Consider the following 138,512-nt stretch of genomic DNA (forward strand, 5'->3'; position numbering starts at 1 on the left):
GATGGCTATAAGGGTTTAAAAAAAAAAATCAAGCTGTGCACAAACTACAATAAATTTTAGTTGATCCACTAACTCAAGACAATTTTGGCTGACCTTTTTCTCCCCATTACAGTAGAAATCCTAGCATAACCTTAATAGTGGTGGCTCTGCCATGCCACCATAATATTGCTGTGTCACATTAGGGCTCAGATAGAATTTCTGGTGCAAGTCGGGGTTGTTTGGTCAAGGGATTCCGCAGATACAAGCCTCCCCTCCCCAGTGAATAGCTGACTTTATTAAAGTGCTCTCAGCTCTACATGCACAGAAGACTTTTATGTTGCAAAAAGGACTGGCGTAGTAGAGCTTGTGCTGCAAAAGGTGGGGTTGTTTGATCCAGGGGTTCCCAATGTATAAACCCTGACATGAGCGGTTAACTTTCAGATTGCTCTAAAACCCAAAGGCACAACAAGAGTGTCTTAAACTGGTATTCCACAAAAGGGGCAGCAGTAGACTGTGAGAGAGAGGGGGAGAACCAGTCAGGTCACATCTTTCAGGGATATTGTCTCAAAACTACTGATAGCTCAAGAGTCCACTCTGACCTGCCACCTCTTCCCTGCTGGATCCTAAGTATAGTTAAGGATCTGGCAAACCCATCAAATTGTAATGTCTTTAGGACAGGGGATTCTTTAGGACTTGGACAGCAATTAGCACAAGTGGCCCACTCCTAAAGGGGCAGTGATTAAAACAAGTGATTAATAATAAAGCCAATTATGGCTACAGATCTGAAATTTTACTCATGTAGTCGTATAAGGGGGCGGGAGGAGAAGACAAGAACTGCGGGTCAAACCAACAAGGGTTAGAGCTAGTGCATTAGCCCAGCTTTCTGTTTTCTAATATCAGTGATGTGTGCTGGTTATCTAACCACCCATACTGTAATGGGCAAGAGAGACCCCTGCTGGACTATTACATTACAACTCCTGCTTATAGAATAAGGCCTGGTCTACACTTACCTTAAAATTCAGCAGCAGTCGACCGGAGTGACACAAGCTACGCAGAGTAGCTTGTGTAACTCCCATCGGACTTCTTAACTTCTGTTGTGCACGGCGTCTTCACTGCGCTGCGCCACTTGAGGGGGTGGTTTTAACAAGTCGACTTCCGAATCGATTGAGTGGGTTTTCACTGACCGATCAATCGATCTGGATAGATTGATCTGACGGCGGCGAATTTGCCGCCATCAGTGAAGATGTACCCTTAGGCATTTAAAAAAACCGCACCATAAAAAAGTAAAAAACTTTTTATTTGAAGAATTCTATAAAACATTCAGTAATGCAACTCAAATTCCAAGAGGTTGATCATGTTTTTCATCTGAAATATTTATCTTCTGTACTCACTGGTCTTCATGCATCCTCTTGCACTATTCCTCATAGAATGGATACATAGTCCCATATTCTGGTCTGGCAACATCCAATATGGAGCTGCTGAAAGCTTCCACCTTACAGTGCTATGACAAAGCCAGCTGCTGCACTAGAGACACAGAACAGCTCCCCTTCCTGATTGTTCGAGACAAGCTTGCTACCCAAGGTGCTAAATGCTCTGTGCTAGGCTCAAGATTGCAATAGTAGGCTCCAGTCTGCAGTCCATGTTGAGTTTATTATGCAGGGTAGCAACTATTCCCTTGCTTGGCATGCAGCCTCTTTAACAATGTTTGTGCGGTCCAACTCTCTGCTATGCCTGGTCACAGGGATTGCCTACACTAGCCGCCAGTACTTTGGTGGCTACAGCTTCAGTTGTCCGTGGAGCCTGTTTTGGGAGGCGAATGGGGACGCAGACATTTGAAGCACGGTGCTCCTTGAGATATTCACCCCCTTTTTCTTCGTAATCTTTTCTGGTTATCCAGACTTCTTCATGGTTCATATATTCCAGTGCCCAATCCCTAGCTCCATACCAAGCATCCAGAATGGGATTGGAAGCGAGACGAATCTACAGAGCAGAAAGCACAAAGAAGAGGTCTATCAACATAGGTGAACATTGAAAACAAGAGACTCAGGGAGACAGTGGCCCTATAACTTAGTTCACACAATCGAGTCCACCCACTGCAATATTCCATATACTAAAATGTAAGTGTTTGAGCCAATCCCATTCAATGCTCTGGAAGTCATGGTGGTCAAAGTATTGTTCTTTGGCTCTTAAAGACAAATTCCCAGTGGGTTTGGTGGATCTCTGTGTACATCAAAAATCCCACCTCAGGATTCAGAACAAGTGGAAGCCCCAGGTTAGAACAGTAGGTGGTGGTGTTGCACAGATTAAGTGCATGGCAGAACTGTTTGACAGCCTAGGATTAGAATAGCAGAGAGAGTTAGAATTGCAGATCAAGAGTAAGTAGCGCTCTGTTGGAGAAGCTTGCACTGTATCACCTGCCACTGACATTGCCCTTTTCTAATAGATTCCCAGCACCACCACTGATTCAAGAGATAGCAATGTTAAAGTGATCACATTTATGGCAGGGGCTTCTATAGTGTGGACCACATCTTACTGGGAAGATCATCATCACATAACATCCATGTGGCAATTACAGTAATTGCTTTATAAGGAAAAGTAAGGAGTACTTATAGTGTGCTTAGTTTTTTTATTGGGTAGTTTTTTTGAGAATCAACAGCAGGAAACCAGAAAAGGCAGCACAATGCAACCAGTCAGCTTTCCAGAGCACAATTTAAAACCTGCCAATTTATTCTACATGACTTGTTGGGTACAGTGATCCTGCATTTAATATGATCCAATAGCTGGGAACCTACTTGATTGTGTTCCAAGCACTTCACTCCTTGAAAGCCAACATCCAGCTGTATGGAGCTACAGTGCAATTGGGAATAACAATGCAAGCATGTTGAATATAGTGCACTGAATGGGAGTGCTACCTCATTGATGGCATAGTAAGCCAAATGGGAAGGCAGGCAAGAGAGATTGTTGGCTAGAAAAAAGAGAAAGGAGGAGACTATGTCAAGAGATCATAGAGTGAAGAAGAGAGAACACCAAAAACGGGCACTATGCTGCTCTTAGGAAGCTGGCAGCCCCAAACTCACATTCAGCTACATTCAGCAGAGCATAGCAGCAATAAGGGATTACATGGTTAGAAGGAAGCCACCGTTGGGTACCATATATGCAGAAAAATAGTGAGTGGCATTCAATAGCAACCCTTATTACAACTGCCAAAAACATGGCTGCATCCATGTTTCTGCATTGGCCTCGTCAGTCATATGAAGGACAATGCTATGCACAGTCAAATTGCAAAGCAACAGAAATAAAAGTAATGGACTATGTTACATCAGTCATTTTATACTGTCTATAGACCAGTCTGATATTTAAAAAGTAATGGCAGGTTCTGGGAAAAGCTGGGCACATTGTTTTGAGATGGGTAGGTAAGATCTTGCAAGTGTCATTACAAAAACATACAGGAGACTTAGATTTCCCCCTCAAACTTCTATGCATGTTTTTTAAATGGAATACACTGGATGTGAGCTTGTGCATTTCCACAAATATGGCACCTGAAAAGAAGACTGGAACGGCCTCATTTCAAGTAGCTCCTTCTGGATTCTGGCTTTCAGTCCAGGATACATTGTATTTCCACCAGTGAGGAAGACATTCTGGACAAGCATAGCCTGTTGCTCCTTGGTATACCTGCAGGAAGAAAACCAATGCTTGAACTCTGGGAGCATCTCACTCCGATGAATGAATAGCTATGGAGAATATTGCCGTCTCAGCATCAAGTGAGATTTGATTGGATAGAAGCAGACAGTCCTTGCTTCATGAATATCACACCTGATGCTCATATTTGTTTTCTTGTGGACAGCCAGAAGTTCGCTGAGGTGGCAGAGAAAGTAATTAAAAACAGTTCTTTTGCTGGCTCCCAATCAGAATCCTACATGACCAGAATTCTGTTTATAGTGATTTCAATCCACAGTCCTTTTTGTAGGGCTAGAGCTTCACTCATATTAGATTATTTTTCTGGTCCTACAGTTTTGGGATGACTCAATACTGATACTGAGTAGGGCTTAGCATCTAGTTAGTGTGTCTGTATTCTGATTTGCAAGCCCCTGAGCTATCCTAGTCCTGATTCACTCCAGGTTGTAGTGTCATGATTCAGATTCCTACAAGGGGTTTTGCTGGTAACTGTGTCTACTTACGCTAGCACAGGACTGTTACTTATGTCACTTGTGATGCAGTCCAAATTTGTACCAGAACATGAAGACCATTTCATTAATCCACAGTGCTCCAAGGCCAGCAAAAGAAAAGAGGATTTGAATAACTGTGGTTCAAGAAAGCGGCTGTTTTGATCCAAAGTGTGAGAGCTGAAATTCAAAACTAAGATGAGGATTTTTACAGGAGTTCAGGGGAGTCAGATGCCCATATTAAATTGAATTTTAGTGGGGTTGGATCCTTAATCTGTTTTCAGTTTAGCCTAAGGGAGTTAATAGTATTAATTTAATACCATTTCCTCAAAGCAAAGCCCACTGGAAGCCAAGCAATTTTGCTAACTCACCTGTCCAGGACATACTGCATCGTTTCTGCTATCCCAGCCTGCTCTTCTCCTATCAGAGAGGGTTGGAAGAGAATTTCTGGAACCCTGATTCTCTCCGTACCAAGAAAAAGCTGGTGGTACTCTGCCAGGTTAAACACGGGCTTTAAATATAAAAAAAGACATTTATTATTACCTAACTTTAAAATCACTTTTGTTTTCCACTACGTTTTCCCCACCCCCAAAGTATGCCTCTCTAACTACTATGTTGCGGGACCTGATTACAATACACCAGTCCCCTAACAGTTCACACACAGTTTGACTTGGCAGCATAGACAGGACTAACTCACATTTTACCTGTGTTCTTACAATGCAATAGGGCTTGGCCCTTGCAGGTCTGTAGAACATATTCAATATATGGTTCAGATCTATCTACACTGCAAAGCCAAAGTGTGTTTTAATCATGTTGGGAGACTACAGTGTCAGAGTCAGAATTTAAACGCAGAAGGGACAACCAGATCATCTAGTCTGATCTCCTGGATATCAGAGACCACCAACACCCCCCAGAACAGGCACACACAACCCAACAACTGAAATTAGACCAAAATATCACAGCCATCTGCAGACAAAATTGTTATGTGCCACAGGCAGAGAATCGGATGGACTGAGGTGCACCAGAGCTTGAGGTCCCTGCAATGGCATGGAAATTAAGTGAGGTATACACCGATTATCTGGGCAAGTGACCTGCATAGAGGCTGAAGGTGGCGAACTGTTCTCCCCCCATGTCATATATGGCCATTGGTTAGACCTGGAGCATGTGAACAAAAACTAGCCAGCCAAGCACCTAAGAGACAGAATGCTCGGTACCACCTCAGAGCACCCGTCATGCCCATCCAGTACCCAATCTCCAGCTGTGGCCATCTCTGATGTTTCAGAGGAAGGAGACAAAAAGAACTCAGAATACATTGGGGGGGGGGGGGATCCCTTCCTGACCCATGCATGTGATTGGCTGAAGCCCTGGAGCATGAGATTTTAGGAACAGCAGACAAACCATAAGGGACCCTTCAGGCACCAGTGCTATAATCCATAATCACTATATGCTTTGGTTCCCTTTTTGTTTCCTATTTTCCCAGCAGATTGCTGTTTAAATGGCTTACAAAGACATTAGCTACATAGGGTAAACAGAGGTTTGACAACCAAGCTTTCACTATAGTTCCAATGTAGTTTCAGGCAAGCCAAGTTGTAACATGGTTTGGCCAGCCAGTATGGACAGGGCCAAATCATGTTATAAAGCCAGGCTTCAGCCCAAATAGGCTGCATCTATACTAGAACTTTTTCTTACTGTTACTATTTGAGCCCCAAGGAACTACTGGTTGCCCATACTTTTAAACCACCATGTCGTGTAGGCGTGCCCTAAGCAAGGTTAGAAGTCACATTACTTTGTTATAAGGTCCATCAGGCCTTGTCTATACTAGTGCTCTCACTGTTGGCAGCAACAGTCAAATAAAAAAAAAAAACAAACAAGGCTAATGTAGACAAGCCATAATAGAGAGACATAGGCTAGAACGCAGCTCCAGCCTGTTATGACTACGTTTATCCCCATCCATGCTACCAAGCCAGATTCTACTGTAAAAGTCAGCTAAGCAAGATTGGCCATACCTACAAAGGGCAAATAAAGTCAGTGGTAACAGAGCCATGTCTGCTGCGATCATAGGTAAACATGATTGCTGCCAGCAGAGTTCTAGTGCTGTTTGCCTCACCAACATCGACCTTTTTCTGAGAAAGCTGCTAGCAGAACTCTGCTACAGACTAATAGCCGAGCAGGCTAACAGTCTGTTAGCACCGTTTTATATTAAAGATCTCAGAAAAAAAATCCCTGTCTACATTTGTTGAGGGAAACAATGCCAGAACCCTGCTAGCAAAAGCTACACTGACATACTGCTGTAGCGAACACGTTTGTGTTTCTAGTGTGGACAGGGTTCAAGTAGTAGTAAGAAGCCCAGTCAGCTGAAATGCTAGCAGCCAAGTCTTGCCTGCCTCAAGGACATTTTCATGGAGAATGAAATTAAAGCAACTTCAATGTCTCAAGCTGACAGCAAGGGGACAACCATCAATTCTATTTTTCAAACATTTCATATTTCTCTCTAATGAGCCATTGTTTATAAGAGCCTCTTACAAGCTATAAAACGTTTTTCCTTGCTAGTTTTTATCTTTTTAATGGAGTAAAAAAAGCCACATCAGCTTCTTTTCATTTTGTTTCTTGGCTGTACACCAGTCTCAAATCAGTCAGCTGAAACATGCAAAGTTCCAGTATTCCTCTATTATTTAATTATGGTTGCAGAGGCAAACAGTACATTTCAAAGCATCATTATACTTTTTGAATAAGTATGGGCAGCTACATTAGCGAGGACAAAAATCTCAAGGCCCTTCAATACTGATGTGCCAGAATGTAACTAATCAGCTGTGGTTGGGAAGAAATTTCCTCCATAGTATAACTTCAAGAGGATGATGAACCTTTATCTAATGCATCCAGCATCGGCTGCTATTGATATAGGATAGCAGGCTAGCTGGACAATTGGTCTCAACTGGTAGGGCAATCTCTATGAAGCAAGAAACGTTTATAGGCGTCAAAACATCACCGTGGTAACTGGCTTCTCAACTTCAGGCTGTTCCTCAGCAAATAAAGGCTCAAACTCATGAATGCTTTCCACATCCTCCAGGGACTGTTCACTGCCCAAAGGGTCCAGGTCCAGGGTCTGGGAAAGGAAACCAAGAGGATCAGTTATTTCAGTGACCTCCGCTCTCATGTGCCAGGTCTATAACCGGCTGCAATTCTGATGAAACAACGGCCTGTTAGTGTGATCCTGCCCTACTGCCTGAAACCTCCTCTCTGCTGTATGCTTACACAAGAATGAAAAAAATCTCAGAAGAGAAACCCAAACCAGGGAACAACTTAAAAAAGGAACTGAAAAAGAATACAGATACATGTGAACTAAATTCCATAAAGCCCTCTAACTCCTGATCAAGATGCCAGCTCACACATTAAAGCCTCCTATTCAATAGGCTGACCACCCATTTCTCTGAATCAGCCCCGTTAGAAGAAAGTGTCTGTACTATCTAAAGCCTGCATTAAATCTTATTAAAATAGCTTTTTAAGATGGTTAAAATCTGGTGCATTTCCAGTACTTCCAACTGCTCCATAATCACCACTATTCCCCACCTGGTTTGTGTGGGTATGGAAAACAAACATTTGCTGGCTACACAGCTGCCACACGAGGCTTGGAGTTGCCTCGTTTCAGACAGCAACCATCTGTGTGTATGCGTGCATTGTGCCACGAAGGCCACAAGGACAGTCTGTCAGACACAGGGATGGTCAAGCTTTCAAAGCTCTTTGCTGAGCAATGATACCTTTAGCCATGATCCTAGAGTACTGCCGAGAACTGGGCAAGGAGTTTAGGGTAATTTTAGGGTAATTTATTTATTTCTACAACAAACAGTCTTTTGGTTTGGGGTTTCATTGCCGAGCACTTGGCTTTGCCCGTTGTACACCAGACGGGTTATTTTTAACACTGGTTGTTTGCTCAAAGGGGGAAAAAAAGTGAAGTTTTAAATGGTCTGCTAAGAAATCCTCTTATTCCCTTTTCAACTGGGAAGAGAGGAATCTTCAACAGAAGAGTCTCTCACTCAGAAGTCTCAAAGGACATTCCACGTTTTTGGGAAGAGTCAATTTTAGATGGTGGCTGTTAATTGGAGGTCGGTTAAATGTTTAGACTTTTTTTAAAGACAAAACAAGACAGGAAGAATAAAGAAAACTGAAAAAGATAGGGGACTGTGGGCCAGCTGCTGGACGGCCACAGGAACAGCACATGGCGCACAATGTACTTAACCACTGCTGAATCCTGGCTTTTATTTAAGAGTCTCTCCCTTCCGATCTTTCTGAGTGGATTTTAGGGGCAACTGTTCCCCTCCCCAACAAGCACTCTCAGGCAGAGCATCACTGGAGTCTGTTTTTCACCCTTCCTGTTCAACAAGCATCACACCTGGCAGGATTAATGAAGGAACATAGACTGTGACGTGTTCAGTAAGGCAATGACACCAAGCTCTAAGTCTCCATCACATCTGACCTGTGTGGTGTAGTAAAGAAGTAACCAACTCTCTTGAATTTGGAGCTCAGATGAGGGCTAGCTGGCTGAGATTCAGTCTGGACAAGACTGAGAATGTTAGTGGGTTAGGGAAAAAGTCAGCCAAAGCAATCAGTGAAGCTCCTCTCAGCACCCCCAGCTGAGGAAGTGCAGCCACACAGTGTGCCATCTTTATATTAGCAGATCCTGGGTTGGTTTTGGGTGTGCAGGTAACTGTGACAGTCAAGATCACTTTTTCAGCCATGCATGGTGAGAAGAATGAGACTTTTCTCTCTGATGAAGGGACTGTGCCACAATTATCCACCACTTCATCATCTCAATATTTGATTGCTGCAACATGCTCTAATTTGGACTTTAGCTTTAATTTGGGAGTGGTTTCAAGATAGTGGTTTCAGGCCAATCAATTGGCGTTTCACACCAGCAACACACTACACCTGTGCTCTGGGATCTGCACTGGCCACCAATAAGCCTCTGGGGGAATTCAAGTTGCTAGTTTCAACCTTTATAATCCTAAATGGTTTGGTCACTTGGGTCTACTACTATGCACATACCATGCTGCCGCAGTAGAGTTCAGCAAAGGTACTTGAGATACTTATTGGGTACTTCAGTACTCAGTAAGGAGGGGTTGGAACAAGCCCCTCAACTTGTGGAACTCTGTCTATCCAAAATAGCCTTGTTAACCTTGGAGGCATGCTGTAAGACTTACCAATTTAGGTATGGTTGAAGGGCCTGGATTCTTACTATGTCAGCTGCAATCGAGTTTTATTTTATGATGTCTGTTGACGTGTATTTATTTGTGAGTGGGATGGGAGGTCCATGTTGATATTATTATGGACATTAATTATGTGAAGGTGCCCAGAACATGGGATGGACGCTTTTACTCACATTTAATTAAACTAATAAGTAAAATCAGATGTAATTCCTAAATTTGTTATGGTAGATTGGGCAGGGTGTTGTGCCTGGAGTACAAAGGAGGAGGTGAGTAGGTGGTGCTAAGTGCTGCAAATGGGGATATGTTGTACAATGACACTAAGTTACGGGTGCCGTGTAGGACATATGTTGAAAAGAAAGGAAGAAAACATTGATCTCCTCTGACAGCTCTTGCCCCAATCCCAATTAAGGTACTTTCTCCTCCCCCTCTCCCCCCATCAGCTCTGGGAGGAACCAGGGAAGGGTGGTCATTCCATATAATTGTATAATTTAACTAAGTGTCAAGGCACACAGAGATTGGGATGGCTGATCTGATCTTTACACTGTAGTATAAATCTAGATAGATACCCGAGGGATGCATGAAGCTACTGAGTGCTGAATGCATCAAGGGTTGTGGATTTTAGACGAAGCCACAAAGCCAGCTCCAGACCATCCTGTAACCACGTGGGAAGAGGAGTGAGGAGCAGCAGTGGGGCAGGGCAGCAGTAATCAGATTAATAAGGAGTTGCAGTTTGCTAAAGGGAAGAGTCGTTCAGTCATAAGGATATTCTAGAGAATGGAGATACTTTCAGAATATGTAATTTTGAGTCCATTACATATAGTAACAGAGTAACCTGGTTTCAATGTCATACCTCTGGTTTGCTATCCACAACATCCACTTCAATGCTGACTTCTGCGTGTAGGATCTTCTGCTTGGTTTGTTCAATGGCCAGACTCAACTTGTGGATGTATGATTGGAGTTCCTCTGCAGAGTCCATGTTCAGCTCAACCAAAGCTTTGTGAAACTGATCCATCTGACCATCTTCTAGCAGTTCCTGCAGAAAGATCCCACCATTAAGTAGCTAGTGGTTGCCAATGGTGCAGTACAGTTAGAAATGCAGTGAAAGGCATTGGACATTTCCCCTTGGATGCTGCAGATAACACACAATTCCATCTGTTGTGATGCAGACTTGCTGCCTTAAGAGGGAAACTGCTAAGTCTTCAATGTGCTGTATGTGAAACAGGATCTGGAGACATTCACAGGTCATTAGGGATCTGAGAACAATACCCACCACCCCCAAACACACAGTAAACTTGTCTTCCATGACTACCTGAACATAGAGCAATCTGTCCAGCCTCTCTTGGTCAAGCTGCAGTTTCTCCTCCCGCCGGCGTGCGTTAAGCTCTTGGAGCCTACGTAGTTGCTGCTGTCGCCTCTCCTGCTTCTCCTCTGATGTCAGGGTGCTACCCAGGAGTTTGCTGGAGAAGGGCAGCTGCATCTTGTGCACGTTGTTCTCATAGTACTCAGGAGACCGCCACTTCTGCAGCTCTGTGGGAGTGTTTTGAAAGCACAATGATCTCTTTGTCAGGCTGACACTTTCTCTTGTACACACCCCATTCTGTAAATTCAGACCTTAAAGAACAAAGTAAGAAGCAGCAATCTAGTTGGGACCCTTCCCTACTGTCTAGCCAACCCTCATTCCCTGTTAGCTGCCCCTTCAAAGTAGCATCCACTGAATGTGAGAGCATTAGACTGCATACTCAGTTCAAATGTCTTCCAGTCTGTCTTATTGCACCCTGATCTCCAGAATGCAAGAAGCACAAAATAGAGAAGTGGTGAACAGGTCCTTAGCTCATTCTTAAAGCCCTTCTGCACAGGTTGCAAGTCTCCCTGCATTTCCACAGTCCCTTGCAGCCTCTTTACTGCACAGGATTTTTCTTGAAGAAATATTTTTTAACATACAAAAATATATAAATAAAATTCTTCTAGAAAGTATCCATCCTTCAAATTTATCCTTCTTTGGAAGTTGCCTAGAGTGACTTCTGACTTAGCCACTACATTTTAGGGCCACTTTGATCTACAAAATCTTTGGATCGGTCAGATTCATTCTCTGAAGTGCTAGAAGTCCTCATGTGATAGATGTATATTATGGATACATGAGAAACAGAGACTGAACCAGATCAGAATTGAAACCAAAAAGTCTATTTTCACCCAATGCAAAAGAAAGTAAAGAAATGATAAAAAGTAAAATTTGATTTTAAAATTTTATACATTTGAAATAATCCCAGTTATTATTAACAGAGGGATTTTAAACTAACAATAAAGATGTTTTTAAAAGAGCATATGATTTTAATCTTGATTTTATCTTAAATATTAAGTTTTTGTATTTTGTGGACTCTCCTTTAGAGACTGCTATGAAACTGTTGTCCCACACGTTCTACAAGTTGGACTAATGGATAGGAAGCTATATATAAAGCAGTTAAGACTTCATGTAGACAGAATTATTGTTTTACTGAGATTCAGAGAATGAGGTAGAGGACAGCATTAAGCTTGAATTAAAATTGTGCACTTATGATTTATACCCAGCCTTACCGTCTATATAATCCTCTGCAATATAGCTGTGTTCATGCAGTATTTCCTCCATGCGGCTGAGAGTGATGGCAGCAAAATGCCCAGGGTATTTCAGCTGCAGAAGGCGCTGAAGATACACAGCTGCCTGGCAACCGCCAAGATTGATACGTTTGCAGTTTTTAGCATCCAACCTAACAACTCAAAAAAGACAGAAATGAAACTATGAGGCCCAGAACAAAATATATCTGTTTTAAATCACAAGGTAAGTAATATTGATCATAAGTAAGTAGGCAAATACATAGCAGATCCAACACTTTTGCTACCCCCAACTATAGGCAGTACTCAAAAAGCTTTGTAAGTTTCATTTTTGTTTGCAAAGCCTGACTGGAAGGCTGTTTTGGGGGTTTTATATCAAAGATGATAGCCAAAAATTCTCTATGCCCCCTAGAACCTGGAAATCCCACAGGGTCACACCTCCTATAAAGCAATGGCACTTAAAACAGATACAGCCACATAGTTTCAGCTCCATTAAAAAATGGATGGGGAAAGGGGAGAATAACAGAAAGGGGCAAAATTGAGTAAGAAATGCTTGAATATAAGAGTTGCGGGAGATTAGCAACAGAGAATAGAACACAAAATTAACACAATACGGAAATACCGGGTGTCACTCTGGATTAATCTTCTCACAATGTGCAATCAGCTCGCAGAATCCACAGCCAGAGATTCAGAGTCACCTTGACTAGACTATTTTATGAAAAACACTATGTCTAGCTATGCTGGCTTACATAAGCACAAATTTTCCCTGTACAGCATTGCACAACAGGCCACGTGCATCACGTGAAGAGAGTTTGTCTTTCCCTGAAGCAACAGATATAGGCCACAGGACCACTTATTACAGGAAGGATACTGGAATGCATGGATCAATGGTATGATCAGTATGGCAAAACCCAGGTGAGGGCTTCACAAGTCTGACACAGCCTTTCTGATTGTCCGTCTAAACAATCACATTAAACACACTATCGTATCTAGTATTTTACTAGAGGAAAGATTATTTCGCCCCTTTGTTTTTGAAACATTGATTTACACACTGTAACAATAAAGAAATGCATTGTGTGTATTCCACAAAGACTACACTTCACCCCAGCGTTCAAGTGATATTGCAATTGGAAGGTTGAGCACACCCATCCTTTCTTGTATTTAATATAAATTTGAGTCTGCAAAGAGATCAGATCCCAGCATCTATCTGGGCAAAGACACACATTGCATACTGAGGGAACCTGTTGTATCTGCTGTCTTCACTTCTGTATTCAAAATAAGAGAAGCTGTGCATCACTTTGTAGAAGCCTGTGGCCACTCCTGTGCAGACTGTCACTCACCTGCCCTCTAAGACTGGCAAAATGTGCGTACACTGATAACCAGAAGACACTATTAGACTGTTGCAAGGCCAGCCCTGCCTTTTGTTGTGATAGAAGCTGTACATGCTGTCCACGCCATATGAAACCTTTGGGACCTGGTAACATTCAAACAGGAGCTCCGACATCATTTGTCTCGAATACAGAGGATTGCACACAGCTTCTGTTAAAACGATTGGATGATCAACACAACCCTGCAGCAGAGCCAAGGGACAGAGAAGAGAATTATGATCATGTGATCAAACACATACAGGACGGACACATTTTTTCCCCATTTCTAGTTATTCTGCATATAGAACTTAAAGAAATGAAATGTACTTTCACTATCTGTATCAATCTTTTATTAGCCAACCTCATCCCTCAAATGCTCCTGGGTACCAGCAACAGCTCCAAGCAAGACAGAACAATGAATGGCATGCATTCTGTATAGACTACTATATAAATCAGGGTTAAGTGACACAGTAGTAAAAGTACCTAAACCCTGTCTACACTATAGCTTCCATCATTACTTCAGCTAGTAGAGAATCATGGGGTGGGTCCTAATTTTAGGAAGAAAAGGGATATTTTTTAAGCAAAGTGACTTACTGTCCAACTCCTATTTCCAAAAGTGACTTAGGAACCTACATCTCACTGAAAGTGAGTGGGACATAGGCTCCTTCCATAGGCTTTACCCAAGGCCTAAAAGGGCTGACATTTTTGTACGCAATATGACAAAGGACTTCCCATTATGATGCCTACAAATGGAAATCCTAATGCAATCTGGTATATAAAACAGACAGCTAGGTCAATGAGGGATGGTCACTTAGCTAGACGCTTCTCAAATCTCTTTGCTAGAGGCTGGCTATAAGCAACTTTTCTCAACCAAGAGCAGAGCCCCACTGAAGTCAATGTCCCACTCCTGGCGCAGTTCTCACTGCAGGACGGAGCCCACCGCTTCGTTTTACAACGAAGAACCCAAGACACCGGACACAGTCAGAACACAGCCACTAAAGGGAAAGCTAGAAGAGCCTTGGGACTTCCTACCATATAACCCGCACCCGGTTCCGTACCGTAACACGGCTCGCGGGGTGACACGGCTACGCGACAACTCCCCGTTTCCCTCCGTTATTGCTCACCCCCAAACTCTGTCTCACCCCAAGCGCTTCACCCTCCCTGACCCAGGTCCCCCCAGTCAATACCCAGCACCGATTTACACCCCCGCCGCCCCCCAAAAAACAGCGCTACCAGGAAACTCTTCTCTCCTTCCTGGATCCTCCTTCCCCCCCCCCCCCCATCCTGGCCCCTCACGCCTCTGCCCAGACTCCATCCCCCCAGGGTTTCCGAGTCCTCTGCCCCGCGGCCCCCACCCCGGGCGGCAGGTACCTGCGAGGAGACGCCCAGGCGCTGGAAGACGTGGTCAAACAGCAGCTCCTGCAGCTCCAGCTGCACCGGCACGTTGCGGTCGAAGGGCGAGCGGAGGAGCCAGCGCAGCGGCTCGGGGCTGCCCAGGTCGTTGCCCACCTGGGTCTCGGCGCCAGCCCCGCCTCGGGCCCCCCGGCTACGGGCCGCCAGCGAGCGGAATCGGAGCAGCGGCTCCGCGGGCATCTCGGGGTCCGGGCAGGCCCAGCCGGCCCGCGCCTGGAACGAGCCGTTGTCGATCACCAGCGGCACCGGGTGCGGCGAGCGCACGGCCGGGCTAGGCCCCAGCACCGGGTCCGGCAGCCAGCGAGTATCGCGGAACTGGAACACCCGCTCCCCTGCCGCCGCCGCCATCGCGGGCCTGCGGCCAGCCAGGAACAGGAGCCCGGCACCAGCGTTCCGCTTCCGGGCCGGGGTGGAGCTCAGCGGGCAGCGCTGCAGAGCTTGTGTGAGTATGAAGGGAGCCTTGGCGTGGGCAGCTGCCGACACTCTTTGTGGAGGGTTAGCTGCTTTGTACATGGGCCTCCGCTGCCTTAGTCCAGCTTGTAGAGCATAAAATAGAGCGAACACCTTAAAGAAAGGGTTAGCGAGATAAAAGCCAGGTGCTATTTTTAAACGTCTTTAAAATCTCCCTCTGGCTAGTACCTAGGGTTATTTCGCATGGAGAAAGTTTTTGTTAAAAGTCACATTTTACTTTTGATCGTTGCTGTTTGCACTGGGTGTCGGTAGACGGGTCAGTTTCACTTCTGTGTCTGCTCTGGTTCTTTCTTGCTTGTGTCGTGTGTTAGGGTTTCTAGCATTTCACAGACTGAATCTGACAAACCGGAAGATTTTGTATATCAAAGGGGCCCTAAAATGTAGTGGCTAAGCTAGAAGTCACTCTAGGCAGCTTTCCATAAAGGATAATTAATTCTAATGATGGATACTTTCTTGAAGAATATATATAAAGAAAGAGTTCAGTGGGGTTTAATGGGACCGCCTACAAGAAGCAACAATTCAGTATTGGAAGGACACACCTGGTCAAACTGCACTTATATACACCCTTTCATCTGACATTTTCCCCAGTGCTATACAAACAATTAATTAAGCAACACAACCCCCCTGTGAGATGAGTGGTTAGTAGTGGTTTTATCTCACTGATGGAGAAACACACAGAGATAAGTTAAATTATTTTTCCACCATTGCACCATAGGTCAATGAAAAAGATAGGTCTTGTTTCCTGATATTCCTTCTCTAATCTCCACCAAACTCTCTTGTGAATTCCCTTTCTTAAGAGGGGAAAAAAGAAAAAGAAAAAGAATAGGTAAAGAGTTAAGGGACAGTGACCTCACTGACTAATATACCTGTCAAGAAAAGAAAGATTACAAAGGGATTCAAACATACTGAGATGGTTAAACAAATAGAATATATATATATATATATATATATATATATATATGGAAAATTACTTATTGCTCATCTCAGCTGACATAAGAACTTTTAAACAAATACAAGTTATCTTCTTTAGCCCTCTCTGTAGGTTTGATTCTGATTGCAGTGATTTCTGTCCTTGGAAAGTGTGCTAGTCCCCTTGTTTTTGACCATCATTAAAGTGCTTTGTCTATTTTTTTTACAGTAGGCATGGAAGTACTGTTAATTATTATATTTTATGGGCTTTGGAGGGCTCCTAATGTATTACTATCTTCTAATTGCCAATATAAGGAGGAGCAATTAAACTAGATTTTTTCCAGTTTATTTTTCTCATCCTGCCCTTAATCCTTTTTGTTTCCTTCCTCAGTGGGATAGGGATTGTCCCTCATACTAGCTAAGCTGAGAATGACAGCATAGTCTTCTTGTGACACACACTGTGATGCTACCAAAAGGTAGCTACTGAAGCAGAATAAGCAACTGGTTTAGGCTTAGTTTGACCTGAAACTAGCTATGAGGTATCCTCTGGTTCCTTTGGTGAATGATTTGACCTTTCCTCTTCTCTTTTTTTGGTTTTGTTTGCCATTTGGGTTGTTGTTGATCCTATTGATTCTCTGGCTTCATCTTTTACTTAATGAAGGTAAGTTTTGCTATCAGATAGATAAATCCTTTTGTATAAAGGCTTTAAGTATTAGCTTTCCTTTTAAAGCACTCTACTAGCTATTTTTAGGCTAATGCAGCTTGTCTTCTAAAGAAACTAAATGCTTTCTCAGTGCAGTAAATTGTAAAATCAAGCTCAGTATAAGATGTTTTATCCGTTAAAGAATGTCTAGCTTGAAGGACCTGTTATTATTGCAGGGTTGATGGATTTTCTTTTTTAATTTTTCTTTGAAAAGCAATGCTTTAACTTAAAGTTGTGGAAGAGTGTTTTGTGGACTTTAAATAAAAGCTTCCCCCCTCCTCGCCCCTTTTGGTGAAATCTCAGATACCCAATAATTTGAGATGACTCCATAGTATTTACCCTTCTCCTTCTCAGTCACTTATGATATTGTTTAGGTGTGCCAGCACTGATGCCTTGTCCAATAGTACAAGGACTGAAAGGAAGCTTTTGCAACTGAGAAAAGTGTTTGTTTTAATTTATTGATGTGTTTTCCTTCTCTTTGTGATTTCCCTCCTGCCCCCGGTATTTCTCCACCTTCCCATGTGTCACCAGCTAATAACAGGCTTGCTGATGTCCCCAAAAGGATAAGGCATTGTTAGTTCTAACCTTGGAGTGTAATTGACTGGATTAGAGCACAGGAATCAATTCTAGGCTCAGAAACAGTGATTCTCCCTTGAAGTCAATGAGAATAAAATCTAATGTAAAACATGTCTTCAGCTCAAATTGATGCAATTTGCTTTTCTTTCAGTTGTGTAGGGCTCAGTCCTGTAGTGGGTTCCATAGGAGTAGTGAGAATGGACTTTACAGGACAGTCTAGCACTGGAATGAGAAGTACTGGTAGCTAAGGAGGATGATAGTCGCCAAGCTTCCTTTATCCCCTCACGTATGTGCACAGACACCCTCACGTTACATTTTGACTTGGAGTCCCCCTTCTCAGAAGCTAAGATCCACCACTTCATTGAGCTGTAGATGCAGATTTACTGAGGGAGGAACCTGAGAATTTTTGGATCCCATGGCTAGATTGCTCTGGGACAAAGACTACAGAACTACTATTGTCTTGGTCAAACCAGGGGACAACCATATTTCAGTGGTCACTGGTTACCATGTAACCTGCTACATGTGTCCTGAAGCTTACTGTTATGGATAATGTAACTGAACCCTGAGGGTGATTCAAAGGTTCAAGGCTTAGGGGTGATGGTAGCAGAAAGGTACCTGGGTGGAATGGAAATGCTGCTGAGGGAATGGCCTACCTATTCCTACCCATGAAGAGTGAAACAGTGCTCCAAACTCTCCAGTTTCTGTATATCATAATTCTACTACAATCCATGTATTAAGTATCTTTGTGTATTATCCTTTACATAGGCAAAATAATTCAAAGATATAGTATCTTGGCGAAGTTTGTGGCAGAGCTGGGAATTTAACCTGGCTCTCTCAACACCTCATCACTGCACCATTCTTCTTCTCTACCTTAACAGCATTTACATTCAGAATTTCTGGTACTGGAATAACCATCATTAGTGCCAAACTGCAAGCACTTAAGCACATGCTTTAAACACGAGTAATTCTGTTGAAGTTAGTGGGACTATGCTATATGTGCTGCAGCTGCACTGCTGTAGTGGTTGTGGTGGACACACTCTAAGCTGACAGGAGAGAGCTCTCCCATCGGCTTAATAATTCCTGCCTCAACGAGAAGTGGTCGTTATGTTGGTGTGGAAGCTCTCCCACCGACATAGCACTGTCCACACCAGTGCTTTAGGTTGGTATAACTTACATCACTTAGGGATGTGGATTATTCAGATCCCCAAGCGATGTAAATTATACTGAAATACCCTATAGTGTAGACAAGGGCTCAGTGTTTGCAGGACTGAGGCCTTAAAGTGTAGTTCTGTACTGAAAAGTGGCTATGTAAAATGGCCCTCCTCTTAATCTCTGCCTGATCTTTTCAGTCATATCAGCTTAACTAGCATGGGGTGGGATATTTCATGTGATTTTACAGCAGTTAACTTTGGGGTCAGCACAACGGTGGGAGAGTGAGATGGACTCTATGTCTACTCATACTTCAAGAGAATTGCCCACTAAGCTCCAGTGGTTTCATTTGTTCAGTCTCATAGTAATAGGGCTGTACAAGTGTATGAGAGCCTAGTTTGGCTTCCAAAACCTCCACTATGAGTGGAAGGATGTGCTAGCGGTAAGGAACCCAACTTGACTCTCAGACCCCAAGTTGAACTTGTAGGACTAGCAGATAGTGGGGGAAAACAAATCTCTAACTAGTAACCTGAACACATTTGAAATAGAAATCACTGGAACACGGTACATGTGGAATCCCACAACTTTCTAGAGTCATGTTTCATAACAGAGCCATGCTTTAAATTCAGCTGCTGTACACTTTTCCCCCACCCCAGCCCCCTGCAGTTACTTTACATTTAACTTAAAAAAATTGTTTTCAGCCCAGTTGCCCTGTGCCAAAGAAATAAAGAAGCCATCTTCTGATCAGTCTGATGATAATGCAGACCCTAAATCTGAGAATGAGTCCACGGGGAATAAAAGCCAGAGTGAGGTATCTGCTATGGAGTTCGAAAAGGAGATGGGGATGAAGGCCCGTACGGGGCCTAAACCAGCTTCTCTGAGTTCAAAACCAAGAGTCCACAGGAAAGGTCTTTTTACTGCAATCTCGGACAATCTGTCGTGGGCCCAGGGGACAAGGCCATGTCGCTTTGAGAAGAATGTCCTGTCTAATACCATAACGGTGAGTGGAGCAGCCATAGCAGCTCTTTACGTGAGGGATGTTTTTGTGAGTGTCTCATGCCTGTCTCTTCCTTCCCCACCACCTCAGCCCAACTCAGATTCTGATTGTTTAATCAACAGGGCAGAAAATAGCAATTATTTTTGTCTGTCCGGTACCAATCTCTTCCCCATTTGCAGTGGCTCCTGTTCTGGGTAGTAGTTAAAGGTGCTGTGTAAGGCACACATGAGTGCCTTTAGATATTAAAAAATATCCTGAGCATTGCAGAACTACTACAGTTCAAAAGGCAGACACAGCACCTCAACAGTAACTTTCATTGTTTTAGTTAGGGATTTGATTCAGCTAAACGGGTTCTCTCTACTGTGTATACAAACTCCCTTTGATGTGTCAACATGTAACTTTTGTGTGTATTGATAATATAGTTTTAAAAGCTGTTCCAGACCCCAAATAATGGGATACGTGTAAATCTAAAAATTACAAATACATCCTCTGCCTTCAGAAATTATTTTGCCCTCTTCACTTACTTGAGAAGACCTGAATTCAGAATTCTTCAGTTTCCTTGCTGCTGTTGAAGTCACAAGCATCTAACTCAGAGCACAGAATGCAGTGTTAACCTGTTCTCTAAGTATTTATGACATCATCCATTCCTGTGTGGTCTTGACATGTCAGTAAAGTTGGAAATATCTTTCAAATGCTATAAAACCTGTTATAATGTACATACAGAATATAAATCTTCTATTGATCTTGACTTTTGTGTGTTGATCCTGCAGGTGGATATCCAGTGACTTCAATGGGGCTCTGCAGGGGTCTATCTATGTAGTTTGGGGACTGGAGATTTAGATCAGTTCCTTGCTATGTGCCAGGTGTGCTGGGGACAGTGTGTTGGGGGGAGAACCAGATGCTCATGGTGGTCTTACACCTTTTACGTCCCACTGGAAATGCCATCAGTTTAAAGAATGTCTTCACCAGGAAAAATCTCTTTCCCCCCTTTTTCCCGCTAGCTACTGTGCACCCTGCTTCTTTCTCTCATCTGGAACTTTGGCTGCCAATTGTTCGAGATCTCTAATGTCCTGAGGATTCAGCTGCTGCCATCAACTCTGGTTATCTACACAGCTCAACTTTTCACCCTGCTGAGTGAAAAAGCTTTGAAAGTCTTGGATGCCCTGAGACAAGAAATCAGAGGGCTGTCTGCTTCATTCACTGGGAGGAGATATAAGAAAACTGAAGCAAAGTGAGGCCACAATATGCATGGTGGAGCTGAACTGGAGAACTACATTGGTGTGCAAATAAAAAAAGTGGGATGTTGCTACCAGCAGTAATCTATTCAATGTCAGTGAGAGCTGATAGGCTGGAGCAGAGTCTTAAGAATTCTTTAATCTTGACTATGTGTTCTTTTGTTTTTGTTTGTTTTTTCTTTTTTTAAATCTGGATTCTAGTGGATTAGCAGCCAGACGTCACCACGACTGGCTTCCATATAAATAGACCAAAGTACTGTCAGTTGACTGACACCTTTTCCCAGCACTAACCTCTCATTTCAAACACTTAGAGCAATGAATGTCAGTTAACTATTCAAGCACCAGTGATGCTCCAAAGACATAGACAATAACTGTTCAGGTTCCAATCAGCCCATTGTTTTTCTGGTCTCTAACTTGTAAGACCCCAAATGCTGAAGATTAGCAGATTTTTCAGTTCTCAGCTCCTGAGAAATGAAGCAAACCTACCTTAGATTGCTAGTGGCTTAATTGCTGCAAAATATACAGTCATTGGGCACAAGACTTCTCTACTCCTGCCCAGTGTTCCTGGTGCATCCTTTTTAAGCACTTAACATCTTGTGTATATGATGCCAGATTGTGCCCCAAAGGGGTACATTTGTACTCAGAAACTTAAATTGGCTCTACTAGGTGCAGGAACTGTAGTATATGGCTGATGGAAATGAGAGCAGCCACTGGTTTGTGCCCGAAGGGAATACCTGATAGACACATTATGAGCAGAAGGGTCACTGACTGTTGCATTGGGTTCAGTAAGTTCCTTACACATTTTTAAATGGTCAGCACATCACAACCACACACAGGCTATGCCACTGTTCTGCAGTGAAAGGGTCAACATAGTTTGAAAGAATTTTGAAAATCTTTTCTAGAGAAGTTCTGTAAATATGTTGACTTGCATAGAAGTTCATGAAAGGACTGCAGAATGATTGTACTGTACTAACCTATGCTATTTTTGCAGCATGTCTTGTATGTTGCCTTCCCCTAGGCCATTTATAAAAACCAGATACTGCATTTCGTGGGACTTCTCCGGTTGCTAAATTCTAAATAAAGCATGTGGCAAACTGCAGAAGAATGAATAAATGGTTTACTTAAGAAGAGTTTACTTGTCATTCCTCAGATGGCTGGGGCTAATTAAAACTGCCCTGATATCCACATCTGAAAGGGCTGGGATGGTTCTCATTTTAGAACACTCCTATGATGATGAGTAAAAGATTTTGTCTCACAGTTTGAGCATGCTAAATCAGTGCAGTCACAGTGGAACATGTGACTGGAAGAAGGTCTGTTCTCTTTCCAGTTCAGAGGCGTGTATGTACCAGTCACTGGCTTGGCAGGTGTCTGACACTACCACAGCGTCAGGAGAATGGGCCAATTTAAATATTTAAGATAGCTGTCAGTGGATTGGAACAGCCTGTTGCTATTTTTAATGTGAGCTGTAGGTTCTAGGTACAACAGGGTTCGTCTGAGCTTTCCTGAGCTTTAAATGACTGTGACATTTCTCTCTCCTTGAAGTAGTAAGTGAAACATACAAAAAGGATTAGGAACTCAAATGCACCCATACAGATTTGAGCCCTAACAGCTCACAGAAGACTAAAGCAACATGTATGTCCTTTCCCTTGGAATTTCAACCTTATTCTTCCGAAGAGCTCAGAATCAACTCCTGTCTGCTCCAGTGGAACATGAGCCAGTCAGAGGTAGAAGGAATAGAAGGTTATACTCCCGTTTCTTCCAATTTAAATGTATATATTCTTCCATTCCTTTTAGCTCTTACTGGTTCATGTTCTACTGAAGCAGTAGAAAAGTATTGGTAAAGAGCTCTTCCCTATTACAAGAATATTCCTGAGTCCTGTATACCTCTAGTTATTTGAACAGTAGCTTCATCTGACCACAGAAATAAGACCACAGAATAACATATAGCTTTGAAATAATCATATGAAATTGGAAGTCCCTCTAAGAGCAGGGTATGATTTGCAATGATCTACTGGTTTTGAACCTTATAGCCAAGGCTTTCCAGAGGTAGAAGAAGCATAGATTCAGATAAGTGAGTTCGCATAAGTCTTTATTATAAAGATGACCTTAGTACACTCACTTCCATTTACTGCATTTTGCAAAATTCATATGAGTGAGATGAGTACCTTTAATCCAGTACTTCACCCTAGCTAACTAATTATTTTCCCTTATCCCAACCACTCGAGCTCCGCCCACAAAACATTAATTTGCAATGGGAACCAGAAACTATAAAATACATAAGAAGCAGAGTACTCATCCCATATATTAATTATTTTTGCTCAGATGGGCATAGGAATGAAGGATGGCTGGTAAAGACAGTTTCTCCACTACGTTATCCTGCAATAGTGCAAATCAAGGGAGATAACAAATGATATCTTTGCACCTTGAAGGCTTTCATCCTGCAAACCCTGAAACAAGCTTAAATGGTTGGAGGCTCAAGATGAATATTTCTGCAGTAGCAATCCTAGATTCAAGGCCCGAGAAGCTGCTAGGTGCCCTGAGTCAGCCCCCCGAAGTCGTAATTAGCACCATCCTCAGGTGGGGGGGGGCCTAAAAGAAGTTCGTAGGCGGCCCGCTCGCTGTGTCCTAAAGCTGCAGAGAGAACACTTCCGTCGCTTTACACGACGAAGATGTAGTTACTTCTGCAGCCAAGCTGGTTTTGCAGGACCCGATCTCCCTTCACGCTTCATTGAGTTGTTTGTTTTGTTTTTTAAACCCAAAGCAAGGCAGCGGCATCCCTCTTCCAACCTTCCCCACTAGTCCCTCTTAACGAGCGTGTCTCAGCTCCCTAGCCGCCAGGGATGGCTGGTCGCAGGAGAAAGGGGCAGCAAGCCGACGATGGAGAGCAGCTTTTCTTACTCTGCCCCCAGAAAGGGTCAGCCCGGCTTCTCCGTCCCCCCGCCTCCTAGGATCGCCCCGCCTTTGCCTGGGTCGTGCCTTGGGCTCCCTCGGCTTAGCTGGCTCCACCCCTTCCCCCCTCGCTCTGGCTTCTCCCTGCAGCCCGGCTCCTTTCAAACCCGACCAGCCTCCGCTCTCCTTCCAGGCGCCAGCACTTGGAAGCGCTGGGGACAGTCGCGCTGCGGGATCCAGTCCGAGCTGGGGGTTCGCGCTCTCCCCACGCAGGGCTCCCCGCGGCGGCGGAGCAGGTAGGAGGCGAGGCCGTTGGCTGGGGGAGCGATGATGTCTTTGTGTCTCCAACCGCGGCTGCGGAGTCCGAAGGGGGAGCCGGGGACGCCGCCCGCCGGGTCTGGTTGCGCTGCAGCTCCGGAGAGGGGAGCGCGGCGGGGCTCGGACGGGAAGCTGCGCCTCTCGCCAGGGCATTGCCGGCGAGGCAGGGACGCTCTGGTTGCCGGGCGGGCGGGGGCTGCTCTGGCTGTCCAGCGGTGAGAGGTTTGACTTGTCCCCGTGGCTGGAATATGCTCGAGGGCCCGCCCTCGGGTTAACAGACCCCAGGAGTGATGCGGGGGGAGGGATCTGGGCTCTGCAGCACCCGACAATCCCCAGCGGGAAACCTTCCCCGCCCCCCGTCCCGTGCACGGCCCTGCACAGCACGGCCTTGTTCTGGGCACGGCTGTGGCGCTGATTGGGGACATGGCAATGGGGCAAATGTTTCCAACAAGTGCGTCTATGAGTGGGACCGCATTAGTCCAGCCCTTAGGGGCGAGTAAAAAGTTCTGGGCTAGGAGACACATTCTGCCCCTCCACACCTACTTTTTTCTCTCTCCCTCGCGCACCAGCGTTGCATATTTATAGGATCAGGCTAATCTCCCCTCTTAATGGTGGTGTGTTACCACTGCGGTGGTCCTCAGATGTTGCTCGGTGGTGCAGCTGGACCCTTCCATTGCTCCGTTCCCTGGAGATTCAGCTTCTCTTGTCATGTTGGCGAGCCCTGTGTTACTGTTTGCACGGAAGCCCCCGGGTGTTATCTGAATGTTCTCTTCCCTGGCCAGTAGGAAGAAGGTTTACTGGCCTTGTTGGCATACAGAGTAGAGTGTGGCACCCACAAGTGTGTTAGCAAGGACGTGATCCCGCAGTTGGATTATTGCAGAAGGCCCCGGGCACCCCTTGACTTTAAATCTAATTGCAACATCTGAGCCTACAAGTTAGTAAATCTTGCTTTAGGTTATGGCAAGCCTGTAACTTCCAGCAGTTGTCAAAGTGCCCCAATGATTTATTTTTAGTCATCTTGGCAAAGACTTTTTTTTTTTTTTTTTTTAAATCATGAATGGATGGATAAGTTTTTGCTGGCTAAAGGGCTCCTGAAATACTATCTTATAGTTGTGTATTGTTATGTGCTGTAATAGAGTGCTATATTCTATGGTTTTGTTTTTTTTTTAAGTTGGTTGGCAAATATGTGGGTTTTTTTTGTTTTGTTTTGTTTTTGTTTTCTTGGTAACTGAATCAAAGATGTGCAAAAATACCTGAATATAATGATGTGCCACCACCTGGCTCTACTAGAAAGAAATGAGGAGAGGGTATTTAGATTCAGGACTGGATTTGAAATTTATTATAAGATTTTTGCCTGCATTCAAACCAGACCCAGAGAATAGGCCCGTCTCCCTTTGGTTTCAGCCAAGAACCAAAACTGTTGGCATGGAGATTCAAATCTGAACTCTTCTCCCTGTGAAATGTCAGGAGTTTTGATATTCTGGCTATGGCCCAGCTGTAATTCCTACTGGATGTGAAGTATTGTGACTCCATCTTTTCAGTTGTGTTTTCCCTCCCCCATCACATTTAATTCTTAAGGTTTTCCTTCCATGCTATTAACTCCAATGTCTGCCTCTGCTACTGCCTATAGCTTTGCCAGGCAGTTACACTCCATCGGTCCGAGTGTTGTGATTATTTCCAGTTTCACTGCTTCCCACAGCTATCTGAATAGCAATAGTGAATCTGATTGGTGGTGTTATAATTTCACTCTGCTGCTGCATGCAAGAGCTACCTTATAAGCAGCAGCACAGGCACTGCAGCTGTCTGCCTGCAGACTCAGGATTGATGCAGAGCATCTTCTGATTTAGAAGGTTATTTCTGCATTCATGGGGAATAGAAACTTTTTTTTTGGTAAATGAAAACTTCAGACATTTTTGGCTTGAGCTCCATTACTCATTAGGAAAGCATTCCATTCACCTTTGGCAAATCAGTGGATTATTTTTCAAGACCTTTGTATTGCTATATGTAGGATGTTCTCCAAACTGAAAAGTGTGAATCTCTGTTTAGTCTACCTTTTGAGGGTCAGTTTGGAATAAAGGTTAGTACATGGTGGTGTCTGAGATGAAGGATGTTCCTGAGGCTCAAGCACAGGACTAGGAGTCTGGAGACCTGGATTATATTCTTAGCTCTACCACAGGCACTGTGTGATCCTGGACAAGTTAGTTAAGATCTCTGTGCCTTGGTTTTCTTATCTGCAAAACCACCACTTCACAGGCATGTTCTGAGCTTAGTTCATGTTTGTAAAGTATTTTGGGATCCTGAAAAGTCTAGCTGTAGTAGTATCGCTTTATAACCCATTGAATTAAGATGGGGCCTGATTAATTATGATTTTTCAAAAGTGACTTGTAATTTGAGTTTCTTCATTTTGGTTGCTTTACTTAACATTTGTGAGGAACTGGATTCGCAGAAACTTCTGAGCATCTGCTCTGTGAAAATCATACCTTTTTAAGGTGTCTCAAGTCTGACACTCAAAATCATTGGTCAATTTGAAAATCTTAGGCACTGCCTTTGTGTATGGATTCTCTGCCTTCTAAAACAAGAGCATGTGATTATTTTTGTGGCATGGGTTTAAAAAACAAAAAACAAAAACCCCTCTCATATTCTTGTATCCATTTGGTCTTTTAAGAGGCTGAACTTGCTTCTAGATGTATGTTCTTTTGCTGGTTGCATCTTCCATCATTTGTATCAGTATAGAACTTTGCAATTATTTTACTAACCGGCTTTTTCACATGGTGTAGTCCTCAAGGACTTCACAGGGTGCTTATCATAACTTTTGTTTTTTTAATGAAACAATATAATCTCTGTTTGAGTTGTGTGGCAATTATCACTGTGCTATGCATGTGTCTCTATACAGAATATACATATATATGCTTATTGGGGGAGAAAACCCAAACTTAGCATCCTTGTACAACTTTTTTTCCCCACTTTTATTAGGATTGGAATGAATTCTTTAAGCCTTTATCTGCTAAGACTGCAAGCTTATGGAGGCACTTAGTGTGCTTAGTGCAAACTGAAGGAGGCTGCGTTGTCATTGTCATCATCATTATCAGAGGACTGTTGCACCATCCAGAGCAACCATGGTTAAAGGAGGGTGCACCATAACATTGTACACGCTCAGGTTCAATATCGCTCCATTTGATGTCTCTGACAGTTTTGCCACTGACTCCAGTGGAAACAGTATGTTTCTTTGCTTTGAAATATTATGAAAAGCGAGATGGGTTTTCATCTCTTGTTCACAAGGTAATTTTCAGGTCCGTAAGTCTTCAGAGGCATGATTAGTGATAGAAGTTACAAGTGTTGTCAAAAGTGTGTGGTTTAAAAAATAAATAAACCAAAAAATCCCAGCCTTTCAGCTATCTGGCGTCTGTTGGAGGTTTGTACAACCTACTCAGGATATGGCTACGCACTGTTTGTTTGAGGGTCTGTCTCTTATGTAACTTGTCATCAGAGTCTGTTCCTAATCCTGGTGCGATGTCGTGCAGTTGTTTGCATCCTTAGGGAGCTGCAGAATAACACCAGCTGCAAATGCTTGTTGTAACATCTGTCCTTAATAAAAAGCAACCGTCATTACTAGGCTCTTTGGACCAGCCTATTTTCAGCTATAAGTAGAAAAATTACACTCAAAACTTTGGTATTATTCACTTTGCCACCAGAGGGTGCAATGACAGCAGCACAGTTTACACTTCTGTCAGGAAATTTTTCGACACAGTGACACTTTGATTGTAAATCTTATTTTCTAGGTTTTGGATAGTGTAGATTAACTGGCTGGAGAAATTTGCAGCAGATTGAAACAGCAGACGTGGACTGGTAAGGACTGCTCCCAGCATTTTGACTAACCTAGAATCATAAATCGTTGTTTGTTTTTTTTTAGATATTTACTGTGAGACGTACTGTGGCTTTTTTGTTTTGGGCAGAAATAACTCAGACAAAAGAATTCAAATATACAAGTCCACTGTCTTTCAGATTCATATTTGTTCTTTTTGAGACCGGAAAGGCCCAGAGCATGACCATAAATTCAGTGTATTACCGTTCCAAATGAAACTTTGGTCCCTTATTCAGCAAAGCACATATTTAATAGGGATAAGATTATCCATGTGCTCATAGATCAAATGTGCGTAGATGGTTTGGGTTGAAGTCCTAAAAATGTTTTAGTAATGATTTCCTGTATGAGCCATGTTACCAAAAACACGCTAATAAATCTATATGACATCAATTTTTAACTGTCTTACTCACTGCATTGGTTTTTGGGTTTTGAATGTTACTCAGAAAAATTCCTTGAATTCTTCAAATGGCTATCTTTCAAATAATAGCTGAGATGTTTTAACTTGACTCTTTTTTTTTTTTTCTTTAAAGTGACATCTGCCTAGGATATATTTTCTGTAGTATGCTGTGGGAAAAAAGTATCTTTCTTCTTAACTCATTTTTTGTAAGGATTTTTGTATGCAAATTAACAACCGCTTGAGTTGTTCTAATCTGTCAGGAACATAAACATGGTTTAAGTTATTTTCTCTAATAGCCTTTATTACATAAATTTTATTGTCCCTTTTTACCCTAAGGTAAACAAGTACGAAACATAGCTTATACAAGAGAATAACCTAAAGTTATTTTTCTACTTACAGAACCATTACAAAGCACATCAAGACTGCTCGCTAATTAAACCTGAGCAATGTATGGAATGTATGGAAACGATCAATTAAAATAATGATTAATTTGTATATCATCATATACTTCCTTTACAGTTCATAAATGATTTTAGGAATAATCGTTCTATACACTTGGCTTTTGTATTGAACTGTACATAACTAAAGGCAAATCATTACTGCGTACTTGACATGCTGTAGCTGCAAAGTCCTGCAGATTTCCCTTGAGAAAGAGCTGGTCTGTAGTAAGCACATGTTGCCTGAAATGGCTTAACATCTGAACCTGAATCTATTGGCAGATCTGATAATACTTCCTTCTAATTGTTACTGTCTAGTAAGGAGATTGTTTGTTTGTTTTCTTTCATTACATTTGCTTTCAGACTGGCAGGGTTATGGTTTATGCTTGAGATGACAAAATAAATCTAAAGGAAATTAAAAAGCCATCATAGTTTACAATAAAGTCAATTCCCCAGGGTAGATCATTCTACTAGTATGGAATGTTTTCAACTTTTTTTTTTTTTTTTTCCATCTTCTGAAATTTTGCTCCATCAGCGTAGGAATCTCTTCCTTCCAAGATAATTGTTTCCATCTGAATAGCATCTCCATTAGCAGTGGAAGCTTAGGAATCAAGCAGTGAGGCAGTTAAACTTGCATCTGCTTCATGACAGTGGAGAACACTGTCACTAAAGTAATCTTAGAAGAGGTATAGGGCAGTGTGTTATGCTCTGTGGCTGGTTCACAGAGAAATAGCTGCCCTGCTGCTGCTGTTAGTTTATGGATTTAGTGCTTCAGCTCCAGTTGGAAAGGCCTGTATTTTGGTGTGTGTGTGGGGTGGGGGTCATTACACGCACATAAAAAAACATTCATGCAACAAGGTGACTGTCAACCACAGTACTCAACGATCTCTTCCCTCTCCCTCTTGACAAAATTTGTGTCAAATTCCCCTAAGCAAGTGAGTTTGTTACAGTGAAAACAACTCTTCTTATCCTATATGTTAAAGGAATTTTTCTAGTTTTGACCCACACTGTGCTGTGAAACCATTCCTGTGGTGTGAAAGGCTAGCATGATGGATGTTTTCCTTGCTCAGAGATCGGAGCTGTTCCTGACCTAACTGAACTCAGCAACGAGACAAAGAAGAAATAAAACTCGGGTCACTAGTTAACGAGACGGCAGTGGTTATTTTCACTTCCTTCTTGCTCTCATTTCCTCAGTTCACCCTTAGTTTGCTGTCAGTGTATTTCTTATGGAAAAGTTCTACAGAAATTAATGATAGAGTAATTTCTGTAGAGCCCTAGAATTTAATGGTGCTATCCTTTCAATAGTTTTTTTGGGGAGAAATGTATAGAATTATACAGCAGGGATATAATTCTCAGTTAAATGCTATAGGATGACCCTTACAACTGAAAAAAATCAACACCCCATGAAAAGGTTAATTCTTTGTTAAAATCTGTAAGACTCTTCAATAAGGATTTATTTAGGTTTCATGCTTACAAGTTTTCCATGTTCTGGATACAATATATAGATTATGAACACAAATCTTTATCAGGCAAAGAATCTTAGAATAAGAAAATATAACCCTCAAAATTAAACCAAATCCCTGGGGTAGATGTGTGGGTGAAATATAATATAAAATATTAAATCTCATAGGAGAACAAGCTGATTTGTAGCAGGACTGATGACCACAGGATCTAGGGTAACTCACTTAGGACCTGACTTTTTGGAGGTGCAGGGCACCTACAGCTCTGTCTGAAGTAAAAGGGAGCATTGGCTGCTTAGCTATTCTGAAAACTAAGGGAAGAATGGTGGGATTCTCAAAGAACCCTAAAGGAATTAGACACCCAACTCCCACTGAGATTCAGTAGAGCTTGGGCACCAGTTGCCCCATGCTCTCTCAATAATCAAACCCTAGGGAATTAATCTGTGCCTTAATTTCTCCACCTGCAAAATAGGGATAACTATACTTCCCTTCCTCAGGGGATTGTGTTTACATCGCTAGTAGCCATAAATGCCTTGAGGGCTTTGGATGGAAGGTTCTAGGGATCAGCAAAGCATTTCATTATCACCAGTAAACAGTATATTCTCCTGATATGGGCTAGCAGATCATACTGACATTCACAGGAGAGATGGGCGTTGAGATACATCCTTTGGCATTTCACAATCGTTGCCGCTATCCTGGTCAGGTGGTCAGTAATATATTCCTATTGCCATACTCTTCATTTTGTTTTTATTCAAGCATGGAATACATATAGACACCTTGGTAATCTGTGGGGATTGAATCCAGGACTTGTGTGGGGCCAAAAATGGGTTATTTTGTACAGAAAAGTTCAAGTTTTCAGTGAAAAAATAAAAAAACAGAATATGTTGTCTGAAAGCAGAAGCATTTAGATTCTGAAATTCCACTGCAGTGCTTCATGGGAGTTATAGTTTGAGTGCTGCATGCTCCTTTTCTCCTCTATAGGATGAGCTCCCCGGTTGGTTTACATCTCCCAAGGTGCACCGATGTGTCATGAGAGCTGTAGTTCAGTCAGGGAGCACCGCCTATAGAGGAGAATGGGAGCATGAGACACCTGAACTACAACTCCCAGAAGACACTGTAGTGGCATTTCTGAATTGAAATATTTTGGTTTTTGGGCATTCCATTTTTTTGACCAAAAAAAATGTATATTTTCTGTGAAAAGCAGAAACTCTTGGCAAAACACCTTGTTTAGATGAAATTTTTTTTTTTTTTTTTTTTTGACAACAATTTCAAACAGCCACACTCAGGATTCTCAGCCCCAGAAACAGAAGCTGGTGTCAGTAGATCTAAATGAATAGCTAAGTTGTTTCAGTAAGAGGCTTCTATAGCTGTGGGGCCGGCTGCACTTGTCTGTCTAGCCGCTGCTCTCTGCTGGAAAGGTGACTGTTGCACTGGTGCTGTGTGTACATAGTCTGTGAAATACTTGCGGATGGAAGATGCAATATAATCGTCCTCACCTGGATATTAATTTTTGTGATCTGAAAGAGACTGTGGATTCAAACAAGTGAATCCGTGTGAGACAATCCTTTTGATATGTAGCATTCTGGGTGTGTCTGTGGTTTCCTTAGGCCAATATAGTATTGCAAATACCAGTTTGGTTCAGCCTGACAGTGAAATCAAAAGCATCCTGCCGAGAGGCCTTGGTATGGGGAACAAATTCTTTATCTCACAAAGGGCTTTTATTTTTGGCATGTCTGCATCTTGATGAAATAAATATAAATCCTCCAAGAATGGGGATGTGAGCCTTTCTAAAATAGTAACGTTTGTTTCAGGCACGGTCTTTCTTACCGAAAACGTCCTTCCGTTGTGGACATGCTAAAGAGTGTGAGGCACTTAAACCCAAAAAGTCCTGATCCAGATTAATAGATGCCAAGGCCAGAAGGGACCACTGTGATCATCTAGTCTGACCTCCTGCATAACCCCCTCCTTTCCCCCCCCCCCCAAAATAATTCCTAGTCATATCTTTTTAGAACATTCAATCTTGATTTAAAATTTGTCCATGATGGAGAATCCACCATGATCTTTTTTCAAATTGTTCCAGTGATAAAGTACCCTCCCAGTTTAAAAAAGCTTGCTTTATGTCCAGTCTGAATTTGTCTAGCTTCAACTTCCAGCCATTGGATTGTATTATACTTTTCTTTGTTAGACTGAGGAGCCCAGTATAAATATTTTTCCCCATTCTGATGCCCATTGAACTCAGTGGACTACCTTAAATAACTGTGGATCTGATCCTTATTATGTAATGTAGCCAGGAGGCTTGCTATTCCCCCCCCCCCCCCCACCCCACCCCACCCCAAACTTGTGTCCTGGATGACCTTCAGTTCTGGTGACCGCAATATTCTTGTGGGGCCCACTGTCTGTGAAAATCTAGTGTCTCCCAGCTCCCTCTCCCCACCCCAAGCTCTGAAAATCAGGCCCTCAGGATATGTCTACACTGCTATAAAAAAAACCTGTGGCACCTTGTCTCGGAGCCCAGGTCAATTGGCTCAGGCTGTGGTGTTAAAAATTTCGGTGTATACCTTTTAGGCTCAGGCTGGAGCCCAGCCTCTGAGACCCACCCCCCTTTGTGGGGTTTTGGAGCCTGGACCCTAGCCTAGGCCTGAATGTCTACACTGAAATTTTAGCCCCATAGGTTTGCAGGGCTCAGGCTGAGTCAACTGACCCGGACCAGCCGTGGCCATACTATAGGTTTTTCGTAGTGACGATGTACCCTAAGTGACTAGCTTTAAGCCACAGAGAAGTTGGTGGCAGAGTGAGAAGAGAACACTGGTCACTGAATTCCAACCCACCTCACCACATGTTCGTGTTTAGCATCATCCATGAAATCTTCTGGGGAGAAATCAACAACACAACTTGATGCAGAAGAATCAGGGGAAGGATGCCTTTCCTCTCATTTGGAAAAGCTATTGCATGTCAACCACAAATTTTTTAGTCTAAGTGCCTGACGGTGCATATTGATTCTGGTCAGAAGATTGGGGTGGGTGGAGATGAGTGGTTGTGCTTGAGTAATCTCTGTCTTAAGTCCATGGGAATTAGATACCAAAGAAGTCTTAGAAAGAAACAAGCCTGCCATAAGTGTATTCCGTGTGGCATGGAAAAATGATCAAAGCGTTTTAGTGGCGGATGGCTTTGAAATGTCTGAGTTAGGAACATGAGCCTCCTCCCACATGTCCCTGTAGGGTATTAATCTTGTATGCAATTGCCCACTGTAGCTTAATTTTATTATACAGACTGAAATCTTTTTAAAAAACAACAAAACTGCCTGTAGTAAACGTACTAGTGTCTAAGCACACCTGGAACGTAATTTCTGCATGGTAAAAGTTGAAATATTGCTTTGTGCCACTAGTATATGTTAATTTTTTGAGATGAGGAGGGTGGATCGTTATACATAGAGCTGTGAAGAAGCTGTCTGCTCCTAAGTTCCAGAGGGGTAGCCGTGTTAGTCTGTATACAGCAAAAACAACGAGAATCCTGTAGCACCTTAAAGACTAACAAATTTCTGCGGGCATACGCTTTCGTGGGCTGCAACCCGCAGAAATTTGTTAGTCTTTAAGGTGCTACAGGATTCTCGTTGTTTTTGTCTGCTCCTAGTAGCTATTCAAGATCTTGTTTAGAGTGGGGAGAAGCTGATGTATAACACTGTCTAGTGAATAGGGATCAGTTTATTCCAAGCTCCACTAGTTTGGTAACAGGTGGCCAATGTATAATGGGATTGGAAGGACATCCTTTTTGGACAACAGAAAAATAAATACGCTGATGAAAGTTTGTTTTTCTCTGCCAAGGTAGAGCTCAGACAATGTTAATGTTTGAAAACACAGCTAGCACAGTAGAAGGAAATCCTTGCTTGCCTTGTGGTGGAAGGATAGCGTGAGGTTGCAGTGTATACATCCTTGCAGCTGATCTGAAATGCAGCTGCTTGACTGAGAAGCTCCATAATCTCTGGATTTGCTCCAGTTTATGCACATAAGTGTTAAAAATAAGGAAGCAACAGTAACAGCGCTGTTCTAAAGGCGATATTTCTTCTGCAGCTAGCAGGAGAGGTAAGTTGCTTTTGGGAACAGTAGAGGAGATATTTGATGCCTTTAATTCAAGAGTCTTGGAGCTCAGTTTGTTGGTGCCCCTGGCTCCTTTCTGCCAAAGTAAAGGAGCGACAAGTGGCTATAGGATTCCAGCACAGGAAAATGCCTCAGCAGGTGTAGTATTGATGCAAGCAGCTCTATGCCAATCCAAGCGAAGGGAGATTGTTGGGAGACAGTGTTGGTTGCTGGGACCTTCATACACTTCAGATACTTCTGACTTCCAGAACAGTCCCTAGTCTGGTGCTAGGTACAATTTAGGTATGCCTCAGTGCTGATCTTAACCTGCACCAGGAGCCTAACCAATCCTCAGCATAGAAGAGGTTCAAGACTATTATTAAAGCTTTTGCTGAGTGTGATCCCCACTCCCCATATGTTGTAATGGAATTCTCCTGACTTTGAACAATACAGTAACATTGTCCAACATATAATGCAACAGAACCAAAAACATTATGATCTGCTGCAGTAATGAGCACTCCTCTGATTTTTGCTTTAGTGTATTGCAACTCTGGGTTTTGTTTTCTAAACCCAGTGAAAGCAGAAGGTCCATGGCATGAATCTTTGCTGTGGTCATGTCTGTTTATTGCAAAACTACTTCCTGCAAAGACTTGTAAAACAAAATTTTGAGCACTGGTACTAGAGTGTGCTTAGCAGAATCCCCTAGCAGCATGGTTTGAAAGAAACTGTTTTAGCTTTTCAGACCTGAAACATGACTCTAGAGTTCTAGCCTGAAAGCAGGTGAGAAAAAAAATGCTGCAAAAATAGCATCACATGGAACTTGTATAAATGTAACCCTCTGCTCTTAGGCAGATTAGGAGCCAGGGACAGGAGTGGTTCTCTGAGTTTGCATAGAAGTCATGGGGGGAACGGGTATGTGATAAAATGCACATCCTATGACCCTTTGCTCTTAAACTCTTTCATGGAATGTCCTTCCATTGGTCTGACATGCAGAGGGCTAGCAGGGTGTAATTTACAGATTTTGGAGGAGACAATATCAGAGTGCAGAAACTGTACCTAGTGCTCTCCTGACCACAATTTTACCAGCACATGGCCTGCTGGAGCTTGTGAAGCACCCTTCACTACATGTGAGCTTTTCAGAGCAGGACCACATCTGCAGTGTTTCTACAGCACCTAGAGCAATGGTTATGATTGGAGCCTCTGGACACTACCACAATGTAAACATGAAATAGTAATGAAGGGCCTGATTCTCTTTTCACTTAACGCTGGTGTGACTCTGACTTCAGTTCTTTTCTTACAACAATAGAAATAGATTTGGGCCTGAAGAGTTAAGATGGATCCAGTATGTAATATTTATACTTATTTCAAATTATTATAAAACATGTACATGCAATAGGGAAGTGCCAGGGAGAAGCTTACACAATTCACTAGAAGATTTTTAAGGTGAAGAGGAGCCCAACAAACTCAATTTTTTGTTCCCTAAACTATTTTTACACAGAGCCACATAAAAATCCCCAAGAATTTTCTTACCTTCAGTGGTAGAAAGTAATAGACTTGCATTAAAGCTATGAAACATATGGCCATTGAGCAATCAAGCCCTCCCCTACCCTGTGTATCTAGATGTTCTGTAACAGTTTTGGGGGGGAGGTGGTGTGTTGGATGGGTCATAATCTGCAGAAATCGTTGTAAATTGTTTGTTAATGGTTGGATGAATGTTTGTTTGTGCATGGGTACACTGTAACCCCTGGATCAGGATTTAGGCTCTTGAAAACATCTGACAGGGCAGTTGATGGTCACAAGACATGATGCTCAAAAGATACCACTCTGTACAATGGGAGTTGTGCACACAACTTCCAAAAATTACTGCCCAGGTTCTAGCACCCACAGGTTGTTGCACCACCAAATGGCAGTCATTAGTGTGGGCTCTTCTTAAGTAGCATTTATATTTAGTTGGGGCAGATTGTCTGTGGGTGCAGAAATCCTAGCAGCAAAACTGGTGCTTTTCTGCTGTGTTAGCGGGGGGGCCGCCAGGAGTGGATGGATGCGTAGCTGGGGAAAGAGGAATCGTTGAAATGCTTCAGCTGAGAAAAGGGGCTCTGGAGTAAGCTCCCAAGATGAAGCATTGCATTGCAGGGTAAAATTACGAGCTCCGACTGAACTGGGTGGGCCACAATGCCTGTGATTTCCCATCTGCACTGTGGAGAAACAGTTGCAGAGTACGCATGCTAAAGGCATTGCCCCTGGTGTTATAAGCAACACTAGTAAGACCCCTGGAACAGACTGTTTTGTGAATGTACGGTGAAATACAGGTGTTGTAAGCTAAAAATGCTCCAGCCAGTGGCTGGCTGCATTCTTATTTTCTCTACTGTAGGCTTTGCAATGTCTTCCAGCTGGCGAATAAATGGGCACCAAGTATTAGCTTCTACACAACTAATGTATCCATTCAGATATTTTCAACCCATGTGACTTTCTAGGACTCAGTGTATGGAACTATGACCCAATTCACAAGACTCTCCAATAGCCTTTGCATGTGTCACATGCACAGCTCCATCGTCTCTAACAGCTATGGGCCTCATCCTGCAAACACTTATTCCTGTAATCAGCCCCATTGTCTTCAATGAATGCTGTCTTCTGCCACCCCAGTAAGGGAGAGATTATTCCTGTTGCCACAGGATACAGGAGTATGCTAGGGGTGAAGCTGTGGGCGGAAGAGGCCTGTAGGGGCATGATGGAGTGAGCCCCTACAACAAGGATCTATTACCATTCTGAATAGCAAAATTATTCTGTGGCTGCACCAGTTCAACTAATCCAGAATCCCAGAGGCACAGAGATGGTTGAAAGCCACTTTTGTGCTGCCCCTCCACTCCCCAACTGTACCTGTGTGTGTCACTATCACACCCTAAGTGTTTAAAGGACTGCATCCTAGATCTGTTTAAAAATCGAGTAAGCACATTATGCATTCATTATACATCATTCATCACTGGTAAAATAAATACTTGAACTACTTAAAGAGGCTAGTGCAGAAGAACTCGAGGTTTTACTAAACTCCAAAAAGCCTTTTGGCAATTAAAAAAAAAAAAAAAAAAAAAAAAGAGAGAGAGAGAGAACTTTGCTAGTGTAATGTCTTAGTATAGTGTCTTGCCAGAAGAAAAACATTAATAAAGGGGATCAAATAAAACCAATGGTAACATTAAACACTAGCAAACAATTGCTTCTCCAAGGCTACTCTTTGTATACTTGGCATGTAAGTCACTAGTGGAGTCCTTCAGCAGAAATGACCATCCCATCCCGGTCCATGCAAAGGGCAAGGAAAGGGAAGACTTTGTAAGGACAAGGAAACACCACGTGGCTGCTGGATGAGACATCTGTGAATGTAGATAAAAAGATTTGTAACCTTTGAGTGCAGCGCACAGGTCACAATAACATTCCAACACAATAAAACATCCGAATCAAATCATGCACATGTGGGGGAAGTGTCAATTGTGAAGGATGTGCTTTGTTGCTTAGAACTGATGGATTATAATACTTACTAGAGCTGAGCTGCAGTTCAGATAATACAATTATGATATGCGGGACTTGTGAACTAAGAAACAAAATCATTGCTATAGAATATCTATATGTGTAACTGACGTGTGTCCATTTAAACTTAATTCAGAGATGCGCACACACACACGTTCCTTATATTTCAGGTGTATGTGGGTGGGTGAAAGGGGAGGCAGGGGAAAAGATTGTAAAATGATGCTAAATTGTATGGAATGGAATTCTGTCCCCTTGTCCATCTCTAGTACTTCATACAATGTCTTTCATCAGAGAATCTTAAACAAATTAAGCTGCAAAACACCACTGTCAAGCAAGTAAGTGTTATTTCCATATTGCACACTGGGTACAGACTGAAGTCTAGGAAGCTTAAGTAACTTTGCAAAACCACACAGCAAGTCAGCAACAGAGGAAAGGACTGTACCTAGGAGTTGTGGCTTCTAGTTCCTTGTTCTGACCTGTAGACACATGAGGGATGTAGGATGATGCATGCTATATGACAGTGGACAGGAAATAAAGATATGTGAGTTCTAGTCCAGCCTCTACCATTGACATTTTTCTGTGTAAACTTGAGCAATCATTTCATTTCTCTGCATCAGTTTTGCAATATGTAAATTGGGGATAATAATACTTGCTCTCCATTGTAATGCACTTTGAGATTTATTGATGAAAACAGCTATGTCAGATCTCACTGCTACTTCATCTCTCTTTAAGATCTTCACTTCTCTTCAGAAACTAAATTCTGTATCTCCTCAGATCACATATGCAATGTGCCTGTCTTGGCTTTCGTTAAATGGAATTTACATGGATCTTATCATTTGCCCTAAGATATCTTGAAAAATAAAACTAAAATTTCCACTGAGAGTTGTTCTGGATTGTTGAGGTAGGATTTATAAAGAGGCTCAGTTATTGCAAAGTGATTTTTAAAGATGCAATCTGATGTCATTTTTCACAGCCCCCTCATGTGACTGGTAGCTGCATTGTGAAAAACCACTGTTACATTCTTATTGCATAGTACCGGGAGCAAGCTTGTTCCAGTTGTCACTTTTAGGAACTCTTTTGTAAGTGATGCAAGGATCTGTATGAACGAGTGTGAATCCCAGTCATACGACATTTGCCATAAGAAAAGGACTGTATAACTAGGAAAACAATTGAATTCCTCTTTAGGGGCCTGCTGTGGCTACCACTGGATGGATGGCAAAGTTCTTGTGGAGTGGAAGCAGGCTGCACGTTTAGACACGAAGCCTATGCTAAACAAATGCATCAGTAATTATGCCATTGAGTTGACTGATGTTACTTGGAGTGGGATTCCCCAGAACGCTTCTAGTTTGCAGGCAGAGGACAGCTGGTGCAGTTAACAAGGGAGCAGAAGTAAATAGACTTCTTTTTTGAGGTGAGACGGGTGGGCATCAGTGTCTTGGTGAAAATGGGAGTACTGTCCACAGAAGGAAGTGCTCCAGCACCTCTGAATTCAATACAAAACCCTCCCTCACTTTTACAGTTGCAGCACAACATGTCCTTTTAAAGGAAATGCTCTTCTTCTGCAGTGGAAAACAGAGCAAGGGCTCTCAGAGGGCAACCTACAGAGGGAGGTAGTTGAGGGGTGGGGAGAAGAGGGGGATGAGGCAATTAAAATGGTTCAAGCAGACAGTTTTATCTGCTTGTCAATAGACCAAGGACCCCGTTGACAGCATAAGTAGATGAATGTATTTGTCTCTTGTTTGGTGCTCCTGTCATACTTTGTTAGATAAAGAGAGGCTGGCTGGTGTCCAAAACCAGAAAACAAAATGGGGGGGAAAAAACCAAGTCCACATCCAGAAATACTGAGAACTTGGCCATGACAATGTTTGGGTGCGTGCTTGGGAACTGTTTTTCTGTGAGTATTTCTGTGGGTACTGAGAGAAACGACAGTGCTCTGGAGAAGTAAATTCAATTTATATCGTCTCTTTGTGCATTATTACAAAGCAGAATGCTGGCATTCTGGAGCGGGGCCCACTCTGTCTTCCAGTCCAGCCTCTGGTTTGGAACAAATGAACAAACTGCAAGCCGTTTTGAATTCCAGAAGGGATTTTGCCACCTTGATAAATTTGTCTTAAAAAATGCAAAAGGGGGTAAGACTGAAGAAAATGCAGTACCCTGAGTCTGTAAGAAGCAGCATTTGCTCTTTAAAAAAGTTATCCTGACTTCAAAGTTTATACTAGTTCTTGTGTCCAGGCACTGCTTACATTGGGATATCTCACTACAGTCTTGTTGAGAGATTCGGTCTTCCTCACTGTGATTAGATTCTCCTTCTCCCTCTTTATAATCCCTGTCTGAATATTATTCCAAATCAAACAAACAACCAAGCGATATCTAGTGACTATCTCATTTTGGAGAATACGCAACCTTGCCAACCCTAGCAGCAACTGATCCAACGTTCATGCAAAACAGTGAAGCTACATGCACAGCTGTGTTTCTTCAGAGTGGTCATGCTTAGCTCTTATTCAACTGTAAATCCCATGGGATGTTTGGAAAATGTATTTACTCATGGTAAATTGAGTCACCATAGTCACCATCCAGCTGTTTCTGGGATTCTTGTAATTATGAGGCAGGAAATAAGCAAGATGGCTGCCTTAAATTTCTGTGGTTAATGCTAGAAGCTGGGCAGCAAGAGAAGAAATAGCGGGTCCATCTATGGCACTGCCCCTCTATACAGCTCCATCCATCTGAGTACCCCAAGTGTCTCAAATTCCATAGAGAGTGTCTCCTTTGACTTCTTCGGGGGGGGGGAAATAAATTACATTAGTGTTTGAAATGGGCTGAGTTGAGAGCCAGAGTCTGAGCTCTGCAGGCTTATTATCCATGGAAATGAGTAGTGTTCAGACAAGAGTAGTGCAAACTTTCAACATCACACTATGCCAGCATGTCCCAAGCCTGGCGTGGAGGGAGACCTCTAGGGCTAGAGGGTAGCTCGGTCAATTCTTGGCTGCTGTGCAGAGATGACCAGTGATGTTGGCAGAATTTGTGATGTGGACTCTTGTCCAATGTGAACTGGACTGAAGCCACTGCACAGCAATTGGCTATTCAGTCGCTATGGTGAGGGGTTGAACTCAACAGTAAGTAGAGGTGAAAGATGCTCTGACCAATTACCAACCCCATCTTTGTATGCTATCTTCAGAAATGACAGGTAGTGTTTCATCTCATCTGGTGATGTATGTGACCCTTCCATGCCTAGGGTAGCCACCTGAAAATGCCAAGGTCAGGGCAGGCTGCAGAAGGAGAGCAGATTCTCCCAGCACTGGTGGGTGGCACTGAAGCCAGACTTCCCAACCAGCCACAAACTGTGCTTCTGATTTCCCCAAACCAATTGTCAAGAATCCAATACACAAATACATACAGCCTCCTTTACTGTATTCCAGTCTCCGGCCCCCGATCAGCTACTAGGTCCAGTAAAGAGCTCAGTTTTTTAAACTCTATGCTCTTTACCAAAATGGTTTCTCCTGACCCCAAAGGGTCAGCCACAGTACCAGATCAATATAAGTTTGGATCTTACCCAAAATACCACGCTGCCAGCAAATCCTTTAGTAACTAAAACTAAAGGTTTATTATAAAAAGAAAGGAACAAACAATATGAGAAATGTTAAAGGATTAAAGCAATCAGATACATACAAATGATTTGAAAGTCCATATACATCAGGTTTCTAAAAGAATTGTGGATTTTGCAGGCTTGTATAGTCCCTCTGATATACATCCAGTACCTGGATGGATCTCAGTCCTTTGTTTCACAGCTTCAGTTCAGTTGCAGATGACTAGATCCAGAGGTAGATAGGTGGCTGAAGCTGAACAGGAGTGAAGACACAATGGATTCCGTGCACTTGCCTTTTTATGTCCTCTGGCCCTTGCCATGCTGCTTGTGGAATTTCACAGGAACCAAAATGGAGTCCAGAGTCACATGAGCAAGCCCCGGTGATTCATCAGGTATATCCCTGGCTTCTCCCCCTGGGGCCTTTGCACCTGTGAATTTCTTAGTAGGCCATTAAGTAGGCTTTTGTTCTGCAGCCATCCTGTCTGGGATGTGACCCATACAGCACAATTTTGAAATACAGATATATCAAACATATCCATAACTTCCATTACGCATATAACACATGAACATAAACATCATCATCTTACTAAGCACATTATAGCCTTTCTAACAGTACCTGACATGGCATATCTTACATGAATTACTATGATTTTGACATACTGATGTCAAACAATATACTAAATGCCCGCTTCTCCCCCCCCCAAATCCAGCCAGCGTGTCACCCCCAACTCGGGACTGGTGTAGAAGGGAGTAATCAGAGTTCCTGAATACACCTCATGGGTCCCCCTTATCCAGCCAGCATGACAATGTGTTCAAAGAGCCACCATTTGTTTTTATCAGTATTCCTAAATCTACTCGACTGATTAAGCACATTTTTAGTAGCATGGTAGACTAGTGGCTCTGGTTCTGCTCTGCCATTGGGTTTGTATCTGTCTTGAGGTAAAGCAGGAAAGATATAACCTGATACAAAACATTGTACGCCATTAACTTCTTTCTTGTTGTCTGTTCTTATTTCCCTCTGGGGCCCAATGGGGTGTGTGTTCAACAGCTATGTAAACAAGGTCATAACCAGAAATCTATTTTAGAGCTGCAATTTTTTATGGGCTTTGCAAAATGCCCAGGAGGCAGAAATTTGTGCAACTAAATTAGTAAATAACTTCATTCATCAGAGCAATAGTGGCTTTTATATATTAGAGCTTCCTTCTATTGTTACAGCTTTCCCTTGGGCAGTGGAAATATTTTGGGTGGTTTACATTTCTTTATTTACAGTAGTGACTAGACATGGATATGTGTTTAGATAAACTTATTGTAGAGTTGCTTACAACTGAATGGAGAGCTTTGCCCCTAGCATGAAATGTCATTAATGGGGCCCAGAAATGCACTGTCTTAAGGGGCTTATGAAAAATGCAAGTATCATAAAACTGGCGCTGTTTCCTAATAGCTATTTTGCAGTCACATGGCAGTGTTCTGGCTCCCAGAACGGATGGCTGACCAGGACAGGAACTAACTTTGAGTACATACTTTCAAGAAAATGAACAATCATGCTCAAATTCATCCATTTCCAGTTGTCTGAATTGTCACCAATAATGAATGTTCCCTACAAACAGGACTGAATCCAACTGAGGGTGCAGAATGTTTTAAAATAAATTTACAAAGTTGGGTTTGAACTACAAAAAATTGAATTTAAACAAGCTCTCGTGGCAACACGTCAGATATACCTTGTATTGGGAGCTCTATCATCAGTCTATGGGGGCAAGAAGTGTATGATTCAGTGGATTTTCAGTGTGGTCTCAGAACAGAGATTGGGGGGGAAAGATTTGAGGTCCCGATAATTACAATGTTTCTATGTAACATCCCTTCTCCCCCCAGCCTAGTACAGCTGCCCCACCTTACTTTCTACCATACATACATACGTACTCTATTCTGCTTACACGCACCCTCACCCTTTTGGATGGCCCCCCAGAACCCTATTGTATTTGGAGAGTTGCTTCTGATTAAGAGAGAGAATTACAGGTTGCAATTCTACTTTGGGCAAGAGCAATCATGGAAGCTTTAGCTCAAAAGGAGAATGTTTGTTTGACAAAGAGCTGAGTAAGTCAACATGAGTGGGTTGTAAAGGAACAGGTTATTCAATGTTAATTGTAGCACTCGAGGCTGGTGACTGCTATGTTAGAGCCAAAGGTGCAATATTACACCTTCTCACTTTATAACTGAAATACCATTGATGCTGTTATCTGTATACAAAATTTGAAACTCTGGTATTTTTGTACAGATTTTCTGCATTTCTTTTCCCTGGTCTTCATTATTAACTCTTTAGTTCTCTTGAGCCAGTTCAGAGGCACACTGGGAACAGCAGAAGAGGTGAGATAATTGGTCAGATAATGATGAGGCCACTTGGGAATGCAAAGCCTGCTCTGCAGTCCCTCTTTCTGATCTCTGTTTCCCCATCCTGCAAACTTTCTTTTCCCCTCTGCCCACCTCCCATGCAATGCGACCTATTCCTGCTATGTGCAGGCGGCTGCCAGCTTCTGCTGTGGTCTCAGCTGAACAGCACAGCTGCAACTGTGGATAGTGTGTTGAATGGACAACAGAAAGTCTGGGTTTCACTGCTTGGCTGCAGTTCCCACTCCACCCCATTTCCCCCAGCTGCTAGGGTATTCCCTGCCCATTCATTCCTTTAATTTAAAAAAACCCTTTAGTCTTGTAACTGCTGATTATTTGCATGAAAACAGAGTCTTTGCTGCTTATGAGTCATCTGCTCCTGCTGCTTATTCCGCACTTGAAATTCTGACCCTCCGTTTGTCACATAACACATAGATGCTCTAAATCAGATTATCAATCCACAAATGGAGGATTATGCCTTCTTTCTTATAGTCTGGTCTACACTTACCCCGGCGATAGTCAATGGGAGTTATGCAAACTACGCAGAAAACTTGCGTCACTCCCGTCGACTGCTGTGTTTCTCTTCTGTGCGCCATCTTCACTGCACTGTGCTGACGGGAACCGTGTTCCCGTCGACGCAGCGCTACGCACTTGGATTAATTGTGTCGACTTCTGGATCGACTGAGCGGGGTCTTCACTGACTGCTCAGTCAATCCAGATAAGTTGATCTGACGGCGGCGACTTTGCTGCTGTCAGTGTAGACGTAACCTCAGGCAGAGATCAGATTTGGTTTTTTTACATACCATTCAGCAGGCTCTCACCTGCTCAGTGTTTGGATTGGATCTTCCAACTAAAAAGCAGCTGGTTGCATGATGTAATGTTGGGGATTCACTGAAGGTGATGCTTTCCCTTCTGAGACAGCACCGAACAGAGGTCCTAACATACAGGGGGCTGCATGAGATGCCATCTTCCAGATGAGATGTAACACTAAGATTCTGACTTGTGGAGGAGCTGTGGAACAAACTTGGGAGCTGCACAGTGTCCAAAAATCTCTGTAGCTGCTTTGCTGCTGCTGGTTGTTTGCCATTAAATAAACCTCCCTGTTACTTTGCACTACCCTAAGCCACAACTATGGCTCCGTAGCATTACCCTGAGAACCAGCAGAGACTCAGATAACCTTATCCATCCATCCATCACACAGGCTCATCTCATTAGGGACTTCAAAAACTAGAATGACTTCTTAATCTTAATAAGGATGTGTGGAGAGATGGATAATGGAGCTTGAGGTTTCTCATGATCTCTGAGGAGGAGTAGGGGGAATAGCTAGATTGCTTGGATGACTTAACATTTTCTTACCTCCCTAGTGTTAATGGGCGCTCTGTAAAATGTAAAGAGGAACCTTACCTTGGAATTTCCAGCTTTCTATCTATTGTGCTTTTTGAGCAAACGACCTCATTTTCTTATGGGATGTCAGCTGATGTGACAGATTTTCACCCTTCACTCCAGGGGAACGCTGTCTTTCACTCGGGAGCTAATATGAAGTGTGAAGGGTTAAAAGGCACTCTACAGTATCTGTTTCTGCTGTTGCTTCTAAGGGCTTGTCTTCACTGCAAAGTTAACTCAAGTTGGCTGGCCCCGCACAGCTGGCCCAGCTTGGGTGGGCACAGCTCGTCAGCTTCTAACACAACTAACCAGCAGTGTGGATGCAGGCTAGCTAGTGCCATTCAAGTGCTGCTAGTCCTCCAGTGCCTTCCCACGATTTCCCGCCCCCCCCCCCCCAACGTGCCCAGAAAAGTGTTGCACCATCTGAAACTGTTCTTGCAGAGCTCAGCAGGCAGGAGCAGAGCTCCCCCAGGAATGGAGCTACAGAGATCCTGGGGGGCTGTACATGAGTTTACCTGGAGGTTTCAGCCCTGTGGGGCATGTGCTGGCTGCCTGACTGAAGCTCCTGGTTATCTGAACCAGCTCCTCCACATCCCCCACCTCCTCCACATCCTTAATGAAATCAGGATTTACTGGTATTGGCCAACTTGTTTGAAAACATTTCATGTGGTGTTGGCAAGCTACTAAAAAGCAACTCATGTTTTGAAGCTGGCGTCCCCTACATTGTTAACAGCAGAATCCCGGTGCTTTGCACTAATGACTCATTCGAATGCTCTCAGAAGCCAGAAATGAAGTCTTGTTTTTTCCTTTTGGCTTCATCTTTTTTCCGTCTGGATGCGTGACTGAGGATGCACATTAGCGGCCTGGTTCTGAACCCCATTTGGCTTTATACCAGTGTAATCACACTGACTTCATTGGAGAGATTCACGATTCTCAGTGGTGTGAGATCAGAATTGGACCGCTGGAGTTGGCCCTAGAGCGTAGGCTTAAAAGGCAGTGTGACTCTGTCCTTTTTCCTTTTTTGGAAATAGTTTGACACTAATTATCCCTGCTAGATGCCAGCAAGTCACCAACTTAAATGCAGAAAGGAATGAATATGGGATAGGCTGAACACTTTCACCCAGTTGGCCCCATACAAGATATGGGGCAACTCTGAGCTGCATACATGTACACCTGTTATTAAACGTGGTGTTGAAATATCTGTGCAGAGGCTGCATTGCTCCCAGTAATTAAATTACTTAAGCAAATTTACACACGTTTCTGTTTCAGTACATCCTATATACTCTAAACTCGTCCCCTTTGCATCTTACCTGATTGAACTATCATCTTGTATAGTCACTGTCTGTTGGGAAAAAAACAGGACTGTGAAGCTAGTTTGTATTACAACTGGGTATCCCACAGATCACTTGTATTATCGGAAAACCTGTTTGGCAAATGCAAGACATGTTGAGGCTGCCTACAAATGTGGAGAGAAGGCATCTGTGTGGTGTGACGTGTCACAGCATTGGTAGTTCTGTGCACTTGTTTTCTTTCCTAGGAATTTTAAGAGGGAGCCGTGCAAGGATCACCTAAAAGACAAAGAAAAGACTGAACTTTACAGCCTGTTTCACAGCACAGTGCACTTGGTAGGAGACCTCTTGGGGGACAGATCATCAGCAGCTCGACTGGCTTCAGTGGAGCAATGCCAGTTTACATCCAGTGAAGATCTGGTCCACTTATTACAAACTACTCTCTCACAAGCGCTGTAAATTCTTGGATTTCCCTTACCTCCTCCCCTCCCGTCCTCCAAAGCAGGGAAGTTTGGACTTGTGGCTGATTTCACAGTTCTCACTTTATAGGGTGTGTAGGTTTTGTAGAAGCATCTTATGTATGTACCTCGGTACGACGAGTGGAGAATGGAATTGCTTTCCCTGGCTTCTGTGGGTGAGTCAGATGCATAATTTTGTTTGTTGGCCTATTGGATTTAATTTTATAAGGGTGTGTGTGTGATTTTATCTTTTACTGTTGTGAAAGTTATAGTTAAAGTGGCATCTGGGCTTTTATTATACCCTTCCATTTTTGCATGCTCAGCAGCTTTTTAAAAATTCTCCTGTCTGTCTTACATGTTCTGTAGCTGATCACAAATACACATAAAATACAAGCATGAGGAAAACCCTTAAACTACACACACACAGAAAAAAAAAAAAAAAAAAAAAAAATAGTGGGCGGGAGGGAACCTTTTTTAAAGTAAACTCGAGGATGCCTTTTGTTCACAAATAACTCAAAAGTGGTTGAACTTGATTATTTGAAATGTTCCTGGGGGCAAGTCTTAAGGGTATATAAATAAGTCGAATGGGAGCTGTGATTCAAAACACACCCCTAAGAGGCACAGCCATATTGCCCATCCTATAGGAAAGCAGTGAAAATCACTGCTGTAAGCAAATCTGCTCCCTTTGTGTGCTCTCTGAGATCTGTTCTAAGATGGTACCATTTTACATAATTGCTCTTCATTTGGGTGGCCTTACGTAGTTCATGAAGACTCTCTTCCCTCTCTTGAGCTGACCGTTCATAGTATGGAATCAGTGAAATGTTAAAATAGAATTGATTTTTTTTTTTTTTTTTTTTAATTTTTAGTTATGAAACACATCTGTGGGAGGAAAGTCATGTGAGGAGTGACGTGTATTTAGTGTAAGAAGCTGAGAGAACTTTATGTGGGATGCAATGAGTGTATCCTTCAATTGGTAACTAGAAATCAGTGACTTTTTTTGTGATAGACCAGCCAGGAGTGACTTCAGTGAGTTGTAGATGTGAGAATGCTCCAGGTATGGGCTTGGTGGTTTTATTTTTATGAGCACAGATTTTTATCTAATAAACAGTTCGCATTAATTCTGTCCAGCTTTAAGAATATCAAAAGGACAAGTTCTTCAGCAGGACAGAAATGAGGGTCATATTTATGCTTTTATGAAAATTGTAATGTTACCCATTTAGCTAGTATTAACGCCTAGGTGAGACTGACTGAATTCTACATATAAGTAGAGGGTGAAATTCACGCCGGGACAGGGAATCTGCACAGAGCCCATACCTCACTCAGTTCCTAAATTAGCCTTGCAATGTGGGAGGAGGGTCGCATGGGCCACATTTGCCTGCAGTGAATAAACTAATACAGAATGGCCACTAGGGTAGGCTGGATACTGGAGTTACATTTATGCAAATCCAGTGGTTAGGAATCACCCATATTGGGTCTATTGTTACTAGTACACGGGTTGGAAGAGTGGCTTTGTTAATAAGTAGAAGGCACTCACAAATGCGATGGCCTTAGCATACTATTACTTGAAATATTGAGTCCTTCTGCAGAAAGTCAACTGGTGGTGCCCCTTCTCTTGACCCAGTGCTAAGGAGAATGACCTACAGAACCATAGTGCTAGGAACATTGGGAAGAGATGTAAATATTTGCCAGGCCTCATATGGCATCACCAAGTAAATTTCAAATGTGATTTTCTTTTTCTATAAGTTTTTTGCAGCAATTATTGTAACTCAATGTTAGTGAAAAGAAAGGAAACAGAAAACAAACTTGTGTGTGCATTATATCAACAGTGGACAGATGACATTCTCATTGGGGTTACTGAGAGGGTAACATACCCCAATCTGTGAGGACCTTTCGGTACAGTTCAGTTGGATTCATTGTTCGCTGCTACTTACGCCACTCGTGGGAGTTACTTTTCACATGGTTGAGATTTTAGTTATTGTTTAACCCTGGTTTGGGCATGTTCCTGGTCTGTGATTTGCATCAGCTATGTGGAAAATGATAGAGTGGACAGTCTCTCTAGATCTAAACTTATAACAAAACAATTTTCAAATGCTAGAAGCTGGTTTCACTATGTCTTTCAGGTATGTATTGCATTCCCAGCACAGGACAGATGATTATAGCCCTTGGATGGGCTGCATAGTTGTGTATGTAAAGTCTCAGGTATGTTTGATTTTTATTACATCTTGCTGGGTGGATGAGAGGAGGAGGAGGGAATTGCCATCCAATTAGCAGCGTTTCTATAGCACAAGTAGGTGGGGCTGTGGTATTGCTTTCTTTGCAATCAGCTGCAGATGTAACACAAGGAATTACAGCAACTCCCTTGCTCTGTGACTGTCAGAGATATACCGATGGACTGCTGCTGCTGAAAGAAAACAACCATTGATTTCTCTCGTAACCTAGACCATGGATAAACTTGAAAAGCCTGGTTCTGGGTTTGCCAGAACTCGGATTCCCAGACCTCAAATTGTATTGCAACCCATCCAGCCTTCTGCCCATTCGCAGGTCTCTGGCATTTGCAGGTACTGAGTGCCCACATTTTGGAGTAACTTTTTTACTGTGTGGTTAAGTTTTGATCAAAAAGCAGGATGTAGAGGTAGGACAATATTGCACCTCAGAATAATGTATAAATGAGTGGAAACAAGGTGAAACTGAAGGAAATACAAACAAGAGTAACTAAGAATTCTTTAAAAACACGATTTGGCCATTTTGATCTTCCATAAATTCTCATATACTATTTTAAGCTTAATCAGTGTCACATAAGTATGCTTCTTGGCTCTGACACAATAAACCTTCAGAATCAATGCAGCAAACTGTTTATACAAGGGGAGGAGGGAGAGAGGGAAGCATCACAGGGGACTAACCTACAGGATCAGAAAACTTCCTCATCCAAGATTCAGAAATAAAGCTGCATTTCTAATTGTTTAATGTTTTATAACCATTCTCTACAGTTGTCAGTTAAATTGAACACAGGAGACAGGAATGGTGCATTTTTATACAATACTTAGTGTATGTGTTAGTCAATGAGTCTGCGTTACACTAGTTTTATAACATAAAACTAATTGATTACTAAACCAGATTGATTTGTGTTTGACAGAGTTACTCTTGTTGTCTTGACCTGCTGTATCATATTAAAGTAGTGGTTCTCAGCCAGGGGGTACGCATACCACTGGGGTATGCGGTGGTCTTCCAGGGGGTACATCAACTCATCTAGATATTTGCTGACTTTTTACAACAGGCTGTATAAAAAGTCCTAGTGAAGTCAGTGCAAACTAAACTTTCATACAGACAATTACTTGTTTATGCTGCTCTGTCAATACAATATTTATATTCCAATCAATTTATTTTATAATTATATGGTGAAAATGTAAGCAATTTTTCAGTAATAGTGTGCTATAACATTTCTGTATTTTTATGTCTGATTTTTGTAAGCAAGTAGTTTTTAAGTGAGGTTAAACTTGGGATGCACAAGACAAATCAGATTCCTGAAAGGTGTACAGTAGTCTGGAAAGTTTGAGAACTGTATTAGAGCATCTTTTACTGGAATCTGCTAGTTAGCTAACTTACCACTTTGTACCTACAATATACACCTGCTGGAAAGAGAACCTCTATTTAAAAATCATGCCTCTGTTTGAAAATGTGGTGATGTTAGGATAATCTAATTTGTTTTACCTGAGAGGGTTTACAGGAAAAATATATGTTTTTTTGTTTTTGTTTTGTTTTGTTGTTTTTTTTCCTGTATAATCAGTCTGAGTCTTTCACATAGCAACAGAAGAGGAAAAGGAAAAAACCTGTTTGTAAAAACTGTTGGGTATGGGAGATGGGCAGATATAATTTTGGAAATTACTTTAGATTCCACTTCTTTTTAAAAAAAACAAACAAACAAATGGACTAGATTCCAAGTCACCAGTGTTTCTTTGAGACTGGTGTCAAGGGGTTTCTTTTAGGACAATTGGCTACTGAATATTTTGAACTCTGTATATTTTGAAAAACCACTTACCCAGCTGCCTCAGTTTCTAATTCTCCAGACTGCCAAAATAAGATTGAGCAATACAGACATTAAGGTGCTAGGGTAGAAGTAGTTCTCATTAAATTTAAATAATAAGTTGAAGGCAGAATGCCAGCTGTTAGTTAGAAACACTCATTCAGGTCCAGCAATCATGTAAGCCACTTAACTCTTGTATAACTAATACTCTACAGTAGTCATATAGACACAGAATTTGATTGCTGTACCGTGAAGGTAACGTTTGTGCAGTGGTAACTATGGAATGTGTATTTGATTGTCATTAAGATACTTATCATTTTACCCAGTAATGGTACTCTTGTTACCATTCTTCCCACGTACTCATGGAAAAGAGCTATTGATCCACGTTTCCTTCCCTGAGTGCACCTCTCTCTATTACCTCTAACCCTTCTATTTAAATCTGGCAGACAAAGGCCATGTGTGAGTATTGGTGAATTTCCTCTTTTTTGCATGCTGGAAGCCAGCTGCTTAGTATTCTCTGAGCTCTAGAACTTGCTAAGTGACATTCCGTAAGATGACCAAGCTGCACACAGGAACTGTTCATGCACCATGAACAATTGCTGAGGTTAACCTGTCCTTGGCAGTTGTTTAGATAAACGTCTGGGAATGGTTACCAAATTGTGGAGTCTTCTGTCTCTGTGCAAAGTCAACATTTTTTACTATCTCAGCATGTGGGACAGTATGTGTCACTAAAAAATTGTCGACCCAGCTATGTAGCCCGGGGTGAAAAATCCATACCCCAGAACAACATAGTTAAGGTGACCTAACCTCCCAATGTAGACAGTACTAGGGCAACAGAAGAATTCTTCCCTTGACCTAGCTACTGCCTCTTGGGGAGATGGATAATCTATAGCAACTGGAGGAACCCCTTCTGTCGATATAATGAATGTCTACACTGAAACACTGCATTGGTGCAGCTGTGCTACTGTAGTGGTTTAAGTGTAGACATAACGTGAGCAATCCAAGTAAGGAGCTTATGTTTCTGCCCTTCCTGTTTTCCACTGTCTCTAAATCTCTTAAGCATGAAGATTAACTTGATCCTTCAGTGTATCCTCCTTTGGTCCCTTTTATTTTATTTATTTATTTATTTATTTATTTAAATACTGTTGGTCAGTAGTTAATTCACATACCCTCCTTGTAGCCTCTTGCCACTTGTAACCTCTTGCCGATGGTTCCCAGCTTTCTTGAGCAGTAAATTATGCTTCTCTATTCTCTCTGGTTTAATGCACAGTGAAGAAATTGGCCAGCTTCTGGAATGGGTTACAACAGGAAATGACTGGTGCTGCAGAGTTATTTCATAGTAATTACTACACCGATTAAGCAGGTGTTCAACGTTAGGATAGTTGTAAGGCAAATTAGAAACATACAAACCACGTTATATGTATCTTTGTCATTCCAAGGAGGCTTTCCTTTAATAAATGAAGGGCCAAACAGAAAATCATCCTTGGCATACCCTCCTAGCACCATTTCCCTGAGGATCTCAAAGCATGTTAACACACAGACTAGCTTCCCCACTGAGAGAGAGATAACTATTGTTCCCTTACACATGGGAAGGCTCAGGTTCATAGAGATTAAGCATTTTGTTCAAGGTTGCACAGCGGAGATGGGAATAGAACCAAAGTCCTTTACTCTAACACAGAGGCAGCATGGTCTACAGTTTGAGCAGAAGTCTAGGAGCCAGGAAATGTTGACTCTCTCTGATCTTTGTCAAATCACTGAAACTCTGTGCTCCAGTTATCTTGTGTGATTTGAAGTTATATCCTCATTACTCCCATTTGCATGGCAAGATGGTAAATAATTCATAATTGCTTGTGCGGTTTCAGGATGGCTCAAATTGACTTTTTTTTTTTTTTTTTTAATCCATTTTTTATTTAAATAAGATTTAAAAAAATTAAATTAAATGCAGGTTTATTTTTAAAAAATATATTTAAAATTTAAGTTTGAAATTGAATTGAAATTGAATTTAAGTTTGAAATTGACAACTTTTATTAAGGCCTAAAATTATTATAATCTATTAAAATCATTTCAATTAAATTTCAGAAAATAATATGAAGCAGTACATATTTGCTGCCAGGTTTTAAAGAAAGTCAAAACAATGAACTAGTGGAAGAGTTTGGTTTGCATGCTAAACCAGCTTTTGACAGCAGTAGCTTCTTCTGCAGGTACAGAGAGAACATCTTCTTTATTCCAGTTTATTTATTCAACTAATTAAATCAATTGGGAGTTGAGAAGGCAAGAAAGCTTGTTTTTCCTCTTTCCATCCATGAATAAAAGGTAGTCAGGATGAAATGTACCAGTTCTGAAATCTTGAAGGACATGGTGGTCAAAAACAATCCGTTCACTTCGCTAACTACTTCCTTTGTTTAAATACAAAATGTATCAATTATGTTTGTTAGTTTTATTTAATAGTGGTGGGCAAATCTCATGTTTCCTTCACCTCTTGTTTTGGTTATTTCCCTTCTGTACCGCCACACCCTTGGTGTGTCATGGTAGCCTTCTTCGGGTGTAACCCAGAAAGGAGAGGACTGAGGTACAGTTTCCCAGGCCTTGAGTAATTTTAGCAGGAAAGTTTAACTTGCTCTTAAATCGGCACTGCTGAAGGGCGGGTTGGAGGGATTCGGATCTGGAAGACAAAGAATTTTCATTGTTTGGATGCAGCAGAACAAGTTGGTCTAAGGATGCACTTTTTAGGCAAATTAAGGCCTCATATTTCCCCATCTCATGTTAAGCAGGGCGCGATAATTTTGCCACAGTTCTCTCCCTGCTCTGATTAGAGTTGTGGGGTGAGAGGCCGGTAGTTGGGACACACTCTCCTTTTCTTGGAGAAGACTCAGACAGATCAGGGGAAAATTGTGCAGATAAGTCCATGTGTGCTAGGTGTGCCACGCCCTTAGAATATGTGGTGTCTGCGGAGGTCCTGTGTGAAAGTGAAGAAATTGCTTTAAAAGAGCAGCCCAACACCACCTCCAGCGCTGTGCTCTCAGCTTTGATGTGCTGAGGGACCATCAGTGGGCTGAAATGGATGAAGAATGTGTCAGGATGAGGGCAGCTGAAGCAGAAAATGCCAGCTCCAGAGCTGTTGCCAGTTTAGAGGAAGGCCAAGCTGAGACAACTGTCATGTCTCTGAGCATAAATTAGAATCCCCTAGGCCAATGGAGGTAATAAAATCCCAGCTAGTGTTGCTAGTGCCTAAGTGTTGCAAGTCTACAGTCTTATGGCCAAGCAATCTTGATAGAGTACTTTGATGCAAGCATGAATGCTGCGGCTCAGACCCTGGGTTGTGGGTGATCTGCATATAGATAAGTCAGGGGAGGTGTGTGTAAAGGTGACTTAATGCTCAGCTTTGCACTGTCCTGCACCTGGTGCCTCTTGTTATGCAGGGCTGACCCACTTGTGCTGAATTAGAGAAGCCTGGGGGCAGCTCTAACTTTCACTGGCTTCAAACCATTGGATCAGCATAGCCTACAGGAATCTTGACCATGCCCCTTTTCCTTGAAATGCCAGCAGGAGAGAGAGGACAATATAGAAGCCCCTACACTTGTTCTATGACTTTGGAGGCTTGCTCTTGCACTGGGCTGATCCTCCCTGAGTGGATTATGCTGGCACTTGTTGGCGATGTACCCAAAAACCTGATCTTGAAACTGCAATGAAAGATGGGGATGCCACCATTAATTCAGAGTTCTGTGTACATAGAAGCTTCTAACTCATGGTCTGTAGTTGGCTAAATAGCCTACAAACTGTCTTAATGATGTATCCTATTATTTGTCCAGCTATCACTTTTAGATGGGAGTTGTTACCAGCAGCTATTCCTACTCCCTGAGGGAGCTGACAGCATCTTTTACTGCTATTGCTATTATTATTTTCATGGAACAATCTCAGGGACTGATTCAGCCCAGTTCCCACTGAAGTAAATAAAAAGATGATGACTTCAGTGGGAGTTGCATTGAGCCCTATATCTTCAGTATTCTGATGACAGATTTTGGAATTGCACCTGCTGTTGCTGAGACTTATAGGAAGAATGAATGAAATATGTTTCATGTAACCACCTCCTCCTGGAAGAATGTTAAACTATTTGTTCTTTCTATAAATAGACAGCCTTGACATTCCATAGGCCAGATCCTCAGCTGGGGGTGTTCTGCAGAGCTCCATGGACAAAAACGTCTTGTCTGCGAAGACAGCAAACTGCCAGCTCCATACTCCATACACATGGTCCAGACCCTCAGTTGGTTATCAGTAGACAGAGGTTATGCCTGTACAGCAGAGAACGTGGCTGGCCTGTGCCAGCCAACCCAGACTCAGGCTGCAGGGCTGTTTCATTGCTGTGTAGACTTCTCGGCATGGGCTGGGACCTGGGCTCTAGGACCCTGTGAGGTGGAAGGGTCCCACCAGGCCCCAGCCTGAGCTCGGACATCTACATAGCACTGAAGCGACCCCACAGGCTGAGCCCCCTCAACCTGAATTGGCTGGCACAAGCCAGCTGCAGGTGTCTAGTTGCTGTGTAGACAGACCCTTAGAGGAGTTAAATTTTGACTTTCCTGTTCACAAAGCCTATTGTAAATTTTTAAAATTAATTGTTCAAGGTAAAGGCTGTCTGTACGAAGATGTCATTTTTCCTAGAAAGTATTTGGAAAAGGTAAATCAGGGCAATATGAGTGTATGTACAAAAAGGCCAGGCGGGTAAGGTAATATCTCACCAACAGAAGTTGGTCCAGTAAAAGATATTACTTCACCCACCTTGTGGCGGTGTTGATCCCAGGATATTACCATGACAACAGCACTGCATGCCAAAAAGAGCAAAGCATGTGAGACTTTTCTGCTGAGACAGCCCCTAGAAAGAGACGAGCTCTAGCTACTTTGAAGACCCTTTTTCTGCTTGCCAGCCATTCGACTCTGGAGTGGGATTGTTGTATTTCTCTCTTGTATGATACTGCGGTGTGAACTTGTTAACCACTGATTGGATTTTATTCATAGATTAAAAGACCAGAAGGGACCATTGTGATCTAGTCTGACTTCCTGCATACCACAGGCCAGAGAACTTCCCCACAATAATTCCTAGAGCAGATCTTTTAGAAAAATATCCAATCTTGATTTAAAAATTCTCCATGATGGAGAATTCACCAGGACCCTTAGTAAATTGTTCCAACAGCTAATTACTCTCTCTGTTAAAAATTAACCCCTTATTTCCAATCTAAATTTGCCTAGCTTGAACTTCCAGCCATTGGATCATGTTTATATCTTTCTCTGCTAGATTAGAGAGCTCTTTATCAAGTATCTGCTCCCCGTGTAAGTACGTACAGACTGTAATCAAGTCACCCCTTAACCTTCTCTTTGTTAAGCTAAATTAAAATAGCTTTGGCATGAATCCATCTTGTACAAGGTGATCCATCATAAATGATGTTATGTCCTTTCCTTCTTGCTGTTCTTTCTTCCTATCCCTCTAAACACTATAGGAACAGCAGTTACATTAGCATGGAGTTACATTTTTCTCCTTCCTTTACTCCAATGGTCAAAATTGAAAGGAGGGTAAATTTGCTTGGGTTTAGTGTTGATGCCTATTGTATTAGTATGGGAGCAATTAGATTTATTGTAAAAGCACATAGGAAAATGAACCCATTGAAGAAAATCTGACTTCATATTTTAGCAGTGTGTAAAGCAGTGGTTTTCAGATGTTCTGACCATCTGTCAAACGCTGTTTCAGAAATAGGGTAGACTCAAGGCATTGTAATTTGCATACGCAGGCTCTCATTTTAGAATGACCAGTCGTCCTGATATTAGGGGCTTTGTCTTACATAGGCAACACTTCTCCCCCTCTCCCATCCATATTTTTCACACTTGCCATCTGATCACCCTATCTTGTTTGCATATGCAAATGTCATCCGGGCATGAGGTCCTCATCTGTCAGACAGTTGAGAAGTAGTATGGCCTGGACTACAAAAAGGTTATGGACCTCACAGTTGTACCAGCCAGATTGTTTTGGCTGTCAGTCTCTCTAACGGGTGAGTTTTGTTGTTATGCTGTCAAACCTCAGAGACAACTGGTAGCATGAGTTGAGGACAATGCTTTCAATTAACTAAATTTGGGATTATAATGGACAATGAAACCTGGTTTTTAAAGACTCATGCTTTTGCCTGGACAATGATAGTTTAATCTAAGCTAAGGGTAACAGGCAGCCAGATCAATATAGTGGCTACAAGTGACTTTTTGTGCACTGAAAATCTTTTTTTTTTTTTAATAAATAAAAAAAAAAGTTGTACAATTTTTTTTTCAAAAACATTTAAAAAAAAACAAACCCCTTCTGAATCAAATTAAATCATTCAGTTTTCTGCAGGATTCCATTCATCTTCTCAAAATTAGCTACCTTAGTTGGTTCTCAACTGGTTAGTCAATCAATTCAGGCTTTGCAACATTGAGTCAGAGTGCTATAAGACATTCTCTTTGGAATGCAGGGTGCAGGAATCGCAAAGTGAAATTCTAGGGCCATTGTGATGCAGGTGGCCAGACTGCGTGATCACAATGGCCTCTCCTGGCCTCAAAATCTATGAATCTATACGTGAATAAATCTGACGCCTGAAGTGGCCTATGTAAACGTGCTGGCCGAGAACCTTTGCTTCATTAAGCTTCCTAACTCAGTGAGATGGGGTGGTATCTGGGATGGGCTTGTGCCGTACTGAACTCCAGTGTGAGTTAGACCAGCTTAGATGATGTCCTTAAATTAGGGGCTATGGTCCTGCAGGAGCCATAAGACCACTGGATGCTGCCTGTGCATTGCATCTTATCCCTACTCCAACTCCCTACACCCAGCTCCTTCCTTCCCCCCACCCCCCACACACACATTGAAGGGAAAGCTTAGCTGGCCAGCCCTGGCTAATTTTCAGCCTTGTGGCAGAGCAAAGGGGTCAGAATGCAAAGGAGAATCTATCCTGCTGTGAGCCCCTGTGAGATGATCTGTCCTGTGTGCCGCTCTGTTTCAGAACTCACTGGTACGCCTCTTCATTAGGATTTGTACGAATGGCTCCAGGCTGAAACTTGGAAGCAAATGAAAGAGAGCTTAGTTTCCCACTGCATGAGCCTCCTACGTTTCCTTTAATCCTGCGCTCCTGTGCCAGCTGATTGTTTTGGAGGTTTTTACTGACCTTGAGAGATAAATTGAAGGCCAGCAAGAGACCTGCTTCTTTTGAGACCTTCAGTTGTTTCCTCTAAAAATTAATAGCCTCTCCTATCAAATTACCAACAATCAATTCCTGCTTTCCCCTTCTCAAGAACTGTTCTTTTTTCCACACTGAATGCTTGTTTTTTCAAATCTGTGGTTTTGTCGCCCTGCACCCTGCCGACTCCTCCCCTCTGAGTTAATACATTTTTGTGTTCAAGTTTCTTTCGCATTAGTTTCAAACTCCCTCTTGCCTGTTTGCTTCTTGGTGCCAGGAGTCTCTCTGGGCCTGGCTCATCTCCTTGGAAATATTTCTAAGTTGAGTGGTGTCTGTCTTACATTTTTTTAATATCTGGAAGACTTTGTCCTCTCCTGCCTTTTCACCACCCCATGTAGGTTTGGAACAGTTTTGAAATGTGCCATATTTTTTTGGCTTAGACTTGTAGCCAATGTCTCCTTTTTGAAGTAGTTCAGAACAACAGGAGGAAACCTTTTTATTAATGCATCTGATGAATAAGTGAGGAGTTTGCAATACAGAAAGGCATTGAGCAAGTGGGGCAGAAGTCCCAGGAGCTAAAACCCCATTAAGAGCAGCTCTCTGGATGGAACAATGTAGTGCTGGAACAAAATGAAGACACAGCAACGCTGTTTTCTTATCAGGTTCAGAAGAGTTTGGGTTATGTGAGTGTTTACGGTGCACTTTGTTTTGTGTTTGGCAGTGTATTGCTGATTAAAAATGACACCGTGTCTTACTATTCTAGTACCAAAAAAATGCACTGCAGGCCCAGGGGGCCTGTGACAGCTTTGACGTCTGATGCCTTACAAGCCACCAGTTTTAGGAAGAAGAGCTGTTGGAAAGGGGGAATCCTTTTTTTCCAGTGGTGTTGTGTAAAGCATTTCTTTCTGGCCCTTGTAGGCTCTTGAGAGATTGTGCCTTTAAAATTCATGTCATTCCAGTTATCTGATTGCCTCCTATTCCCCTCCCTAATTTCTTACCATCGCACCACGAGGCCCAGGGTTGACCGGAGTGTCTTAGAGGAGGGTTAGTGAGATGACATCCCATGCCTCGCTGTCCCTGCACAACTCTGCCCTGTCTGACTTACTAGGTCCTCTTCAGCACAGCACTCAAACGTGTGCCTAAATCCCATTTCATATCCATGCTTTGCCAGTGTTGGGGGCCTCATTCTCTTGTTTTGGCTGTTTTTCCCATAACCGAGTTAGCACTGTTTTTCATGCTATCCCTACCGTGCAGAATGCCCCTCTGAACTGATCCTTAAGGCTGTGTCTTTTCCTCTCCAAGATACTTACAAGACACTGGCTTTTTCCCCTTTTGGTTTGCTTCGTGCAGAAGACTGGATTGACATGGCTCAGATCACTATTTCTGTAGGAGGATCCCCATTGGAATGAAAAGCAACATCCACAAAGGAGTAACTCCATCTGGTGCTGCTGCCTTGCGGCTAGTTCTTGACTGAGCAAAGGCCAGGGAAGAAAACTCTGGATCAAATTTGCTGGGTTGAAAACTTCAGGTGGTTGGCACTGCAATATAGCTCTGCCCTTCAGCATCTCCTGCGGCTGTGCTGGCTTCCAAACATGATGGCTTTCAAGCCTTTGGGCCTAGTCAGTGTCACTTTGATCCTAAGCCAGGCCTCTGCCTCCTTACTTTCTGCCTTTTCATATGTGCCGAAAATTCAGCTACAGTGGTTGCCCTCTTCAAACCCGCTTGTTGGAACCTGAGGACAATGTGCATGGGTACGTCAAATAGCCCAGAGGAGGTCAACAACCCTAGAAAGACTGCTATCATTGACAGACCTGGAGAAATTTGATAGCGATGTAACCACTTGCTCTGAAACCAGATTAGTTGGCCCAGGCTCTTTACATGTGATGCATAACCTTTTTTTTTCTGGCATGGCAAAGCAAGCAAGGTCACTGTGAACACAGGGTGGATTTTTCAGTAAAAAAAACTCCTTAGTGTACCTATGGCCGAATGTCCCGTTGCGACATATGACATATCACGTCAGCTATAGGTGGCCTTGCCAACATCATCAGTGTATATATGCCCGAACAGTATATATTTCAAGGAAAAGGGGCATGGTCAAGATTCCTGTAGGCTATCGCAGTATATATTTCCTTGAAATGCCAGCAGGATGCTGGGTGCTGGATAATGAGGTTCTCAACACTGAAGATCCTGGCCTCCATGAGGACACTGGCATTAGTGCAGCAATCCTCCCATTTTATGTTGAGGGTCTTCTGGAGAAAATGCTGGTGCTGGCTTTCCGGGTTTTTCAAGTGTTTTCTGTTGGTCATCCAGGTCTCGCAGCCATAGAGGAGAGTTGAAATTACCATCACTTTGTATACTGAGAGTCTAGTGTGTGTTCTGATAGAGCGCCCAATCAAGGATCGATGTCCCATTGTGCTAGGTGCTGTACAAATACAAAATGAAAAGATGGCCTGTGCATCAAAAGCTTACAGTCTAACTTCACATGTGATGTCAGTGGGAATGGAACTCATGGATATCTGTGGACTAGATTCAGTGAGGAAAATGGTGGTGTCAGTTACACATCAGGTGTAAACAGGTCGGGGAAAAAAGGGATGGTTCTGTGTTTCTGGGGTTGGCGTGGGAATCATTGTTAGTGTAATTAACATGGACCTAATATATTGTTTCCCTCCCACTCCTTCACTAGCTTATCTCCTGTCTAGCTGACAGCATGGCTAGCAGGTTGGTAGACCCTTCTGTGCTACAGAGGTGAGGGGCTGGCTCTTGATGTGGGATCCCATTCTATAAAATTGTGTGGATAAATGAGGCTTGTCCTGTGAGGGACAGAGGAAGACAAGGTGATGTGTCCTCAATTCAGTGTCTGGATTCCCTTGTACACCTTATGTTTTTATTTTCTGTAATGGGTTCAAATGTAGATTCAAGTCAGGTGGTTTTGTGTATATGTATATATATTTAAATATAATTATGTGTGTGTGTGTGTGTGTGTGTGTGTGAGTGTGTTTAAATGTAATTACTTGTACACATTTACATATAAATATCTGTGTTGTGTATGCAGATAATTTTTTCTCTGTGTTCCTGACTCCAGTTTAATTCCACTTTGAAGAGCCGTGAGCTGTCCTTCCCCCCCACCCCCCCTCTCTAGAATTACTACTTTGGTGAACCCAATGATCCCTGTAGAATGATAAACAGATCTTATCACTGAGGCAAGAACTTGATCAAATAACCATTATTTTCATTTGGAATTGGTGCAGGGGAATACCAAGCAGAACTACTCAATTTTGGGCAAAGGGGAAGGATATTTCTTTTTTCATCTTCCCAACCCCTACCATAGTATGCTCGTTTCCTCTTCTTAAGAGTTGGTTATCAGATCCCTTTCATAAACATTTCTCTCCTGTCCAGGGGACTTCCCAAATATGCAAAGCTAATCTCTTACTTTGAAACTATCAGAATAATACAACTTTCAACAGCTGGGGAGGGGAAGCGATTGCTCATCGGGGGATGGCTGGATGAGCTAATAGGGCTTTACAATCTTGAACTTCTCTTTCATGGAATCACAACAATGTAATCTTTGTTCTGTACGTTCTAGCTGCTTTGGTTCTTTTACAAATTCCCATTATTACCAGTCCCAAATGTTGAAAACAAAAAAACCCCCATGACTTGGGTCCCAAAAAATCATGATTAGCTTAAACACAGGATTTAAAAAAATATATTGGGGTCTTTCTATTTGCCTTTTGTATTTTGAGCCTTTCGGGTTTTTGCCTTGACCATGCAGGCACCAAAAAAAATTTTTTTTTTAAATGAAAGTTGCGTTTTTCACATAACCATGTGACTGCAGAAGCTGGCACTTCAAGGAAAACACCAACCATTGTGAAACTTGTAATAAAACTGCAAGAGTCAGCAACACTGACTTTTGCCTATCGAGCTAGTGACAACCCTCTGAAATGCAAAGAATTTGATAATGGCAAAATCTCTGTGATATAACTTAGAGGTTATTATAATACTAGCTAGTATGTTACAGAGGGCTAGATCAGTTTATATGGGTTATGGTACAGTGCTACTCTCCTTTCTTTGGTTGTCTTTGCTGTATATATTGCTTGCACTACAGAGGTTTACATTCTGAGTCTGGAATGATCTAAAATCATTCTTTCCTTCAAGAAGATTGGGAATATCTATGGAAATCAGGCAAGCAAGCACTGACCACCTGGTGGAGGGGTTGGGGCTCACTATCAAGCTGTCATAGCCATTGTGAAAAATCTAAGTCTGTTTTAATATTCTTCTCTTGCTTACTCTGTATGCTGGGGCAGTGTTAATGTTAAAATCCTCATTTCCTGACACTATGCCTGGGGCATCTTTTTATTGTTAAAATAGATCAAGTTTCTTTGATTAAAGTGTAACGACCTCCTGCTCAGCATATGACTGGAGAGTAATGCTGGTCTCCATATTTGTGGGAATTGAGGTTTTATAACCTAAGGCTTGTCTACTCTGTGCTGGCAAAGCGTACTAAAGGGATGTGATTTGTAGAGCTCTCTAACGTCCTGTGTGCTAATGCCCCACATAGACTCTGCTGGCATGCTCTAAAAGGTACCTAGTTTGCACTAATGTAGTCTCGTTTTCAACAGGACTGCAGCATTCTTTGAGGAGGCCTATAGCTTAGCTGAATGGAACTAGTTGAGATCTTGTTACCCCGCACTTACACCAAAGGGTGTTCCATATTAGGTTGTTGGAAGGACAATCCAAGGAAACTTGCATTGTTACTACTGCCACTCACGTCATACTGCATGTAGCTAGACTAATTAATTAGCTTATTTCCAGCCTTCAACCTCCTATTATCACTAAACACAAACAATAGGACGTCTAGCACTTATCTTTATTTGGTTGTTGCAGTCATTAATCATGAAGTGTTGATGTGTTCTCACTAAGCGTGAAAGTTGAGCCCAGATATCAATATATTTCATTTATTTCCCTCCTCTCTTAGCACCAGAAATTGCCCCTGCAAAATGAACCAGTTTCCTCAGAAGAGTTCCCCGGAGTCCCCATTGTTGGAGTGCATGAATTCCAGAGCAGATTCTTTGGACAGCTTGTCAATGGACAATTTTTGGCTGGAGGTGGAGAACATCAAACAGAGCACTGAAGCGGAGCAAGAGGAGTGCAACCTTGCAGATGTCAAAACTCCAGAGGGTATGTCACTGGGAATATGGAGGGAGGGAGCAACGGAGAGGAAAATGTATGTTGTTGACAAAGAATAAATTTCACTGGATAAATTTTTGAAAAATACCCATGTACTAGAGTCATTTTGAACATGGGATGTAGGCTCCAAAGTCACTTAAGTACATAGGTACTTTTTGATAATTTTACACAGGAATTTCCCCCCCTTCATCCATAACTGAAAAGTACCACCCTATTGCCATTTTGGGAGGGAAGAGGGAGAAGCAGCCATTTTGTTGAGGGGAAAAGGGCAAGAAGATGCTGGGGTGCAACAGGAATTGTGCAATATAGCCTCATCCATGGTTAAGCATTTAAAGTAAAAGCTTTATTTGCATAACATAGTTCAACTGTAGATGCAAGGTGCCAAATTTCCAAACAGTCTCCATCAGCTGCAGCTACATTCACTTGGCCTGTGCAAATGAGCCCTTGTGTTTCCAAATTGGATACTTATGTTCATGGATATATGATTTCTGTTTGTGAAAGTTTGTGCACACACATGTGGGGTTTGTTTTCGGGTATGCTAGGGCTGCGTTTGTGCATATGTGCTGAAAATTGAGAAAAGCCATCCTCTTACAAAAAGGTGACATTTCCTTCTTTCATCTCTTTTGTGTATTGGCATCTTTTGAAGAAGAGGAAAAATAAAAAAGATAGCCCTAGTAAACAGCCAGGGCAGTTAATCCATTGATAATGTGGTTTCCTTTAGTAGGAAGTCTAAAAGTGAACATGTGAATGGGAGTGTTTCTGTTGGCAAATAATGATTAGGACAATTAGGACATACAGAGCAATTTGGATGACTTGGTAAACTGGGCCCATTCTAACAGAACGCTTTGCATGTGACAGTATTTAAAACTAGGAACAAAGAATGCAGCCCATGCTTATAGAATGAGCTACTGTATCCTCAAAAGCAGAGACTCTAGAAAGGATCTAGGGGTCAGAGTGGACAAGCAACTAAACATGAACTCCCAGTATGATGCTGTGGCAAAAAGGGTGAATGCAATCCTTGGTTGTATAAACAAGGAAGTAGTGAGTAGGGCCAAGGAAGTGATTTTTACCTCTGTATATGTCAGCAGTGAGACTGATACTAGAATATTGCATTCAGTGCTGGGGTCTACATTTTTAAAGATGCATAAAAAATGGAGAGGGTGCAGAAAAAAAGCCACAGAAATAATCCAAGGTTGAATAAAAGGCCTTAAAGTGAGAAACTTGAGTTAAATCTGTTTAGTTTATCAAAAAGAAGATTAAGAGGATGCAATTACAGTGTGTAAGTAGCTATACAAGGAAAAATACTGTGTACTAGAGGGCTCTTTAATCTAGCAGAGAAAGGACATAACAGGAGCCAATGACTGGAAACTTAACCCAAACAAATTCAAATTAGAATTAAGGTACACATTTTAACAGTGCAAATGATTAACCATTGGGAATAAACTAGGGAAGTGATGGATTCTCCATCTCTTGATGTCTTCAGGACTGGGTGCTTTTGTGAAAGATATATGGTTTAGTCATATACAAATTACAGGGCTCAATACAGGGGTAATTGAGTGAAGTTCTATCACCTGTGTTATACAGGAGGACAGACTAGATCTAATAGTCCCTTCTGGGTTTGAAATCTATGAATTTCCTAATACGCTCTTAAATTCATGTTCTTTTGAAATGGTTTCTCCTTGCAGTCAGTGCAGACCACTAGATGGCATTGTAGCATGAGTTCTTCCAAGTTTTGTTTAACCAAGGAGAGCACTGAATGGTTATTTTTTTTCAGATTGAGAGGTGCAAAGGAATGGTCTTGATTCCAGACTCCAGTTTAAAGCGCTGCTGAGAAAATAAACGCTGCAGGACATGTTGGAGCTTAGCAAATAACAAATAACGATAAACAAAATATGAAGGCTGTGCACAGATGAGGCGCTACCCAAAATGCTGACACAAATGAAAAATATCCTGGTTCTTTCCTGAGAGGAACTGGTTTCTCTCATTTGGAAAAATGAATCATAGAACTCCCCCACAAAGTGTCAGCAGGGTACTTATATTCACCAAGCATGTAAGATTGGCAGACGCCTTCTGTTTATTTGGCTCTCCTGTTACTCCCAAAGCCCCCCATGAATCCTTCTATGGCGGGGAGGGGAAGGCTGCAGCTTTCTCCATGCCTCTGAAATTGTATTTTAGTCAGAACCTGTTCATCGTGCTGCCTCCCCAGTCCTCATGGTTCATGAGCTTCAGTGCTGGTAACTGCCCCAGCTAGTAACTGTCCCAGTCACAAGTATGTAGATTTAAACGAGCATTTTTTTTTTCCAGAAGGAGAATATGATACAATAAAAGGTCAAGAACTCGTGTGTTGTAGAAAGCAGAGCGGGACTGGCACAAGAGTGATGTTACAAAGAGTGTGAGATTACTGAATCTCAGAAGTTCTTTGTCTTTTGCCCATCTTGATGCTCAGTGACTCTGCCATATGCCTAAGAAAGGGGACTGTGCAAGGGAAAACCCTCTCCCCTTAAAGCTTCTCTAAATCTTTGAAATCCAGATGTCAGAAATTTCTCTTAGCTTTTGGGATTACAACATATTTTAGTCCAAAACAGGATGGATTAAATCTCCTGAGGTAATTCAGAGTAAGGTTCCTTTATGACTACTATTTTTGGCTAAATTATATCTCAAAAGATGTGTTCATTGTGGTCAATATTCTCTTTAAATTCTCAGATCCATGTGGCTTCCTTAAATTACATATTTACCTTCACTCACTGGAAATGTTGCCTGCCTAGCACCTATGCAGCTTGGGTCAGCCTTTAAATGATTCTCCAAATTGAATCACCAAGGCCAGACTTTTGCGAACCTGTGAACTGGACAGTTCCTCCCAGTGGAGTTTCCCCGACAAATAACCCATGTTACTTGCTTCCTTTCATGCCAGCAGTAAATGTAATTTAGCCAAAGGATATTAAATGGAAATTATTTTAGATGACTTATATCCAAGATACTTTGGATCCATTGGATACGCTAATAGGTTTAATAGAAGACCATAAATCAGACACCTAATTAGCTATGTGTCCGTTTTTTATATCCTGTTATGGATTGGGATTGGAAACTTTGAGTGCCAAAATTACACTGACATTTCTCCTCACCCCCAGAATTTAACAAATTGAGGCCCTGTTTGCACACCTTGTTCCCACTGACTTCAAAACTTAGGACTTTTGTCAGAATAAGGTGTTTAGTGCAAGGCTGTTGAATTAGATTGAGGTTCTTCATGTATTTGCAGGATTGGAGCCTTAAACATATGAGTTCCCATTGAATTCAGTGGCACTACTCATGTGCGTAGGTGTTTATAGGATTGGGGGAGTTCATATAGAGCTGGCTGAATTTTTGTTGTCAGCTTTTTCCAGAATAAATGGCACTCTGACAAAATGGGAACTTTTGCAAAACATATAAAATAAAATAAAATAAAATTTTCACTTCACTGATATTTTTCACTGGGGGGGGGGGAGAAAGACTTCCTCATCAAGTTGACCCACAGAATAGTAAATCTAGACTACATAGCAAGTGATATTTGTTTCTGTTCTATTTTCACCAAGTTAGAAATAAAATTTAGCTTAAAAATATCCTGCAGCTATGACTCCATAATAACCTGTCTCCTCTTTCTTCATTATATAGGTTCCTTTACTTCAATACACTTCTTTTTAAGGCCATGTGGTGAGATGTTAGCTTTTTATCCAGTTGTTAAAGGAATTTAATTTCACAAGACTGGGATACTTCCTGTAAAAGCAGACGTACAATATAATAGATTTGACTGTCCTGGTTTGATTGAGCAGCTGTCACAGGAGAGGAAATATCAGTTTCTATCAGAGGAAATGCAGGAACAAATATTCTGTCTTTAGTCAGTTCAATAGCGATTTTTCGGCCAGATCTGTAAATGGATGAGTGCAGAACGTTTGCGAGCCTCCCTGTAGTGAATAAATGTGGCGTGCAGAGATAGGGTTAAGGAGGAAAGGAGGTTGCATGGCATACAGTGTATTAAGGCTGAGGCACCACATTAATATTTTTATCCTCAGAGTTCAAACGGCTGCCTCATTCACATAGCACTGTCTGACCTGTACACAGAATGAGCCATGCAGGAAAAATGTGCCAGGTTAAGTTTGTGCAGGAAACCCTTACTTTGGGCATATCCAGACTTCTGAGAGCTTCACTTTGGACCCATAACATGTTTTGACTGTAGTCACATTTTTTAAATGGATACAGTCATAAATTAAACACACAACTTAATTCTACCTGCATGTAGAAATACTGCAAGGATGTCTGGGGCCACTTAAAATGTACTGGCAAATAAACTATGGTGATAAAAGAATAATGTTACTGCACCAAGTGTTTAAATAAAAGAAGATTAAAATTGAATCCAGCCAGAGTCTGGATATATCTTGGGGAAAATCTACCTATGTATCTAGCTGTTAAAGGAACAATCTAACTAGAAAGAGCATAAAAGCCACATGGGAAATATCAGGTGTTGTGGTTTAAAACAGAGCTTTTCTCTGGATTGTTCTAGGAAGCTGTCAGTGGATCAGATTCACTCCTGGAGTGAACTGGTGCCAACCCCACTGAAGTCACCAAGTGGTATGCCTTATGGTGGTGTGCCAAGTGGTGGCTGCCTTATGCCAGGGCAGAATTTTGCCCAGGAAGTTCCTCTGAGGCCGGATGGTGGCTGGCAGCTGTGCAAAGAAATGGGAGAGCCCAAGTTTCCCCACCCTTGAAGTCCACACAGGGTTCAGCCATAAAGTCCTTGGACTGTCAGAGTGTAAAGATTGTTCCCTACTGATGACCTATGTGGCATTAGCCACCTCAAAGAGGATATGGTGGTAGCAGGGCCCTCCCTCTTCTCTCCACTGCTCACTGGAGCTTCCCAGCTGCAGAGGATCATTTATGATGCAGCTTTTGCTATGGGCATGTCCCTCCCCCAACACTAAATGAAATGGGGCAGAGGTGGGTTTGTGCCTTCCTCAAACCCAGTCTCTCCTGGTGTCCCCCTGGGTTGAGGTGGCTTAGATCCATCTCCAATCCAAGCCCTCTAGGTTTCACAAATCAGTAGTTCAAGAGAAGCAACCCTTGAGGGACCCAAACGGAGTGAGCCGTTGGGATTTTTGGCAGGTCTGACAGTCTTTCTAGCTCTGTTTTGTCCTGATGTGTATGTGTTAGTTTGCAGTGTCGCCCTGCTTTCTCACAGACACTGCCTTTCTCTTCATCCCTTGTCTCTCAGAGGGAGAAGCTGAAGCTGAGTGGCTGCAGGATGCAGGCCTCTCTGACCTAATTGGGGACCACACCTTGGACAATGGCAACATAGTGCTGCTCTCCACCTTGACCAAGACCCAGGCTGCAGCTGTGCAGCGAAGGCTGGACACTTACTCGCGGTCGCGGCGGAAGAAGAGCAAACCGCCCGTGCGTGATGTCAGAGACATTTTTGGAGGGGCCAACTCTGAGGTATGTTGCTTTACTGACTTCCAGAATATTTCCATGTGTTGTAGCAGCTGCCTTGGCCGTCTGGCTCTGTGGGGTTATCTGACTCTGAACTAGCAGCATTTTGCCTGTGAGCCTAAATGGAAGTGTAACTTGCAGAGTTGATGCCTCAGGTTACAGTAAAACAATGCTATGGGTAGCAGGTCCATAAGGCCAGGGAAAGCTTAGCCTTCCCAGACAGCTAGGAATGGCCCTGTCCCTTCCTGCTGCATTCCCTGGACAGGGGCGCCATGCTGAGCCAGCCACTCCTGTGCTCACCAGCCTCTCCCCTGTCCCGAAGTGGACTGATGGGGGCCTGGGCCGGTGCTGTGGGGCTGGGGTGGACTGGCGCTAGGGTGGGTGAGCTAGGGCTTGGGCTAGCCGGGCCCAGCACTCCGGAGCTGCTGGAGGGGGGGAAGCCAGGGCTCAGTCAGGCCAACAAGAGTGGGGCTCTGGTCACTGCAGGGCCCTGGGCATGAGCGAGGTCTGGTGGGGAAGAGGGCAGAGCCTCTGGTGACAGGGGCGGGGTCGGGGGCGGTAGCATCCCTGAACGGCAGTTCACACACCGCCCGTGAGAGAACCTAAGGATTTAGAAACTTCACTTGTAGTCAGTGTGGTGCTAGTGAAAGGTAGCAGAATAGCAGCTCTAGGGCCCGAAGACCTCTCTAGCCACAGCACAGGAATGGCCTGGGCAACAGCAACACAAGTTTTCCAGCCACTGTTCTGCCGGTATGCCTTAAACCTTCCCGCATTGAGGGTCTGTTTCAGTGTCCATAGCTTTCCTGCAGACTACCAACAAGCATCTTAGTTAATGTCCTTTGTGGTGGGGATCTTTGTCATGTTGGATACCTGTCGCCTACGAACTGCCTAAAAGTTGCTTTCCATAGCTTGTAACTCCATTGGCTTCTTGTTGCTAACAATGTTGGTCAGATCTGAATTCATGACATGCTCCGTGTATGACTTGTGACAACGTTAGTATTTTATTTGTATTCCAGAGGTGTTAGAGGCCGCAGTTGAGATCACAGTACCACTGTACACAGTTCTTGCCTCAGAGAGCTCATAGTCTAAGTAGACCACATAGACATAAAGGGTAGGGGAAAGAGGTATTCATTCACAATTTGGTTTGGAGTTTGGGACCAGTGCCTAGTCAGGAGGGAGAGAATGGATCATAATATAATACATGCTCCATTTAACAAGTTCCTGAAGATCTGGATTAATTGCTCCTTTGGATTAATTGCTCCTTTTCCAATTCATTTGCCTTCAGAAACTTGCTAGTATCAGTCTTTCAGTCTTCTTTAAAAAGCATTAGGCAGATAGTACAGTCCTTAACCCTACCCCAAGTCCCTGGAAAGTGGACTTGCTAGTGAATTCACCCAGGGAGTTTACCAAATAGAAATTACCTAGTTCCTTCCTTCCCACTTCTGCCTTTTAAAGATTTGGAATACTCATTTATACAAGCTGATCTTAGCCTGGTATCATCCCTCTGTAACTCATACCTTTCCCAGCAATGAGCTGTTTCTTTCATACTTCTCCAGATGACCTTTCTGATAGGTTTCAAGTGAATACACTAATCGTATAAAAGTCTATTTAAATACAAGCTGGAAAAATAAACTAGTGTCACCATAATATAAGGCTGAAAGCCAATTGCCGATGTTATCTATAGCTTTCTTACTGTTCTTTATATAGAATTATCTCAATCATGCTTAATTGCACACAGACATGGTTGTGCATAATGTTGTACCAATGCAAACTGTTCTTGTTCATGCACAAGTGAGTGACAGCGCACACAACCATTTTGCACGTGCAATTACAGTAACTTTTTGTGCCAGGGGTCCAGTATAATTGCCTCTGAAAATTTGATGCTGAATGTTTTAGTTTTGATTTATCAGCAACAAATGTAATGTAATCCAATTGGCTCATTTGAAATGACTCCATTTTCCATTGCTTCCAAAGCATTTGCTGAGCTTATATCAGTCTCCAGTGTACATTTGATACATTGCTAATGTTTGCATTTGATAATCCGTGCAACTGAGATCCAACTTCATGTGTTAAAATATTTGGTATAATGTGTGCACATTCAAAGATACTAGACCTGCCTATTTAACTATTTTAGCTTTTAACTTGATAAAAAACAGACTGTTCCATCTCATTAGATTCCTAGACACCATTCTACAGACTCTGGCTGGAGCCATTGGAACAATTCATGTTTTCTCTGTCTCAATATTGTTGGACTTCAAAGCTTTGCAGTCACGTGTTTAAGATCCCTAATCATTAGCAGAATGTACTGGACAGATTGTTAAAGCTAAAAACTGCAAATAAATATATTTTAAAGAGAGCTATTTGGAAAATCGTTCCTCCTTTACTGACTTGCTGTGACTGTGATCACTGGAGGGGCTTTACTGAGAATGCTCAGTCAGGGCAAACTGCAAAGAATAGGGCAGACGATCCCCAAAACTGGTAATTTATTCTAATAATTAGATTCACCAAGCCAGTAACGAAACTGCTTCTATAATACCTTACTAGTTTCCAAGATGTTAAAATGCAGTTCCCTTTAAGCAATCCAGCCTTTGGCTCCCACTTAGATAGTCAAGTGTATATAGTGAGGGTTATTTAAAATCTTATTCACCATATATAAATTTCTACCAATCCCAAGAGAGAAGACACATTACCCACCAGGTCAATGAATATTTCAGATCTTACCTGAATGCACGCTTACATACAGCCAATTCTTGTTAACTAATCTAAGATTTATTAAAACAGAAAAGAAGAAGAGTTACTGTGGTTAAAAGATCATTACACATATAGATATGAATAAAGTTCTTAGGTCAGTTTCATAGCAGAGATGGTGAGGCTGTTGATTAGTAAAAGTCCTAGAATCAGTTCCATGGGTTATAGTCCAATAGTCAGTCCATGTGCAGAGTTTGTTCAAATTTTTCCATGAGAATTTGCAGATATAATCCAGAGTCAACCTGGAGACCTCAGTCCTTCAGGCTTAGACTTTCCCTGTCAAAGTTTAAGCAGTTCTGAGATAGTAAGGATCAAGCCCCAAGTCCCTGTATAGCTGAAGTTCAGCTGATTAGCCTCTTCTCAGCAAATGATCATAGCAGGCGTTCCTTGGACGAAGAATAGGTAATATACATTGTAGTTTTGAAGCAAATCTCTGTTTCCTAGACACACACTGGTAACTAGTTGCCTTCATTAGCATAAGGCAAATAACCATTCAAGCAGTTCACAAGTAGTGTTACAATGTGGAGTCACAGATTTCAAAGAGAAATGAAGACAATAATATTATTACACCACCAGTCCCATCTAAATAGTAATATCCCCTTTGATCTCTGACTCAGTAGAATACAGTAATGAAATATCATAGACAGGAACAGATGTTTAGCATCTTTAAGCTAATTAGATCACATGGTTAAACTTCAAACAAGATATAGGTAAACACAAACAAATACAATTAGTATCTACTTCTGCTTCTCTAACAATAGAAGTCTACATATTAACGTCTAGTCTACTTAACATGGGTTTGATAACTATCTACAAGAAATGGCTTGTGTATCATTTCAGTACTTTTCTACTATGTCCTTAAAGGTTGCCTGTAGTTCAATCAGGCTGCTGGTTGCTTAGCCCTCGCTGACTCAGCATCACACTTGCCAAGACCTGAATTCCATATTTCTGGGTATTCCCCCCTCCCCTTATTGCAAGAGAAGATGAAATCATAAGCACTTAAAATACAAAAAGGAAATTGAGCTGTTCTCTTTGATGTATTTTGCAATTGCAGCGGACATACCAAATCCTCAATTCAGGTAATTCTAAATAAATACACAAATTGCTCTTTAATGTTTAATTATTCCTGTTTGTTGTTCTGGGGTGTTAAACAGCTTGTAAAATGTCTCAGTTGCCGTCCTTTTACAGGCCCTGATCCAAAGTCCCATTGATTTCAATGGGCTTTGGAGCAGACCAGTTTTTTTCACAGAACATTTTGAATGTTGAGCCAAATTCTGCCCTCCAGTGCAAGTGTGAGGTTCCTGCTGAAGGCTATGGGAGCCCTGTACAAACAAAAATACTTCTGTCTTTCTGGCACTTCCATAAACAAGAGCTCTCACAATACCCTTTTGTGTGGATGATGAGTATTATCTTCCCTTTACAGATAAGAAAACCGAGGCACAGAGAGGGTAAACTGATTTTTTTCCCCACAGGCACACAGGAAGTTCACTGCATCCTGAATCATGAACCTAGATCTCTTGAGTCCTAGTTCAGTGTCTTAACCACAAGATTATCTCGGAAAAAAGTCAGTGTAGGAGGTAGAGAGTAACAATTGCAAATCTGGCTGTTGGTCTTATGATCAGACCCTAGCCCATGTCCCTGCACCCCTTCAGGTGCACATTTCCTCCTATTTCTAATGCTCTTCTTACTGTGAATTCTAGGGGCCACATTTGATCTAAGGAAAGGATTATACCCGATAAATATGTTCATGCTGGGACTGATCCTGCAGTTTTGCAATCAATGGGAGTTCATTTATTGACTTCAATGGGAGCAGGTTCCGGCCCTGTAAAGGAACCACTCGCACTCCAATGGATCAAAACCAGCAGGGACTCTTAATTTGCTTCATGATGACAAAATGTCCTCATCTGAGTTGTCTGTCAGTGTTTTCAGTGTGTGTGTTTGTAGTATTGCAGTCTGCCTCGACCTCCTATTTACATCTCTAAAGCAGTATGTTTAGCCATCGAAACTACTTACATTTCTATCATAGCTTTTCACACATGTGCATGCACCTGCACTGTTGTTCATAGAACAGGCGTGCTAGGCTGGAAAGGGCCATGGTGCTCAAATGTCATGCTGTGTGCTTGATATGTACAGGAACCATAGTTGCTTGGTCACTGGGCCAGCTATACACAAGGTTAATCAGTCACATGTTTTGTCCAAGAAAAGAAGTGAAATCTTTCTCTGCGCCTCGATAATTTCACTTATTTGCAATGGCTCAGCATAGATTCGTTTTTACTCTTTATTGCCAGGCAAACTGGAAACTCAGATCATTACAATTGGAGCTAGTTAGAAAGTTTTTGATTAAAAAAACTTGAATGAAAATATTATTTTCTTGTTTCACAACGAGTTTTGTTGACAATGGGGTTTTATCATATCCTTAGGAGGCATCTGTTATCACGCTGATCTTTTAGAGACATGTTACTTCATGGACCTATATGACTTGTGGCAAACAGCTGCGTTATTGTAGAGTAGACAAAAGGGAAACTTCGCAATACGTAGTCTGGTTTTTGGATTTTCATCCATATGTCTAAATGGAATATAATTAAAGAAAGTGACTTCTGCTTAAAGGCTAGTATTCCATGGCTGGATCTCACTGCGGGTGGATGTCACAGGAGCTGTTTGAATGAAAAATGACTGCTGACGGGTGCATTTTGACAGCCAGTTAGAACTCTTAAAGTAAATAGTGATGTCCACTGACTCCTGCAGCTGTGAAAGAGTAAAACTTGGTGATTTTAACAATGGTGTGAGTGTACAGGTGATGGAGGGGAGAGGAGTGCTAATTGCAGCTTTCTGCTGCTGAAGGAAGTAAGTTATGGATATTGTAAAACGTGTACACTGAGATTTGTAAAATATTATTTCATAGCAGTTCTTTAAGTGATAGTCACATCCAGGGCAGGCCTTGCAGATTGGAACTCAACTCGATGGCATTGTTGTAGTGCTTTAATGCCAGTGAGCAAGATTATTTGGCATGTTACTTTTTGCCAAAACCAGGATACTCCATGTTGGCCTCTGATCTGCTCTGCATGTAGCAGATTGCATCAAGCATGTCCCATCTTTTTTTCTAGGAGATGGTAGCGGAGGTAGAGGAGTCTGACGTGGATCGGTCTCAGTCTCAGCACAGTGTGGAGACTTCAAACTACACCCAGAAACGTAAGGAGGAGGTTTTACTGTGTTGTAAATCTATAGTATGTCTTTGAGGTTAGGGAAGGGAGCATGTTTTGGGAACAGAGCATCTCTGATGAGCTATTTTTCATCATATAAAAACACAAGCAGATATCCCTCTGCCCTCTTCCTTAGCAGCAGTGAAAAAACTAATAGCTATACCTGCACCTCTTCCATCAGAATCTCATCCCTTTATAAGGGATTAAAACAGAAACATGAGATGTAATTCACTCTGCCATTTAGTTTCTCTCTCTTCATGTATGCAAAGGAAAAGGTTTAGAACTGTTCAAGTTTTGCGTTTTCCTAATTGATCCTTGGTTTAAAAAAAGTCAGGAAGGGCCACACTTGTTTACACTTTGAATTAGCAACTGACTTTGGACTCTATTGGAATATTGTGTTTTCTACATTATGTGCAACTACAGAAATGTACTGACGTTTGTTTTTTATCATTTTCATCAGCAAGGAAATTCTTAGGTAGGGCTAAAAATCCAGGAGGGACATGCCTCTAATCTAAGTTCTTAAACGGCTTTGCCTCCAGTATTAAAGGTTCTGAGAAGAGTGTATTATCTTTATGTAACACATGTCCTATGTGTTACGATATCTAGGTCCAACACCATCTGTTAGTGGCAGAGTGTTGGCCTGGATTTTTAACCCAAACATTTAATTTGTCATTGATTTGCCAGACCTGTCCCAGTGCTTAAATAGCATTGTGTGGTTTTAGGTTATTTAGAAGAAAGAGTTTATGGAGTAATATCCCATAGTTATGGATCTGGATAGTTGGTATGGATTGTGCAGATAAGTGGTTTTAGAGAGTAACACATGCTATCCTGCCAAAATCAATTGTGTGTCTTTTATTTAAGAAATCATCCATATAAACATTCATTCATTTCAAGGTCATCTCAGACATTTTGCATGTTGCTGACCTGGTAGATGGTAGCTATAATACTGTGACTTTAAGCCAGTCTACCCTGTTAAACATGGACATAATACTGTGTGCTGTCAAAACTTGCCCAGCTGAAATATCGATGGATGTTGTTTGTTTGTGGTGACTCCAGAAGTCTTGCGTTTTGATACACATTCCTAGGTTAGTTTGCCCATGTGTCCCTTTTGCTTTCCAGACTTCCTCAATTAAGAAATTCTTTTATCCATAGCAGATTCAAGGGGACTCCAGGATTTTTCTTGCATGCTCGGAAGCCCTGGAAAAGAGGAGATATTCAATACTGACGTTGCCTACTCGGAGCAAGCAGCCATTTTGCTCAAAGGATCATTTCTACGGGAGTCTAGGAGGATAAAGGACAAGAGCACCCTAACTGTAAGGGTCGTAAGGCACTTCTCCCCTTGGAACCTGTTGTGCTCACCTCTTAGAGAGAGGGGCCTTGGGAACTTAGTTTATTTTATGGTTTCATGGAATTATACAGGTTAGAAAGACTTCTGTGTAAGCTATAGCAGAACTGTATATATGTGAATGGGGGAGTTTGTGTGTTTGTAATGCAATGATAAATAAGAGGAACTGTGTTGTGGTAGAAGTCGGGAAAGGCGGTATCTCTGCACTGAATCTTAGCTGATGTAACAACTACAGTTCTGCATTGTTGGTGTCTGGGCCACTTGCAATTCCTCTTTTGACTGTAAATTAGAGGAAAGATAATAAGCAGACCCAAGATACTGTGTTGAGGACTCTTGACTTGCATAGGAAAAGAGACTGTCAAAGCTGCATGAAGCTATTGGGCCCCTTTCCAAGTGCTGCAGTGGATTGGGATGGTCTTGTATACTGTATTTGCCTGATGAAATTGGGATCCCAAATAAGACCACAATAAAGAGAAAGCAATGCTGAAGGGAGGCGGCCTCTTCCAGAGCTTAGCAAATGCCCTTATTTATTTAAAATACACATTTAGCATGTTTAAACTATCATCCTGTCTTATGTGCATCCACCTGTGAAAGTGTAATCTGGTTTGTGTCTCATCCAAACTGGTAGTGTTGCATTTTGACTCTGCAAGAAGCTGAGCTACTGCATTCAACCCATTCTGCTACAATATTCAGAACATGTTGCAGCCTGCTTTGCACTCAGAGAAGTTTTACAGCTGCTAGTAACCCTGAAGTTTAGGACTCCAGGGAAACCACAGAGAAGGTGATTGCAATAGCTGAGACAAGAGGAGGTGAATGCATAGATAAGAATTTCACTGGGGATGGAGCAGAAGTAGTGGTGTTCCTGGGCAATGGTTTGTGGCTGGTGAGAGGCAGTTTTACACCATACGAGTGGTGGAAAGAAGTAGCAGGGACATAAAGGAATTCAAGACACACAAGAAAATGAGCAGAATTATTTGCAAACCTTACAAACTTCCTTCCATTCTTTTCTCCCTAGAAGTTTAAGATCCCCAAAGGCAGGCTGGGAGTGACCCGGATAGGAGACTTATCTCCACAGGATATGAAGAAGATCCCCACTTTGGCCCTGATTGAGCTGACGGCTCTCTGCGATGTCTTGGGCTTGGAGTTAAAGAGGAACAAGGCAGCCAAACAGAAGGCAAAAGGTCAGCTCAATCTCCATTCCTGTGATCAAAACCTGACAATGGGGTCTCGGTAACGCTAGACTTCATTATAGACACTCTCAGTCTAATTAATGTGAATCCAGAGTAAAGACAATCAAGATATGCCAGATTTACACAGCTGTCACTTGAGATCAGAACACAGGTCCTTGTTTTTTGTTACTGCCTTCTGTAGGTCTCCCTTATCCCCTTGATATGCTAACTACTATTGTAGCTTCTGGTCCTCTCTTGCCTTCAGTGATTTGGGTATTGATGAAGTGCAGTTCTTGGTTGCACTAGAATAAATGCCCTTTGATTGATAACAACAGAAATAAAGAATTACATGTATTGTCCTTAATGCAGAGAATCGACTCTTTGGAGTTCCACTCATCACTTTGTTGGAAAATGACCAAAAACTCATCCCCAACACCAAGGTCCCGCTGATTCTCCAAGCAGTAAGTTACCTTCAGATTTCACTTGCCCATGATAGCTTCTTGAACACATTTCTGTTTTTGGCCTTGAACCATAATCTGAAAAGGCTGCCTTCAGATATGTAGTTGAGAGCTTTCTGTTCCCTTGTAGTTGCTGTCATGTTTGGAGAAGAAAGGGCTTGACAATGAAGGCATCCTGAGAGTTTCTGGGTCCCAGACCAGGATTAAGGTATAGTCATTTGGGTAGTACTCTAAAGTACGGGAGTACGTGTCAGGTGATCATGTTGCATAAGCCTTAGTTGTAGTATCAACCTTAATTAAAGTGATCCCCACCCTCCCAGCCATCTTGCCAACACAATGAGGAATATTCACTGCTGGAGAACCTAGTAGTAGGTCTACGATATGAAGCACTTTGCAGCATCTGGATTGTTGATGGATTGCCCTATAGAAGATCCCCCTGTTGGATTCCTGTTCTGTTTATTAGTGAAAGTGATGATGTGTTTTCTCCCTTTACAGGGTCTGGAGCAGAAGCTGGAAAGTGACTTCTATACCGGTCTGTTTCACTGGGATGAGGTCCGCCAGAACGATGTGTCTGGCTTACTGAAGAGGTTCATTCGGGAGCTGCCCACCCCTCTGTTGACGGCCGAGTATCTGCCGGCTTTCGCTGCTGTGCAGAGTGAGTCCTTTTTCCAAACAGCCTGGCCTTAGCAGCCTTGGTTTTTCTTCAAAGCTCTATTGCTCTTGTTTTCTCCTAAGCTTTTGTGTTCTAGACAGATACAAACTAGGGTCGATCAAATTCAGGATACTGGGTGCAGTGTCTCTATGTAAACACTAAATTCTTTCTTATTTTCAGTTGTGTACTGTGTACAAAAATTGTCTGCATGGCACTCTTCAAGTATCCCAATAGTGTTATTTATTACTTGTGTAACAGTAGCACCTAGGGGCCCCAACTCAGATCAGGGCCCTATTGCATTAGTCACTGTTCAAATACATAGTAAGAATTATCCTGTAAGTACATAAGACCGATAAAGGATGGGAGGGAAAATAGAGGCACAGAGAGAGGAAGTGGCTTGCTCCAGGTCAGACAGTAGGTCAGTGGTGGAACCATCAATAGAAACCAGCTCTTCTGAATCCCAATCCATTGCCCCCCTCTCCACTGGACCACATTGCCTCCTCCATAGCCTACCCTACCACATGGATTGCATGCCTCTTACCAGATCCAATGCACACGCACACACAACCTCTCTCTCTTTTTTCCCCTCTGATTCTGAGTTAGAATGTGGCTTTTGTCTAAAAACATGGGTTGCTTCCATAAACAATCCATCTAGCGTAGTGTATTTCTCAAGTCCTGCAGCTGCTGCTGTCCCTTTTCAAAGAGGACCATGTTAATGTGCACTAGGTGCCTTTTAGCTTGCACCAGCAGAGTCTATACAAGGCAGTGAGAGCATGCTACATTCTTCTTCAAGTGATGGTCCCTATGTGGATTGCACCTTGGGGGTACGCGTGCGCATCATGTGCTGGGGCCAGAACTGTTGAAAGCAGTGTCCGTTGACCTGCGTGCACACCTTGCGTTGCCCACGTGGTGCGTCCGAGGTCTTATATGTCTGTGCTGGTCGAAACCCCCTCGTTTTCCTCTTACTGCCTCCTGGCTAGAGTCGGAACATCTTCTCCTCTTCAGACCTGAGTTGCAAGTAAACATTTTTCATGGTTAGTAGTAGAATAGTTAGTAAATTGTTAGTTAATCATTAGCGGATCGTTAGTAAGTTGTTAAAAAGTTAGAGTCAGAGATTTAAGTTAGTTTTTCCCCTTGTTTGTCTGGAGGACTATGCCAAAACAGGAGGGCTTCAAGAGCTGCGCCTCGTGCCCGCGATCTTTCTCTGTAGGCGATGAACATTCGCACTGCCTATATTGTTTGGGGGAATCATTAATGATTTGGAGGATGGGGTAGGTAGATTGCACCCTCAGCAAGTTTGCAGATGACACTAAGCTAAGGGGAGTGGTAGATACCCTGGAAGGTAGGAATAGGATATAGAGTGACCTAGACAAATAGGAGGATTGGACCAAAAGAAATCTGATGGGGTTCAACAAGGATAAGTGCAGAGTCCTGCACTTAGGATGGAAGAATCCCATGCACAGCTACAGACTGGGGACCAATGGGCTAGACAGCAGTTCTGCAGAGAAGGACCTGGGGGTTACAGTGGATAAGAAACTGGATATGAGTCAGCAGTGTGCCCTGGTTGCCAAGAAGGCTAATAGCATATTGGTCTGCAGTAGTAGGAGCATTGCCAGAAGACGGAGGGTAGTGATTATTCCCCTCTGTTTGGCATTGGTGAGGTCGCATTTGGAGTATTGTGTCCAGCTTTGGGCCCCCCACTACAAAAAGGATGTAACCAAGTTGAAGAGAGTCCAGCGGAGGGCAACAAAAATGATTAGGGAACTGGAGCACAAGACTTATGAGGAGAGACTGAGGGAACTAGGCTTATTTAGTCTGCAAAAGAGAAGAATGAGAAGGGATTTGATAGCAGCCTTTAACTACCTGAAAGGGAGTTCCAGGGAGGATGGAGCTAGTTTGTTCTCAGTAGTGGCAGATGACAGAACAAGGAACAATGGTCTCAAGATGCAGTGGAGGAAGTCTAGGTTGGACATTAGGAAAATGTTTTTCACTAGGAGGGTGGTGAAGCACTGGAATGGGTTACCTAGGTAGGTGGTGGAATCTCCATCTTTAGAGGTTTTTAAGCTGAGGCTTGACAAAGCCCTGGCTGGGATGATTTAGCTGAGGTTAGTCCTGCTTTGAGCAGGGGGTTGGACTAGATGACCTCCTGAGGTCCCTTTGATGATTCTATGGATCTCATATTGTAATGTGGTGCTCCATCTACCAATCTTTCCCACTCAGAACACGAGAAGCAAGGCAATTTAGACTTAGAAAATTGCTTATGAAGGAAGCTATGCATCCGCATGCACACCAAGAGGTGGCACCAATGGACCCACCTGAGCGCCAACCCACACCAACGTCGCCAAACGTATCGCCAGACAAGCAAGATGGGGCCAAATCCCTGTCCCTGTGCCAGGAAGGAATCCACCTATGGAACTGGTGCATGAGGCACAATATAACATTACAAGTGACACATTTACCGAGAACAGACAACGTCCTTGCGGATGAGCTCAGTCGCTTATTCCATCACTCCCACAAATGGGAACTCCACAACCCCACGCTCCGGACAATTTTCCAATGGTGGGGAATCCCCTCATGGGACCTTTCTGCCTCAGCAACAAACAAACTTCCCCTCTTCTGTTCCAGGGGTGGCAACGCCTTTCTCATTCCATGGACGCCGGACATCTGGTATGCCTTTCCTTCCTTTCCACTCATTCCTCGAGTACTCAGTAAACTGAAACAAGATCAGGCACAGATTGTACTCATAACCCCGTCTTGGCCTGGACAGAATTGGTACTCAGACCTACTGCACCTGTCGACCCACCCCACCCTCCAATACCTCTTCCCTCTCATATCGAACCTACTTACCCAACAAGTTGGCTGCATCCAGCACCCCAACCCAGCACCACTCCACCGCACAGCGTGGTATTCGGATGGGGCTCGTAGGTAGACAATGCCTGATCCTCCCCAGTGCAACGGGTACTCACATGCAGCTACCGTCCCATGACCAGGGCTTATCATCAGGCCAAATGGAGATGTGTTACTCAGTGAACGTCAGACAATTATCACCCCTTGTCAACCATGAGTATTCCAACCATCCTAGACTACCTCCTCTCCCTACAGCAGCTAGGGCTCTCGCATTCCCCTGTAAAAGTTCACATAGTGGCCATTAGCGCTTTCCTCCCACCTGTGGAGGGTTCATCTGGTTTTTAGTCATCAAATTGTTGTTAGGTTTATGAAGGGTTTACTTAATGTGTTCCCAACAGTCAGGGACCCCACTCCAGCTTGGGATTTGAATCTTGTCCTCTCCACTCTTACTAAGCTGCTCTTTGAACCCCTATCCTCCTGTGCCCTTCTGTTTCTCTCTATGAAGACTATCTTTCTCGTAGCTATTACCTCAACTTGACTTGTTGGTGAACTAGCGGCCATGATGGCAGACCCTCCTTTTACCGTCTTTCACAAGGACAAAGTATCACTGAGACTTCACCCCAAATTTCTCCCTAAAGTAGCCTCCCACTTTCACCTCAACCAAGTTATTCATCTCCCTGCTTTTTACCCTAAGCCGCATTCCTCTACCAGTGAGAGAACCCTACACTCTCTCGATGTCAGACGGGCACTAGCCTTTTATTTACAACACACTCACCCCTTCAGGACCTTTCCAAAGCTCTTCCTGGCGATAGCAAGGGGCATGCGCTCTCCTCCCAGCATATTTCCCATTGGATTATTCGTTGCATAAAGGAATGCTACTCACTCTGTCATGTTCAGCTTCCACCTCGTATCAGAGCACATTCCACAAGAGCACAGGCGACCATGACGGCCTTTCTTGCCAATGTCCCATGGCAAGACATTTGCAAAACACAACTTGGACATCTATACACATGTTCATGGCTCACTACGCTTTGACTAATGCCGCCTCTACTAACGCGCCAATGGGCGCTGCAGTTCTACAAACTCTGGCATCTACGGAGTCCTAGCCCCGCCTCCATACTGGTTACTACTAGCTACGCTCCCACAGTGCAATCCACACAGGGACCATCACTCGAAGAAGAAGGAGAGGTTACTTACTGTAACTGATGGCTCTTCGAGATGTGTGGTCCCTATCTGGATTCCAATCCCATCCCCTGTCCCCTCTGCTTAAGGCACAATGCCTAGGTGTAAGAGGAAACCGAGGGGGCGTCAAGCAGTGCAGACATATAAGACCTCGGATGCACCACGTGGGCAACGCGAGGCATGCACGTGGGTCAACGGACACTTCTTTCAACACTTTCGGCTCCGGCACGTGGCGTGCATGCATATCCCCAGGATGGAATCCAGATAGGGACCACACATCTTGAAGAACTGTGAGTTACAGTAAGTAACCTCCCCTTCCACATTGCTGCAGTCCATAATGCAGTATCTTGTAGACAAGCCCTAAATCACTGAGGTGCTCTGGTCATTTTATCCTTGAGTTTTTCCCATATTAGTGATACATGTTTCACAACCAGCATGTTCAGAGCTCTGATTCCGTGTGGGAGCCAGGCTGACTTAGGTGTTTAATAGACTCAGATTATTTTGCATTTATGCTGTTGGTGTTTAATGCATTCTTCCAACTGTAGATATTCCAGACCTGAAGCAGAGATTGCAAGCTCTCAACCTACTTATCCTGATTCTGCCAGAGGCCAACAGAAACACCCTAAAGGTAATAACCACCTTTTACTGTGTCAGTTGTGTGAGAGAATGTGAATCCTGTCAGAGAACCTATGTTTTAATACCTCATATAGAGAGAGGTATAAGCAATCTGCGCTTGATCTTGTATGAACTCCATTAACGTGTCTAGGTGTGGATGCCTGGGCCAAACAAACTCCCCTGTGAGTTAAGTGAGATTGCCCAGTTTATGCATGCAAACGCAGAAGCAGCAGGAGTCATGCCTTGTCAGGGTGCATCTCTTATGCCCAGGTTTGACATTATGGCTCTTCCTATTAGAATATCCATTGACCAAGGTCTCCTGGCTCTTGGATACCAAGATGCAGCTGATCTTTGTGATTACTATATGATATCTGTTAAAATGTAGAAAAAAGTGTTGCAAAAGTTTTAACTTTCTACCCCTACTGATCAGACTGCACTAAAATCCCTCCCTTATCTATTCATCTAATTTTGAACAAGAGAATGTTATTTCTGGGTCAGCTTTGTGGCAATGCAAGACATTTGGATTTTATTTCAGTTCTCTAGCAGTTTGGAGGACCCAGGTGTCAGGAGTACTCAAGAAGCCATGTCCTTAATTCCCACAAGCAGGTCCCAAGTTGCTCAGCACCTCCAAATGATCAAAGTGCAATATCTCCATAAGGGAGTCCTGCAGAACTATTGTAACTTTAAAACTCGGGTTTGATTGGTCAAATGATCTAGTGTTCTCAGGTAGCCTGGGATGGGTTTTGGTTTTGGGTAGAAACAGGAGACGCTTGTCTGTTTCACCTGAGTGAAGCTTTGTGTTTTGTGGGATCTTTGGAATCTGAAATTCAGAGTGAATTCCAAAGGATGCAACCTGTCACAGGTCAGGGAAGAAGACCTCATCTGCCTTGTGCTTACCTTGTTATCTTTCCTGACTTGTGGGTTTGACCCTCCAAAATCCACCACACAGCTTGGTGCAACTAACTGATGACTTCTTAGTGTTCGGACCTAACCATCAAGCCCACTTACATTTGTGACCTAATTTAGGATATGCACTCAGATCTTCAGAAGTGAAAGGCTATTGACGTTAACCCACTGACTCACCTGGCTCTTGCAAAATCAGGTTTGCTGAATCTTACTGTTCACAGATGTCTTGAAAACACGAATCTCTTTCCCCCTCTTTCAGGCTCTGCTGGAATTTCTCAGTAAAGTGGTTGCTAGAGAGAAAAAGAACAAAATGAATCTCTGGAATGTTTCCACAGTCATTGCTCCAAATCTCTTCATGCATAAAGGACTGCCGAATAAGATCCCAGAAGGGAAGGAGAAGCAGCTAGCAGAGGGGGCAGCTGATGTTGTGCGGATGATGATCCATTACCAAGACTTGCTTTGGACTGTAAGTCACATGACTGTTTGTTGGATGATAGCAACATGTGCATTAGCCAGATGGGGACGTGACTCAGAGTGAGAGAGTCCTGAACATTTTAAAGGAAACCGAACTCTGTAGACAAAAGTTTTTTGGCTAAATTCTGCTGTTGTCTCTACTGCTCTGAAGGCAGATGGGCAAAATATTATGTCTACAGAATGTTGTTTTTTAGAAGTGTTTGAAAGTCTGACTGATTTCTCTGCAAGTGATCTGGCCTGTAAATGTGATAAGCATAAAGACAAATCCTCTCTCTCAAAAAAGAAACACAGCCACCAAAAGTCTCTTAAAAAACACTTGACATTTCAGGAGTAACTTTCTGCAGATGCCCCAAGAGGTATTCTTTTTCCTGCAAATAGATAGGACTCAGGGTTGAAAGTGGTTGGGGATATGCCACCCCTCACTCACAATATTCTAATTTCCCCATCAATCTTTCAATGTAGGGAAAACTTGTGCATGTTCCACGGTCACTGTCAACATATATTGGAGCCCAGTGCTTTCAGAATAGCTTTATAGAAATGACTGTCTAGTCCTTGAAGGGATCCATCCACCCGCCCCACTCTATTTGTTCTATTTATTGGTTTGTTTTTATTTCCCTTAGATCTCCTCTTTCCTGCTAGCTCAAGTGAGAAAACTGAATGAGAGCAGCAGCCGGAGGTACCAGTTCTACGACAAACGGATTAAGAACTTGCTACGGAAGATTCACACAGACAAGGACAAGGTGGAGAAGAACCAGGCAGAAGTAAGCAAGCCGAACCCTCTGAGGGATGGGGTTGAATGAAGATATCCTGTTAAAGATCCCCTTATGAGTGATGAGTATATGCTGAGGGGTTAAATTTCTTTTTACTCAAAATTAAAAAGAAACTGCTAAAAACATTAGAACAAACTCCTCAAAATCTCATCTCACTGACTTGCTGGAAAACACACCCAGTGCACCTCTTTGAGCTGCACAAATGCTGTGGCCTAGATGTTATGTGCTCTCAGGCTTGTGTATGTGAGGAGGGAAATTTGAAGTTCTGGTGCTTGAATCTTGTCTTCTCAGCTGTACCAAGTGTAAACTTGACACAACTGAGGATCTGGCCCTGTATGTTCACAGAGGACATACTGGCCTATCTTACTGATACACACAGGCTCTTATTACCAATGCTAGCCAGAAATCCTAGAAACCTAGAGAGGAGGGCAGCAGCCTTTAGCTACCTGTCTGTCTCTCCTGCTCTGCCTTTGTGCTTCCAAAACACGTGTTCTGATCAGCAGGGTTCCATGATACCAGTGTTAGTGAGGAAAGATGCATGTGGTTGTGCTGGATATTAGAAAACAATGGGTCCATGACTAGAACTTGTAGGCACTTCGGTAATACAAATAATAATAAAGTAATAATGATTCACTGTACTTGTTTCCATGCCACTTTCTTTCCCGTGGGTGCTGACAAACCCTATTCAAACTCGGTTTAAAACAGCAGTTACCAAATGGGAGCCTCTCTTTTTAAAGGGAAAATGTGCCAAAGTTAGGAAGTGATGCACTGACCATGGTGTACCTGCAAATTTTGGCTTTTCTCTATTCAAAAAATTAGAGACCAGCAGATCAATTAAACAATATGGACAGGTCACTCTCACACCCCACATTATACAATGCAGTTATCTGCAGCTGCTGCTTTATAGAGTTGGTAGCTATCCACTATGGAGCAAACAGAGTATAATTTAAGCAGGAAGAACTGTGTGTTGTGGGACATCCATTATAAAACTTTTAAAGAGCTGAGCAGAGAATAGAAGTTCAATTTTACAAAGGATTTTGGGACTTTGAAATTTTGGCTTTTTTCTGAATGGAACCAAAACTGAACACTTTGAAATTTTATTAAAGAAAATTTAAAAAAATAGGTTTGGGTTGCTCAAAACTTTTTTGTTTGGACAAAATTAGAATGTTTTGTTAGAAAAATGTTGCAACGGGGCATTTCAGTGCTTTCAGAACTCTTTTTCAGGTTTTTCTTCCAAAATGAAATTCAGGCAAATCAACTTAATTTCACTAAGCTTTCAATTTCAGTGGAACTGAAGGTTCTGACAGAATAATAGCGACATCAAAAGTTTCTACCACCAGCTTTAATGCCTATACCATCCATGACCACCAGAGGGCACCCCACCTATTCTATTCCAAATTGTATCCAAAAGACCAACAATTCCATTCTTGGCTACAATATTAAGACAAAAGTCCATTTCTTTAATCGTTGCTGCTTTTAGACAGTTCTGTATTTTCACATCTCTACCTGGTGTAAATCTCATCAACAGGCCATTGGATTTGTACTTGTACACAATTTCCCACCTCTTTTTAGAAAACTGACATCTCTTGTTCTTAATTGATGCCAGTGTCTTTCTTTTAAAACCGTATCTCTCCCCCCATGTTCTCCCTTCCCCCTCCCTCTTTTTTTTTTTTTATTTTAGCCTTCCAAGACAGTGAAAGTCCAGACATCTCTGTTCATGAAGGATTCACTAGAGGTTCATTTGAACAATGGAACCAAAGCTGCTGATGTCCTGAGGCAGTTTCAGAAGCACGTCAGCCAGAATGGCTGGAGTATTGTCAACACAGTCAACCTCATCAAATGGTAAAAGGCGTTATAAACCAACAGAGTAGTCCAGTTTCCACATGTTTTCTCTTTCTGTGGGCAGGGGTTGGCTGGCGACGGCAGAAGGGCTATATATAGTGACTAGCATTCAGTGTCTCGTTCTGGTTTGCTGTTTTAAACCTTCTGAAGTATATGTGTGTGTGTGGGGGGGTGGAGGCAGTGGAAACCCTAATCTCCTTTAAATTGTGACTGCATCATTGTGCAGGCTTCCGGAGATCTGGAGCATCTATTGGTCTGCTGCCCTCTGGGTGCTAGAGAGCAGGTGAACTGTAGCGATATGTGCAAGATTCTCTTGGGGAGGAGGGATGGATGCCCCTCCGGGGGGGACGGACCCTTATTGGCTTCCGTTTTGAAGATTGCAGTGAAGCAGGAGAGAGAGGTGGTGTCAGTTTTACTTAGCAGCCAAAATATCACCCTTTGTGCTAATCCAGACAATTGTTTATATCTGGCAGCATTTTCAGGAGGCATGCATTGATGCACCTCTTGCACCTCATCCTTAAGCAGGGTACGTCCAGGCTTAGGAGGGTGAAGGAGAAGGCAATCAAAGTTGTCACATTAGATTGGAAAGCATTCGCGCTACTATCCCAATAATCAGCTACCATCCCTACGAAAGGCTGCTGCAGTGTTCCTTACGCAGGCGAGTGCAGCTTGAATAGGCTGTCAGTCCAAGGTGCATGCTGCTGATAGACATTGATTTTATGCCCTTTGTTTTCCATCTGAGAAGCTAATCCTTTGCCAGCCCTTTGTGGGTCTGCCTCGCATCAGTCTCGATTCTTGGGTGATCTTTTCAACAGTTGCACTCCAAGAGGGTGAGGGGAGTCTATTGCCCTGCACCCTGTAGCTTCTGTTATCCTTTCTGGCCTTTGAAACATGAACTGCTGAGTTCAATGTGATTGTTCTGGCCTGCTTTGTACAAAGCCCAGTTACACTGTAGTGTTTCTTCTTTGTCTCTTGCAGTAATGGTGCCGTCGAGTCTATGAACCTGCTCCTGTATGAAGTAGGCGGCAATATAAGTACGTGAGATTTGGTGCTGAACAGCTGCATGTCTCTTCTTGGTTCTGGGGCATTAGTGGGGGAATTAAGAGAGAAAGTGTGGCTAGGGGAGGGGGTTCTGATAAAGGTGGAGCAAAACTATACTCGCCATGGGTGAAATTCACCCAAGTACACAGAGTCCATACAAGACCCTCTGTTGCCTAAGTGGTTCAGAGAGTCCTTGAAGTGGTTACCAAGGCAATCTAGCTTGATAGAGAGGGGAGTTATTAAAAAATGGGCCCATTAAAAATGTTAAAGCCCAGACATCCAAAAGAACTCCATGCCAACACGTGTGATCGGCTTCTGTTGAGAACAAGGCCATTTGGAATAATGGGAGATTGTAGGAGCTGAACTCTTTTTCTAAAATTTGGTCCACTTTGTTCAGGTGGTGACAGTAGAGCACTCTTGAAAACATGGCCCTAAAATAGTTACACTTTCTAAAGTAACTCCTCTTTGAAATGCAGCAGAACCAGGTACATGTCTACTTCTTTTCACCATAACAGAAAAGCTTTATTGGCACTAGTTCTGAATGACCTGCAGAACTTGCCTGTGGCTTTAACGTTGAGCTACGCAGCCATCCAGACCAATGCCATCCCATCCTATGCCATCCTCTAGTTCGCATACAGTGTTTTTTTTTAACCAAACCCAACTTTATTCTTGTAAGTCAATCTCCACTGTACACCTGATCCTGTTTAAAGAATAAGTCAGCAGCATTAGTAAAATGATCCTGTACCATAATATGAGGATGATACAATGCATCTATTAAATGTTAAAGGAAAAGACTAATGCTACTGGAAAACTTACTCAAGAATGAACTAGCGAACAACCTGTTCGGGTCGTCCTTCCCTGATAGCAACTGGCTCAACAAGTTCAAGGTTCTAGCTGGTCACTGCCTGTCTTGTGAGGACTGATAAGATTTTTTATGGTATTAGGAATTCCTAAAGAGAGTCTCTCCTAATGAGTATAGAGGACATGGTGGTGAGATAGTGTGGACTAAGCATGAAGATGGAATTTCTGTAATGTCAGTCTATAAAGAGTTACCAGATTATCAAGAGAATAACTCTGTCTATCTGCAGAAGTCTGCCTTTAATGCTTCTCCATTGTAGTATCAACAGAAGACCAGGGACTCTGTCTGCTTGATAGAAGCAACTTAATCCCTCCTACCAGATCCAAAGGCTGTGAGTGATCTGTATGAAGGCTTTTCCCAGCACTAAAGTTCTTGGATGTTAATACTGTGTTATGGTACCTTTATAATGATTAAAAGGCCAAAGCTGAGAATGAGGATGGTAGGCTGGTTCGCTGTACTGACTGAAGTTGGTAACAAAAGTGTATCTGTTCAAGGGTCTTTACCGGTTCAGTTACTATGCTGGAGCATGGCCCAGTAAATGTAATTTACTTTAAGGAACATTGTCAACTTTACTGCAGAACTTAAAAAACAAACAAAAACACAACACCACTGGGGGAAATTATTCATGATCTACAATGACCAAACTGAAATGAAAAAGGTGAAATAAACAGCATAGACAGTGAAAACTAAATGAAATAATACAAATTTTGTCAACCTTAATAAACTAAGGTAGTGTTAGTAACACAGGTATGGAAACTTTGTTGTTTAAAAACGTTTTAAAAGGGAAGATTGGGTTGTAACCCATTTCTGTGCCTGTACTTCTCCAGCACCACTGCGTGCACACTAAGGCCCTTTCTAAACTCGAAGTTGTACAGCTTTAAGCTCACCAGTAGCGTTAAAGTGGTTCAATCCTTCTAGTGGGGATGCAGTAATTTTGATGTTGCTTATTCCTGTATGGGAAAGGAAATGACTATACTGATATATGTCACTTTTATGCCAGTATAACTGTTCACACTTGGACTTTTACCAGTATAATAACCATTTCAGTAAAACAGATCACACCCATAACCAAATTGTTATACCAGCCACACTTTCTTGTGCAAACTAGGCCTCAGATCAGATTCCAGCAAATGCACAAACAACTAATAAAACTTCATACAGACAAAACCCATCACCAGCAGGGAGGGGGAATTGTTTTTTTCCTACCTGCAAGCATCAATGTTCCTGAAGTGTACGGGTAAAGTTGCATGTACACAAATGAAAACGACTACTTCTTAAAACTTGATCCATGATGAGTCCACTTCTAAAAACAGGGGTAGCTATTACTATGACTCATGAAACTTGTTTGCCCTAAATAGCTGCACATATATATTTCAAATAATTTGAATAATGCTAGACACAGGAAAAAGTAATAACCAGAGGACTGGGAGCGCAAAATACTTCTTAAAATGTTGTGTTTTTATCCAACAGGTGAACATTGCCTGGACCCAGATACATACCTCTTAGACTTGTACCAAGTCAACCCCCATGCTGAATGGATTATAAGGCAAAATCCGTCCTTTCCATGGATGCTCTAGGGAAAGCATGAGTGACAAACTTTTGTTTCAATTTTCTGGGCATGAGCAAAAAGCTAGAACTTTTTTTAATGAATGTGGCATCCCAGAATGGAAGAAGGTTGTTACTTTGGAGGGAAATTAGCAGTATTGATTTGTTTGTTTTTGTTTGTTTGTTTGTTTTACTACTTCAGTAACAGCAGGCTAAAAAAAGAGAGCACTTGAGAGTTGGTAACCAATGGAAGTCAACATTAGGTCACAGAATCCAGCTGGTGTGAATACTCTTCGTGAAGCACCTGCAAGCAGAATTGCAGAGAAGGTGGAGGAGAGATCTGTCCTGGAGGAAGAACGTGGTAGAATATCTCTTAATCCTTTTGGGTTTGCATTGTTCTTTATTTTGGCCACACCCTCATTTTGGAGGAGAGAGATGGTCAAATCAACTAGCACTATCAACAGTCTAGTCTTCTTGTGTTGCATTTGTTAAGTTTCATGGACTTTTCAATGAGCGTTATATGTACGGTGCTGGGAGAACTAGATGCATTCCCTCCCTCCCAAGTCTCATGGTTTCTCTGAAAAGAGTTAGGACATTTTTGGTTTTGTTCATGAAGGATGTAATGGATGCCCAGAGTAGCCAGATGTAAGGAGAGGCCGGCATCCATCATGTAACATCTACAGTTAAAGCTGCGCACAAGAAAAGTAGCTGTCCATGGAAAAACATGGACTTGGTATCAACCCTTCTTCAGATGGACTAGCTGCTAGAGGAGGCATGCTGCAGAGGAACTGCTTATCTGTTCTTGCACAAGTCCTGTTGGTAATGCACAGTGAAAATAGTAATAGCTGCACCCAAGATGTGAAGTGCTCTGACACTGAAAGAAGGACCAGCATCTCGTTTTGCTGCTTGCTCATCTTTGTGACTCTTCCATAGTAAAAGGTGGCAGAGGAGAGATTCTGGAACTGTATTTGAGGAATTTTTTTATTGTATTTCTAAGCACTTCTGTCCTTATCTAGGGACCAAACTGGGCTTGGTTTGGGTGTGGTAGAGCATATGTTAAAGCCTGCAAAATCAACATTAATGTGAGGCTTAGTCTGACCTCACCACAGCTCCACACAGCTTCTTACACTCCTTGCTGAGGTAAAGGTAATCTAAGTGATGTGTGGAGATCATCTTTGACTACAGACTCCCTCAGGCTACTGTGGGCACTGAGTGAGGCTCTTTTGTGCTGGCTGCAACCTTCCATGACTCTGGAGTATGAATGCTGTGGATCTGTGGAGAGCCCAGAATAGTTACCACCTGCTTGGCTGCGTAAACATGTGAACTGGAATGCAGCTCTGGAAGAATACCTCAGAAGTGTCACTGTCCTTTACAGCTGTGCTGAAATCCCTCAGGAATGTGGGAGCCCGCTATACACAGTCTGTGGAATGTGCAGCAAATCCACCCACCTAACTGTACCCCCAGCTTGCAATATCATGTATTTTAAACATTGGTAAATGATATCCATGTGTCACAGACAGTTCTGTCCTTCAAGTATACTTCAGAAAGTCTTCCTTTGTCCGTCCTTAACCACACTGGAGACAATCTCAGTATTATTTCTTTCACTAAATGAATTGTGTCCATTGCTGTCTGAACTGATTCTCTTTACTGTTTTCTCAGGCTGATACTTAGCTGTTGCTATTCCCCATTTGGAATCATAAAGTTTCTTGTAAGAGCACTTGAAATATAGATTGATTTTCCTTTTTTCATCCCAGTTAAAATCTTTTGAGATGATTAAGATGCTTGAGAAACAGCTGAGCCATATTCTGTTGAATTCTTCTTAGTCTTGATGTTGTTCCTGTATTTACGATGCTGATTTTTTAAGATGTTGTATATATGAGACTGTCTGTTGCTTGTTTCGATTGTTTTAGATAAAAATTATGATATGCAGATGCATGGATTTGAGGGATCATCACTTTCATGTCTTCCACTCTTCTAATCCTTTTTTAAACAGCCTAAATAAAAATTTCAAATTGTAAGTGAAGATTTTAAAAAATGACTAACGACTATGGCTGCCTCAATTTTGGGAATGGGAGAAGGCCTTACTTAGGTTACTTTAAAGGGGCCTGGTTTTCAGAGGAGGGGTGCTTCACAAGTCCTGAAATTCCAGCTGCTCTTTGTTTGGGCCCTCAAAACACTAGGGCCACAAATGACTGGTCGCTTCTGAAAATCTTGGCCAAAGCGATTGTTATGAGCGTTAGCAAAAGAACAAAAACACAGCAGAGATTAACGAAACGGGACTACAACATTCTAAAGTAATAGCTGCTGCATGGTGGCCCATCTTTGGATAGCAGGGGATCATCTCATGAATGATGTGGGAGTTAAAAGTGTGCAGATGAGCCCATTCATGCTCCCCTACTAAAGGTGCTCGTACTGTAAGATGCATCCCTGATAAAGTACTAAATCATGTAGCTTTCTTTTTTTTTTCCACCCGTAGGCTAATATCCTAGGTGGTTTTATTTATATATTCAATTTTTTTCGATGTAAAACTTGTCTAGTGACATTTGACAAGTCTCTGCAATATATCTCCAATCGAGAACTGGAGCTGAGCATTCCAACCAGGGACAAACAAATTACTCCCTTTCCCCCCCCACCTCCCAAGCAGATAAGCAGCTGATTTTGCATTTCCCTCTTCTCCCAAACTCAGCCCAGTTGTTCAGAGAGATATGAACGCTTCAGAATGTTTGGAAATGCCCATCAATTGATTGCTGGGGGTAATGATTTAGAGTTATCAGGAAGAGGGATATTCTATCTCTTAGGCAAATTTTTTTTCAAAGTTTTCAAATCTGTATACAAAATGCATGCCTAATTTGCATGCACGGTTAATGTAACTGAACATTCCTCGTCCATTTGCAGGTACAACTATCTGGCTCGTACATGTAAATTACAGACTTTTTGTGCACACTTCTAAAAATCTGGCTGTAAATGGCAAGTATAATAATATAGTGTGCTTTGAGACAATAGATGTCCTTTATACATGAAAACACAAAGGGCATAGGCCAATGTAGTGATGAATGAGATGTGGTCGTTTGGAGAAAAAAAAAAAAAAAATAGTTCAAGGTACAAAGACATACAACAGTAGCAGCAGAATAGTCCAAATTGCAGTTTAGGACTCTGTTTCCTTTGGTATGAGGAATATTTTATAGTGATATAATAACTGTACATTCTGATTGGCTACAAGGGGTTAGAGTGGGGACAAAGGAAAATTCTACTCCATCACTTTTATAAAACAACTCATTTCTTGGTGAGTTTCTCGGCAAACCAAACAATGTGAAATCAGTGCTGTGAAAAACAAGGTGAGAGGGAATATCTCATGAGGCAAATAAGTTAGGAATATAACATTATATTCAAAATGTGTGTCAAACTCCTCATCAGCCCATAGAATTGATGTTCTTTTTGTATTTTCAGTTTCCCAATTTTGTAAAAAAGACCAAGTCTGGTGATGCTAGGACAATGTCATCACCACAATGTAAACGTTTTGTTTTAAATGTTGGCTTTTATTAACTTTTTTTAATGCTGTATTTAAAATCACTTAATCAATAAAGCAACAAAAGAATTACAAGATGTAATGTAAACAGCTTTCTTATGTTCTAATGGCTGTGTATGAAATCCACACTCAGGATGGGTTAGCAACTATGAGACTGGACAAAAATACATTCATGCTACTGTTTGTCTGCTGGAGATCCTAGCCTATATTCTCTCAGTTACATGCTGGATTTATACAGGGTGTAAACATCACTGACTTCATTTGAAGACACTGGGCCAAATTCAGTCCGGGCGGCATACAGTGAGTGGAACTCTGTGCATTAATATTTGCAGGCTTAGCCTATGAAGGGACAGATCCCTGTTCAATTGAATGTAATGGCAAAACTTCTATAGATTTTAATGGGACCAAGATTTGGCCAAACAGATTCTGCCATCAAAATATCAACAATACATTTTTACAGATTTTGAAGTGAAATTTTCAATATTACAATGAAACATATTGACTGTTAGTCTTTGTACTCCCATAATAAAAAAGACCAGGCAAATCAACTACAGGATGACTTTTTTTTTTTTTTAAAAAGTAGCTTTTGACTTTCCACGTCTTTAGTTCCAGACATTGGCAAGATGTTCAAATAGCTTACCAAATTGTGTCTCTCCCTTGTGGTATGGGAACTGATTCAAAATCTCTGTAGACACTACCACTTCATTTATGATGAGGTATCCTTCAAACCTATTTTCAGGAAGTGATGAGATGTGTAACAGAGCAAACTGGCTTTTTAAAGGTAAGTCGCTGCTAGTGCTCTTGTTAAAGGGCCTCAGCCCCTTTAAGACTTGATTCGGACGGGTTATATGACTGAGAAGAGAATGGTGTGATGGCATTAGGATGACCAGATGCCCAGATTTTATAGGGACAGTCCTGATATTTGGGGCTTTGTCTTATATAGGTGCCTATTCCTCCCCCTCTCTTTCCACCCCTTGTCCCAATTTTTCACACCTGATATCTGGTCACCCTTGGCATGACTATGTAAAACTGCTTCCTGCTAACTAAGAGGGAGACCTTAGGGGGAAGTAAGATGTGCCTGGGAGTGTTTCCACAGTTGGACGTGGGACAGTGTGACTGCAGACTGAGGAGGCCACGCCCCTTCGCATCTGATGGCCATATTCAGCCTGGAAATCAGGTATAAAACGAAGCAACCCAGCTCAGTCTGGGCTGGCTGCTGGAGAGAGAGGATGTAGATGACCTGCTCTCTCCAGGGAGATGCTGCAGACTTTGACCACAGACCTAAGCCACGCCGAGGCCCAGATGGATTCTTGTTTGACGATGAAGCCAGGGAAGGGACTGAGCCACCAGGAGCAGCACCAGCTGAGGACTCTAGAGGTCCCAGATGATCGTGGACTGTTGCCACAGGAAGCAGGGTAGGAAGTAGCTGTGGGATTGGGACAATACTATGGTGGGAGGATTGGAGAACAGGTGGGTTTTGGGAGGATCCTTGCTTACTCAGTGGTGTGTTTCCCACCAGTGCTGGAGCCCCTGGCTGGGGCTCAGAGGAACAGGGAGGGCCTGAGCCCCTCTAGCCAGGGCGCTGCACGTCCCTAGGTGGCGCCCCACTATACCAACATGCCGGTAGACTGCCTTATCCCACCGAGGTGAGCACATCTATTGACTCCGGTTACTAGTCCATGCTACCACAACCAGGAGGCTGCTCTAGTGACTGGCCACCAGGCCATGCTGCCCTGACTAGAGGACGGCTCTAGTGACTTGAGCCACTAGGCCATGCTGCCCTGAACAAAAGGGCCGCTTTGGTGGCTCCAGCTGCTAGACCACACTGCCCTGACTGGCAGGGCTGCCTTATTGACCCTGGCTTTTGGGCCATATTACCATGTGAGATAGTCCAGGGTTGTGAAGGGAGACCCAATCAGTGGCTCTATCACTTTTCCCCTGCCTTCCCAGCTCACGTGACCCAATGTCCGTGATTGGGCGTACCAGCCCCACAACAGAAGGGAAGACCTGGAGGGAACAGTAGCAGCAAAAGGCCCTATGCAGAAGAGCATGGGAGGCAGCTTTGAGGAAACAGCCAACGGGCTGGGGAAAGGAAGCACCCAAGGAAAGAGCTCTGGGCTTCCCTGCCAGCTTTCTAGCCATCTGTAGATCTCCATCAGAGGGCTCTGGAAGATGCCCTGTGATGTAGGGACTTTTTCGTGAGGGCCAAGGAAGAATGTGCCCTGCATTGAGGTGTAAAGAGCTATTGTTTTGGTGAAGATTTCAGTTTGTGGGGGTCTGGAGGAGGATAGTCTGACCTTGGACAGATGGAGCAGTGTGGAGATGATGTCTGCTGTGTGCAACTGTTCTTCAGTTATGGGGTCCCAGGCCAGGACTTTGGAAGAATGGAGACAAATCTTCCAACACACAGTCCCTGCAGCCATGAAGAAGAACCATCTCCGGGATGGGCAGGAACTGGCGTTTAACCCCTTTCTTCAGGAGAAAGGACACAACCCAGAGGGTGAGGGATTATCTGCTTTTGTTGGACTCATTTATTTTGGAGGGGGATTCTTTAGGTTTGACTAGAGGGTTAAAGCACCCAAGCATCCTACCAGTTTGAGGGAGTCTGTGGGCCACAAAGAGAAACTGAGGCATATTGTACCTGATGAGGCTCAGGGTAAGATGATCCTGTAACAAGGAAAGAAAACAGGCCTCTGATTGGTTAATTCCTGAGCCTTTTTGTCCTGTAAGGATCTCCGACTTCTGTACTGGAAAATGGAAAACCTCCCTCCCGCACAAATGTGTTCAGAAATGAACCCTTCAGCCTTCATGACTTCCCTTCTCATCTAAGGCCAAAGGGAACTAGTTGGGCTGGGAATGATCCTTTTGTAAGTTAATTCACATTCTAGTTCCTACCTCTGAAATTTGGTCACCTGTCCGCTGTGCTAGGCTGTGGCTGCTCTGTCTCCAGAGCATTTCTGGACAATAAGAAACACAGCCAGAGACTCTAGGTTCTCAAAGAACATCCTGCTCTAACCAAGAAGAGGGTGAGTGCCACAAGCCCTAGCAAGGTAATACATTTTCATTCACCCAATACTGCTCAACTTCCAACTAAAGACAAAACCCCTCTATCCTCTTCCGGCCCCCTTCCATTGGGCCGTGTCTATGGTTACACGTTGTTCAGAAGGGTCCAGCTATTGGTTAATGGCCAATAACCATCTATTAATTATGATTATGGGAAACTAAGGGTTTTACACATTATCTGTGGAATGATATGATTAGTTGCTGTCATATTGCTGTATGCTGCAATCGCTTAGTGTTTGGGTGGGGAAATATGGCACAAGCCCAAAACTGTGTTTATATACAAAGCAGCAATGGCAGTGGGCCCAGGATTATCACTGTAGATGCAGGATTCCCTAAGTGATTCTGAAAAGAATGGGAGAAAAAACAGCCCAAGTGATTTGAGGCTGCTTTTCTCCTTTTAAGTGTTTCAGAGGGATTATCTGAGGAAAACACCAGTTTATCAAACTCAGTCCATCCATTCATCTTCCACATTATCAAAGTGCTAATCTCTCTCATTCCCAAAGGCATTTTTTTTTTTGATTGATCATTACATGGCCATCTTGTCTGCTCTGAATAAATGCCTGATATTTATTTTGTATACTGTCCACAGTGAGACGTGAGGTGATAATTGGAAATAGCATGTGAGAGGTTTGCAAAATGTTGGTTAAACATATTTATGTGAATAAAGTGGAATTGACCTAAATGTCACTTATTTAAAAAAAAAAAAAAATCTGTCCCAGGACAAAATCTATGTAGAAATACAGGGAAGTCTTGAAGAGGAATAAGCTCAGTGGCTGAATCAAACTTCAGCACGTTGAGATGAATGCCATAACAAACCAATCAGATAATAGAACAGTTCTGCCAAACAAATGCATTTGCTAAAGCAAAATGAATAATTCATAGTAAATAACTTATCCATCAAATGTAGCTGCTTTTTTTTTTTTTTCTTTCTTTCTTTACTACTTGCCTGTCAGGAGTACACCCCCTCCCAAATTTATTCACTAAAAATAAGTAGTAATTTCTACAAATTCCTGCCATTAGGTTATGAATTTTTGGAGAATGGTAAGCTTTTAAAAAAACAAAATAATCTGTTTTTGTTTGTTTGGGACACGTTTGTGTTTTAATTGGTGGTGGTCGTGATGGGGTGGTTAAAACTGGAGGTTCCCAGACTGGACACACACGATTATGAAAGTTCTTTCTGCAGATATTCTCAAGCAGCCTCTGGGGGGTGGGGAAAGGGGAATGTCATACAAATTAAACGAACCCCCAAACTTAATTTGGTAACACTGTTGAAGGTGAGGTGACACCTTATATGCTGAGACCTGATTCATGAAGCATGAATTTCAGTGTCTGTCTACATTTTTTTCACTGGGTCTCAGTGCCAGTTGATTGGACTGTAGTAACATGGCGTGAAAGTAGTTTTGTGCATCCTTTAGTGCCATAAAGGTTTATTGCTGGAGTGTGGGACTGTCCCAGTTGGGCAAGACTGATGCATTATGGCTAACCTGTTAAACCTTAGGCCTTTTATCAGGGCCTCACTGAAGATAAGGTAGAGTGGCAGTGGCTGCACACCATGTAGGTGGTGACAACAGCTCTTGCAGAGTTAGCAGCTGTGGGTTCCACAGTTTCCCCCATAGACTGCAGGTTTTCAGGCTTTCCGAACTCTATGGGGAACATCTGTCTCTCTATGGGAACGCCCCTCTGATTGGCTGTCCTTCCTCAGGAGGTGGGACGAAGGAAAAGGCAGCTAATAAGCGTCTTCCCCTGCCAAGGGGCTTCTTTGTCCCTCAGCACCTGGAATGTACAGAACTCCACCACTCTTGGAGGGCCAGGAGCGCGCCTCAAACACTCAGCCTTTCCTTGCTCTGTAGTGAATTCTCCAGTACCTCTTTTCTGGTTCCGTTCATGGCTCTGTCCCTGGGCTGGAATAGTGAGGTGAATAAACTCTCTCCTGTTACCCCCATCCCATGTCTGGGGGCGGGGGGAGAGAAGGGTGAGGCTGGACGCCTAGCTGCCCCTGGCAGCACTAAATGGGTCTGAAGGAACAAAGCAGCTGGGGATAGAGCAGAAAAGTCTAGTGCTGAGGGAGGCAATGGGAATGGGAGCATCTGGAGCACCTGCACAAGTGTTTGGGAGGCTGGGTAGGGTGGAGGCAAATTAATTCCCAGGGGGTGAGAGTATGTGTATGCTGATATTATAGGGAGGGGTCTCCCTGTGCATGGGAGTGCTATTAATTTAGCAGGCTCTCCTGCAGAGTTCTGCAAAACCCCCTTCTTCCCAGCAGACTACCTACTACAGGCACCCACTCTTGGGGCAGGTTCCCGCAGTTGCCCCATCTCTAGCTTGCACAGGATGGGGCTTCCCTGGGCCCTGACCTCCTATTAATGTCCCCTTCCTACACTGTGGTTCTTCTGTGCTGCACCTACTTCTCGGCTCCACCCCTCTTCAAGCACTCACAGGCATTTGGTCACTGCAGGTAGCTTGCAGGGCAAATGGCACAGAGGCTTCTAGTGGTCAAAAGGGGAAGTGGCTAGGGCAAAATTCCTGAGCTGTATGTCTTTCTTCCAAGATAATTAGCGCCCCCTATTTGCAATAGCACTGAGTACTTGGTGTAGTGGTGGTGCAGGAGCTTCCAGCTCCTCTATACTGGTGTGGCCGTGTATTCTCCCAATCACTGGTAACCACTCTAAGGTCTTTCCTTGGCTAAGGAGTTGTCCTGAATATAGTTGTCAACGTATACTATAATGGTGCAACCACTAGTGTAGATGGACAAAGCTACCGTCTGCTTTAATGGCCTTTACCTCTTTCTTGAAACCCTAGAGTAAACTCCATCAGTGCTAATAATGGTGGTGTACTGGTACAGCCACTCTGACCCATGTAATCAAGGCAAATCCCCAGTCTAGACAAAGACCAGTTAAATTTATGCAAATTCAAAATCTACTGCCTTTCTTTCCCCCAGGAAGAAATTGACAGGGGTGGGGTAGGGAGAAGGGGAAGAAACAATTGGAGGGCTGTGAGGTGAGGAATGCCATACATAATCTGTGTCTCCCGCTGCCTCGCATCACAGCTTTTCATATCAGTGTATATCGAAGAAGATGCTCTTGCCTGTGCTAATGGCTTTGTAGCAAGCTGTTTTCTGGACAGAATAAGAGGCAGCCAAAAAGGAAATAATTGGGTATTGCGTATCACAAACCAACAGAGCTGGCTGATGAGCTAGATTCCAGTTTTCAAGCAAGACAATTAAGGATATTGCATTGTTTTTTTTCAAAAGTAGAAATAGACATGGGGGTTCCCTAATAGCCCTCCTGACTCTGCATCATGTCCTTAGCAAGTATTGTTGTGTGTAGCATTTATTATGAGCCACTTGTTATTATCCTAATTATTTAGCTGGGAGGAGGTCTCTTACTAAATGGTGAATTTGTGACTTGATGAATACTCAGCTGCCTGCATTTAAGGTAAAATTACTGTAATTAGCAAATCGATCAAGCCTGGCTGCACTTTGGCTGCCTGGGACAGAACAAACGGACTGAAAGAGTATTATTTAGTTGGAAAATGGGGAAGAGGTTTGCAAATATCAGGAGTGGAATACGCTGCATGGATTTAAAGCTTCTCACACGTTGGTCTTAATGGCAAAGCTGTATAATTGTCTCTTGTTAAATTTGTTCTGCAGCCATAGCACCTGGTATTGTGATTTCCATCCTTCCCAGCTCACCAAGCTAAGCAGGGTTGGACCTCATTAATAGCAGGATGGGACACCTCCAGTGACAACCCAAGGTGCTGCTGATTTAATAGATTACCTGCTTCCTTCTGAATCATCAAGATATCTGCAAAACTCATGTTCACTTCAGTGATAGCAGGATAAGACGCTGAGTTTGTTTTACATTTAGGTATTTACGTGGGCGCCCTTCACCCTATCTTTCTAATGGAAAAACATGCAACATGGATCCTCTTTTGTTCAATTTCCTCTACAATTCAACAAAGCCCATCTCCATGCACAAGCAGAGATTTTACCCTGAAAACGAAGAAGAACCAGATGCTCATGGAGTCCACTAGGGACACTGATACTGATTTTTGTGTGGAAACATTCAAATACTACGGTGATGGACAGCAGCATAAAACCCTAAGCTAGATCAAACTGTCGCTTTCTTTGCTGACAGAGAACAGGAAGTACAGCGTTTACCAAGCAGGTCCTGCTCTGAGCAGGGGGTGGGACTAGATGACCTCCTGAGGTTCCTTCCAACCCTAATCTTCTATGATTCTATACCATACCGAGATTGCTCTGTGATTGCAGGTAAAGGATACCTTGAGACATGCCCATCGAATGCTAATATGATCCCTTTAAAGGAGATGAGAAATTCATGAAACGGAACAAGTAGAATCTCCTTCCTTCTTGTGATATCTCCTGTCACACTATAAAATGGAATGTCCAGTGGATGGCAGGGCAGCTGGGAAAAGACAAATATAGCTCTGTCCAGGACAGAGGTGGAGCAGGAAGAGATGGTATCTAATCAACTGGTCTTTCTAAGGAAAGGGGATACATTTCCCTGTTAACAGTGGGATTAGAAGTGACTATCAGAAATTGCAGTAAAAATTACAAAATGGAACCATCTCAGTATTGCCTGGGAGACTGGGGGTGGGATGGGGACAAACAGGGTGTGGGGAAAACAATGCATGCTGTCCTGTTGGAAACAGCGTTCTTCTGTTTGCTGGATCTGTTTCTCCAACTGCAGGATAGTCAAGAGAAATTGCATCCATCCATGAATGGAGTAAATACATTCAGAACCAAACTTATTTTAACATAGCATTTTTATAAAGACTTGATTTTTGTCTTTACGTGTCCTTTCCTATATTATTGTATGCATTAGTGGAGAGGTATCTGAACTACATAACCTAGAGAAGAAGGATCACACTTTCTCCTCCTCCTGGTTAGGCTATTATTAGAAAGGTTTCTGCTCCCTGTCTCTATTCCGGCATAAATATAAATTCTAGCTTTGGTGGAATAGGGCTATTACATGCTATGATTAAGCAGAATCTGCTTGATCTTTGGTGCAGATGGCTCATCGTTTCAGAGATCATGCTTGTTGATTATTCTTTTATCCCCTCTTTTCTCTCTCTCTCTCTCTCTCTCTCTTTCTGTGTAGCTGTCCTCCATTTTGAAAAGTAGCTATATGTCAGACATTTTGCCACTCTTCTCTGCTGCTGTCTGTCTGTCACTTTCCATTGGGCTTTTCCTGTCCAGCCTTGGGAGGCATCCATGGTTGGAGGGGATGTTGAATCACTGCTGTGACTGTCACATACATGCAGGGAGAACCTGTGTTGAACCATCAAAGGCAGAGCCAACAGCATTTGAAAGCTTCATTAGCCAGGCTTTGTTCTGATTCAGTGCAGTCAGGCATGCAGATAATGCCTTGAGTGTTATCAGCCATGTGCAGGCCGCCGTTGCATAGCAACCCAGATTGGTCTACATCGCCAGTTTTCCGGGAGGAAAAAATACTCATAATTTTCTTCAATTTAGCTGCAATGCAAATAAGAATTTATTTCGGGCTACAGCTCCTCTTAGTTTTTACATTTAAAAAAAAAATGTGATTCCAAGGAGTCTTGGCTTCATATTAGAATACAGGCACTAATGCACATGAATTGATTTGAAGTTGAAGGGGTCAGGCACTCTAGCATTCTTGTTTGTTCTTTTAACTGCTATTTTTCATCTCTTCTTTTAAATTTCACAGAGGGTTTGGTATGTGACAAGGGCTGGGACCTGTGTCATTCGTCTCAGAGCAGATGCAAGACCAGGTCTAGGGAATTTCTCTCTTGTATCATGTTATCTGTCAGAGAGGGGAAAAATGCAAGGTTGACATCACTTTGTCTAGTTCAGATTGTAAAGCTATGGAAGGTGGTGCATCTGCTGGTTAAATTATTGTACGTTAATTGTTTTTGTACACATTTAGAATGGGTGCGAAGTGCTGGGTTGGCAGCCCTGGAGACTGAAGTCTTTTCTCTCAGGAGCTGTCTGTTTGTTAAATGTTTTTTTGATGGCATCTAGCACGATGGGCCCTTCATCTTTGATTGGGAACCTTCTAAGTATCACCAACTCAGATTCTTTGTATTCAGGTCAGAAAATGAAAACCTGTATGTACGTCAAATTTAGAACTTATTTTCATTTTGAACTATTCAAAACAGACACTTTTCTCAGCTTAAAAAAACCACACTTTTTTTCAAGAATACTAAAAACTTACTTAAAAAAACTGGCAAAATAGCTATTGAAATAGTTCACTTACCATGTTTTATAAACACAATTTCTCACAAATTTTTTTTGTGACAATCTCATTCTTGAATAAAGGCCATTTTTAAAGGAAAATCTTTTCATTGTAATGATTTATTGGAAATTTTTCCACTAGTACAGAGAGGTCAGTTTGGCACAAGACTCCCTCGCATCTCCTACCCTCCCTCCCTTGGTCAATGTGTCTCACCCCTGATGTGAGAGGCAGGAAGAGAAGAGGTCATTCTTCATCACCTGTTCACTCCTTGTCGCCTGTTCTGAGACTGCCAATACATGACTTTTGTTATGTGGACACATCTAGTGGGGACTGGACTAAGACCCACTAACTCACTTCTTACAGGCCACCAATTATTTATTTCAGAAATCCAGCAGGTGGGGGACTGGATGAAAGGAGGCTGCCAAGGATTTTTTGGGGGAGGGGGGCAGGGGGGAGACAGTCTGAGGTAGTTTATTCTGTAAGAGTATGAAATAGATCCTGACATCTAGGTAAAGAACTGCTTACAGTGCAGGCATTGGGCCAGTCGCTGTGTTTAACGCTGCACCTATTTCACAGCAGCAGTCATCTCATGCTGGTTTCATAAGTACCCAGATTCCAGTCACTTGGACATCCCCCTTCTGTACCTCGCTAGTGTGTAGGAGCAGACATGGAACACAGGGTTTCTCCCTCCTAAAGGCCTGGGGAGTGTTGAGTGTTTGGAGCTCGTCGGGATCCTCCTTCTAAATCTGTATCCAGATTCACTATCCCCAGACCACCTCACTGCTTGTGGGACTGTACCAACCAGCTACAATCCATTTATCTGTGCAATGTATATCACCCCTTTTTAGAATGAACTTGCTTAGATTGTAAGCTCCTTCGGGGCAGGGACTGTCTCCTTGCTGTGAGGGCACAACGTCTAACAGAGGAAGGCTCCAGAGCCCAACAGGGAACTTCTAAGCACTACCACAACGCAAATATTTAATAAGAAACCAACAGCTATAGAAAGTGGCTTCTGCACTTCTGAGACTGAAGCTAGGCAGTGGTGTTGGCTATGTAATTGGGAAATCCACTCAGAATTACACAGAGACCGGCTCTTCTTTTAATGTAGGCTGCCAACAGTTGTCCGGTGGAAACAACTGTCTGTATACCACCAGTCTCAGGTGATGAAATCAGAGAGTTGATGGCCATTATGTACTGGCAATGTCAATAAGGTTGTAATAAGTGTAAGGTTGTAATAAGGTCTGAGGCTACTAAAGAGAAAAATTAAAAGGCTTTTCTTTTTTTTTTTTCAAATATTAGCTGATGCATTAAGTAGGAAGAGAACAATGTCTGTAGATTGTGCATCCTCTCCCTAGCTTTGTCCTTTCACTCTACTATTTCTATATTGAAGGATAATACATTTTCCCTTCTCATTAGCGATGCAGTTTGCTGATGGATTCAGATTAACTAGGACCCTCACTGTATTAAACACTTTAAAAGAAACGCATAAGAGCTTGGGGTGTTTATGAAAAGCAATTTCCTCAGGACTGAGCAGTTTAATAATAACTCTAGAGTTGGTGGCATTCTGGCTTATTTATTTTAAGCTACATTTCCAAGCTATGATGGGTCCATAATAAATAAACAAGCCAGGGTGGCAGATTTTGTATGACAATGAACTAGTTTCGAAGGAAAGAACCTATGTGATTCAGTCCACAATGCAGCCTTGTAAACATGCTTGTCAGTGCAAAGAATAATGGGGATTTCAGGGAGAAATAATGGTCTCTTTTGATTAACTGCTTCACTTGATTACAGTAGTTAATCAATATTGCATTGCTGAGGATGTCAACAGAAAGTAAAGTTTTTGGATGGTGGGGCGGCAAAGGGAAGCAAGAAATTGTTCTGCCCCTTTAACAAACCCACATAGCTTCATGTTTCCTGAAATAGTGAAACTATGCCCCTGAGTATTCATCTGGATTCTTCCTGTAGCTGAGTCCTTTGCAGAGTCAGGCATATAACCCCAGGCAGATCTTTGCACCTGAGACCTGATGCCAATTCAAGCAGTGAATAAAATACACACCACAGTATGTTTTAAAACACTCGTTTAAAAAAAAAATCAGATCAATATCCCACAGGAAGCATAAAGGGCTCTGATACCATTTGTGAAAAAGCCTGTACAAGCTCTGTAGGACATATAATAGTTGGCAAAGGTCTCTTGAGAATTTATAACAACTTGCACTTATTCCATCTTCCACCTATGGCTATCCAAGCACAGACATTAATGAATTTAGCCTCTGACCCCTTCTATGATGTTTGTGTGTTTGGGGAGCTCCATTTTAGAGTACAGAATAACTGAGTGAGCAGGCAGGGGCACAAAGGTGAAGTGTCTTGCATAAGGTCCCACCAAAATGAGGATAAGTATTATACTGAGATTGGAAGTTCTTCAGGGTGGAGACTTTTTAATGCACTTTTACCATGTTTAGCACAATGGGGTTGAGGCAGGTATAAATTATAATACATAAATAAGTCAATAGCTGAACTTGGAATAAAAGGATTGTGTGATGGGGTGTTCACCCCACGCCACCCCTGAAGGGTTAAGATGGCTCAGAAGGGGCTAATTTACCTGGTAGGCTGAACCTGGTGGGAGAATTAGGTTTGATTGACAAACACTAATTGGGCAAGACAGGCAAGGGTTTGCATGAAGCCTGGAAATGAGAGCAGAAGGGGCTGCGGTCACTCTGTGGGCCTAGTTATGAGAGAAGGAGAAACCCGAGTAGGAAGCAGAAGCCCTGGGATCCTGATCCAGAGGAAAGAGGTTTATACAAAGGAATGGTAGAAAAAAAGCTCAGGGAAACCGCAGCAAGGGTTGAAGTGGTACAGACCTGGACTGTTGATTCTAGGTCCCTGGGCTGGAACTCAGAGTAGTGGCTGGACCTGGATTTCCCTATTAGACACTGGGAAAGTGGCACAGTCATGAATTGGAAGACTGCCTGGAATGGCACTGGGACAATGAGTCAGGTGAAACTTTGATACCCCAGAAAGGGGAAGCTGTATAGTATCCTGGCCAGAGGGCCAAGGCATGAAGAAGAATGACCAAGCCACAAAGAGGAAGTGCTGCAACTCAGAGAGAGCAAGAGGGGCTGTGGCATGCATGACCTTAGGAAGGGGGCATCAGACTGGGAGGAGCTAATCCCCAGAAGCAGCTGCAAGAGGGCACCTCAAAGGTGAGTGTACCCCAGCCAGATTGGGGGGTCTTGTGATCCCCTGCATTGGTTATTCATATGCATTATGGTGGTTATCCTATGGTTATTCATATGAAACTTCTTGTTTCAGAAGGTGGAGAAAGTAAGCAGGCAGTCAGGCAGGCAGCCATTTTAGATTTGATTCTGATTAATGGGAAGGAATTGGTTGCCAGTCTGAAGGTGGAAGGCAACTTGAGTGAAGTAATAGATGCCATGGTTCTAGGGAAAGGAAGGAGTGAGAGGAGCAGAATAAGGCCAATGGATTTCCAAAAAACAGACCTGAACAAACTCCGAGGACTGATTTAGGTGTGGGCCTATGGGAAGAAAATCCTAAGGGGAAAAGGCCTTCAGGAGCACTGGCAGTTTCTCAGAGGCAATATTAAAGGCACAAAAGCAAACTTCCCCAATATGAAGGAAAGATAAGGAAAATAGCAAGAGACCAATATGGCTCACCAGGAGCTCTTTAATGACCAAAAAATCCAAAAGGAATCCTTCAGAAAGTAAAAACCATGCATAAATTGTGGAGGATAGAGCCACAGTTCAGGGCAACTGAACGTATTTCTCCTCAGGGGTCCAGCGGGGGCACCTGCTCTCAGGCTGCCAGCTCTCCACCCATTCCCTTTCTGGGTGGAGGCTCATGTCTCATTCCCTTCTGACCAGCATATTTCCAGGCTGCACAGTTCCCTGCCTTCATTATGTTGTTCCCAGCAATGAGGGGCTGCTCAAGAGCACTTGCTTGCATTCTCTTCAGAGGTGGTTAACACTATGACTCCACCTGGTTATAGATACCACCCAGCTCTTTTTATGCAAGCCTAGTTTATTCTTAAAGTTTAAAAAATACAGAGAAGAGAACATATTAAAAACAATAAAAGAACCTACAGGTATGCCAATGAGCTTACCAGAGATCACCCTAGCTCCACGATGAGCTCTGGCAGGAGCGGGCCTTCAAAACCCCACAAAGGGAGTCTCTTATATGGTTGTGAGTTTGTAATCGCTCAGCTCACAACTAGCACACAGTCTTGTGGGACCTCAGGAGGCCAAGTTCTTCCAGCCCTTCCCTAAAGATTGGGGTCTTCAATGGTCCAGGGGTCCTGTCTGTTTTTCTGGGTCAGGAAGGAGGCACAGAGCCTGTTTAAAACCAGACCTTTTATCCAAAAATCTTTCCTTTGTTTGTTGGTCCCTGAAGAATCCAGTTCGCACTAGAATGTGTGAATCTTTGCAGTTGGGTGGCTTCAAAGGGCCAATAATGGAGGAATTACATAAGCGTCCCCCACCTCCTAGATGAGTTGCATGCAATTCCACAAAAACACATACACAACAGCATTTATAATGCAAAGGACCCCAAAGGTATTAAACCTAATTCAATAAGGTTTAACTTAATGCAGTAAAGTTTATCTTAATTCCATAAGGCTGGTCCAGGATATTACAAGACACTGTCAGTCTGTCATATTGAATATAAAAGAATAATGCAAGCGTGTAGGGATAAAATGAGAAACGCTTAGCAAGGGACATAAGATGCAATAAGAAGAGGTTCGATAAATACATTAGGAGCAAGAGAAAGATGAGGGAGAATGTAGGCCCACTACTTAGTGGGGAAGAAGAGCTAATAGCAGATAACATCAAGGATGCTGAGGTGTTTAAAGCCAATTTACTTCTGTCTTCATTAAAAAGGGAAATGGTGACCAGATACTTAATACAATCAACATTAACAACAAGGAAAAAGAAACACAAGCCAGAATAGGGAAAAGAAGAGGCTGAAGAGTAATTAGATAAGTTAGATGTATTCAAGTAAGCAGGGCCTGATGAAATTCATCCTAGAGTTCTTAAGGAATGAGCTGAAGCAATCTCCGAACCGTTAGAAATGATCTTCAAGAAGTCATGGAGGACAGGTGAGGTCCCAGAGGACTGAAGAAGGGCAAATATAGTATCTATCTGTGAAAAGAGGACTCAGGGAATTGTAGACCAGCCAACCTAACTTCAATTCCTGGAAAGATACTTTGATTTTTTTTTTTTTTTTTTTTTTTAATCAATCCGTCGGTAAGCACTTACAGGCCTGGGCAGCAGGTCCATAACCAGGGAAGACTTAGCCTTCCCTGACAGTCAGGCATGACCACACACCCTCCTATTGCATTCTCTGTGACCACACAGCCCAGGGGTGCTGGGCCAGCCACTGTTGTGCTCACCTTGCCTCTCCCCTGGCCTGAAGCGGGCTGCTGGGGGTCAGGGCCGATGGTACACTCAGGCTGGCAATCTGAGGCTGGGGCCGCCTGGCCCAGGCCAGTGCTCCGAGGTTGGGGCTGGCCCGGCATGCTGGGGCTGGGGCTGGTGCTCCAGGGATGATGTGGGCACTGGGCTAGCACTCTGTCCGGCGATGGGGTGGGCCAGCCGGAGCTGCTTGGCCTGGCCTGCCTGGCCCAGCATTCTGGGGCTGGGGCAGACTGGCGTTCTGGGGCTGCCTGGAGCTGGTGGGTGGGCAGAGCCCGGGACTCAGGCCAGGTGGGGCAGGGCTCCTCTGGCTACTGCAGGGGCCTGGTGGGGTCCAGCAAGGGAGGAGGGTCGAGCCTCTGACAGAATGGGTGGGACCTAGCCTCTCTGAGCCCATGCTTACAGGATAACAGGGTGATACGGAATAGCCAACATGGATTTGTCAAAACAAATCATATGAAACCAATCTCATTTCCTTCTTCCACATGGTTACTGGTCTAGGGGGTGGCAGGGAGGCTGTAAAAGCAATATATTTTGATTTTTAGCAAAGCTATTGATGCAGTTCCATGTGACATTCTTATAAACAAAATAAGGAAATGTAGTCCAGATGAAATGACTATAAAGTGGGTGCACAATTAGTTGAAAGACCAGAGTCTGAGTAGGTATCAACTGTTGACTGTCAAAATGGGGGGAATGTATCTAGTGGAGTCCTTCAGGGGTCGATCCTGGGTCTAGTACTATTCAAGATTTTCATAAATGTTTTGGATAATGGAGTGGAGAGTAGGCCTATAAAATTCATAGAGGACATCAAAGTGGGAGGGGTTGCAAGCACTTTGAAGGACAGGATTAAAATTCAAAATTACCTTGACAAATTGGAGAATTGCTGTGAAATCAGCAAGATGAAATTCAGTAAAGACAAATGCAAAGTACTATACTTAGGAAGAAAAATCAAATACACAACTAGAAAATGGGGAATAACTGCTTAGGTGATAGTACTGCTGAAAAGGATCTGAGGGTTATAGTGGATCACAAACTGAATATAAGCGAACAATGTGATGCAGTTGCAAAAAAGGCTAAGATAATTGTGGTGTGTGTTAATAGTAGTGTTGTATGTAAGACATGGGAGATAATTGTTCTGCTCTACTCAGCACTGATGAGACCTCAGCTGAAGTATTTGTGTCCAGTTTTGGACACTGGAGATTTTTATATAAACATCTGTTGGGGATGGTCTAGGTATACTTGGTCTTGTATCAGCACAGGGGGAATGGACTAGATGACCTCTCAAGGTCCCTTCCAGCCCTACATTTCTGTGGTTCTCTGTGTAGGGGTTGGGAAATTTTTGCAAGTTTCTATTTGTGGCATTTCCTTCCAAATCCTTCTTGGTGATGGGAGATTAGTGGGAGAGAGAAAACTCGTGTTCCTTTTTATGGAGTGTCATGGACTCCATTTTTTGTGGCTTGTCCATAAGCTTATATGGCCATCCAATATCTTGACAAATGAAAGGAAATACGATGAAGCCAGTGGTGCTTGGCAGTAGTGTGGGAGAAGAGCCCAGTGCGCGAGCGGCAGACCTTCCCACGATGGCTACAAGTCCACCCACCAGATGGAGGTTGGAGCACACTCTGCTTCTTGGCTTGCCTACAGGACTCAGCCTGGGCTCTCTGACTCTCCATGATGACTGCATCAGCTTTGACCCGATTTCTCCAGACTGAGCGATTGTGGGCAGGGCTCTCCCATTTGTCAGTGGGAAGGCTGAAATTCTTGAGACCCTGCTTGACCTTGTCACTGTATCAGAGGTTTGGTCTTCCTCTGCGTTGCGGGTAGTTCTTGAGTTGGCCATAGAGCACAACCTTTGGCAGACGATCTTGAGGTACACGCTCCACGTGTCCCAGCTAGCAAAGTCTGTGAGCATTCAGCATAGTCTGCATAGACTGCAGACTGGTTCTCTCAAGGAACTTATTTTTAGGGATCAGTTGATCCCAAGTCACTCTAAAGATTTTTGAGACCGTGAGGGTGGAAGCTTTTCAATCTCCACTCCTGCTTGGAGTATGTGACCCAGCTTTCACATCTGTAAAGGAGGAAACTGAAGACACAAGCCTGAAAAACGGACACCTTTGTATTCAGGGTTAGCAGCTTGTTGCTCCAGACATATGAGGTAAGTTTGCCAAAGGTGACAGAGGCTTTGCTGATTCTTGCAGCAAGTTCTGTATCAAGGTTTAAGTGAACTGGTTAAAGTTGAGCCAAGAGAGCAGAGGTTATCCATGTTGTTCAGAGCTTCATTATTGATGTAGAAATTTAGGTAGGATGTTAGTGCCCTATGACATGACAACTGTTTTCTTAATATTGATTACCATGCCAAACTTTGATACGTGCAACAGAGAAGTTATTCATCATCGTTTGTAATTCATAGAGATGAATGCAGCGTCATCTGCAGAGAGCAGATCCTGAATAGTGAGCTGGGTGACATGCCTTTTGCTCTGTAATCGCCTGATGTTAAACAAGCTGCCATTTATTCATCCCTTGATTCTATCAGTACGCCAGATTGTGTACCATCCTGATTGACACGCAAAAACAACTTGACTGATGGACTAAGCATTACAAAGAACTCTACTCAAAGGATGCCACCATCTGTGATACTACCTTAGCTGCCATTCCCCAGCTTCAGACAATGCAGGAACTAGACCCAAATACCAACTCTTGAAGATTGTGTCTGGGAAAGCAGCAGGCAATAATGTGACCTTGCTGCTGCCAGCAAAATAGATAATCGAGACTATGAGCTCCCAAGAGGTCAAAGCTCAAGGACGCACTGGCCATTTTCAGTAAGGCTACCTGTGCCATGTTGGCCAATGATGCATCCCCAGTGCTCCCCGTCCTTTCCCACACAGGCATTGAAACCACCGAGGATAAGTCTGTTCCTTACGGGGACATTCTTGACAATTTCTGCAAGATGAGAATTGAACTCATCTTCTTGCTGTTTAGAGTAGTCAAGTGTTGGTCTGTAGATGGGTAGAAAGGTCATGGTTCTTGGGTTCGTATTCATTTCCAGCTGCATGAATAAATACTGGAGGGGTATGTGCATTAAGGACAGACTTCTCAACAGCAAATCCAACACCATGTATCCTTGGTTCATTTTCAGGTTTCCCAGACCAGAAGAAGTGGTAATTTACTTCATCTAGTGATCCAGTTTCTGAAAATCTGGTCTCACTGAGGGCTGCAATATCAATACCCAGTTGGTGTAGTTCTCTGTCAATTATGGCTGTTCTCCAAAGTTCATGGTCTTTCAGTTCAAGTCTGGTTAATATAGTACAAACATTCCAACAAGCAATGATTAATTTCGAGCCAGGAAAGAAAAAGTTGGAAGGAAGCTTTTTTTAGCCCATTTTTTCTAGGGCCTTCCTCTAATTGGGGCAAGCAGGCCACCCCTAAGTTGGGCTGCTTGAACATCTGAACTGCTGCCAACACCTGGGTCCTTCCCCACCAGGACCATCGAGCACAGACCTTTGACATGTACATCTAGGTAAAACAAAGAAGAAAGGGGTTGCCATAAGCCCTCCACCTTCTCTCTCGGCAGGGACTATAGAACTCTAATGGCAAGACAAAAGTCAAAATAATTGGTACAAGTCTGCTGCAGCTTCTAGCTGGAGCACCACTCCGAGTTGAAGGAGGCAGTTGCCTTATCCTGTCTGCTACTGCACCTTTTCTAAATGGGTATGGTCCCAATAGTGTCGGTACCATTGGCCAACAAGATTCTAGCTCATCCACTTTTCTGGGGACATTTCCTTCACACAGAGGATTCCACTACCCCACCCTTGGATGCTTCGCAAGGGGAGACAGGTTTATTGACTGGTGCCTGTCACTCGCTGTTGCGTTGCTGGTTGCACCATCTACACATTGGGTGGCGAATCCCAGAGGGACCGGCCAGACCCATAAACTAGTCAAGGCAATAAAGTAGTCTGTTCATTTTCAAAATGTGTCTGCCAGATAGTTAATCACAGAAGTTATGTGTAGCTTATGCCTGATCTGTTCATTCAAATTCAAGTGAAGCTGATTAGTTCTGACCAGACATATGGGTCAGATGGTGCTGTTGGTGTTTTTGATTGGATGAACATAACTCTTTGATTCAGATTCCTGGCGTGAATATTCAAACTTTCTTTCCACAAATATTCCAGAATATTCATTTACTAGAAAAGTCACAAAAAGAATATACAGGGAAGGGTACAAATGGAAGGAAACTTTTCCATTGGAGCAAATGTTTCTAGAAAAGTTAGCTCATTCATTAGTCCTATTTTTTTGTAGGTATTACACAAATCTCAAAAAATACTCTGTGTTTCTGCTTCAGACAATGCTACTCATGCACTATGCAGCTTCCATAGCAACCTCCTGGTTAGACACTGGATACAGTTTTTGTATACTCTACATCACTGCAACAGATAAATTACAGCCAGAAGGTGCAACATGTTGCTGGTCTTGATTGCTGCTTGTTGTATAACTTCCTTGCTCTGAAAGCCATGATAACAACTATCCTTTGGAGCAGTTTTGGTGCTGAAGTGATCTATTCATCCCAGGACAAAAGAGGAAAATGATCTGGATAATGGAAAGAGACTGGCTTCTGACAGCATTTTATAACTATTAATTCCATGTGCTTGCTAAGGTTCTTTATGTTCCTTTCATTATTCTTTTCAGGGTCTGTAAAGTCAACATGGAGGAGAGAGAGATCAAACCTGAGTATTAGAGATGGGGCTGAACTAAACCCTGGGTCCTTCTCCTTCCCTCCCACCAAACTTTGGAAAAGTTAAGATTTAGTTCTGAAATGTGAGGCTGATGCTCATGTCCAATTACAAATCAGTGTAAGTGTTCTGACCCTGAACACTTCTTTCAGCTGAGCTCCTCCAGCACAGTGCCTACCTATTCTAAGGTCTAGTTTTCTTAATTTATATTGTACCTTCCATCTGAATGCTTTAAAAATGCTACACGAAGATGCAGATCACGTCACCTGCCATTGAAATGCAGCCACCTCTGGGGTAGTTGAAGTATCCAAAAACCAAGTAATGCACAATAAGAGGGCAGGAGAAACATCTTGGCTTAAGTGGCAAATGTATTTACATGTGAAAAGTGCTATGAAAACTTTAACACTCATGCGCAGAAAATGGGACCTTTGCTTTTCAAAGGCATTTTCTGAAATGCCCACATGTGGTAAGGGTCATAAACATGATGGCCCTGATTCTTGGTTTCTCCACTCATACATTTTAGGGGAGAGGGGTGTGCATGTATGTGACCATGAACAAATTGGCTTTAAGCTAACTTTGCATTTCTCCATCTTCTTGGAGCACCTGGGAGCTGCTGTTAGTTAGATCCCAAGATGGTCTAAATAATCTCAAGCACCTCATCTCTTGTTTAAAAGTAGCCACTATTCTAGGAGGCTGGAGAGTAGCAAATGTTGTACTTATATTTAAAAAGGCTCTTGAGGTGATCTGGGGAATTAAAGAACGGTCTGTATTACATCTGTGTCTGACAAATTGGTTGATGTAACAATGAAATGCAAAACGATAGACATCTGAAAGGTCATGATATAATAGGGCCTTACATACATTTCTGTACAGAAATCATAATCTCTTAGAGTTCTTTGTATGTGTCAATAAATGGGTAGATAAAGGAGAACCAGCTGGCATAACTTATTTAGATTTCCAGAAATCATTTTGATGAGGTTCTCAACAAGAGGCTATTGAAGAAGTTAAGTAGTCATAAGGTGTGAAGCAAAGGTATAGTTGTGGAAGAAAACTGGCTAGGAAACAGAAAGCAAAGAGTAGGAGTAAATGGTTAGTTTTCTTCATGGAAAAAGGCTAACAGTGGGTTCTGTGGGTTCTGCGTTAAGTCCTGTGTTTAATATATTTATTCATTTGTGGGCCAAGGGAGGAGGGTGAGTAGTGTGGTAGCAAAATTTGCAGGTAACACAGAATGATTTAGGTTAGTTAGGAACAGAGAAGACTAAAGGACATAATGTAGATGAATGAACAATACAATGGCAAATGAAGTTCAACATTGATAAATGTAAATTAATGCACAGTAGAGGGGAAAATGTGAGCTCCTCCCACACACTAAGGGTTCTAATTAACTATATCAGCCCAAGACAGGGAACCGGGCATCATTACAGACTACTCCATGAAAACCTCTGTTCAATGCTCAGCTTCTGTCAAAAAAACTAATATTAAGTTGCATAAGGAATGGGATGGTGGATAATAGAAAATACCATAACGCCTTCATATAAATGAATGGTCTGGCCTCATCTGGAATAGTGTGTGCATCATTGGCCAAGAAGGATATTGTAGAGCTGGAGAAGTTCAGAGAAGAGCAACAAGAATGATCTATGGTTTGGAAAAGAGAAGAGAGGGTGAAAATATCAAGATTATTTACCTCAGAAAGAAAACTGGATAGAAGTATAAAATAATGAATGGTCTAGAGAAGGTAGATTGGAAATGTCTGTTCTCCCTCATAACAAGAACAAGGGGTCATTCAAGGGATTTAAAAGTTGAGAAGTTCAAAACCAAGAAATTCAAGGTGTATCACACATAATAAAACTGTGGAACTCCTTCCCACAGGAACTCATTGTGGCCAAGAACTCCAGAGCCAAAAAGGGTTTGGACATTAATATGGATATCAAGGATACGCAGAGTTGTTATAATTCATTCTGGAAGTGATATTAGCCCTCATTTTTCAGGGTTGAACCAATTTCTAGTTATCAGAGAGGACAGTGGGGGCAGATTATCCCACATCTGGGTGCTGCACGGTTCTTGAACCCTCCTCTGAAGCATCTGCTGCTGGCCATTGTCTGCAATCCCAATGATCCTGTGGTCCCTCAGGAGGTGTGGGCATCTGAGGAAAAGCCAGAGTGTAGTGTGCTCCAGCTACGACTCCCCCCTGTTCCATCCCTAGCATGATCCCTATGCCAGGGCAGGGGGGCTGGAACAATGTGTATTGTGAGGGTGCTGAGAGCCATTGAACCAAAGCATAAACCCTGCATATGATGGAAGCCACTTCAAGCAAGGGGGTGCTGCTGGACCCTCAGCACCCCTAGTTCCAGCATCTGTGTATCATGGGTTGTGGGGAGCTGGTGCAGAGCTGTTGTGGCAGCTCTACACCTGCCAGGGCAGTCCCTCTGCCTCCCTATCATAAATCTGGTGCATTTAAGGCCCCATTTACACAGGCCCAGCCTTACGGGTGGGCAATCAGGGTGGTTGCCCTAGGTGCCAATTTCCAGAGGGGTAGAGGCTACTCGATGTGCGTGTGCGTGTGCGTGTGCGTGTGCGTGTGCGAGAGCGCACGCAAGCATCAAAAATGTTTGCTGCTCTGGGCAGCAAAATAGCTAGGGCCGGTCCTACCTTTACACAGCTGGAGCAGAGGAAAGGAGCCCCAGGTCAATGGAGAATCAAGATCAATGTATCTACCTGGAGGTGGGAGGGAATGCAAGGTTTAAGAGGACATCCTTCTTCCAGGGAACCTAGGTGTTTCAAGCCTTCTTCTTAACTCCTCTGTGATTCTGATTGGATTTCTGTGGCAAAAGGATAGGATTTCTCTCTGCCTGCATAAGCTGACATTTTATTTAAAATACTTGAGTTGTTTGTAATTGCACGTATGTACTGGGAATCTGTTCTCTTTGCTCTATTTTCTAAGGAGACTTCCCTCAATCGTCTTCTGTTCTCCAGACTGGGGGATTGCCAGGAGCAAGAGCTGCACTGAAATCAGTGAGACTTCAGCAGCTGGATGAATTCGTATGTGGACATCTCACTTCACAGGTCACTTGTGTGGTGAAAGTGATGGGTGCAGTGTGTGTTGCCTAGCCGTGGTAGGTAGTTCAATGAAGATGTTGTTGCCCACTTTGTCCATGTCATCAGTATAGATCACCCCATGTATATTTTTTGCCTCCAGGCAATGATCCACCTGTGACAGCTGGTGAAACCTCTAAACTACGAGAGTCCGCACCTGAAAATATGAACATAATTCAGAGATGCAATATTGTCTATAAATCTATTCCTGAAACTAGGACCTGTTTAAAAAAAAAAAAAAAAAAAAAAAAAAAAAAAAAAAAAAAAAATTCTGACCTGTCAAGAGGTGGTCAGGCATAAACATAATATCTTTCCCCCTTTCTTCCCTCTCTCCCTTTTCAGTCTATCCTAAAAGGCTGTGTTCTCCATGATTGAATGAATCAGAACTCTTGGCAAATCTCTGATGGGCACGGATAGTACTACAGCTGGCAGGCTAATGAAATGGAAACATCATTCATCTCAGATTCAAGCCTCCTGCTTTCTGAGCACACAATTATTTTCCGCTTCCTCATGCAACTGTCTGCACAAAAAGTGTGTGTATGTGTGCATATATGTGAATGCATAGTATGTGCAAAATATATACACACACATGCTGGTTTTGCATGCGTGTATATGGTATTTGTTTATTGAGCCTAGTGTTCTAAGACATGGTTTGCATGTTTGCACTCATGAAAAGTATGTTATGCATAGTCCCCCTCACCCCTGTCAGGCAAGGATGTCCCTGTTTCCAAAGCCACTTCTGAATCATCACTTGATGGGTTTGGCTGTGGGGGCCTTGACTAAATCTGAGGCATAGTCAAAGGGCTGGAGCACAGCACATCATGAAAGGATGCCTTCTAACTATTCCATCAGATGGCTTAGGAGCATGCACTGCCAACTCTTCTATTTTTTTTAACCAGTAGGATTTAAAGGGACACTGCCACATTGCTTGGAGCCTATAGTTAATATTGCTTAGAAGCTCTACCAGCTAGTAGTACCAGCTGTTTTGGTTCCAAGGGAGCAGAGCAGGCTGGATAGAAAGCAGAAATAGCTATGATGTAGATACTGCCATTCAGAGCCTCATGGGTTTTAGAGGGAGGCAGTGTGGTCCAGTAGACAGGATGCTGGACTGGGAAGCTGATGATCCGAGTTTTGTAATGACTTTGTCATACATTTGCTATATGATGTAAGTGTAGTGGCTCTCTCCCGCCCCGCCCAAAAATCCCTTTCTGTCCTTGTTTGGAACCAAGCAAAACTTCTGCAACAAAGCAATGTGCACCCAATTTCAGGCTAGTAAGACTGATGGAAAGTAAATACGCAGAACATGGTGGTTTTGTCCAGAAAGCAGGTGAAACCTGTTGGTTTTAGCTGATTTCAGCTCCGAGACATTAGTCCCATCTATATTTTAATCCTTATATTTGTTGGGGGAATCAAGTTCAGACATGATAATCATTTGACATGGTTTGATCCTTCAGTGCAGACAGGACCAAACAGTGTTTTACTCAAGTTCCCCAACTCGTGCTATAATCTTCAATTTTGCAGGTCCATAACTGTGTATGGGAAAATGGCTAATATGTGGCCTGGTCTTGTGGGTGATGCCCACCAAATAGTGTTGAATTATGTTGAGGACTGCCATGTTGCATCCTAATGCCCCAAGAAGGTGGGATTTTCAGTGTTGAGACATCTCATTTTAGGAAAATTCTGAGAAAGAACCCATAGGAACTGAAACTGTGCACAAGCTTGTATGAATCATAACAAGGAGGAACAACGGAGTTTTGCACAGATTTACCACTTATATACATGACTATATTTAGTTTTGATTTCACTCTGCCTACAGCATGATCTCTCAATTCTCAGCAGTACTAGAGGAATCTGCAGCCTTCATGCCTCTGATTCCAGAAATAGCAAATGATTACTCATTTCACCTCCGATGCAGGAGTGAAGGGAAAAGCAATACCATCCTTCCCTTCAATCCTAACCAATGCCAGTTACTAAAGAAATTCCCTAAAGTAGCTCTGTGAGTCATTTGTGGGTGGCAAGGGTGAAAAGAGAGATGAAAGAGAAAGAAGACACATGATTTAATGTTGTCTCATGTTTCGTTCAAACTAGCGTGCACTTGTAAAAAAATAAATGACAAAGCAGCTTCTTTACATATTCAGTGTTGTGATGAGGGAATGGCAGAGCTTGTGAGCTTAGGTTTGAAGAATAACCTAGCAGTTCTGATGCTTTACTGAACCAACCACAGCTCTTGGATATACAATAGTGGGCTAAGAATCTCATAACAAGTTTTCTCAAGTAATTTTTTGCTCTTCATGGTTTAACTTGGGTTACCAATACCATCAGCACCACCTTTCATGAGGTCCATTTTGGAGGCTTTACATCTTCTGCTGAAGATTCTAGTACTAGCTACAGTTGGAGACAGACTACTGGATGAGATGGACTACTGGTCTGATCTGATCTGATATGTTCCTGATTTGGTGGTTCTGCTTCTGGTCTGGATGCAGAGGAATGTGAAAAAAGAAACACGCATTAAGCTGGAAAAAGGTTATCCCGACTTGTCAGAACCTCAGAAAAGCGTAGTTAAAATTTAATGTAGAGGCTGTATATGAACGAAGTGCCAGCACACTAATCATGGAGGAAAAGCATATGGGGTTTTTTGTGGGAAGAAGATAGTTGAAATATTTAGTGTTATATGCAGCCTAGAGATGAACCTGTACTAGCCTAGATCCACAGCTTCCGGATGTAGCAAAAATATAGTTCTGGGTAACTTTGTAATCCAACCCTATCTATATATGGACAAAGGATTCAACAACTAGAGGACATAATCTAAAAGAGCAGGAATCTAGGAGTACAGTACATGGGGAATTTGGGCAGATCAGCCTAGGGTAGTACATAGGATCTGACTCATCTCTCACTTACACTGAAGTCACCAAAGCCGGTTTATTTTACTCCTGATTTACATCAATGTCAGGTCTGATCTGTGTACAAACATGTACTGAAATAATTAAATTGCTTTTAATTCAAAACTTTAGATGCAGGTCTGTGAGTGGAAAGTTATTTTTATTTAGGCTGAAAGCAAAATTGAAATAAGACACTCAGAGTGTGTCCATACATGGGGTTGCAGCCAGATCACCAAAGGTGTGAATTAAAAGCAATTTAGTTATTTCAGTCCATGTTTGTATGCAGATCAGACCTTACATTGGTGTAAATCAGGAGTAAATACAGTTTGTATAGGCAGGTTTTAAATGATGACAGAATCTGGCCTAAAGAATATAAATCAGCTCAAGTGGGATCCAGGATTTATTCTGGGTGGGGATGAGGGGGCTAGGGACTTTCGGTGAAAATTTGTTTTGGCAAAAAGACCTTTTTCTCTTCATACAATATCTGACTAAACAAGAAAGTCTTCAAAAATGATAGAATCAAACAAATAAGTCTGATTAAGACAGATAATTAGATAAGACAAAATCTCGCTAATAAAAGTTTGTCGGGAATCTTGTGAGAAGTGTGTGAGGTTACAGAAAAGGAACTAGCACCTGTTTTTAATAATAATAATAATAATTAATAATAAAAACACATAGCTGTGTAGCATAGAAGATCAAAACTAGTCAAAGGGCTAGATCCAGGCTTGAATCCTATCATCTATGTGCTTTTAAGACCAAGAAATGACTAACGTACATGCTTAATTCAAACTAAATAGGCTATGAAACAACTTCCCTAAGGCTAACAATAATATCAGGAGAAATGAATAAAGGGATGATTGAATACAGGATACAATGATGAGTGAATATGGCTATAGATACATATCAGGCTAGCAGAGATGGGCTAGTATTTATGGCAAGCACAGAAGACCCAATCAATCATCTGACCACAGAATGTAATGTAGTTAGAATCAAAACAGCGGCTCCATTCCAGAAGCTATATACAGCACATTATAACCCAGCAAATGCAAATAATCAATCAAAGGCAGCAAGCAAATAAAAAGTGTAATATCAAGCAATAATTCAGATCACAGCTGTGGGATATGAGTGATAACCTTAAATCTGCTATTTAATTAATATTAAGTCTCTGACACATCTACCATGGGCATGCAAACCTTCTCAGTTTAGATAGGGTAACAGCCACAATAACAATATCCCTTTTTTATTGTTGTAACATGAATTAACCATTTATTGATCTCTCATCCAAGGCTCCCAGATGTGGGTGCAAAAATGACAACTCTCTATATTATACTCTTCATTCAAGTGTTTCTTAGATAAGTTCTGGCTTTGCTGGTTTCACATAGTTGGTCTTGCAGTAGAAAAGACATTAACTTGATACCAGGGTCATAGAACTGGCAAGATATTCATCTTCCTCCATGGTGGGTGTGGTGTTTCTTCCTCTCTAAGGTGAAATTTGCATGGTCTTGGAGTAATCTAAGCCTTCTGTCCTCTCATTTCACCAGGATAGGGGCAGGAGAGCCATCTGCATGGTCCTAAATCAATATTTATGCATAACTTTAGGCACCCATGTTCAGAAATGTTTGCCTACCTACCTACCTGATATTTCTTAGCTAGCCACATGTATAAGTAGACCATTGACTTATGCTTCCCTGGTTGTGCATACTCCAATATATGACCCCGTGGGGACTGAAAATCCATCCCATATGTGCACTGACTGCTATATACATCAATAATCATCATAAAGTTTTATAATTATCGTCATCACTAAAGGAGTGACTGTAAACTTCAAGTGTTCAGAAACAAGCTGCTTCCACCGCATTCTTCTAGTTTTAAAAAATGACCTTTGAATTAAATGAAAGTATCAACAGAAAAGGAAAACAGAAATGTATTTTACAAAATGTTAGCTCAGATGCCCCTAGGGAGGAACAGACCTTTCCGTCTCCCAAGCTGATACATTATTGTGGTGCCTGGGTCAACACGGATGCAGTTAAAGAGTCAATTAAGAAAAAATTGTGTATTTACTATGGCCTGGATTAACTTCCTGTTTTGATAGTTTCAGTTGCTCAAAGGAGAACTTATTTGTAGCCTTGTCATTTTCCCTAAAGAAGCACCATAATCACATGCACCATGGGCTTGATTTTGCATGGTGAACATCAGAATGGCCATAGTGGGTTAGATGAATAGTCTGTCTGGCCCAATATTCTGACAGTGGCCAGTGTCAGAAGCAGCAGAGGGAATGAACAGAACAGGGAAATTATGGAGTGATCCATCCCAGCATCTGGCAGTCCGAAGTTTAGTGACCCCAGAGCATGGGGTTGCGTCCCTGATCATCTTGGCTAATAGCCACTGATGGACCTATTTTCCATGAATTTATCTAATTCTTTTTTGAACCCTATTATAGTTTTGGCCTTCAGAACAGCCTCTGGCAACAAGTTACACAGACTGACTGCATTGTGTGAAGTACTTCTTTATGTTTGTTTTAAACCTGCTGCCTATTTAACTTCATTTAGTGATCTCTGGTTCTTGTGTTATGTGAAGGGGTAAATAACACTTCCTCATTCACTTTTTCCAAATGATTCATGATTTTATAGACCTTTATCATATCCCCCTTAGCTGTCTCTCTCTTCTAAAATGAACAATCCTAGTCTTTTTAATTTCTCTTCAGATGGAAGATGTTCCATACTCCTAAAAAATGTTGTTGCCTTTCTCTGTACCGTTTTCAATTCTAATATATCTTTTTTGAGATGGGGCATTCAGAACTGCATGCAGTATTCAAGTTGTGGGAGTATCATGGATTTATATAGTGGCATTATGATATTTTCTATCTGATTATCTATCCTTTTCCTAATGGGTCCTAATATTTTGTTACTTTTTTTGACTGCTGCTGCACATTGAGCAGATGTTTTCAGAAAACTATCCACAATGACACCAAGATCTTTCTTGAATGGTAACAGTTAATTTAGACCCCATTATTTTGTATGTATAGCTGGGATTATGTTTTCCATGGTGCATTGCTTTGCATTTATCAACACTGAATGTCATCTGCCTTTTTGTTGCCCAGTTCACCCAGTTTTGTAAGATCCCTTTGTAATCCATCACCATCAGCTTTGGACTTAACTCTCTTGAGTAATATTGTATCATCTGAAAACTTCACCACTTCACTGTTCGCCCCCTTTTCCAGATCATTTATGAATGTCAGTGGAAGTCAGTGGGAGTTGGAGGTGCTCAGCATCACATGGTGCAACTCAGGACCTTGCAAGATCCAACCCTATGTCAGGTTCACATTTCCTGGGACATTCCTTCTCCTCACATTAGCATTTAAAATTTCTGTGCCTTATTCATTACTTTGTGTATCTTTTTGTTACAATGCTGGCCTTTATCAGGTACAGGGACCTAAGCAAGTGCTAGGTACCAAAGCCAGAGGAGATAATGGACTTTGAGATGCTTTTCCTCTGGTCCTACCACCTGAAGCAAAGCCAAACAATCACCTTGCCTCCACTGTTGGGTCCCCTGCCTACTGCCAGATGGGGAGATCTTGTAGAGAAGTGCCTACTCCTTTGGTCCCACTCACAGAGAGGGTAGCTAGTGAACTGCCAGTCGGTGCAGAGGTCTCAACAACTCATTTGTGCTGCTTGGGCTTAACCTTTGAAGGAAAAGGATGAATACATCCACCTTTGGGATTCCAGTGGGAGGAGCTGGATTTGAATTCAATCCTGTTTTTGTTCCTCTCTTCCCTTCCCTCCAGTGACCCTCCCTCCTTTGTGTCCTCCCTATCTCTACTCTTTGAGACCCTTCCTCAGGTCCAGATGCAAACCCCACCCTACTCCCAGGAAACAGGGAACTTCACACATTCTGCCCACTTCTTCCTGGCCACTGGTCCTCTGAGGGCATATCTACACTGGGATAATAAAACCCATGACATGGCTGCAGCTGACCTGGGTTAGCTGACTTCAGCTTGCATGGCTCAGGATGCGAGGCTAAAAACGGTTGTGTAAATGCTAGGACTGGAGCCTGGGCTCTGGGACCTTTCCTGCTCCTAGAACTTGGGCGCCAACCCGAGCCTGAATGTCTACACTGCTGTTTTTAGGCCTGCCATGTGAGCCTGGGGAGCCTGAGTCAGTTGACTGAGGCTGTGAGACATGCTGTCATTGTTGGGTCTTTCTGTTGTTGTTTTTGCTGTATAGATGTATCCTAAAGCTGCATCTTCTCAGGAGAGTGTCTAATGTACCCTTCTGTTTCTTTGAGCCCCAGTACTATGCCACTTGTCAGAGCCGTCCCCAGGGTATGGAAAATCAGGGTGACCGCCCTGGGCCCCGCACTGTGGAGGGGCCAGGAGGAACTTGTTCCCCTCACAGTGGGAGGCTGAGCCGCCGGCAGGCTGCGGTTGGCGCAGCTGCTGGAAAAGCCTGGCAGCCGTTGGCTGCCTGCAACAGTGGGGGGTGGCTCCTCCTCCGAGGGCCTGACTAGCGACCCTTCCCCAGACCGGCGCTCAGGGATGTGGCCCCTTCCCTCCCCTCAGTACGCCACTGGTCCTGAGCCCTGCATCTCCCTAGGAGCTGCATAATCACTAGTAAATTCCTCGTCTAACCACACTTCCCCATCCCAAAATGGTATTTGGAGAAGTTATCCAGGAAACAAGGTGAGGCACAGATCTGAGCATGTGCTGTGTTCATTTGAGTGGAAATAGGACTTTGGTGAATGTTGAAGAAAAGGTTGGGCATCAAAAGTAGCAGCCAGTGTACACAATGGAGCGGCCCTCTATGGTGGAGTGGGGGCTGGGGATGGAAAACCGTGTCAGCAAATGGCTGCAAATGATGGTAATTATTTCCAGGGATGCTGTCTGAAAAAGAACAAAGCAGCTGGCGCTCTCCTGATAGCCACGTGCAAAGAGTTCTAGTTTTTAATCTTCATTACTGGCCAGGGGCTTCCATGTAACAATACAAAAACTAAAAAGCCTCTCTTTGAACTTCTAGGCAAGAACGGTGCAAAAAAGAGCAGGGAAAAATTGTTTATTACAGAGAAAATTACAGCACTTTGAATAATGAGGAAGCAAATGCAGCTGAGGGCTCAAATTGAACCTCCATTATGCTTGTGATTAAAGATAATGCATGAGGGAAAGGGAGTCATGGAAGAGTATGTGTGCTAAAGTTGGGCAGTGAAAGACAGAGCAGTGATTGCTGCTGGTCTTGTTTTGACTTCGTCCTCATATCCAAATCAGTAGTGTTGCTAGACAGAAAGGAGACACAAACTCTCTGTGAGATCCTGAGCTTGTTCTGTAGCCAGCTTATTTGGGGACTGATCTTGTAAAATGCTGAGCATTCTAAATTCCCTTTTACTTCATTGGGAATTAAGGGTGCTAAGCACCTCACAGGTGGCTCTCAGCATCTTGCAGGATTAGGATCCTATTGGAATTGCTGTCTTTACCCCCTACTAGTGATGGACAACAGTTCAGAGTGTGGGTTTGGATCATAATAGAATCCATAAATTCTGGTGCTGATCAACAGCTTCTCCAAATTATCTGACTCTCCCGAGCCTGCATAACTAGACTGAAAAATTTCATGAAAATGGGATTCCGTGGGAAGAGTCCTCTGACATTTCTGACGTCAGCCAGAAATTCTGTGAGCACAGTCTTTACTAAGGAATTCTGGCACATTGATTTCTAGCCAGAGCCCAGAATCGCAAAGTCAAAAATTGTAGGGGGGGGTGAACAAAAATCTAACATAGAATCAGATCTTTGGGGTTTGGATCTAAAAGTGGGGGAAAATGTCTCATTGTAACTCTAGACCGGAAGTAAATACTGTCCTTCCACCAGTAATCTCAAAATACAGAAAACACTGTTTAGTGGTTATGGCACTGGACTCTGACTTGGGAAAGCTCAGTTATATTCCTGGTTCTACCACAGACTCCCCTGTATGACCGTGGGCAAGAATCTCTCTGCATCTCTGTCCCTCATATATAAAAAGGGGATAGTAATGCTCCCTTAGGCTGCCTTTTGTATTTAGATTGTAAGATATTTGTGACAGGAAATCTCTCTCTTACTGTCTGTACAGTGCATAGCACAATGGAGGACTAATCTCATTTGGGACTTCTAGGCTCCAAAGTAACAAAAAAGCTTTGGGAGGAGGTATGGGGGACCTAAAAAAGAGAGATAGGTATGCCCTTCTCACACTGGTGAGCACATACCCAGGCAATAACTGCAATGGTACTACTTCTGAGTAATGATGCCACAATTTCATCTGTGATGGTCAGCCTCAAATGTGGGTCCACCTAAACACTTAATTTTACCTCAAATTAATATTACATTAAAATATATAAACAAAATTATTCTCAAGAACAAGTGCTCTAAGAACAACTTCTACTGTTAGTTGATAAATATTTAACTGATAATTGTTCCTATTTAACTGCATCCCATACAAATAAAATGATTAATTTTACATAAAAATCCTCTCCACAATTCATGGGTCAGAGATAAGGATGTTTTGTTGTAATGAAATATGCATTCCTTTATACCTAATAAATATAATGTATTTGGGGATTCAACTAGATGGCCCTTGCAGTCCCTTCTAACCGGATGGTTGTATGATTTTGAGTAAGATTTGTAAAGTCCTCAGTGCTTCATTTCCTGGCCTGTAAGTAAATGAGGCAATACGTTAAGTATGCTGTTCTCATTTAGCAAACTTAAATAGTTTTTTAATTAGTCTCTTGGGTTTAGAATTAAATAATACTGCTTTCTTTTTGAAACAGAGAGAACTCTCTTCCTGCAGGACAAGAAGAATTTTAATTCAACTTCTTCTATTTGCTAGACTCAAACCCTTTGTAATGATTATTTCCCGTATCCTTGTAGCACTCTGTTTTCCCACCCCTCTGACAGGAGCTGGAAGTCTTGCCTATTCCACATCTCTTCAGAGCCCTGGTGCCCTGCCGGTGGGAATTGCTACTATCAGCTGCCTGCAGAACAGCTGCCTGCAGTGTTCTGCTGGAGGCTTATCTTTCCATGACACAGAATTGTCAATGGCTAATCAGCTTGGAGTCCAAAGGCCTCTGAGAAACATCCACAGCATCCAAGCTGTTCCTCCTTCTTTCTTTCCCTTTTTTTTTGCAAAGTTGTTCTCCCTACCCAAGGAAATAAAGCATCCTTTGCTACTTAATTTATGGCCACAATATTGCTAACCTCAGAAAACTGAAGCACAGGTTTTAAAGTGATCATTGCCTCACTGGGTTGATATCCAGCTGAACTTGTCTTTAATTAAAACACAGTAGCATTTAATTGAATTGCAGTAATACAGCTCAGTATGTTGACTGTAGGGAAAATTATCTTTAAGGACAGATCTCCCATTGACAGCAGTAGAAGGACAATTTGTACTATAGTATTTAGTAGCTTGCATGATTGGTCCAGTAGCCTTCAAACAGCGTGCTACCACTTGTAGCTTAACCCACAACTTGGCTTCTGTGAATATGTCTCCCTCTGGGCACTGTGCCAGCGGTCAGCTCCTCTTGGATCCCACTCCCGAGTGGCCTTGCTAGTTCTAAACACTGCTTTGACAGTGATTCTGCTCAGTCCCCACAAGTCCTATTGATGTCACTCAGTCCCACTGCAGTGCCTGAGCATCTTTCAGGTCCACGCCTCAAATATAACTAGCCCATGCAGCAATGAGTACTAGCTGAATTATGAAGCATTGTTCCTGTTCGTTATCACAAGCTCATTGATTTAGATTCTGTTCCGTTTACAGAGATTCTTGGACTGGACAGTTATGCTATCCCTGTGGAAGCAGGTAGTATGAAGTCCATCTGGCATAGTCTCTGAGGTACAACTGTGTGTGGTGCATGGTAAATTGTAGAAGCAATTCCACTCATTTGAACAAATGCAAGTGAACAGGATCGCCTGACCCGTTAGGACTAAATTCCTAACAGATGAAAAATTCTGGTTCTCCCTGAAGCCTTTGCTGTTTCCAACCCCTCTCTCTCTCACTCATGCATGCTGTCTCTCCCTCCCTACCCCCGACACACACACACACACACACACACACACACTTTTTTTTTATTAATCTCCATGCCTAATCAAAGCTAACAATGGTCTATTTGCAGTTTGGAGTGCATGGGTATCTAAGTGCTGAGGAAGCTATTAGTAAGGGCTCAAAGTGGTGTCAGAGAATGCCGGCAGCCTTCCAACAGGTCAAGGCTGCCTTCTCAAGGTAGCATTCTCAGAAAGGATGGCCAAGACCACATTTTCAGAGAAATGTTTGGCTAAGTGCTTGTGCACTTAGGCATGAACAGGCCAGGGGTTGTGTGCACAAAGCTCTGATTTAGGTGTGCACATGTAATCAGGGTGCGCACAAAGGTGCATGCACAGTTACATCAACACATGGGCCATGATCACTGGGCAATGAAAATGAGAGCTGCTCTTGCCCCAGAGATATTTCTGGTTTTGGATCTGGTGTGGCCCATAGAGACTACAGTCTCCCGCATGCAGTGCACTGTCTTGATCTAGGTACTGCATGCTGGGATCTGTAGTTGGTGCAGGCTATAATTTCACAGTGAAACTAAGGAGGCTGCAATCTGCTTCATTTTATGGATATTATATTATTCCCTAGGGCTTCTGGGAAGTTGCTGATGAGACACCCCTTTCCCCCACCCTCCAATTAATGAAGATCAGTTTTCCAGAAGAGAGGACTGTTTAAAATCTGCCCATGATGGGGTTTGCATTATGACAGGTATTTTTGCCCTTTCAGATCTTGTTGACTACTCAGTAGTCTTGCACCTAATACAAACAAACAAGCCCAAAGAGGCAGAAACCTCCTTTTTTTTTCATGACCCTTCCTCTGATTGTTTCTGCCACAAGCCAATCATGTGTGAAATCGGACAAAGGTTAAATCGCAAAGCTTCCTTTGCAAAGGAAAGATTTCTGACTCCTAGCCCGAGGCAAAGATATCTAACTTGAACTGTTAGATTGTTTATTAGGTCCTGGGTTTTTTACTTGTGAAATGTATCGACAGGATAACTTCCCCACACTTGTTCCATGCAGGGAGCAAAAGGTTTTGATTGATCTGTGTAAGTGTAATTTAACACAGTCTGGTAACCTGTTACGTAATAGTGTGGCTCTTGGCATTATTTAGAATGTCAAGCAATAGATTGCATTCTACATTTCTACTGTGTGATACAAGGGAGAAACACTGTGCGTGTGTGTGTTCGTTCATTCATTCGTTCGTTCGTTCCTGTCCCCTACTGTCCGCTGTCACTGTGACTCTGCAGCAGTTCAATATTTACTTCAGACTTACAATAGTGTACATGGGCCAGATTTTTGGCTCAATGACAATATTCATATGAATGTGTGTACATAGGTGTCTATGCTTCTCTTGATTCTTGGCATTTACATTACTAGATCCTCACTATCTACTATAACTGCCCCCATTTTGTTGGTGATTATGAAAATCTGCCCTCAATTATATTCATGCAAGGTTGCCCCACTGGAGGTTATGCAGATGTAACTCAGAGCAGTACTGTGAAAACCATGTGTAATGGCATGTCTGCTTAGGTGTGATGGGTACAATGACAACACGGACGGTTAGGGAAGAACAGATTATCTGGGTGTTTAAATTTCAAACCATTAGCAACGTTCTTGTATTTGCTTGTGACTGAATAATTACAGCTAAAATTCCCCAGCACTTGAGAAGCCCAATGGTTTATACATTACATCAGGACATGTGACTATGATCACTTTTCTAATTATTTCATAGGTTCCTTTCAATCCTCCCAGAGCTCTATATTCATGAGCCTCTCCCTATCCTAGTCCAAGCCACTGGCTGGAGAGGAGGCAGAAACATCAAACCTAATAGTTCTGGCCTTATCCCTGAACAACTCTCATGTGTTTTCTGTAGAGTGGCTACCTTGAATCAGTCTCTTCCTTCCTGCTGTGTTTTTTTTCCCCTGACAGCCCCCTAAGGAGCTAAACTAGTATATTCATACAATAAATATCCCAGTAACCAGGCCAACCTAGTGTATTTTTAAATGATTACAAAATAGCTTCAATTTGACCAAAAGTTTGAAAAGGCAAAGGCCTGTTGCTGCAACCCTTACTCATGCAAGGATCGTTCGCAGGAGCAAGTCACACTGAAATGGCATGCCTGTCCTCTGAATGTGTCCACTCCCATTGAAATCAATAGGATACAAGCAATAGGCTATGGGAGGAAGGGATGCAGAACTGAGCCCTAAAAAAGAAAAGACTGCATCAGACTCAGGCTATTCAACTGAAACAGTTGGGAACCCAACAGAGCCATTCATGACGCCGGAATATAAGGCACATTTTGGAAGCAATTACAATTCTTTGTTGATAGCATTTCTGTCTCCCCCAGTGAGGTCTGTTTGCTTCACTGCTGTCTGCAAAACATATGCTGATGCAACAGGAAAACAATTTTTGCCTTCATACTGGGGATTCAAATAAACAAAGGCGTCATGATCTGACCTGGGAGAGGTTGGGCTGTACTTGAGGTTATTAGCTTTGCTTTTTTTTCCAGACAGCAGCACAGGCAACAAGCCAACCCCATCTCCTGCAGACAGCTTCTCCTGCAATCACTTCATTAAATGCCTCCCATCTCAACCCAGCCTCCGCTCCCCACCCCCTTTTCTTTCTTCCCCAGGCTGCCAATCCCCTTCTCACCAGGGAGCCTTTGAAATGGCAGCATGTCTGTTTAAAAATAAAATGAAATTTTAATGAGTACAAAATACCATCCTATTCATCAGATTGTGTGAGCGGTGGAAGGAGGAGGGGAAAAGGAGGAAGGCCTGAGGAACCTGGGGCAATTTACAAATATTAGAAATGCAAGGGACAGAATGATTCTTATCTATTTTACTGGGGACTGTCATTTAATACAGGAAAAAATGTGTTTAGAACATGTTAATTTGCCAAGTTAGCTTTGAATTGTCCTTAAATGGCAGGAGACAGAGCAGATTGGAGGCATTTGTTACATCCTTTACCAGGATGCACAGGCAATCATCCCTCCCTATATGGGTCTGGTGTGAGACCACACCTTGAATATTGGATTAACTTCTGGACCCCTCTGCCAAGATTTTTTAAGTGTGACTAGTAATTTTGGGTGTCCATCAGGGAGACTGATTTTCAGAAAGTGCTGAGCATCCAAGCCTCTGAAAATCCCTTTAAAGAGTTGCAAGCTGTGCACCCGAAATCATCAGTCAGTTTTGAAACTCTTGAACAAGCCAGGGTGGAATAGCAGAGACAAGTTCCTGTCTCTTCCTCTGGGACATAAATCATGGTGTCATGCCATTTTGGTTTTTGTGTCTTGTCACCATGATACTGAATCCTCAGTCAGCTCTACTGTGCTGTGATGCAAACATCTTTGCTGTGATGCAAACACATGGCTGCTTTGTATTTGTCCCAGAGGCATTTGCTGATGCATTTTAATATATGGGATATTACTGCTGAAATAAAAAAATGATTTGGAAACTTTGGGCCAACTGTCTACCCAAGCCTATGATAACATCTCTGCCAATGAAGAGGTGGTGGGGCAAAATGACTGACAGGAGGTTAATAGGTCTATGTTAGTGTCATGATAGAATAATTCCTGAACTGTGGTACTGTCTGTGATATATCTATAGTGCTAATTTTGCATGTAAATTCCTATCCTCTTTCAATGTCGCTATCTTGGATTTAGCATCTAGTTTGCAGTATTAGAGATAAAATCTATTAACAGTTTCTATACAAGGAAAGCCTAAAAAGATTAGGGCTGTGACTTGGGAGGGATATGATACAGGGCTATAAAACCATGAAAGGTATGGAAAAAGTGAATGGAAATATGTTATTTACCCTATCCCACAATATAAAAACTAGGGAGTCACCCAATGAAATTAATAGGCAGCAGATTTAATACAAACAAGTAGTAGTATTTTTTCACACAACACATGACTAACCTGTGGAGCTCATTGCCATGGGTGGTTGTGATGGCTAAAAGTATAAATGGGTTCAAAAAATAACTGGATAAGTTCATTGAGGAAAGGTCCATCAATGGCTATTAGCTAAGATGGTCATGGATGGAACCCCACAATCAGGGCAGCCCTAAATCTGACTGCTAGAAGTTGAAGACGGGTGGATTGCTCCATAATTGCCATGTTCTGTACACTCTCACTGAAGCTTTGTTATGGGCTACTGTTGGAGTCAGGCCACTGTGCTAGATGGACCATGGTTTGACCGAGTATGGGAGCTCTTATGTGCTTAAATGATGACTGTGTGCCTATATCATATCCTTGCTCCAAAGGTTGAGGGAAAACTTTAATCAGGAGCAATGTGGACCAGCTAGTGACTGGATCCACAGAGAGAGTGCTCAGTTTTACATCTTGCCTTTTTGGTTTATACAGTTGAAGCTAGAACTGACACAATTATAAGGTTAGGATGGTAGAAGCAGAGACTAATTGTACTGAAGCAAAGGACCTGAGGAATTGAATCTGTCCTAGAGCATCTGATAACTCATCCTGTTAGAAAAGTCTTAGGGAATCCCAGAGGTTACTCACCTGACAGCTTAAGTGTCTCATTACCTAAACCAGGCATGTAGTGATGCATTTTAAAGGGCTCAGATTTAGGCAGGCCCTTAATAAATTGTAGCTTGCTCCCCAGCCTGAGGCAGGAGTGATATTTCTCTAACAGATTTCTCATCCTCTTTACAAAGAGGTGGGCAATCAACAATCACTTTGCTTTGCTTTCCCTCTCCCCTCTCACTAAGAACATATGTGGAATAGAATGTGGTCCATGTATCTTACACTACTTAATTATCCTGATGCATCTGAACAAGAAAGAAAACTTAATGTTCAATGTTTCCAGTCAGTGACTTTACAAAAGGAGCAGCAACCATCTCCCAAACAAAATTACACTAAAAACATGCTCCAAGCTCAGGAAAAAAAGCTCTTTATGGCTCCTTTGGGTTCAGCTCCAAATTCTGCACTCTTTCTGTCTATGTATCATGACAAAGTCCCAGAACGCCTTTCTCTGAAAACATGCAGGTGAAATTTGGCTGATGTATGCCTTTCCTCCCTCTTTTACTGATTCCATTTGGACCTGCTGAACCTGTTCCTCTAGCTCAGTCAATTGCTACAGGTTAACATGCTGTTTGAGATTTCTGGATCTAGAAAGAACAGGCTGAAGTGGGTTGAAGCACAGGAAGGTTAGAGTTCATTTCATTCTCTCAGCTCAGCTTTAGTGAAGTCCGTGGGAGAATTCACATCATGAACAAAGGAGTGTTGAGGATAACATTACAACTTCCCCATTCATAAATATGCTGGGTGAAGGAGAAGGGAGAGAGAGAGAGCTGTGACACCACAAACTACTGTAATTCTACCAGCATCACAAAGAATTGACATCTAGATACAATAGTGATGAGTGCATTATAATGTATAAATGTTTAGATATCTAAAAGTGGACTAATGAAAGAAGACTGCTAACACATTCCAAGGAACACGGCCATACATGAAAGCTTTTTGAGCAAGGCTTCAAGAAATATAGCTCATTTCATTTAAGTTCATGTTGTATAATTGCATCATCGGTTTAAGCACATAGTTTACATACAAACTCAAGCCCAACCCCCTTTAGACTGCACGTGTATCAAATTTGGCTAGTTGCATAATGATTAAATGGATGCCCAGGAGAGGTACAGATAATGCTGTTCTTAGCCATATAATAGCTCTGGAGCCGTGGCTGGCAGATGTGATGCACATTTATTTTGATAAAAGGGCTATTTTTCTGATGAATCATTTTATAAGCTGCAATGAATTGTTCTTCAGTGCTACCGTAATAAATTAAATCCTTTATTGAATCAGTTGTATTGGGTATCTTGTTTGAATTTACCCTGTAATATGGGTAAGACATGTAATAATGCAATGCCTGGTTAATATCAAGTAAGTGCATATGTCCTACTGCTGTATATAGGCCTGATTCAAAGTCCATTGAAAATTCCAATGGACTTCAATGGGATTTGGATCAGGCCCTGTAAGCAGAGTGCACTGCATATATTTCAGTCTATGGTTTTATTGCCCATGAGTAGGGCAATTGAGATGCCCTGCAGTTGGCTATTTATTAGCATAGCTTAATGGCTGGCTTTAAATAGAAAAAGAGGGAGGTGCGCATTGACGGCTGCTATCTGTTAGGTTGTTGCCTGTGGTCTTTTTCTTTCTTTTTCCCCCTCTTTCTTTCCTAGATTGATAAATAGTTAAAAGGCAATTACAATGTTAATTTGTTGTGTTAATGTGCTACAGCAGGAAGCCAAAGGGAGCTGCATGGGCTAATGCAGTCAGTTTAGATTAACAGTTCAAGCTACCAGGGGAGTTTGTTGCCATTGAAAAAAAGAGGGAACACAATCAGTGTGTTATCAAGCCTGACACTGAAAATGATGCAATCACATTCAAGTGTCCCAGAAGGACCAAGCCACTGAATAAAGATAAAGCCACTCAACCCTTTTTTTCTTCACTGGGGTCATTGGGAAGGGAGGTTTATTATTAGCCAAGCAGTAAATCTCTCTGCTGATCCTTCTATTTTTGCTTTTCCTCAAGCAGCTTTTCTGTTTTTGTTTTGTTCCTCTGCATTATGAAAGCAAGCTGCTGAAATGCAGCAGAATGCGTTCTGTCAGGATGTAAACCGGCACTGCCCATGCAAAGGAATCTACTTAAAGGAATAAAGTGCAGCTGAAATGCTGAGTGCAGGAATCATCTGTTTTTCCAAACTAGCAAGCAGTAAATGTGTCTTGCATCTGCCTTCCAGTTAGCCAGCATTATGATCAGCATTACTTGTACATTTTATGTGTTTTTAACTACAGATGGGGGTTTGCCCTGTGTGAAGGCATAAGTGGAGGGCATGGAAGATTTTTTCCTACCCAGGGAAAGGGATTGGAGCAGTGGTCTCAGGTTTGATGGTCACAGGGAGTCGCAAGTTCGAATCTCGTTGGGGCCTCAGTAGCAGTCTCTGCCTCAAACTCTTGTTGGTCATCCCTCCTTCCTCGGTCACGTGTCGCTTCTCTACCTTAATCAGTTCCCTCCCTGTGCTGAGGAGACCTGAGACCTGGCTCTGTAGCTGATGGGTTAGAGCAGTGGTCACAGAAACAAGTGGTTTCAGGTTCAAATCGCCTATGAATGAACCCCAAGAGGTAGAGGGCATGGAATCTCTATGCTATGTTTTGCCCTCAGCACCGTTAGCATCCTGACAGGCCAAAATAAGGGAAGGGCCTCACCCTAATATTCCTTCACACCAGGCAGCCCAGCTGAGGCAGCATTGTAGATGCTCCCACTTAATGTGTGTTTCCCCAGAGCCACTAAGGGAGTTCTGGTGGAGACAGCTGGAATTCTTCCTTGGATCCCTGATTTAGCATGGCCGCTCCACACCTTCCTTTACCATACTTTCACGAGGAACCCCCTCTTCAATCTGCCTGAGTGTTACATGTGCTGTTACCTTCAGAAAAAGACTCCTCATGCCCCACCCTGTACCCTAGCACTCCATCCCTTCCACACTCTCCAGCCCTCGCACCCTATGCAATCAAATTCATATTCTTCCCCACCCTGTGGAATCCAGTGATTCCATGCAAGTATCTTCCCTAATCGATCCTTCCTCCCACCTCACTTTCCCCAGGCCAGGTCTCCTTATGAAGGTGGGGAGAGTAGGTTCCTTTTGATTCTTGAGGTGATTAGATCTCCCATGACTGTTGGAGGCCTCCCCTAGCTGATGTGGATTAGCAAATCTCCCCAGACTAGCGGGAGAGATCACGCAGGGGAATACATTTCCCTTGACCAAAGGATGGGAGGACACAGCTGGAGGTCCCTGCCTGTATTGTGCCAGCCTGGGGCTAAGCAGTCTGAAAGGGAGGCAGGCTACCGTGGTTATGTGATTTCCATGGAATCAAGCAGCAGCTTGGCCTCATATCTTCCTCTTTCTGTGCAACGTATGGAGAGAATTGCATGGATTACACAGTGCATTCGCCATGTACAACTGGGCATTGGTGGGAGACACAACAGTAGAGGAATGACATTGTAATGCCAGCATATGTCTAAGGAAAGCCTCTATTTATATTCTATGTAGCAATGAAATGGGACCATCTGAGTCCTAAAGGTGGGCTGAGAACTAAAAGGGTGGAGGGACTGTGCACCAACTGACATAGGTTTTATGGTCACCTAGGTTTGAATATTCACAGAGAATCGTCTGCAGCAGAATCCTGGCTCAGTGGTTTGTTAATGTAACATCCACATGCCCAAATCAACGAGGCAGGTAAATACCCATAAAAGTCCTCAAACTACCCACTGAAACAGGCGTTTTGCCATTGAATTTAAGAGGAGCAAGATCTTTCTATCCTATTTATTTATCTATCTATCCTAGTTATCTAATCCATTTTCTTATATTGGCATCCATTACTGTAGATTCTGTGGATAAATTCAGACTCTTTATAAACCTAAGTAACCATATGAGTGTCCAAATGTAGTATTTTTACCCATTGTTGAATTTCTGACCTGTCCTATCCCACATACCCTTTCATTTTATATGCATTTGCCCTGGTTTACCAAATTACCTGTATAGGAGTAATCTATATACTTTCCTTTTTAAAATTATAACAGTAACAATTAATCAAAAATTTTGAGAGGATATTAATAAATAGGAAAAAACTGCATTCTGAAAATCAGCTGATTTGATGATGATAAAAACAAATCCATTTTTATTTAAATAACTTCCCTTCCAAGTAATAAAAAATCATTAGCCTTGCCTTTCTGGAAAAATAGAAAGCTTTTAAACATCAATTTAGAAGCCATTTGAAAGCTCTCTTGAGGCTTTTTATCATTACTCAGTAAGATACAGTGAGAAAAACATGTGTTAAATAGCTAGTAAATGCAAGGGACTGCACTGAATTGGGGGAAAGCTGTGATGTTAGGTCTTTCTAAAATCTTTCATACTATAGCAATAGTAAAATAATAATCTAGTAACACATTTCATAGTTTGTAAATTTTGCATGGTATTTATAATCTTTCAGCAGGTTTTTAGAACACTAGTGTATATAAATATTGCTAAAAATGAAAAGGGCCGTGTCCTTCTAATCCGTTGCATGCCCTGAGCTGTCCATGGTACTGAATGAGACAAGGTGGATGAGGCTATATCTTTTATTGGACAAACTTCTCTTGGTGAAAAAGCTTCAGGACCTGAAGATGAGTTCTGCAGAGCTCAAAAACTTGTTTATTTCATCAAAAGAAGGTGGTCCAATAAAAGATATTACTTCACCCACCTTGTCTTTCTCATATCCTGGGACCAACACAGCTCCAATAACACTGAACACATGATGCTGAAAGGCAGACATGCTATCTATTTTTCTGATGGGAGGGAAAATGGAATCTGTATAAATATAACCATTCAGCTGAAGATCTTAAATCCTTTTGCAAACATTAATTAAATTAGACACACAAAAATCCATTTGAGGAATGTCAAAGTTGCAAAGACAAGTGCTCAAAAATTAGGAAATGCCAAAACTAAGGTTGCCCATGCACCCTTAATTCATCTAATGCCTCTGTATTATGATTCAGTGAGCATGTGTTTTACCCTCACTCTTCAAGGTGTGGTTCTATTAGTGTACACCATTCAAACCCTGCCCTGAAGACAGAATTATTCATGTGCTTTTTATGGCACACCTCAATATAATATGTGAGTAATTCATAAACATGATTTTATTTTCACAGCAACTCAATGAAGTTTACAGATGGGGAACTGAGCCACCTAATGTGGGGTGTCCAATTAGAGATACCTAGGACCTGATTTTTCATTTTTCTCATCGGATAGCACTTCATATGCTTGAAGCACAGCTCCCATTGACTTCAGCTGCAGCTGTGAGTGCTCAACACTACTGTCCATCAGACCCCATGTTGTCAAGTTAGGCACCCAGAAAATGAGGAACTCACAATTAGTGGCCACTTGTGAAAATGCTGGTTTATGTGACTTGCCCAGCCTCACATAGGAACTCCATGGCAGAGTCAGGGATAGAATCCATTTCTCCAGGCAACATTCAATGGCCTTAATCATGAAACCACCCCTTTTTTCTGACAGACCTCTGCCTTATTCACTGCACACCTTCTGACTTCTTCAATAAATGAGGCACGGGACCTGAAGACAACAGCCTCCTTCACTACACAAACCTGGCTCAGCCCTAGAGTAGGTCTAGCTTGTTCATGGAATGAGGCCAGGGTCCTGTGTAAAAAGTAATATGTGAGCATGTATTATAGACTGTATCATAATGTACACTCACAAGGAGGCTGAATTAAAGTTACAAAGGCAACCTTAATTCTGGAATTTTCTAACTCTGGTATCATATTGAGACCCATATAGTTCAACATCAGGGTTGAAACCCCTTATGATCCACTGCACAGTCCTCTGCTACTTGAGCTAATGGAGTAATTGATAGCAGTAGTAGGTTGTCATCCTTTATGTGGAGCAGCACTAGAGTGGAAGGAGTGGGTTTTGCTAGTGGGTTTGACATCTGACAGCTGAGAAATGGAAGGACTCAGGAATCTTGGGTTCATTCCAGGTTCTAGAGGGTAGGGTGACTCTGTTGGTTCCCAAAGTGATCCCTTCAGTCACAGTCCCCTCCAGCCTGTCTGTGTCTTTTCCTCTCCACCCCCCACAGCTCCATATCACAATCCCCATCTCCTCACCTAGCCAATCCCATTCTATGCCCCTCAAACTCATCATCCCCGTCCCAGTGACTTTATCTAGCCAATCCTAGTCTGCCCCTCTGGGATCCACATTGGAGTCCTAATCTTCCTCCCACCTTGTCTTCTGCTCCTAGTCTCCCACCCTGGGCCTCCTTATCCAAATCTTCCCACCAGCTCTCTGTCTGTCTGCTTGACCAGTCTATCTCAGTTATTCTTATCCAGTCTGTTTCTTCTCACCCCACCCCACCCCTACACCTATTCTCCCTCATTGACTATGAGTCTCTTTGCCCAGCCACTATCTTTCTCCACTTGTCCCCCGCCTGACACACCCTTCGGCTCCTCATCAGTCTTCCTGTCCCTAGCTCCCAGTACCAGTTTTCTTGCCCAGCGTGTCTCAATCTACCCCTTCCCCCAAAAAAATTCAGCCTGAGGCAGACTCCTGCAAAGAGAAATTTCAGCCTGACTGGTTAAAATTTGGCAGTATTATAAGCGACTGAAAACAGGGTCTTCAAATAAAAAGTGTTGGGCAACCTTAAGTAAAGTTGGTGCTACCAGTTCCACG

General features: G+C 42.7%; 3 protein-coding genes across 7 annotated transcripts; 2 read left to right on the forward strand and 1 right to left on the reverse strand.

The window, feature by feature from the left end:
• Positions 1-1,257: 1,257 nt before the first annotated feature.
• Positions 1,258-15,591, reverse strand: ACTR5 (actin related protein 5). Its single transcript, XM_067554414.1, has 9 exons — positions 14,668-15,591; positions 13,270-13,499; positions 11,915-12,084; positions 10,653-10,870; positions 10,194-10,376; positions 7,129-7,245; positions 4,514-4,653; positions 3,519-3,651; positions 1,258-1,959 (listed from the first exon to the last, which is right to left on the reverse strand). The coding sequence occupies exons 1-9, from the start codon at positions 15,220-15,222 to the stop codon at positions 1,705-1,707; spliced, it is 2,001 nt and encodes a 666-aa protein (XP_067410515.1). The 5' UTR covers positions 15,223-15,591; the 3' UTR covers positions 1,258-1,704.
• LOC137157268 (uncharacterized) lies at positions 12,809-21,956 on the forward strand. Its single transcript, XM_067554561.1, has 4 exons — positions 12,809-12,844; positions 14,620-15,151; positions 19,219-19,517; positions 20,516-21,956. The coding sequence occupies exons 1-4, from the start codon at positions 12,809-12,811 to the stop codon at positions 20,747-20,749; spliced, it is 1,101 nt and encodes a 366-aa protein (XP_067410662.1). The 3' UTR covers positions 20,750-21,956.
• Positions 21,957-23,422: 1,466 nt separating this feature from the next.
• Positions 23,423-92,336, forward strand: ARHGAP40 (Rho GTPase activating protein 40). 5 transcript variants are annotated; one of them, XM_067554409.1, is made up of 15 exons: positions 23,423-23,934; positions 62,977-63,179; positions 68,431-68,651; positions 74,498-74,582; positions 75,746-75,906; positions 76,954-77,119; positions 77,477-77,568; positions 77,696-77,773; positions 78,061-78,220; positions 82,792-82,874; positions 84,027-84,233; positions 84,862-85,002; positions 86,693-86,853; positions 87,832-87,887; positions 90,224-92,336. In XM_067554409.1, exons 1-15 carry the CDS (start codon positions 23,627-23,629, stop codon positions 90,328-90,330), a joined length of 2,229 nt encoding a protein of 742 aa, XP_067410510.1. In that variant the 5' UTR covers positions 23,423-23,626; the 3' UTR covers positions 90,331-92,336. The 5 variants fall into 5 exon arrangements, with proteins under 5 accessions (XP_067410510.1, XP_067410513.1, XP_067410512.1 ...); XM_067554412.1 differs by having other exon boundaries at positions 90,501-92,336; XM_067554411.1 differs by having other exon boundaries at positions 76,957-77,119.
• The last annotated feature ends 46,176 nt before the right edge of the window (positions 92,337-138,512 follow it).

The sequence above is a fragment of the Emydura macquarii genome, unplaced genomic scaffold (assembly GCF_026122565.2).
Source record: "Emydura macquarii macquarii isolate MOO-44397 ecotype Brisbane River unplaced genomic scaffold, CSIRO-AGI_Emac_v2 contig_1483, whole genome shotgun sequence".
Taxonomy (NCBI): Eukaryota; Metazoa; Chordata; order Testudines; family Chelidae; genus Emydura; species Emydura macquarii.

Excerpts from the sequence above, each read along its gene's own strand:
- ACTR5 (XM_067554414.1), bottom strand. The coding sequence starts at position 15,222 with ATGTACAAAGCAGCTAACCCTCCACAAAGAGTGTCGGCAGCTGCCCAC. Across the intron at positions 10,871-11,914 it reads TGCAGAGGATTATATAGACG|AGCTGCAGAAGTGGCGGTCT; the intron begins GTAAGGCTGGGT and ends ACACTCCCACAG. Across the intron at positions 3,652-4,513 it reads ATGCAGTATGTCCTGGACAG|GTATACCAAGGAGCAACAGG; the intron begins GTGAGTTAGCAA and ends TTCTTCCTGCAG.
- ARHGAP40 (XM_067554409.1), top strand. The coding sequence starts at position 23,627 with ATGGAGAGCAGCTTTTCTTACTCTGCCCCCAGAAAGGGTCAGCCCGGC. Across the intron at positions 82,875-84,026 it reads CCAACAGAAACACCCTAAAG|GCTCTGCTGGAATTTCTCAG; the intron begins GTAATAACCACC and ends CCCCTCTTTCAG. Across the intron at positions 85,003-86,692 it reads TGGAGAAGAACCAGGCAGAA|CCTTCCAAGACAGTGAAAGT; the intron begins GTAAGCAAGCCG and ends TTTTTATTTTAG.
- LOC137157268 (XM_067554561.1), top strand. The coding sequence starts at position 12,809 with ATGGATCAATGGTATGATCAGTATGGCAAAACCCAG. Across the intron at positions 12,845-14,619 it reads ATCAGTATGGCAAAACCCAG|GGTTTCCGAGTCCTCTGCCC; the intron begins GTGAGGGCTTCA and ends CCATCCCCCCAG. Across the intron at positions 19,518-20,515 it reads TCCTGTCTAATACCATAACG|CTACTGTGCACCCTGCTTCT; the intron begins GTGAGTGGAGCA and ends TTTTCCCGCTAG.